This window comes from Manis javanica, chromosome 5 (assembly GCF_040802235.1).
Source record: "Manis javanica isolate MJ-LG chromosome 5, MJ_LKY, whole genome shotgun sequence".
NCBI classification, from domain to species: Eukaryota; Metazoa; Chordata; class Mammalia; order Pholidota; family Manidae; genus Manis; species Manis javanica.
The window spans coordinates 5,332,465-5,476,287 of record NC_133160.1 but is presented as its reverse complement, the minus strand read 5'-3'; the positions used below and the strand labels follow the sequence as shown (position 1 = coordinate 5,476,287).

The 143,823-nt window shown below is 48.7% G+C and overlaps 3 long non-coding RNA genes across 5 annotated transcripts; 1 reads left to right on the top strand and 2 right to left on the bottom strand.

Annotated features, from left to right (window-relative positions):
* Positions 1-24,137: 24,137 nt before the first annotated feature.
* Positions 24,138-139,357, top strand: LOC140849440 (uncharacterized). Of its 3 annotated transcripts, none has more exons than XR_012131253.1 (3): positions 24,138-24,303; positions 61,464-61,657; positions 138,995-139,357. It is a non-coding gene; the product is annotated as an uncharacterized lncRNA (long non-coding RNA). The 3 variants fall into 3 exon arrangements; XR_012131254.1 differs by lacking the exon at positions 138,995-139,357 and adding an exon at positions 83,402-83,667; XR_012131252.1 differs by lacking the exon at positions 138,995-139,357 and adding an exon at positions 63,769-63,970.
* Positions 40,078-47,018, bottom strand: LOC140849744 (uncharacterized). Its single transcript, XR_012131920.1, has 3 exons — positions 46,842-47,018; positions 42,869-43,072; positions 40,078-40,788 (listed from the first exon to the last, which is right to left on the bottom strand). It is a non-coding gene; the product is annotated as an uncharacterized lncRNA (long non-coding RNA).
* Positions 101,408-108,937, bottom strand: LOC140849441 (uncharacterized). The gene is made up of 3 exons (XR_012131255.1): positions 106,356-108,937; positions 105,977-106,028; positions 101,408-105,652 (listed from the first exon to the last, which is right to left on the bottom strand). It is a non-coding gene; the product is annotated as an uncharacterized lncRNA (long non-coding RNA).
* Positions 139,358-143,823: the final 4,466 nt, after the last annotated feature.

Here is a 143,823-nt window from a genome sequence, read left to right as displayed (position 1 = left end):
GTTTGGCATGTTTTCTGCCCCACCTCATTTTCTGGAATAGAACCATGGAGTTTCAGCTGTACGTCTGTGTCCGTGTGTGTGTGCCACTGATCTGTAAGCAGGCCAGTTCTGAGATGCTACCCCAGAAGCCAGCTGCTCCTGGTGGGGCTCTGGGCTCTGGGAGGACGGAGGTTCTGAGGTTCTCTGGGAAGAGCCTGAACCCCTGCCTCCTCATCCCCTTGCAATCCCTGCCAGGTGGGACTTGAGGGGTTCCTTATTTTGCCCAGTTATTGGTCCAGTTATCTTACCTTGGGGTTCATAGCTTTTCAAATGAGACTTGAAGTAACATCATCTATTCACTCCATGCACTGTTGCAAGGGCCCATTATGTGCCGTAGTGTAGACATAGCGGGGACAGAAAATGCATGCCATCCTTGCTCCCCTGGGGGCTGCAGTCTGGCTCAGGGGACCAACACAGGCATTACCCAAAGGCATCAATAAATATGAAGTCACAGCTACCACAGTCCTAGAGGAAATGGTGTTGGAGTGTCTAGCAGCAAGACACCTAGGGCTGTTAGAAGCCAGAGCTGTGATGGCTGAGTGCAGAGGAAGGGACACGGGCAGGGGAGGGGCTGGGAGGCTGTTAGCCACGCAGTGGAATTCACGTCAAAGGCCACGAGGGTGGTCTGGTCGGCTGGGGGTAGCGGTGTTCTCCGGGCTACGTGCACACGCCCCCATCCTCCACGATCCTGTAACTTCCCTCAGTCAGGTGGGCAGAGGCGTGGCTGGCCCAAGCCTCGCTCCTAGGAAAGGCTGCTCTTGTTCAGATGGCAAAGCTGTTTCTGGGCAGATGGCTTAGTGAGCCAGCACATCAGGGTGCTGGTCACGGGCAAAATATAGGGGCTCTTCCGACCAGGAGCAGGCCTACGGTTTCCCAGGCAAGGTGAGGACTGACTTTCTTCAATATCAGGAAAATCAAGTCAGGAAAAAAAGGAAAAAGACAAACTCTTTCAGCCATATCCAATACAGGAAAACAAATGTTTGCTTTCCCTGTGGATTTTCTGGTCCGTTGTGGGATTTTCACGATGCCACATGCTTTGGGCCGCCCCTTTGGGTGGAAGACAGACATTTTAACTTTGGCCACTAGGATTGAATGAAGGGAAAGCCGACTGGTGGGCGTCCCTCTGTGGCACCTCATGCGAGGTGTCACTCAGGGTTTTCGAGTTCGTTCATGTGGCCGTCGCTCAGAAGCTCCCTTCTTGCCCCTGCTGGAGGGGACCCTGTGACTCCAGGCAGAGATTAAGAGCTGTGGGGACCTCTGTGGCATTTGGGTTTTGTTTCTTCCTGGCTGTGTTCCTGGTACTTAAAAAGAGAAAAAAATATCCTGGTCACTTTATCTCTTTGGTTACAAATGGCTTTCATTTCTCCAGAAAGGAACGAAAACCCCTATTGCCATGTAATGATGTTTACTGAAAAAAAAAATCCCCTAATAAAGTCAACAGACACAATCTGGATAAAATAGATCATTCAGCAACTTCCTTGCGAACTCTACACTTTAATCCCTGCCACCAGCCTGCACGCTTTGAGCTCCTTGGCATTTCATTTGTTTTACTTTCTTGAAAGTGCACGAGTCCGGGGAGGCATGTCCACAATCGTGCTGGGTGAATAGCACGGAGACATTCTCCAAATAGCTCCTCCGAGCATCCATCAGTAGAATTTTTTCCCTTTGGCTCATGGCAGCGAATCAAATATTTAAATGTGATTTTTAGGCTTAGAGGCACATGAAGAGATTTGTTTGACGAAGGAAGAGGTGAATTAGAAATCTGCTTCAATGATGGGGAAGAATTTTCCACCAGCAGGAGGTTAACTCACCTGCAACACATTTTGCCTGTCAATTTAATGTCCCCATCAAGGTTTCCCAAAGGAAAAGACCCCGCTGGCCAGACCCTCTGTTGGGGGCTGGAGCCGGACCCTACCAGCGGGTTTGGGGGCAGTGGTTCCCTGGGCAACAGGCCCTTTGTCCTGACAGCACTTACCTCCCTGTGGGTAGTCCCCTTGGCAGCTTTTTGAGTTGAGTGCTGACAGCTCTGATTTGCTAGTGACGGGGGACAAATCCGAATCGATTCATCTGCCAGCTCAGTGCACTGGGAAAGGGACTGATGGGCCTTGCGCCTGCTCTGGCCCTTCGGTGGCAGAAGGAAATGCTAACAGGAGCAGACAGCTGGGGGCTGCAGTGGCTGCACGAGAGCAGGGGGTAGGAAGGAGATGGCTGATGAAGGCAGTCATGTGGATTCGGGCAAGACCACGGGGGGGTCACTGCCGGAGCACCCTCTTGGGAGCTGCTCACCTGCTCCCCCTGGGTTGACGGTCCCAAGAGAGGCACATCTGTGGGGTAGTGTCACAGCCATGGCAGGTGATGCAGCAGGATTTGGGGTGATGCCTGGACGGACACGTTTCATTTAGAAAAATGCACATTAGTGAAAATGCCATTAGCATTGCAAACCCATGATTTCAGGTAGTAGCTATACTTTTTATAATGGAAATAACAGTAATCCCTAATTGTGAAGACTTCGCTGTGAGCCAAACAGGTTAAATGATAAGCAGGTACCTACGCCTGTAGGAATGTATGTACGCCCCCCAACACCTTTCTAGCTCTACTTTGTATTTCGAAAGAGCCCCAGGAAGAGTTCCCAGCATTCCCACGTGACATTAGACACTAATGGAAAAGAGGTTAAATCTACTTCTCAACACTCATCGCCCCCATTGTTGATTTTAATAACCAAGTTATAATAAATTCAGCTTCTTTCTGCCGACAAGTGCCCTGCCTGTACGTGCTCAGGGGAACCTGTTGACTAATGGCTCTGTCAACCCATGGCCCTCATGTTTTTTCAAGCCGTTTTCTTGGGCCCATTCTATGATTTTGCTTATTTAAACCCTGCTCATCAAAGTGGAAACGGATGTCTACACCGGATCAGAGCTCACGGTCCCTCTTCCAGAAAAGCCTGCTTTTCTACATTTAGGAAATAATGATGTGGGTAAAATACAGGCTATCTGATCAATCACGGTTCATAAAACCACAGTTCCCCTTCTGTGGGGTCAGGCGCGTCCTCATGACCGCAGGAGAGCTCAGGCAAGGCGTGGGGCCAGGGAGCCCCTTCACTCAGAGCCCTTTCTGCAGGATTCACATTCGCAGTGGTCTGACCGCACAGGACTAAAGATGACTTTCCTTCTCTTCCTTTGGGGTTAACGACTGTCCATTCATACCCAAGGCCTGTCTGGTAACCCTGGAAGTCAGGTCCGTGCAACACACGCACATACATTCACCCCCACCCCAACACACACACTCGCAGTGCCCTCTTGCACACACACACCCGTGCACAGTCACACAGGTGATCATTCACACACCCTCATAATCATGGACACCCATATGCACACACATGCACAGGTAACACCCACTCAAATTGGTGACCACGTGTGGGCATTTAGCATTCACAGTCAAGGCCGAGGAAGTCATGGGACTGGCATGAAGGCAGGATGAGTTTTAGTGATGGCCAGTCCCTAGGTCACTGGAAGCCAGTTGAATTCATCAGGAAGCCTCTACCAGGTATCAAGGTTCCATCCAGGAGTCCAGGGGCCCAAAGTAGAAAAGAAGTGGCTGGCGAGGAGAGGACCACGGACTTGCAGGCAGATCAGGACCCATGTCTCCCAACCCTCCAGTGAGGGGAAGTAGCCTCCCCAGGCCTCAGTTTCCCCATTTGTAATGATTTGATCTCCTCACCTTCCATTCTGTAGTGCCAAGAAGCTTGACCTCTTCTTACCAGGGGAATGTATGCATTCAAATCCAGGATGAAGCTTTGCCTCATTTGCTCTGGGAAAGTCTAGCAGAGCCATGGCTGAGGAGGTAGCTGGCCACCTGAGATGTGTAGGGCCTTTGCACCTGCTGAGCCAAATGCTTGAAGCCCTCTCTGCAGGGGTGATGTGGTACAGTGGTTAAGAGTACAGACTCTGGGGTCAGCCTGTATTTGATTCCTGCCTCTGCTACTTACAAGCTGGGTGACCTTAGGCAAATTGCTGAACATCTCTGTGCCTGTCTTATTTGTAGCCTATGGACAATGCTGGATCCTACATCATCAGTTAGTTGTAAAATCTGATGAGTGAATTCATGGAAAGTGCTGAGAACAGTACTTGGCGCATGGCAAATGCTCTGCGTTAGCTTGGCCTCCTGGCCGGGTTCAAACACTGCTCCCTGGGCGGCTCCTTTTCAGCCTTGCATACACCTCCTCAGGGAGGCCCACCCCGACCTCTTGGGCACTGTGGCTTTCCTTGTTCATTTCTTTCATAGCCTCCTGTCACCACTGCTTCTCCCCTGATCTCCCACAGTGAACATACTCTCTAAGTAAAAATGGCTAACTGCCGGCACAATCTTAAGACCAGTCCTGCTCCCCCTGCATGCCACGTATCCTGAGCCCCAACTGCAGAAGTTCCGAAGCCCCTTTGCCTAGGATCTCCGGAGCCACGGTCTCCCTCTGTTTCTCCCACTCATTTGCAAAGCGACCTCAGGAACTCATTGAATCCTGAAATAATTCCTATTTGCCACTCTTCTACCAAATATGGGTCTCTGGTCACAAAATATCCCTGGACCTTTAGCCAAATCACCTCCTAACCTCGCTGAGCCTCTGCTAATTCGTCTGCCAAGCAAGCCAATAGGAGCTGGGCTTCTCCTGACCAGGGGTAATACATGGGAGCTTTCTTGGGAGAAGGGGGATCGGTTGGAGGGGGTGGTTTTGGTGGCATTATTTGTCTGCCACAGCCCTGCAGTGAGTCTGCTTTTAATTTCCTGCATCTCCTGGAAAAGGATTAACACCTTATGGCTCAGAGGAGCAGCCGGGGGAAGGTTAGCTTTAAGGGTTCCAAACCCCAAGACAGTCCAAGGGGAGGAGGTGGTGCGGGCTGTGCGAAGCCGAGGACAGCTATTTCTGGGGTCCTCTGGCCTTCTCAACAAGTGCCTGCTCAGCCTCCCTAACTCTCCTGGCCTGCCGGCTGAGGTTTCCACAGGTGTGAGAGTAGGCACCTCGTGCCCTGGCAATGTCTGTACCTAGTAGCTGCTCAATTACACGAGATGATCAAAGCACCATCGCTGGGAACGTCTCAGGCCTGCAGCAGGGCTCACCTGCCCTCCCAGGCCCTGCCCCCTTAGTCCCATGAGACTCCTGTCTGCTGTTTAGCACCCATCACCGGGGAGGTGAGTGTGGGGAGCCGGGAGGCGAGAGCCTGGTATGAGTAAGAGCCATTGGTTCCCTTCAGATGCTTATCTGCCCATTTCACAAACCTTTCCTCTAGAGAATAACTTTTTGGTGAAAAAAACTTTCTTTCCTCATTTTATGGCTAGTCAGTGTCACCGTGCAATCACTTCTGTGGGCTGGTCTGGGCAGCGCTGGGGCAGGAGGAGACCCTCACTCTCAGGTCTCCAGCCACCTTCCTTGGTCCCCCATGTAAGGGGCAGCTAGTCTGAGATGAGAGGCCGCCGGGACGTCCACCACGTTCCGGGACATGTCTCCACTCGCCCCTCAGCTTCTGCCTTTTGAAGTGGGATCGCCTTTCAGATTGGGCCCCATCCACCGCCTTTCTTCTCCAGGGAAAGCAGGGGGCCCTGTTCCTGCCGTTGCCCCCACGTCCCCCACATACACCTGCAGCCCCCACCCCGCCACCCGAGCTCCATGTATTTCTGTGTAAGTAAAGAGCAAAATTCACACACTGGGAAAAAATGCATTGTTTGATCATGTACGTTCATCTGAGTGACATGCTCAAGTCAGGTCTGGGGTCATTTCCGCTGGAAGAAGATCTGCTTTGTTGTAGAGTCATTTGTTCATTATTAGCTCATTCAATCAATATTGATTCACTGCCAACACCCTGTGGGCTGCTGGGCCAAACTAGGGTTAAGAAGAAAGAAGTGAATAAATTGGACACTCACCCAGCATGCCAAGCGAAAGAGGCAGCATGAAACAGGCAAAGCCTGGGAGCACCCGGGCATTCACTGCATGCCACCACCAAGTGCTTAATCTCGGGCATCTCTTCCAGTCTTCATAAAAGCCCAACTGGTAGGTTGGTTCCCATTATCCTCACTTAGGAAACTGAGGCTGGGAGAGGTGGAGTGACTTGCCCAGGGTCACACAGCTGGTGAGTAGCAGGGCCTGGCTTTAAGCACTGTGTCTGGCTCCAGAGGCCACAGCTGTCGCCAGGACCCGTGCCCCTCAGGCTCCTGTGGCGAGAAGGCAGTGGAGCAGGTGGGGAAGATCTGTGGGAATGTGGTAAAGCGTTCAAAGCTACCAGACATCCTTGGTACCACTCTGCTTCCAGACCCTTCTTCCTCACGTCATCCATGTGGCCCCACAGGACAGAGTTTAAACATGCAAGCTCTGGAGTTAGAATTCTGATGACATTGCATTCTAGCTTGGTGATCTTGGGCAAGTTATTTAAGCATATTGAGCCTCAGTTTCCTACGTTCTAAAACAGGCAGATGATGATAATGCCCATCCCAAAGGGTTGTTGGAAAGAATTTAGTCAGGACTCTACTAGTTGTCAGTATGGGAATGCAGTTCAGACTGGCTCAAGCAAAATAGTGAAGTCTTTGGCTCGTGTCCCTGAGAGGTCAGGGAGTGATGACTTCAGGCCTGGCTGGATCCAGGGGCTCAGACGATATCATCAGGATTTGATCTTTCCATATGTCTTGAAGCTTTTGCTTTCATTGGCATTACTTTCAGCTAATCTTTCCCTTCCTGGCTGCAAGCAGATGCAGCCCTACATCCTCTCTCCCAGCAGATCTGAAGGGGATGGACTTTGTTGTTGGTTTGACCAGCCAGTCTAGGGAGTCCTGTACCCATTCCTACACTTGAGGTGTAACCAAGGGGTGGGATTGTGCTGACTAGCTGGCCCTGGGTCTGGTGTGCTGGCCCAGGTGTGGAGCCAGCTGCACCCATCCATGTGGGCTGACACCAGGGGTGTGTGTGGCAGGTGGAAGCTTCAAGGAAAACTGGGATGTTGTCACTCAGAGAAGTCCAGTGATTGCTTGATACACAGCACAGCGGCGTCTACGATAAGCACGTTCAACAGCCATGCTTGCCACTGCCCTGCACTTACTCCTAAGAGAAGCCATTTCCCAGAGGAGAAGCCCTAAGCTGCATTTGCCTCCTCAGTGGAAAACTCATCAAGGGCAAATGACTTTTACAAAAATTGTGGTGAAACACAGGGAACATAAGGTTTACCACGGTAACCATCTTTAAGCGTACAGCTCAGTGGCACGAAGCGCATTGATGTTGTTGTGCAGCCACCACCACCATCATCTCCAGAACTTTGTCATCTTCCCAAACTGAAGCTCTGTCCCCACTAAACCCTAACTCCCTACCCCACTGTCCCAGCCCCTGGCCCGGCCGTTCTCCTTTCTGTCTCTATGGACTGGCCTCTGCCAGGGACGTTGTGTAAGTGAATAGTATGGTTTTTGTCTTTTTGTGGCTGACGTATTTCGTGTAGCATGTCCTCGAGATTTGTCCATGTCGGAGCATGTGTCAGAATTTCCTTCCTTTGCAGGCTGAATAATATTCTGTTGGTTGTATAGACCATATTTGTTTATCCAATCATCTGTTGATGGACACTTGGGCTGGTTCCAGAGCAGATGCCTTTTAAGCCGAGAGTTGCCCGCTTTCATTTTTATAGGCAGCACGGTCCCCACCAGCCTTCGGCTTGTCCCTCTGTCCCTCCCTGAGCCATTTTTTGGCTTCTGAAAGTACCAAGGGCAAACTAGAGGCACACAGAGTGATAAGGAGCAATAAGGAAGGGGAGGAGAGGGGGAAAGGATTGATGATTTTTTTTACAGAAGGTTTCAGCAAAGGAAACTCATTTTTAAGAGAGAAGAAAAAACCCAATTAGTCCTGGTGGCAGCCCCTCCCCAAGGCAGTGCAGTTGTCAAAGGAGGGCTGGGGCTTTTCAAAGCACTTACTGGAACTAAACAGAAATGCTGAACTTTGTTTTGTCTTTCGCGAGAACATGCTCTTTTTGGAATCAAAAGGCTCCAAGGGTGGTGAAAGAACTGGGGGCATGAAATTGCATTACTGGAAATAGTTTGGGGCTTTTGTTCTTGAGGCTGGGGCCTGTGGAGGGATGGTTTAGCAACAAGCCCAGCCAGGCTGAGGAGGGCCACAGAGGGGAAGGAGCAGGCCGGGCTTCTGCCCCAGGAGGGGGCAGTTGGAAGCCTCCTGAGGGTTTCCCAGCTCCCCAAACGCAAACTGAAAAGCCTCAGGGGGCCATGATTGGATGCTGCGCCAGGGTCAGTGAGGGCTTATGCCTTGTCAAATTCATCAAATGGACATTTTAAAAAAACCACTGTCTAGAGACCAAACAACGGCAGCACCGGAACAGGAAGAAGCAGGTCCGAGCCTGCAGTTTGTGACCCCCTGCAGCCCACTCTGAGATTTTTGAACACAGAATGACCCCAACCACCTCCTCCAGACTCGCCTTGCCTGGTTCTCCAAAGGGCAAATCTAATCCCACCACTCCTTCACTCAGAACCTTCTGTGGCTCCCCATTGCCCTTGAGATTGAGTCACGCTCCTTGACTGTCGCTCTGAGTGGCTTGGCCTGTGTTTGTGTCTTCTTTGGCCTCATCTCTTCCGTTCTTCCCCTTTGCACCCACTGCTCCAGCTGCGCTGAATCACCTTGGTTCCTCAAGGGATCAGGTGGCCCCTTGAGGTCCCCTGAGGACAAAAGGTGAGGAGCAGCTTGGGCTGGCCAGCTTGGGGAACAGTCTCAGCTGTGGCTGGGATTTGCTCCGGTAAAGTGAATCTCAGAATTCTAGACCTGTGATGCCTGGTAAACAGCCACTTGCCACATGCAGCTCATGGGCACTTGACATGTAGCTGGTCCTGACTGAGACGTCCTGTAACTGTAAAACCCATATCAGATTTTGAAGACCTCGTACCAAGAAAACGTAAGACGATTCATTCATAGTTTTTAGGAATAATTACAGATTGAAGTAGTAATATTTTGCATGTATTGTGTTAAAGTGTATTATTAAAATTAAATTCCCCTGTTTCTTTTCACTTTTTATTGTGGCTACTAGGAAAATGTTAATGCTATATATGACTTGCATTTGTGGCTTACACTGTTTTCGAACTGGACAGCATGGACCCAGAGCTGGGGCTGGCAAACCACAGCCTACCATCTGGTTTTGCAGGACCCAGGAGCTGAGAACCATTCCCACTTTTTTTAAATTGTTGGAAAAAAACTAAGAAAGAATAATGTTTTGTGATGTGAAAATTGTATGAAAGTCAAATGTCAGCACCCATTGAATAAAGTTTTATTGGCATACAGCCATGTTCATTTGTTTCTGCACTGTCGAGGGCGGCTTTCACACTACGACGGCAGGTCTGAACAGTTCCAAAAGATACCATATGGCGCCCAAAGCCAGATATGTTTACTCTCTGGCCCTTTATGGAAAGCGTTTGCTGACCCTTGCTCTGGAGCATGCACTATTGCGGGGGTGGTGGTGGGGGCACAATATTGTAAATGTGGTGAAAACAATCTTAGATATTGTAATGGTTTGTAGGTTTCCGAAGGGCTGTGGAATATAATCACATATACAGCGTATCTGTATTAAAATGTCTTGGGGAGGAGAGTAATCAGAAAAACACATGTCTAATACTAAGGCTCCTTAGGGGGCAATATAAGTCTGAGAAACACTGCTGTAGGGGATGCCATATTACCCAGTCTGTAACTTCGTGACCCACCCAGATGCTCCTGGCTGTAAAACTCTGATCATGGACAACGGAAGAGAAGCGAGCCTTTATTGAGCCCTGCGGGAGGCACATCACACAGTCTATACCGTTTTGACTGATCTCACTGAACCCCCTCTTGCTTCTTTTTTTAAATTTTTTAAATTTTGCTATTATTAATGTACAATTATATGAGCAATATTATGGTTACTAGACTCCCCCTATTATCAAGTCCCCCCCACACACCCCATTACAGTCACTGTCCATCAGCGTAGTGAGATGCTGTAGAGTCACTACTTGTCTTCGTGCTGCACAGCCCTCCCCGTGCCCCCCCCCACTACATTATGTGTGCTAATCGTAAGGCCCCTTTTGCCCCCTTATTCCCCCCTTCCCACCCATCCTCCCCAGTTCCTTTCCTTTTAATAACTATTAGTCCATTCTTGGGTTCTGTGATTCCACTGCTGTTTTGTTCCTTCAGTTTTTCTTTTGTTCTTATACTCCACAGATGAGTGAAATCATTTGGTACTTGTCTTTCTCCACCTGGCTTATTTCACTTAGCATAATACCCTCTAGCTCCATCCATGTTGTTGCAAATGGTAGGATTTGTTTTCTTCTTATGGCTGAATAATATTCCATTGTGTGTATGTACCACATCTTTATCCATTCAACTACTGATGGACACTTAGGTTGCTTCCATTTCTTGGCTATTATAAATAGTGCTGCAATAAACATAGGGGTGCATCTGTCTTTTTCAAACTGGGCTCCTGCATTCTTAGGGTAAATTCCTAGAAGTGGAATTCCTGGGTCAAATAGTATTTCTATTTTGAGCTTTTTGAGGAACCTCCATACTGCTTTCCACAATGGTTGAACTAGCTTACATTTCCACCAGCAGTGTAGGAGGGTTCCCCTTTCTCCACATCCTCGCCAACATTTGTTGTTGTCTTTTGGGTGGTGGCGATCCTTACTGGTGTGAGGTGGTATCTCATTGTGGTTTTAATTTGCATTTCCCTGATGATTAGTGATGTGGAGCATCTTTTCATGTGCTCCTCTCACTTCTTTAAGATAGACCTCTTATTATCTGATTGTTACAGAGAAGGAAACCTAGGGACAAAAGAGTAATTACTTCCACTACAACATGACTCCATGGTGATTTTACATACAAAAAAGAATAAAATATTAGACATGGCATAAAAACTGGGAATTGCATTCAGTTGCTATGAACTGAGACCTGAGTAAAATTAAGGAAACAGAGATATATTTCTTTCTTGTGTCAAAGAAGCCTGAAGATGGGCATCCCAGGGCTGGGATAGAGGCCCCTTGGTCATCAGGGACTCTAGCTCCATTTGTCTGCTTTACTACCTTCTGAACTACATCACCTGGTGATCCAATGTGGCTGCTGGAGCTCCAGCCACCATATCCACATTCCAGGCAGCAGAAAGGAGAGAAGTGAAGAGGCAAAGGGACTTTTATAACACATTTTCTGCATTACAATGTGTTAAATATTTGTTAGGTGTTAGGAGTACTGAGATGAATAAAACAGACACTCCTGTGTCCCTTTAGGAATCAGCAGCAATATGAAGGTTTCCCTGATGTCTTTCCTTCTCTCATATCCCTCATCTGATCCTTCAGCAAATCCTGCCAGCTCTGAGACCCAAGTGCAGAATCCCACCACTTGTCACCACTTCCTCTGGCTGGTCAGAGCCACCTTCACCTCACCTGAGCCACCATAGTACCTCCTACTAGCCTCCCTGCCGTGCCCCAGGCTGTTTTCTACCTAGCAAGCAGAGAGGTGTGTGGCTCGTCTTTGAACAGTCACAACCCTGCCCCAGGGCCTTTGCCCAGGCATACGATCATTCTCAGACACAGTCAGAGCTTTTTCCTGCTCTATCTTTAGGGCTCCGTTCCTGTCACCTCCCCAGAGAAGCCTCTGCTGGACACCCACCCCCCTGCCTGCACTGTCCCTTTCACTCATCCTGCCTCCCACCTTCCCAAACACTGACCACCAACAAGAATGTCAGGCCAGGGCACTTTTCCTGGTGTTTTCACTTTGAGATCCTTAATTTCCGAAAATGAGCTTGACACAGAGTGGGTTGTCACGTATATCTGCGAAGTGAACTACAAGGTGTTCAGGGCCCCATTTTTGCTGGTGCCGTTAAACTTCTTTAGGGAGAGAGCTCAGCCTTACCGAGTGGGAAGCCTGCCGGATTGGCGGTGGCAAACACCCAAGCCAGAGTAGACTTTCTTCTGTGTTTGGCTCTATTTTCTGCCTCCAGCTTATACTTGCTTTCAGACCAGTGCATGTCTTGGGGTAAGAGCTTTCCCCCACTAGCCACTACACCTGTTGGGGTGCCCATAGTCTCCCCTTATCCAAGATTTCATCATTTCAGGTCCCTGTGGTCAGCTGTGGTCTAGAAGCTCCTTTTTCTGATGTATCATCAGAAGGTCCATAGTACCCAGTGCTGCGTCACAGTGCCCGCCATCCAGCTTCCTTCATCTCATCACGTGGGCATTTTATCATCTCACATCACTGCCAGAGTGGCGAGTGAAGTACAGGGTATTTTGAGAGCGGGAGAAAAAGACCACACTCACCTCACTTTAATTACAGTGTACTGTTATAATGGTTCAGTTTCATTATTAGTTATTGCTGTTACTCTCTTACTGCGCCGAGCTGATAAATGAAACTTACCACAGGTGTGAATATATAGGAAAAAACAGTGTATATAGGGTTTGCTGCTATCCACATTCCGGGCATCCATTGGGAGGTCTCGGGACACCTAAGGGGGGACTAATGCATCTGGATCATTCCTGTTGTGATTCACGAGCTGATGACCAACGTCTTGAGGCTAAACTGCATGTCTGGCTCCCAGGCTGCTCTATGCTGGAGCTTCTCAATTGGGACACTAATGATAGCTGGGCTGGATCATTCTCTGTGGCGGCCTGTCCTGTGCACTGCAGGGTGCCTGGCACCATCCCTGGCCTCCATGCACTAGAGGCTGTTATACCCTCCTGGCTGTGACAACCCAAAATGCCTGCAAACAATGCCGATGTCCCCAGGGGGACAAAACGCCCCCGTTTGAGAAGCGCTGCTCTCTGTAATCAACATCCCGCTCTCTCTGGGAGTTGGGAGATGACTGTGGGTGGAGCTAGCCAAGTGTCCCCCAGCTTTCCCTGACTTTCCGTAAATGATTCACCCATCAGGTGGCAGCCATGAGGGAGATCTTGTCTCCTTACGAATTTACCTTCATCCAGGAGCATTCGCACATTTCAGATTTAGAATCATTGCCCATTTTAAGGATGAGGAAACTGAGGCTCAGAGTGACTTGCTTAAAATGATATCGATTTGGGATTTTTCTCAGTCATGCATGTCATGAACTAACGAAACCTTGTTTTACCAAAAGGGATGTGTTGACTCAGAGGACAGGAGCATTTCTTGTGAAGCTCAAAGAACGGGAGGAATAGGTGAGAAAGGGCATAAGTGGAGTCAAGTCCATGCTATGGGCCTGCCCCCACCCCTCCTCTGCCGGCCTTAGGAGGCAGATTGAGAGACACAGGAGAGGGGCTGAGGGAGGGCTTCCTGGAGTGGGTGTTAACCTTGCTGGCATGGCAGGGTCAGGCTGGGCCGGCCTGGGCAGAAGTCGGGTCCAGGCAAGGACACAGAGCTGAGGTCCTTAGCTTCAAAGAGTCTGGGGTGCGGGAAGGTCAGTTGGTGCTGACGATGTGCGGGTCAAATCCTGCAGGACCCAGAGACTCACACTCAGGAGCTGGACATTTACCCCCAGGGCAAGAGGGGAGCCCCAAAGCGTTTGAGCTGAGTGGGGGGCCTCAGGGTCACTTCTGCATTTTGGAAAGATGACCCTGGCTGCAGCACAGAATAGAAGGTGGTCTTGAGGAAGGCATATGTTCATTGAGTGCCGACTATGTGCCAGGCGCTGTTCTAGGCACTGGAATTAAAAGTGAACAAAACCAAGTCCCTGTCCTCACGGAGCTTACATGCTAAGAGGGACCCAGACAGAAATCAAAGAAACAAGGAAAAAGAGTCTGTATAATACATCTTTTTTTCTGGACTTTTTAAAAATGGAATATAGTTGACATACAATATTATATTGGTTTCAGATGTACAATGTAGTGATTCGATAGTTACATACATTACTAAATGCTCACCACGGTAAACGTAGTTACCCCGTCACCACACCAAGATATCACAGAAGTATTGGTTATAATCTCTATGCTGTACTTCTATTCCTGCGACTAATTTATAACTGGAAGTTTGTACCCCATATAATACATCTTGTTCAGTAAGGCCTATAAAGAAAATATTGTAGGGGGTGGGCAGAGATGATTGGCAGGGGGTGAGGGGTGGAGCGGAGGGGATTTAATTTGTTTGCCTGCAGTGGCCTGTGTCAGGAGTAGGGGTGGGGGGTGCCCGAGCTGTTGGTCTCTGGGCTGGAGCCTCCAGGGTGCCCACGTTGTCTTTGCTTTGGAACAGCTGTCGAGCCGAGGTAAACATTTAAAAGTGGATATAGCTTGGCTCTCATTCAGCATGTAAATAGTTGTCAAATCTTCCATTTTGAAAGGACTGGTTCCCTGTGATTTGTATAAATTTTGGAACAGAGTAGAGGCCGCACACATGGAAAACCAGGTGTCTGCACATCAGGGATGGAGGCTGAGTTTCAAAGATACAGACCTTTCAGATGGGAACGGATTTCAAAGGTGGAGACGGAGCTCAAGTGAATCAAGGTGATGGAGAAATAGCAAACGGGTCCTGCAGGCAGCAGACACATCTTCCTGTTGGGAAGACAGAAATGCTTTGAAATAGAGACCTGATGGCTTGAGATTCCTAGATTAAAAATGCGATTGGATTTCAATTCTTAGTTTCTCCTGTGTTTTCCGGATATTTTGCATTACATGTATTTTCTTTGGGGACTGGCACCAACGGCTTGTTCTTTTCTGAGATTAAACTTTGGGGTACCAACCCAAGGAGCCCACTTCCAGGAGAGCCAGCACATCAGCATGTAATTTATCTATGTTCCCCCATGATACTGACAAAGACGAAAAAGTGAAGAAGGCAGCTGGGGAACAGGTGGGAAACTGGCACCTATCCGAGGATGGAACGACGCATGCTCTCTTCTGATGGTGATTGGCAGGAGCTGGCAGCATGTAAAATAAGCTTACCCTTCAAAACCGAGCCATCCATTTGCAGGAACCTTATCACGGGAACATCTGAAATACAGAGCAAATATGGCAGAACGAGGCTGCTCACTGTAGCACGGTTCGCGTATATACACACCATCTATTATCTCAATCAACCCTCAGTTGGTTTAGAACAATGGTGAGACTTCCCAACAACAGAACGCTTTGCAGCTGTTTAAAAATGAAGCTGACCTCAGTCAGGTGATCCAGGTGGACATGGGCAGTGGTGAGTCACGCTGAGAGCAGGCCCCCTGATGGCATGGGATGACATGAGCTCGCCACCCCGGGGATCTTCCTCCCCTGTTTCCATCACTGTTGTCCAGTCCTGAGAAAAACATCAGACACATTCCCAAGGTCATCAAAAATAAGGAGAGGCTGAAAGGCCGTCATAGCCCAGAGCAGCCTCGGTGTCCTGATGGCTACCTGTCATGTGGTGTCCTGGGTGGGTCCTGGGCCAGGGAAAGGATGCTGGTTGAACCTGAATAAGGAGGCATAGCTTCAGTTTATAATAATGAACTGATACTGTACCACACCAGTGTAAGCTGCTATGGGGGACACTGTGGGGGGGACCTCTCTGAACTACTTTTGTAATTTTTCCATAAATCTAAAACTGTTCCAAAAAACGAGGTAGAAATTTGTGGATGGACGCGAAGGTTGTTCAAGATATGTATGACTGAATGACAGCGGTGACTCCATTTTTGTGAAACAAAATATATGTGTGTTTATGGAAGTATGAACAGATCTGAAAAGATGCTCCCACTTCCCACATAATGGGTCGCCTGGTGGTTAAAACATGCAGTGGAGAGGAACCTTTTCCATTTCTATGATGCTTTGAAATTTTTCCTATGCAGATGTGAGACTTTTGCAATACAACGTTTAGTAAAGATATTTGAAACACACACACACACACACACACACACACACACGGTGGAAATAACTCCATGATGGGCAGGAGAAGGCAAGGGAAGTCCAAGTAGCCTGCTCTGATTTCATTTTGCATAAATAGGCCTCAAATTAACCTCCCGTGATTCATGATTCAGAGTCAACAGCTTGGAAAATCAGAATGCCCTCCAGATTTCTGGACACATTGAAACGGCCTTACTTCTAGAAACTTTGATCTTGTTGAGCACCTGTGGACTCTGTCACTGTCCCATTGTCTGAGTGGCTTGCCTCGAGGTGGCTGCCATTTCCTGGGCACTTGCTCGGTGGCCCATCGCAGGAAAGCCTCCCACATGTGACCTCATTTAGTTCTCAAAATAACCTTTTGAGGTATGCCATCCCCACACTTTTAAATGTGAAGCCCAGACAGAGACAGCCATCCGTCACCCAGCCAAGCCAATAAGGGAAGGTTTGGGTCCATCCAGAGGTGTCTGACTTGGGGGCCCCAGTTAACCACTGGCCCTCCAGCTCCTCAGAGCAGAGGGCATGAGGGCATGGCAGAGACAGCTGGTCACCTGAGCGTGAACTCCCCACGCTGTCCAATGAGGACCCTGCTCAAAAAGATGGTTCCAATGAGCTCAGATCCCCACTGCCATTGTTTATCTCTCTGGCGGAATATTTTGGTCCCATAACCAGGCGCACGTGGGATTTGGGAACAATCAAAAAAATCCAAGAGTGCGTGGAAATGCAACATATGTCGGCTAAGGTTGGCCGTATGGAAAGTATATGTTCATCATCAATGTTTACATTTTACTTATTTATTTTTCCTGAAATCCCATCAAAATAAAAATCAACCATGTTTCCCTGAAGCCCTTTCTGATGTGCGGGAGGTGCCCTAGACATCATTTCCTGTTAGGGGAACCGAAAGCAGGGAAATGGAGATGTGTGGCAGGGTGCAGTGGGTGGACAGATGCCCTTTGGAGGGGAGGGTGTGAGTGTAGAGACGGCTGATTTCTCTCTTTTGACACGAGCAGCCTTCGTGTCAGGGTCAGGTGAGGTCTTTTGGAAACCACGTCATGAGCACGGTTTAAATTCTGACCTTTAACTTCTACCAACTTCACTTTCACATGCTCTGTCCCCACCAGATGCCATCAGACCTGCCATGTACAGATAGACAAGTGGTGAGCAGGGCCACGTTTTTTCTTAAAAGTCCCCCAGCCCTGTTGGCAGGGCCCAGTGAACTTCAGAGAAGGAGAGTCCTTCTCGGGACTAGTTATCTGATGAAAGATTTCACACCTTGATTCCCTCCCACCTTTGTGCCTTTGATGAATGGAGCTGAAAGTGAATTCTTGGACAATGAGGTCTGCTTCAGATTGTGAGTGGAAAGCTTTGCCATGTATTCAACGCCTTGTCCTTTCTGGCCACGTGTGAAATGTCACATGATTTCCGTGCACGGGATCAGAGAGATGCTCATTTCCTCCGTTGCCCTTATGACAAAGACCCAAATTCATCTTAAACACATTTCTGGGAGGTGTTTTCTTTTTTTTCTTCTTCCATTTTTATTGTTGAACTTCATCTGCTGCAAAGGTTTCTACTAGAGACGTAATTTGGAGCATTGTGGCATTTCCTTCCTTAATTAATCCCAACTGGGACTTAGCCTTGATAAAGCATCGGCGGTTGATGGCTCCATCACGGTGCAGCGGGCTCTTCCTGCGGCATTTGTAAACATCGGCCCAGCCACAGAGCTCCGGAGGAGTTCTGGTTTGAATTAAAACCCAGGCTGAAGAATCAACCCAGCTGTGCTTTCCTGTAAGCTCTGTCAGTTTTCCAAAGCTTGTTAACATGCTAATATAAAAGGAAATAGGACAAACTTCAAGGAATTTACAACTGGTCTTAAACTTCAAAGACAAAAGCTACATCTATGCAACACACACACACAAAACCAATATGTCCCTCGATCCCCTCCCTCCTCAAACACAGCCCAAACTCATAAAAGTTCATGTAGCAACCCAGGGATGGCTCTGGATGACTCTGTCGGGCGAAACACTGTGGCTGTGATCCATGAAGTCTCAGGCCCAGTTACAACACGAGGCTTTTGTGCATTGTGAAACATGGGGCAAAATTAGTAGGTCTGATTGGAGACGTGATAAATATTTCTCCATCCCTCGAGAGAGTGATGCCAACTCAGCCTAAAAGGACGGCTCCCTTGTTCTTCCCCAAAGCAGAGCCTGCCAGGTGGGTTGGGTGGGGAGGGAGGACCCGGACATCCTGACCTGCCGCCTCCTCCATCCAGCCCGGCCCTGGCACAGCGCATCCACCTGACGACAGGGCTTGAGAGGAACACGCAGGGAGACGTTGGGGCACGTTCCTTAGCGAATGGTGATTCATTTTCAGAGCCGTCTCTTGGAGATTTCGACAACAAATAGAAAGCACCAATTTTTTTATTTCTTTTTAATGTTCTCCTTTCCCCCAGGAGTATCAGCAGATCATATTTATCTCAGCCTGCCTGGATATGGGTGCCAAGCCCAGTTCACAGATTCTTGTTCACTTCCTCTGAGTGTTTCCAAACTGGAATCCACAAAATGGGACTGAAGTTCCATACACGGTGAGGGCTGGTGGTGGCAGCTGTGACCCTTCATCCCTCAGTGTCATTAACTCCTGTTTATGGGCAGAGTGTTCACACAAGTGCAAGAGCCCAGGGGCGTCCGCTGAGGTTGTCCAAAGATTGCTGTCTTGCCCGCTGCCTTTATATGGTCAAAGCTAGAGGTATGGGGCGACCTGATCTCTCAGGACAGGGTTTCTCAACCTCAGTGCTCCTGACATCTGGGCGGGAGAATTCTCCGCATGGGGCCAGCCTGAACTTCGCAGGAGGTGAGCAGTACCTCTGGCCTCTGCTACCCGGAGGCCCGTACACTGCCTCCACCTCCCCAGTCATGACAGGAGAAAATGCTTCCAGAAGGACTTGAATATCCCCTGGGGGTGGAGTTGCAGGATAAAATACAGGATGCCTGGTTAAATGCGAATGTCAGATAAACAATGAATAACTTCTGTCTATAGCGTAAGTATATCTTACGCACTTTTGGACCATGCTCAGAAATTATTTTTTATTTATCTGAAATTTGAATTCAACTGGACATCCTATATTTTTGCATGCTAAACATGGCAATCCCACCTGGAAGGCAATACCCACCCCTCGCCCCTCAGACGCACCGACTCTGGGAAAGGATGAGGGAGAGAGGAGTAACTGCCCCGCCCCCGTCTGCCCTGCCCTGGGCCGTATTATTCACAAAAGCCATTTTCATGCTCGGAGCCTTCCTCGTTCACTGCCACATGGGCTCATGGTGTCTGGCTCCCTTCCTTTGTTGATAAGGTGCAAGGAGATAAGACTTTGCCCCGCTGGTAAGCGTGGAATCCACTACGTTCTGTCCCGTCACTAAACCCTGGCTGGGCCAGTCAGAGGCATATTCCTCCAGGCACAGGGGCCGGTTTGTGGGAGACCGTGTGATGTGGGCAGAGCTAATGGGAGACAACGTGGGTTTTGCTGGGACTTTTCAGGCACTTGCTCTTATCCCCCCTGAACCTGAACTTGGAAGTTGTAAGATGGGAGCTGCTGGCAGCTTCCCTGAGGGGGATCAGAGTGGGAGCGAAGCAGAGATGAGGGATGGGGAGAGAAAGCCCGTTCCTGACGGAGCTGCTCCCAAAGCCACGTCCACTTCCGGACTTTTCTTTGCAAAAATCAGGAAGTCCGCTCTTTACCTAAGTCAGTTTGAGTTGGGGTTTCAGCCTTGCCCAACAGAAGAGGCCCCGCTGGTGCCGTGCCGAGTGGCGTCCCCACGCCTGCCAGACTGAGTGCTCAGGAAGCACTGAGCAGCCTTCCTCTCCTGCTGTTTCCTCAACTCAGCTGTAATGGCTTCAAGTTCAGAGGCTAAGTCTTCTCTTCTACCGGCTTTCTGGTGCGTGTGCCAGGCCCCTGGGGGGGCTTGGATCAGAATGGATAGATAGGCAGTGGATGGACGGGTGAATACGTGAACAAACCAGGGCATCGAGGGAAGCCAGGTGCTTATTTAAACACTGCCCTCGCTCCCTTGAGAGGCCCTTAATGACCAGTCACTTCCTTTCTCTTCCAGTCTCTCCCTCCTGCCCCATGGCGTCACTTTATTTCATTCACGGCCACGGTCACCATCCAAAATCATTGGCACTGTCTGTCTGCCCCTTCCCCCTGCTCCATAAAGAAGGATGTTCATGCTTTTTCACGGCTGGGACCCCAGCCCCTAGAAATTCCAACCATGTAGTAGATGCTTAATGAATATATGCCAAATGAATAAAAGAATTATTTAAGTGTCTGGCTTCCTCTGAGACTGCGAGTCCCCGGAGGGCAAGTATCTCATTCATTTGGAGCCCAGGTCCAGTAGCTCCCAAATGAAATCTCAGTGCCCGTGCTGAATACACGAATGATTTTTAAGACCACGCTAGTCTCCGAGGAACCCAGGGTAACAGAAGGAGCTGGGTGGGGCTCCATCTCCCCGCCTCCCTGGGCCCCTGCTGCCGCTAAGTGGCCCCTTGGCGCCACAGCCTCAGCACGCAGGGCTGGGGTGGTGACGGGGCCAGCTCGGAAGTGGCCAGGGCAGAGCTGGAGCCACAGGTCTGCTGTTTTCTGGCACCGATCCTGGGCTTCAGATGCTCGCCCTAAAGTGAGGAGAGCACAGGGCGATTGTGAGCCTCACTGCGAAGCACGGACGGCGCTTAGAAGCCTGCAGTCCCGCTGGCAGAGTGGCTGATGCCCTGGTTTCCGTGTGTCCATGTCTCCCCGCATCCGTCTTTCTGTCCCGGAGGGAACCTGCCTCTATAAAAGAGGGTGCCATGCTCAGAGGCCCACAGCTTGTCAGAATTTTCTGATCAATCCTAGAGGTGGAGCCCCGCCTTGCCTCGTGCCTCCCTGCCCACCCCAAGCCCCCAGCCTCCTCCCCAGGACCCGTTTTCCTACAGTGAAACCCTCAGGCCTTTTTCCCTGGGCGGGCACATTTATTCTGAACAGAAAAAAATGACGAAGTCGCTCATAAACCGAGCTGTTTTTCACACTGTTCTGTCTCTGACAGGCTGTTAGCAAAGTTGGGAGGAGAGGTGCCGCTGTTAGACTTTTGTTATTCGGTGCTAATTAGAAGAGAGCCGAGCGGTGGAGTGGAGGTACTTTCCCAAGGGGCGCTTATTGTTTCCATTGGAATTAAAACGAATCCAGAGACAAAGTCTGATTCCCTAGCGCTGCATTTCTAGCAAAATATTTTGTTTTGCTCTTAAACAATCACATTACCTGGTCAATCGAATAGCATAAAAATGTTAGAATTTTTTTTAATGATTAAAAAAATGTCTGTATCTGGAGTATTTAAAGGCATCCGACTGAGCTTTCCCTGTAGCAATTGTAATGAAGGTGCTGAGCAAGTGGGCCACGTGGGAAAGCACGCTTTGATCAGGAATGCACGTTCCAAGCCCACAGACCCAGTAGAAGAGGTTGATGCGACTCTTCCCCACTTCCGGGGGAGGCAGTTACTGTAAGGAAACAACTTGAGCTGAGAAGCAAGGGAAGGTGAGAGCAGCTGGCAGTGAACATTTTTCCTCTGAAGTCCGCTCTGTGCTGCAGCCCCTCTGAGTTCTGCAAACAATGCTACTGTGTTTGGTGTGTTTTACTGAATCCTCACAATAGCCCATTATAATAGGAGGGAACATGCTTTTTATTGTTCCCAGTCTATAGAGGAGGAAAGTGAGGCTCAGAGAGGTTAAGTCATGTGCTGAAAGTCACACAGCAGGCACATGGTGATCCTAGGATTTGATTTCAGCACATTGGTGCCCCCGCTTTTGGCTGCAGTGCTAGCCTCTTTGCTCTGGGAATTTGATTATTTCCCAGGGGTACAGGGGAGGGAGCAGAGGCTCATAGGGACCCACCCAGTGGAGGCACCTGCTGAGAAAGGGTGCAGCCCTGCCCTAGAGGGCCTCCTGGTTCCAGGAAGAAGCTGGGGCAGAGCATGGATGCAGAATGCATGCTGGGAGCCTCCCAAGGCACCAGGATGTCAAGTCTGACGCTGCTTTCCAGTGGGGCTACCACAGGTAATCAACTCTACAGCTCTGTGCCTCGGTTTCCTCACCGGTAACATAAGGATAATAACTTCTTGCCTTCTGGTGGGATTGGCTGGCTCAAGGAGATGATCCACAGGAAGCTCTGCCCAGCATGCTGGTCACTGGAGTACCTGGTGAAGAGCTGGCAGTCACTGTCCCCATGATTATTACTTTGATTCTCCAGCCATGCCCCTTCTGGGTGCCGAGGTGCTGCTGGCAACAGCTCTCCACAGTCAAGCTGCACCGTCCTGTGTAAGTGTGGAACCTGCTCTGGGTTTACATTTCTTGCAGAGTGGAACCAGAGCATCGGAACGAATGTCCTTAAAGGCACAGGGTGGTTCTCACTGCCTGGCTCTTGAAACCTTACTGTTATATTTCGTTCATTCAGTCAGCAATGCCCGGCTGGTGCTAGGCTCTGGGACAAAGAGGAGTGACCCTTGTTAAGTTCCTGAGTTTACGTGTAGAAGGACAGAGATGTGTGCAGCTGAGGAGGATGATGAACTCTCTGAAGCTACGTGATTTCTGCCCACTTCTTTCAGATGCTTTGAGGTACTTGACGGTACATTTATTTCCCAAAATGCTTTCACTTCCGCCCTCTGGGGCAGTCTTCAGTACTCCTGTCTGAGCTACATGTCAGGCTGAGCAACCCTCATTTACACCATTTGACAGATGAGAAGACTGAGGTTCACAGAAGATGCAGTGATTCACCCAAGTCCAGGGAACTCATCGTCGGTGGAATTCAGGTCTCAGCTCTGTACTTGTTCCCACAACATTGTCTCCGGCCTCCTGATGCCCAGTGAAGCAACAATTCTGGTCATGTTGTCATTGGCAGGGCCTTAGAAGGGCTGGTTGTTCTCTGCTGGTAACTAGAAAAATGGTAGGCCTTCAGGTACCCTCATATTACAGTCTTCTTAAGTTCTAATGGGCCAGAAGGCTGTGGTCCCCATTCCTTGTGGAAACCCCTCAATGAGTCAACCAATAAATGCTGAATGGACAATTTTATGTACCTGGAAGGGAGATAAAACCCACTCACAACTCCCTGGGGCTAATACTGGGTGTGGCAGCTTTATCAGTAATGTACTGAACCCCTACTATGTGCCAGGGACCATGTCATATGATGTCACTTACTCTATGCCAGACTAAGAATTTACTGAATTCAGTTACATTTCTCCATCCAGGAAAGGAGGCTGAGTGAGATCAAGGGACTTGCCAGATGAAATACAGGACACCTGCCACTTGGGGCGCACTTATATGAAAACGTTGGTTTTTGAAACCCACCCTTAACTGCATTCTTATTTGCTAAGTATGCAAGGTGTCGGGATTAGAACTGAGACGATCTGCCTCCCAAGCTTCCACTTTTTACCACTGTGATGACCTGTTTCGTCTGCACCAAGAGACAAATGGAAGAGTGAGTGGGGTCAGTCCAAACACGGCTGAGGATATTTGACCAGTGGAAAAAGGAAACCGAGTCAAAGCTTCTGCCAGTGCCCAGCCGGAGACCCCCAGTGGAGGCCACTTGGTTGGGAAAGAAACTCTCATATAACTTTTTTTGTATAAACCAAGGTGGGCGGAGGGTCTGTTTCAGGATGGTGATGGAAACTGGAACCACTTGACATGATGAAGGAAGAGGATTAGGGGCTTGTGCGTAAGTTGGCTTCTAAGGAAAGAGAACAAAGGAAGGGAGAACGTGGCACAATGTGGCCAAATTCCAAGATCCGCGGAGAAGAAAGAACCAGAGAAGAATGTCCAGGGGTAGGGACAGTGGAGAAGTCCCTGAGAACGTGGAGTCTGCTCTAGGCTGCCCCCTGCTCTGTACTGCAGGAGCTGCCTGGCCTGGAGATGGTCCATTGCCTGGTCTGGGTATCAGCTCTCCACTTCCCCAGGGGGAATCAGCGGGGCTGACCATACCCAGGAGCTTGCCTACAAGTGGGGCTTGTATCCCAGGGTCTGCCAGTTAGCACAGTGCGTACGCCTGGCTGCAGCAGTCGGCCTAGGGGTGGACATACAGCCTGAGCCAGTTGAAGGTGATCCAGTGAGGGTGGCCCTACAACTCTGGCTGGGGCCATCAGGAAGGACACCTGCCTTTTGGTCTTTCAGATTCTTTTAGCTTAGAAAAGGAGTATGACAATTCTACATGATATGATATGGACGGGGCTTGGTTTTTCTTTTTTACAAAGAAAATACTTTAATTCTTACTCTTTCTAATGTTGCTTCAGGTAGTGAATTTCAGAGTCTGCTATGGTCACCTGGCTGAGCAGACTGGGAGGCAGACCTTGGGAGAAGGATGTCCAGAGATGATCGAGTAAGGGCAGTGGACTGCCAGGAGGTGCGGGCAAGCTGGGTCCGACCAGCCTCCAAGAGACAGCACACCTCGCCGACTTTCAGGTAAGCCAGGAGGTGCACACAGGTCTGGCTGCATGTGTTGGGTAGCATCTTCTCTGCTCCATTCCCATGAAAGACGCCACTCAGAGGCCAGTAGCAGATTCACCCTTGCTTTTGAGGCAGATGGGACAAGAGGTCCAGAAGTCGGCTGGGGAGGGAAGAGATTCCCAGGATAAGCAGCAATCACAGCAATAGTGCCAAGGGTTGCTCATGTGAGGGCTTTTGCATCATCTGTATTGTTTATTGAGCATTTAGTATGTGCCAGGCACTAAGGGTCTTAACGTGTGTTTTGCCTTCTTAACCTTCAAGACAGCACACAATCGGCCCCAGACACTCGAAGTCCCCGGCCCTGTGTGGGGCTCTGAGGAGCTTCGTGCTGGAGCTGTAGTCCTTAATCTCTGGGGTCTCCTTAAAGCCTAGACTGATTCCTTAGCCTGGGACGGGGCTGAGATTTTGCATTTCTAGTAAGTTCCCAGGCTAGGCTGATGCTGCTGGTCTGGGGACCCCACCTGGCAAACCCCGAGGCTACAGGGATGTGAGAGGTGGTGTGCGCCCAAGGCCCTCTTGGTCCAGCTGTGAAACAAGTGGAGAGTGGGAAGGTGGGGACAAGAGGGCAGTCGCACCGGGCAGGCTGGGGGGAGGAGAGCATCCGAGGGCGGGCTGTCTGCGCCCAGTCACATGATCAGCCCTGCGCTGCTTGGTCCCTTTACTGTGAGCTGAGGGTGGGCTGGACTCTGGGATGGAGAACAGAAACAAGGCTGCTGTCAGCGGGTGCTCAGGGGCCGGGGCCGGCGAATAGTTGCTCATGAAGCGTTGGAGGAGGAGGGGTTCCTTCCAGAAATCCGTGGGGGCCGTGCGCCATTTCTGTGAGCTCCTTCCCTGGGCCTCCTCCCCCCGGAGCTTCTGCCTCCCGTGACTGGTCTTCGGAGAACTGCCCTGGGACTCCGGGACCCACACGGGGCAGGCCCAGAGGTCTGGAAGTATCTGGGAGTTTGCACGCCCAGGGTGGCCCGTAGCCGGGGACCGTGTGGGGAGGGGGGTTCTGGCAGCTTGGCCCTGGGTCAGGACCCTTATGGGGTCACTTACCCTCCAGAGCCCCGGCAGGAGTGGGCGGAAGCCCCCTTCCCCGGACTCACCTGAAATGCCGCCTTCCCTTTCTCCCTGTCCCTGGCCTGCTGCCCCACATCCCTGCTGGTCTCCTCTGGCAGCGGGTCCTCAGTGGGTCATGTGCCCATGAATCTTCGTCCAGGCTCTGCTCCTGGGGAAGCCGCCCTGAGACAGATGCCATCTGCAGGAGTTCTGAGGGGGGCACGATGAGAATGGGGTCGACGGCCAGAGGCGGGCGCCCCGAGGACGAGGTAGAAGGCATGCGGGGCTGGTGGAGTCCCTCTCTCGGGTGGACCAGAGACGTCTCCGTGCAGGCCCCTCAGAAGCGTCTCCTCCCTCAGAAAGCAAGAGCCGGCCTCTAGATGCCACAGCACCGTGGGGCCTCTTGGACGTGTTTGCAGAAGCCCTTTATGGAGAAAGGGAAGCTATAGGGTACTTCGGCTTGTAATTATTTCAAAGGGTTTTTTGCGGTTACAGACACCCCAAGGGGAGTGCGGGGAAAGCCGCGGCTCCTTACTCCCGGAGAAGGCGCAGGGCCCTCAGGTTGGGTCCGGGAGAGCCAGGGGTACAGGAGGGGCAGGGCCGGGGCGTAAGCGGTGTCGGAGCTTCAGCGAATGGTGTCCTGGCCTTTCCCCGTGTCTGCTCAAGGACGGGCAGGAAATCCACCGTCTGCTGCATGGAGGTGAGCTGTGAGGAGGTGGGGGAACACTCCAGAAACTGGACAACGGCCTCCCTTGGTCTTCAGTTGTAATGACCTGCTCAGGTGTTGCCCCCCCCACCCACTCGGGCACAGCAGGGTGGGAGGGGCCAGGGGAGGCCTCTGCCAGGGCTGAAAAGATGAGCCCGACGGTTACAGAGGATTCTCTGAGTGAACCCACTCTTGCTTCGGCAAGGCTGTGTTCAGAACCGGGTCATTTTACTCCCCCGAATCATTGATTAAATAATGATCATCTGAGAAAGCAGTGCTCCTTCAGGGCTTGGGGGTAGGGATTCTACTATTTCCTCCAGAGGCCAACTACTTGATATTTTTGCTTCTTTGCTTCAAAACTACCCTAGGATTATCTCATTTTACAAGTGAGAAACTTGAGGCTCAGAGTAGTTAATTGACTTACAGTCACACAGCAACCAAGTGGCAGAACTGAAATGCAAAGCCAGATCTTCTAGTTGGGCAGGGCCCCTGCCTCCCCACCCAGCCTCACCCCCGGCTTCCCTCCCTCGCTGCCACGTCCACTCCTTTCTGGGCCTTCAACTGGGAAAGCCGCTCCTGCCTCCAGGCCTCTGCCTCTGCTGGAGAGCATTTCACAGGCTCCCCATGGCCTTCAAATTCCACTCACCTGCTGCGTCTGGGCGGGGGTCTCTCCTGCTTTCCCCACCTACGTAGGTGGTGCCTGCTCCCCACTTCGTCTATAACCTTTTCTTCATAACCAGTATCACAAGTTATAATTATGCATTTATTTACTGGTTGATTCTTTAGTCCCTGTATTTTCCAAGAGGGCAAGAACCATCTACTTTTTTATATTCCACTCTGTTCCCAGGGCCAGCCACGGCTTGGCCCATAGTAGGTGCTCCAGTTATTGAAAGGGGGACAGACACCTGCATTCTTGCAGCCTTCTTGGAGGGTGCTTGGTGATAAATGACGCGCTGTGTGCGTATCAGGAGTGGTACACACACATTTGGATTTCATGCCAGCACAGGCTGAGGCGTGCTCTCTGGATTGCCCCTCTGCCCCTTTGCTGGGGGCACAGAAGGCTGGGCTCCATCCTGTCACACTCATGGGCCTCATCCAGGGTCATCTTTTTTTCAGAAACCTCCTCCAAAGTGAAGCCCCCTCCTGAGTCCCCAAATCCCATTGTATCCATTCTCAGATGATAAACTTTCCCAGGTCTGCCTGGGACCGAGGAGTTTCTGAGCTAAAGCTCAGCCAGTCCCAGGGAAACCAGGACTCGGCCACTTTACTGACTTGGCTGCTATGAACAGAAGCCTGTAAAAGAGTGTCTTAAAGAATGCAGTGTTAATTTATTTCTTATTTAAAAGAAAAAGTCCAGGGCTGGATGGGTGGCTCCGTCATGTCATCAGGGGCCTGAGCTCCTTTGCTTTCCATCCTGCCATTCTAAAAGCATAGCTTCCAGCCTCAAGTTCATCTCGTGGTCCCAAGATGCAAGCTGTAGCTCCAGTCATCATAACCACATCCCAAGCAGGGAAGATGCAGGGAGGTGGAAAAGAAAGGTACCTTCTGAATCAGTCCCCTTTAAAGAGTTTCCCCTGCATCTCTATTTAGGACTTCTACTCCCATCTCATTGGCCACCACTGTACCCCCTGACTGTCCCTGGCCACAGGGTTTTTTAGCTGGATGCATTGTTGCCTTGATTAAAATGTGGATTTTTTTTTTGTTTTGGGAAAAGGCCAGAATATGTGTTTGGTAGGTTGGGTGGCCAACTCATCTAGGTTTGCCCAGAGCTTTCCCAGCTTAGCACTACAAGCCTGGCATCCCAGGAAACCCCTGGTTCCAGCAACAGGATGGCTGGTTGCCCTGTGGGTAAGCCATCTTCAGTCTCCAGCACGCCAACCTTCCTTGGCTTCACCATGGAGCTGCCTCAGGAGCATTGGTATTAGATTTTTGTCTAGTGCCTTAACATCCAGGCATAAATCAAACATCAAACAATCCGGTGATGCATTTAAAAATAATTTCACCATAGCCCAGGTGTTGAATTATAGCAGTGAGCTGTAATTATTTGATACATATCTATGAGGCTGAGAAAACTGCCTCAACCAGGAATGATGTCAGGTTTCCAAGTTTTCTCTGCACACTTCTGTCTTTCAGGGGGAAAAAATATTCCCTCCTTTTCTCAAGTTCAGTTAGCTTTTTTTTTTAGATTCTAAAGCTCTAGTTCACAGTGATCATTACAATGAGAAGATAATGGGCTTTTGCAAAATCTCTGAATATGGTGGAAAGGCGTAGGAAGTGGGCATCTTTAGGATAAACAGACATGTCTCATAAGCAAGCATGAGCTCTGCTAGGGGCCTCCGAGCCCACAAAAGGGGGCAACCAGGGGGAAACCAAGACCAACATAAAAAATTGTAGCAAACTTCAGTGGCGGCAGCAGCCACTTCCCATGTCAGGCACTGGGCTAGGTTACACCTTCTGCATGTGGTGCATGTGTTGCCTTCATGATTATTCCACTCTCCGTGGTGCAGCTGGGAAACAGAAGCTTCCAGAGGCTGAGAAACTTGCTAAGTCCATACAGCCAAGAAGTGGGTGGTGAAGCTGAGGTCTGAACCCCTATCTGGCTGTTTCCAGAATCCGGTTAACATATACAGCCTCTTGAAGGGAGCTGGTTTTAGCCAAGTGACTACATTTGGCTGCCAGGCCTGACTGGCTTCTGGGCTCAGCTCTGGACCAGAGGGTACTGTGCGCTCATGCTCGTTGAGAAGCCCAGACTGGGGCGGCCAGTCCCCCTGATGCCTGAGTCCTGGCCAGGCCTGCCGACCCCATGCCTAACACTGAGTCTTGGTTTCCTTCCACTGTGAACTGGGGACAACAGCATGTACCTCCCTGGGCTGTGGGGGGATTGACTGAGATGGTGGCAGTCAAGTGCCTGACACAGTGCCTGGCATATATAAGGATCCGATAAACATCAGCCTAAAGAGTGACCCGTAGGAGAGAGGAGGGAAAGAGATCATTTGGAGTTCAATTTCTTTAATTATAACATGGGAATAATAATGGAATTTCTTTCATAAAATTGCCAAAAGGATCAATTGATAGGATGTCTGTTAGATGCTCAAAATTATGTTCAGTACATACTAAGTGTTCAATAAATCTTAGCTGTTGATGCAACCTTTGAGCTTTAACAAAACTGGGATAATAAACCATCTTCCTCAAAAGGTTGTGAAAACTCAGCATTAACATTTCAAGTGAATAAAAAATGCCTGGTACCTATCACACCTTAGTGGAATTACTGTTGTTCAAGCAGAGGTGAGAAAATCATTCTGCCTGGTGGAGTCTGAGCCTGTGGCCTCAGTGGGGCTGGAATGGGGCCTGGGAATCTTCTGGACAGGACACAAAGGATGGTTGTGCAGGCCCGCGGGCTCTTCCAGGACTGGGGGGGGGCAGCGGGCAATGTCTGGCGGCTCTCTGCACTTGCCCAGGTGGACTGCCGTCCTCACACATCAGGCCTGTCCTGGAGGCCTGGAGGCCTGAAGGCCTGGAGTTACTCTCTGGACCCGTTAGTTCTCTCCCAGGCCTGGGAAGTGCCACGGTGACCAGAGACCGGGCTGGAGTGAGCGCTGCCCCTGGGTGGTCCTGGCGCCCAGGCGGTGCTCGCCTGCACCAGCTCACTTTGACATCTGCCTTCTGTAGAGCACATGTTGTCACCATTTGACACTTACACAAGCCAGAAGTGGGCCCGGCCCACACTCATCGCCATAATAAACACATGCAGCAGTTTTCGAGAGCCAAGCTGTCCCATTCATCAATTGGGCAAGACACCCAAAGAGACCCTGTGGGAAGGGTGGCATAAAGACAGAGCCTTTCAGCCAAGTGTTCACATCAGGGATGCATGTGCCTTGGGCCATGGTGGATAGGCAGAGGTGAGCCATGGGGGTCTGTGTGCACATGTGTGTTTGCACACACATGTGCCTATGGGTTTGTGCATATGCATGCATGCGTAGGTGTGTATACATGTATGGGTCTGTGTGTGTATATCTTTGTGTATGTGTGCTTGTGTATGTATGCGTGTGTGCACGTGCAGACAGACACATTAGACTGAGTTCCAAATTCAGACGCCTCAGGTGCCGGCAGTGTGGTAACAATGGAATGGGGTCGATAGAAGCTGACTGTGGTCCTTGTCGGTTAGGGGGAACAGAGGGCAGTGGGGACTGTGCCAAGCAGGAAGCCCGTGTCCCTCTGAAAGGGCAGATGCAACTCAGTCCTCGAGAATGGCTGCTTTGTGGAATGCATACACAGTGCTACCAGGCATTCCCAGTTTTCAAGAGAAGCCAGAAAGAGGGATTTTTATGTGAAATGTTCCTGATTTTTGAGACTCAGTTGTCAGCTCATCATGGAGATTGAAAATGTCTCCCGGATCAAAGAAAATACACCCAATGTTGGAATTTGGCCTGTGGACACCAGGTGGAGTGCAGATACCATCCCTTATGGGGAAGGAGCCTCTCTCCCAGGCTGGCTGTTCCCAGGAAACCCCAAATTGCCCTGGAACCGTGGTTCACAGTGAGGTGAGATTGTCCCCAGGGTGCGCTGGGCCATGTCTGCAGCTATTTAGTTGTCAGTACCCGGTGGTGGTGCTGGTGAGTTGGGTGCGGCTGGACTGGCAGCTGGTGGGTAGAGGCCAGGCATGCGGCAAAACACCGCCAGCATGCGACACCCCTCATCCCGTGATGCAGGTTGATCTGGCTCCAAATCCCAAGCGGGGGAAGCCTGAAGCAGAATCGTCCTGGAGATGATCTGGGAAGGCCAGTTTTGTGCTGCCAAAACTCCTAACTCTTGAGCAATGGCCTTTTGGGACCACTTGTATGACCAATTGAAAATCCCATCCAAAGAGATGGATTTCTGGCCCAGAGGTCAGCCTGAGGGTGCCTCTAACACGCGGACCTTCTCGTTCCTGCTTCACATGCCTGAAATCACAGCCACATGAGCAATACCACTTTCATCCTCATTCCACAGATGAGGAGACTGAGGCAGACAGACGACACACACACAAACACCCCCCCCACCCTCCACACACACACCAGCAAGTTGGCAAAGCCTGGATGTAACCTGGGGCAGTCTGGCTTCCAAACCATCCTGCTTTAATGACAGGGCAACATTATGAGACAATGTGGATGGAAATTATTTTGGGTTCTCTTGCACATCTGAGAGTCTGAGTTGAGTGCTTTCTCTGCCTGGAACAATCTTTGCTTGGAAAAGTCCTACTCATCTTTCCAGGCTCAGTTTGAGAAGTGTCTTCTCCAGAAGGCTTCTCCAGGCTGCTGAGATAGGGTCAGGCCCAAGTTGGAGGTCCCTCCCCCAACTAGGAGACCCCCCTGTCCTAGGTCATCCCCCACCCCAACTGACTGTGACTGCTTCCTTTTCTAATTTAATATTTAATCAGCATCTATCATGCTGTGCTAGTGCCTGGCACACACTTGGCAATGACTAGGCACTTGTTGATTGAAAGGATCAGTGAATGGTGGGCGTTCCCTGGCTTCTCTAGCTTTATTTCTGAATTTTGGGGTGTGTTTTTTAGTCCTTATGATGAGCCAGGTGCTGTTCTAAATACTTTACATGTATTGACTTGCTTAATGCATGCAGTAGCCCCTTGAGGTTGGTATTAATATTGTCCTTATTTGTCCTCATCTACTCCAGTTATAAGGCTTAGGCAGTGAGGCATTTGGCCAAAGTCACAGCTCAAAAGTGGCAGGAACGTCCCAAGAGACTGTTGTGAATACACTGACTTTATGCAGGCCTGAAGACAGGATGGGTTCTGTGCTTGTCCTGTCTCTCTAGAACCCCTGGTAAGGACTTTGTGAGCTATTGTTATGTGATTCAGGACAGATTCAGGCATCAAAGAAACATTTCACTGAAAATCTATGATATGGGAGGCACTGAACTAGATGAGGTGGTTGTTTTATGTGTATTTTGCATTTCTTGTTTAGATAGTCACCTGTTTATATCCTATTGATATGAAGGTACAGTTGACCTTTTTTTTCTTATTGATTAGCAATTACTCTTTATATGTTAAGGCTTTATACCATGTTTGTCACATTTTACATATTTTCCCTAGTTTATATCAATTTTGTCATTTCTTACCTTGTTTATGTTTTATTTGCTGTTCAGAGTCTTCTATTTTGATTTTAGGTAGTCAACTCTTCTACGTAGTTTCAGTCTTCCGGGCCATACCTCAAAAGATTCTTTCCATCCCCAAGGTTATAAAATATTCATTCATATGTATTTTTCTATTGCTTTTAGTTTCATTATTTGCTTACTTGCTTACCTAACATTTTAGTCTTTGGTCTACCAGAAATCAATTTAAGCATACCGTGTGAGGCAGGAAGCTCACTTTATTTTTAGGTCTACTTTTACATTCTCAATGAAAACTCACTGACAGCAGCTTTGCCTAACATAGGCAGCCACATTCTTTACAGTGTCCACTGGGCCGCTCAACTAAACCACGTTGCCTTTCAGTTGCCTAAGATATAAATAAATACATATACTTATATAGAAGATATAACTTTATGTGTGTGTGTGTGTGCGTCATTCAGTCAGTTATTGTGGTTGCACAACACTCCAGATTTGTGAAAGATGCGTTGTTTTAGGCATGTACTTAAAGGGGATACAGTTCTGCCAGCCTCTTCCATTTTGCCCACCCCACAGCCATCATGACACTGACCTCTCACCTTCCCAGCTGGCAAGTTAGCACTTTACTCACATGACTGGCAGAGATCCCTTGATGCATATCAATTAAAATCATGAGATATCAATGTTGGTGATTTGATTGGCAAAGGTGAAAGAGGGTGACAATTCCTGATGTTGGCAGATGTGGAATTGGGTTTGAGAGTGGAAATGGGGTGAGGAGATGGTGCTCGAGGGCCATCTGGGAGTCACTGGTGCCGGCTGCCCATCATTGTGCCGTGGGCTTTGTATTCATCCTTTAGATCCTACAACCACTGCAGGAGGTGGAGCTGTTATTACGTCCATTTCGCAGAGGTGAAGGAACTGCAGGCTGCTGGCTCACCTGCTTTTCAGCCTTGCAAGCAGTTTGCCGCAGATGCCTCAAGGCACGCTTCCTCACCAAGGATACCCGATTCCTGGCTAGGGATTGGGGCAGGGAAGGGAGTAGGGAAGGGTGAGCAGATTTGGGATGAGAGTATCTATCACAGAGGTGTTTTTAATAGTGAAAAGTTGGAAATAGCCTCCAAGTCCACTACTGTAAAAATCAGTGAACTCTACTATGGTTTTATGTACAGTATATTACACAGTATTTCTATTATATTGTATAGGATACACTATGGTATTTGTACAGTATGATATCCTGGGCCATTATATAGCTCTTAAAGAATTATAAAAGAAATATACTCTTTTGATACATAAAATTCCCCATATATTATCAGGTATAACAAGGCAGATTATAAATTATATGTGTTGTATGATGTCATTTTAAAAAACACATAGGCCTAGAAAAAAATGGAAGTGGGAGCGCGTTTCTCAGGCTTGGCATTGACATTTTGGGCTAGAAAATCCTTTCTTGTGGGGTATGTCTTGCTTAGGATGTTCAGCATCACCCCAGACTCTGCCCACCGGATGCCAGTGACACCCCTCTCACTCTGTCGCCTTCCCAGTTCTGAGAGCAAAAAAGACCTTCAATCACGGACAGCAGCACCCAGCCGGGAACCACTGGGTCAGAACACAGCCCTCCCTCCTTCCGGGTTTTAACTGAAATGTCACTGCCTGAGTGGCCCTCCTTGCCCATGCCACCTTCCATGGCACCCGCTGCCATCCACCCACTCTGTGCGCCTTGCCCTCTGGCTCTTCCTCACTGGACCTGGCACGACCGGGCACCCCTGCACACTGTTTGTCTGTTCTCTGCCCCCTATCCAGGGGGTGGAAGGTCCTGAGGGCAACGACTTTGATTAGACTCCTGTATTTCTTGGTGGAGGGCAGTGCTCAACACGCAAAGGGGGTTCAGTATGTGTATGTTAAATTAGTGAATGCTGTAGACCAGAGCCAGCATTTTTGAGCCCCTACTGTGTGTGAGGCTCATAAGTGCTTCACTTCTATTAAGTCATGTAATCTTCCCGATAACCCTGGGAAGTGGGTTCTGTTATTACCCTCCCTGTTTGACAGGGCCGGGAAATGAGATCATAAAGATCATGTAGCTGGCCAAGGTCACATCTTTCTAGGTGGCTGAGTGCGATTTGCTCTTCCAACACCACTAAGATTAGCATTTGAGATCGCATAGATTCTTGCACACCTGTGGGGGGAAAGCAATGGGATAAATTCTGCATGTGGGGTCAAAGAGACATGGGATTTAAATTTCAAGGGACACTGTCCAAGTGCTCTCCCTGAAGGCACATCAATTTGCACTCCATCCAAGTGTCCTGCATTTATTTTATAAGCAGAAAAATGAAAATAAATGCATAATGATGACACAGTGTTCTTTCTGAGAGTTCGCAGGCAGAGCACAGGGTCCCTCTGCGTGTGAGGGGAGGGAGGGCTGGACTCACTTCTTAGGAGCTCTCACTTCTGCTCGCTCCCTCTTTGGACCCAGACAGCCATCCCCTCACCCCAAGACAACAGCCACTGATTGACATGGAGAACACGCGGCCAGCCCAGCTGAGCTGTGGGCAGGTTTTAAGTGCCACTGTCCAAGAGCCCTGAGATGTGTGCCTCAGCAGTGGGGCTGTTGGTCCGCCAACTGAGAAAGGGAACAGGGCATCAGGGCCACGCCGGTCCCCCACCCAGGACACCTGCATCCTTCAGGTTGCGGCCCAACTGTCCCTTCCTCCCGGAGGTCCCCTTTGGAACAAGGCAACTTTAGGGGATGGAATGGTGCCTCCACCCAGAACCTCAGAATGGGACCCTTACTTGGAACAAGCATCTTTGTGGGTGGGTGTCATTATGGTAAAGATCTTGACATGAGGTTATCCTAACTAGAGTGGCCTTTAATCCGATGATGACTGTCCTTATAAGAGACAGAAAAGGAAAAGCAGAGAGCCACCCAGGGCAAAGCCCTGCGATGATGGAGGCAGAGACGGAGTGAAGGAGCTGCAGGGCAGGGAAGTTGGCATCCACCAGGAGCTGGAGCGAAGCATGGGCTGGGGTCTCCCTCAGCCTCTAGAAAGAGCCAGCCCTGCCCGCACCTTGATTTAGAACCTCTGGCCTCCAGAACTGTGAGAGAATAAATTTCCATTGTATTAAGCCACCCAGTTTGTGGTAATTTGTTCTGGCAGCCTCAGGAAACACAGCTTCCTGCCTCTGCGTCCCGGCTCTGACAGCTGCGGGCAGTGTGGCTTGTCTACAGTGGGTTATTTCTGCCCATGGGCCTCAGTTTTCTCATCTGTGAAATGGGCATTCTGGCTGTGGTTGCATGAGGTTGTGGTGAGGATTACGTGAAACAGTAAATGTAAGAATTTGGCTGGGTGCCTGACGCCTAGTAAGTGTTAAGTAAATGTTAACTATTCTTACTCTTTCATTGGTCTGGACTGTGTCCCCAGAGGTCCTGAGTTAGAATGAACTGAAGCCAGAACACACTCTTCAGGGTCTGTGCCCAAGATGTTCATGGTTTATTGGTCGTAGCACAAAACAAAAACCTGGAATCAACCCAGTATTCACCTGAGGGGTAGAGTGGTGTCCCCTGTGGGATGAGGCGAATATAGTGAGGAGTGGCATGCACCCTTTGAAGGGGCATGTCTGAAACATTTCTGATTGCGTGAAAATGTTCTCGGTGAGAAGGCTGAGGGGCTGAAAGGAGGATGTAAATTGGATGTGCAGAACGATTGTGAGTACATGGGAATAAATCTAGGAAAAGGGCTGAAAGGAAATAAGCAAAAGGTCGTAGGAAAGCGATTTCAATCCATAAATACGGGAAAGAAGGAAGGGGGAGAGATGAGGACAGGGAAGCGGGAGGGAGGAGGAGTTAGCGGTCCTGTCACGGTGCTGATATCAGTCTGCCCAGGTGGCACTTAGTAGGTGCTCAAAAAACTCAAGCTGCCATTGTTTACAAATGGGACAGGAGTCATGTCCATTTCTGTGAAGACCTGCTCCTCCGGGGCCACCTTCTCACCCTTGGAGGTTCCCATGGGCTGAGGATTTCCTAGGGATCCTGGCCAACCCCAGGGCAGGAGGGCAGGTGGGAGGTGGGGGAAGGATGCCCAGCCAGCATTCCTAATGGGGACAACTCCAGTTCATCTCTACACAGGTCAGCTTCCTGGTTCAAAGACCAAAGGCCTTTAAAAAAGAAGGAAATAAGGGTTCTTGGACATCAAATGCTTCTGACAAACACTGTTTTGATGGTTTAAAAGTAAACGAATCCGAAACATATGGATTGCATTTCTCCTGAAGGGCTGAAAAATTCAGAGGAAGAAAAGGGAGTTGTCTTGGGCCAAATGCATGTTGATTTTTGCCAATCTCCAGAATCTTTGGGAAATAATTGGAGACATGTCCTCACACCCCGACCAGCGCTAAGCTGTACCTTTTTTTTTTTTTAAATTGCTGTTATGACTCACTGTTGAGTTGGTGATTATTTTTATCCAGTTAATGAAGGTAATCTATAAATTACCACTGACCCAGATTCATGATTTAATAAGATTTAAATTACACACCCATGCTCCCTCGGAAGAGCGGGCTGGGGCCTCTGACAGAACGGGAGGCAGGCAGCTGTCTGTTCTCAGAGGTCCTGCAGCTCAGCATGTCTACCACCGCCCTTCCTTCCCGGTCCGAGCTCCTGGCCTATCCAGTGTTACATTTGGGGCCACCTGGTGGGTTTCGAGGCCCTGTGACTGCACACGGTCCCCGGTGCTGGCCTTGGGCTCAGCAAAGAATCCAAGCAGGGACCCAGAAGGCAAGCACCCTGCTCTGCCTCTGTCAGGCCCATGTGCCCTCCGCCAGCCTCAGGCCCCTCTCCGGCCCAAGTTTCCCCCTGCATGACATGAGACAGTACCGATCTTCAAGCCCAGGTTTCCCAAAATGGGCTCTGCGGAACTCCGGTCCCTGGGAATGCCATGTAGGGAAGGGCTCCATCCTTGAACGTTTCTGAGCATGGTTACAGACCCCACCCAACTTGTCCATTCACTCCCCAGGCTCAAGGCCAAAGTCAAGGTTACCCCCACGCTCACCCTGCAAAGGCTGCAGCCTCTAGGAAGCTTTCTCCTAGTTCAAGAACCAGGTCAGATCCTGCCCCTCCCTTTCCAGCTTCTCTAAAGGTTCTTGTCCCTAAAATGAAACCACACTCCTGAGCTTGCGAGACGCTGGGGCCCTGCACCCAGAGCCGGCTTCCTGGGCCAGCAGCCAGGTTAGTAGCTTGGGCCCGCACTCAGGACCCTGGGCCTCGTTTTATTGCTGTGTTGTTTCTGTCTTGAAATTCTTAATTGGTTTTGCCCAAGGGGCCACATTTTTGTTTTACTCTAGTCCACTTGAATCACGTGGCCTGTCCGGCCAGTACCACGGCCTCCTTCTCCCCACTCCTCTCACACAGGCCTTGTTTCAGCTTCTCTGCTTCCTCCATTAGGAAGTGACCGGAGCAGGGGCCCGAGGCCGGGCAGCGATCGCAGACGTCCTCAGGATAGTGGAAATCAGTGAACAGCGTTGCCTCCACGTAGGGCTCTCAGCTCGGACTTCCGTCTGGACTGGGGGCCAGAGAGCCCTTCCAGGGTGGGTGAGGCAGGCAGCGGGGACCAGTTTCAAGTCATCCCTCTGTTTAGGAGACCTGTGATTTTTAAGCAGGTAGAATGAACAACCTTTCCGTTTGCCTGGGGCTTTCCTGCCAGGTTTTTGCATCAAAAACCCCATGTCATGGGAACCCCATTAGTTCCAGGCAAGCCCTAAAAGGGGCCCAAACAAGTTCCATCCCTATGCTACTCCCAGCCCCCCACCAACAAGCTCCCCAGCCTCTTGGGGAGTAGGTTGCAGCCCCACCCTACACCTACCCACTCAAGTCCCCTGTGCCCTGTCGACACCACTGTGTCCCCATTCCCTGCAGAGGCCCCAGGCTGTTTACAGAAGGCCAGAGAGTATCTGGGGGAGCACCCCAGGACCCCCACATGTATCCACACAAAGCTCAGGACCAGTGTGGTCCTTTGCTGCCAGCCATGTGCTCAACATTGAAAGAATGCTTCAGAAAAGACCCTGCTTTCTCAAAACCTGTTGATAAGACTTATATATGGTGCTGGCATTTGGAGAAATAGTTTGACCTTCAGTAAGACATGTCACTTCTGTCCCGAGTCTGGGGTCTTTGCCTGTAAAACGAGGTTAATGAACCCTGCTTGCAGGGTCTTGTGAAAGGTCCTGGGAGAGCTCAGTGACACAGCACGTCCCTCTTAGGCCTGTAAGTGTCTGAAGCATCATTTCCTTGGTCACCAAAGACCAGCAAACGCCTGTGGCCTTTGGATTTTCCTTTGTTTGTGACATTAAGGGCAAAGCCAGGGTTGTCACTTGGTCTCTGCCCCTCACGGATGAGCTTGAAAATATTCTTCTAGTCCTGTTCCCTACAGGAAGGAGACTAACCCCCTGACACCCAGCTGGGGACAATTTTTGATGGCCTTCCTTTCTTTCTTGTGTTGGCCAGAAACCATCCTTAGAAGATTCTGAAGCAATCAGAGGAAGGGATGGATTTATGTCAATGAGCAACTTTTTTTTTCCTTTTAAACAAAATAACATGTTAGTTTATGGCGATCAGTTTAGAAAATGCAGATAATTAGGAAGAAAAAAGCAACGCCATCCAGAGCCTACTTCCCAGACATGACAAAAGACATTTACAGTCCCTTGTGGAACCCAAGTCCCGCCTGTGCTTTGTCCCAAGCACGTTAGCAGCCACGGCTGGCTCGGGGGGCTAGGGGAGAGGAGAGGTGTGAGAGAGGCGTTTTGGTCCTGTTTTTGTTTTTTGGGAATTTGGATGAAGGTGGAATTCCGATCAGTAATGAACAGTGTTAAAGCGAGTTCCCCAAAACATGCTCCATCCTCTCCCAAAACAGATTAGTTATCATGTTTGATGTTTTTCAAGAGGATAAACTTTCGTTTTCCAGGAAATTGGCATGTTGACAGTCAATTTGTTAATATTTTAATAGGTTTTTTTTTTTTTTGCAATATTCATTAGTACTTGCTCTAGAGTATGATTTGTCAGGTTCTCAGCATGACCGACATTTGGGCCAGACACCTTGTCGCGCAGTTGTCGCAAGGGTTGTAGGATGTGCAGCGTCCCTGGCCCCCGCCCCCATGATGCCTGAATCAATCAGTTCTCCTCATTTCCCCCCCCCACCTTCATGACAACCAACAATCACCAGCACATAAATGTCCCTGGGGGACAAAATCACCACCCATGGAAAAAAAACACTGTTCTAGAAAGTTCCTGGAGGAAGCATCCTTATAGTTCTCTAAACATAAATAGAGCTTAAACTATACTTTATGATATTAGACTATAAGTGATGGTGTTTTTTAAGGGATTCTACTTAAGAAAGTAGCAAAAAGGTCAGCAATAATAATATAACTGATGTTATAAGTCCCTGTCTTGGTTTGTATGTGTGTGTATTTATATTTTAATATCCATTATATTTAATTACAGTTAGCATCGTATTACATTTACTGTTATGTTGCTAATTTCATTTAGCCAAAAAAAGTAGGCTTTGGGGAAATGCAAGCTTTTCATTTCTTTTCCTTTAATAATTGGTTTCCTGACTGAAGGACACTATTACATATAAGATATGAGGACAGCTTTTCCAACCGACTTGAAAAATGGTTGTTGATGAATAGAAAATAGTTCTTTAAGAGTTGTCCCAGAACATCACAGATGGGGATATCCTACAGGAAGTCATGACTGCCTTTGAGACAGTTCAAAAACAGGTATTTTATTCCTTCCATGGCCAGCTGATTTTTATGGAAGTATGCCATGTTCAGGGAGCTCATCATAGGAGCATTTCAGATTTCCTTCAAATGGGGAGGTGAGCCTGGCAGAATGAGGAGCTTTTTGTTCTTAGGCTTGTCTGGCAGAATCCATAACTGAAAGGACATTTAATACAATTGGACAAATAAGGTTTGTCTTGGAGACGAATCATCTTGAGAATGATCTGTGAATAAATTGTACTGTGAAAAAGTCAATGTACTGTGCAAGTATGCATGTGTGTGTGTGCAATTACATGTGCAAAACAGAGGCATTGGGCTATTTTCTTTGTTATTTCCCACTTTGGCCTCAGAAACAGAATTGATGCGAGGATCCTAGAGAATTTCTTTTTTTATTATGTCATCATAGGAATCAATCCCCCTGCATTGAATAAGAAAGAGAAGAGTGAATGTATGACCTTCACTCTCCAACCAAGTACGTCATTCCGTAATAGACAGTACAGGGATCTTCTTAAAACGAAGGAAGACCACACTTTTTCAATTTCCAGTTCCACTTCGTTTTCTGTTGTATCCTGAGCAATTCTCCCAGCAAATACAAGTTTTAGGGAAAAACCACTGACAGTGACCGAGGCATATGAACAAGGCTGCTATGGACGGTTGAACAGGTTGTGTAATGCCCAAACCTAGGGGCTTCAGTGTGAATGGTCCCACCTGGGAAAAGGTGGTGCTGATACTAGGTACTTCCATAATGTACCTATACACATTTACAGAAAACTCAGGCTGAGCGAGGACCTCCCCATTTCGCCTTCTGAGCACTGCTCCAGAGAGGTTGCTTCCAGCTGCGGGGAGAGCAGGGATTGAGTGTTAAGAGACCTGAAGGAATCCTGTGGCATTAGAAATATTCTAACTGGTGCTGGGGAGGTGGCTGCACATGGGTCTAAATCTACTGATGTTCATTGAGCTACACACTCCTAATGGGTGAATTGTATGGTATCTTAACTATACCTTAGTAAATCTGCCCTTTTTTTGGAGGGGAGGGGTGCAAGATCCACCCTCCAGAGCAATCAGGTGTCAGGAGGTGGGCACTGTTTCTTTCATTCCCACTTCACACACCAGAGAACCAAGGCTTGGAGATGGCCAGTCACCTCCTGAGGTCACTTGTCTGCCTTGGGGTCAGGGGATGTGCTAGCTCTCACTCCGGAGTTGGTTGTTCAGTGTGCAGGCCTGCAGCCCTGGCACTAGGGGAGTCCCTCTTCCCTTCCTGGGTTCTGAGTCTGGCCTCTGCGAATCAGCCCATTCTCACTCTGCTTCCCAGCCTGGGTGGCAAACACCCAAACTGAAAACATGGATTGAGCAATGGAAAAGCAGGGGAGCCCAGCCCTCTTTTCTGCTGCCCCTAATCTAAAACACTGGGATGGGAGCCATGGAGCGCCAAGAGTGTAGCTGCCGTCGGGTTGTGCCTTTTCCCAATGTGCATCTTGGACAAGTTTGATTTATTGTCCGTGTCCGAAGCGACCCTAAAACAATGCCGAGCTTCTGCTGGCCTGTCTGAAAACACGTTCACACACAGTCACCAAACCCAACTCTGAATCACTCTCCCGAAATGCACAGGGATCTTCAAAGTCCCGTCTGCTGGGTTTTCCAGCAAGACATGATTGTGGGTTGGGAACCAGCATGGAAAAAGTGACTGAAGGCTATTTTCACATGTGGCAGTGGTTTTGAGGACAATATCATGAGGAGCGCCTTTTGTATTTTTATTGTCATTGTGCTGTGATTCCATGGGGGCTCGTGTAAAGCCAGGCTTCCAACACCCTCAGTAGAGGCTGTGAGAACCTGGGGGCAGGCAGGCCGATTTCCTTCCAGCCAATGGATGGCCTCTGGGGAACGGGGGAGGGCAGGGAGGGAGCTGACTGCCTTCTGGGCAGAAGCATGGCACGGGAGTCGGACTTCTCTCTCTGCTCAGCCTGTTTGCCCCACTTCTTCACAATTGGTACCAATCAACCAATCGATCCACTGCCTAACTGTCACACAACACCATCAAACGGGTAAACAGACCATGGTCAGCTGGAAAACGGAATATTATTCAGCTATAAAAAGAAATGATCTATCAAGCCTTGAGACATGCTGGAACCTTAAAGTTCTTTCAGTAGGTGAATTGATAAACAAGCTGCTATACATGTATACCATGGGATATTATTCAGCTATAGAAAGAATATGCTATGAAGCCAGAAAAAGACACTGAGGGACCTTAAATGATTGCTAAGAGAGAAGAAGTCAGTCTGAAAAGTTACTTGCTCTCTGATTCCAACAATATGAGATTTTGGAAAAGGCCAACTGTAGAGACAATAAGATCAGCGGTTGCCAGGGATTGGGGACGGGGGGAGGATGGGCAGGTGGGGCGTAGGGGATTGTGAAGGCAGTGAACCTATTCTGTATGACACTGTGATGGTGGATACCTGGTCATTATATATCTATCAAAACCCACAGAAGGTCCAACACCAAAAGTGAACCCTAGTGTAAAACTAGGGGCTTGATTTAAAAGTGATTTATCAGTGTTGGTTCATCAATTGTGACAAATGTGCCACATATTGCAACATGTTAATAATAGGGGAACCTAGGGTGGGAGGAAGCAAGGATGCATGGAAACTATATTTTTTGCTCAATTTTTCTGTACACCTAGCAAGAGCTGCTATAAAAAAGTGAAGCTTATTAATCTTCAAAAAATCGTATCTATTCTCAAGCCTTCCACTGGCCTCTTTTGACATTGATACAAAATCCCAAATCCTTGCCTCATCCTTTTAGAGGCTGACAAACTTAGCGGCTTCAAGCAACAATAAATATTTATCATCTCGCATGGCTTTTCTGGGTCAAGGATTTGGTGGTTGCAAAGCTGGGTGATCCTGGCTCCAAGTTTCTCACCTGGTTACAGTCAAGATGTTGGTCAGGGCTACACATCTGAGGGCTTGATTGGGGCCGGAGGACCCACTTCTAAGGTGGCACAGTCATGGGCTGCCAGGTTGGTGTTGGCTGTTAGCAGGAGGCCTCAGTTCCTCTCCATGTGGGCGTCTCCATAGAGCTGGTTGAGTGTCCTCACAACATGGCGGTTGGTTTCTTCCAGAGCAACTGATATGAGGGAACAAGATGGAAGCCACAGTGCATTTTATGACCTCACCTTGGAAGTCACAAACTCTCACCATGCTCTCCTGGTCACACAGGCAGTCATGGTTTGGTGTGAGAGGCACTAAGCTGAGAGGCCAGGAGGTGAGATGCCCTGGGAGCCATCTTGGAGGCTGGCCACTGTAGGCGTTTGCCCCATCGGATGCTTCTTGTTTAGGCCAGAATCGCTCAGTAACTCTGGTCAGTGACAGGATCCTGAGTGGTGTCCCTAGCCAGGCAAGTCATGGCTTGTCTTTTGGTTTTGATCATTTTTACTTTGTTTTTCTCATCTCAGACATTATTCCCTTGCATGGTAAGCCTTTACTGTTCGAATTTTACCTTCTGTCAGGGACAACCTGAGAGACCAACCCAAGCTGATTTAGCTCCTGTGACAACAAGGGAGAAATTTATAATTAAAGTGGGAAGTAAAGAAAATTAATTTGTCTGGCAAAAGGCTATAAAGTCATTCTACTGCCAGACGCAGAATCTGCCATGGGAAAACAGATGGGAATATTGTGTCAATATAACAAATGCCAAGAAGAATCAGGAAAGGCAACTGGTAGCTATGTAAATGGTTTTTCTGAAGTATTTTTTTTTATTGAGGCTACACAGAATGCCAAAACCAGTGATGGGGGTGTGAGGCTTTCTGTCAACCTGGGTGGCATGTGCAGACATGGTCACAACAAGGTGTAACCACTGCAAGTCACGTATAGAAATCAGGCAATGGTTTCCCAATTGATGGGCATGGAAGGCACTTCTCAGAATGTGGAGAACTTGGAGTCTCCACCACCTGGTGCTTTGCATCCTGAGGTGTGGAATTGGCCAGGTTTCAGATATGTCCTGGCTTTGTGATTTCAGCACCTTTTGGAGCAGCCCACCCGAGGAGAAGTGGTTTGGGGTTTATAACCAAAGATAAATGCAGTTTTAAAAATAGCAGAATCCAAAATTCATGAGGCTTTACTAGAGGCAAATATGCCCTGGGCAGTTAAGACGGGGGTCAACTCTGCAGTTTTCAGAAAATGTTCCTAAGTGTATATGTAATGTGCAAGTCAAGCAAAGGGAATGATTTGATTGTAGGAACATGTCCACTGAGCACAGCCATGTGCACCAAGCAGGGAACATGATGATGACATGTGAGCTAAATTTAGAATATTCATCATCTATAACCTCCTTTATGAGGGAACACCCTGTTTAACTTTGAAGGGTGGGCAGAGTGATAAAAGGGACCCTGACTAGGCCAGAGCGGGTGGGAGCGGTGAGGCGCCCCAAGGAACTGGCATTTAAGTGAAACATGAAGAGTGAGTTAGCCTTGACAGGGAGGGAGACAGGTCCTATTTTCCATTATAAGGATGAGGAGACCCTGCAGTTCTGCCACTTGACCTATGATTCCAGTCTTCCCTGGACATCGGTCAGCCCATAAGCCCACAGGCCCCCCACATCAACAACTCAGATTTCGTTATTAGCTATTCACACTTTAGTTAGAAAACAAGTTCAAGTTAACAGTGATAACATGTGACAGGCCTGGCACCTGATGCTTAATCCTGCCATTATGCACATAATCCCAACAGAAACAAGAACAGTGATGACATGTGCCAAGCACCTGATCCCGGGGCCTTACCTGGACCAATTCATTTCCTCCTCACCTCCACCCTCTGCAGCACATGGGATCACCTTCTCATTTGGCAGAGGAAACTGAGGTCCAGCAAGGCTAAGTGAGTTGCCCAGAGCTGCATCGGCAGTCAGTGGCAGAGCTGGGGTTGTTAACTTGAGAAACAGCTTCGCGTCTGAGGCTATACGGCCTGCTGCCTTGACACCACCCGGTCCTGGTACTTCTCCCCACCTTGGTCCTCCAGAGATGTTACCTATCTTGGCTGCCCAAGTAAAACTGTAGTCTCGGGGTGGAAGTGTTAGTTAAGTCAGCATCTTCGGTGGCTAATTTGGCAACGTTTGTTTCTGGATCTATAGATCTCTGTGGGAGTGTAATGAATGCTTTTCCCTAGAACCAGCAATAATGCCCTTCAGATGTCCTTGGACACAGGCGTGAGAATGATACACGTGCAAGGGTATTCATGGCAGCACAGCTTTCAATAGCAAGCGTGGAGGAACAGCCCCAACGTCCAATGTGCTTTAATTCGCTCACAAACGATGGACATCAGCAAACTGCAGTGCTATACGGCTGTAAAAACAGAACTGGGTTGTTTTCTCTGTGCTGATTCAGCACAGAAGCAAGATGCAGAGTAGTGTGGGCAGCACACAACCCTTTGTACCAGAAAAAGATGGCATATAAGTACGAGTGTCTGTAAGAAATGTGGCGATCTCAAGGTGGTTTCCCAAGAACTCAGTAGCAGTGGTTTGTCTCTGGGGAAGGGAGCAGAAAAACTGGGGTGCTTAGGGGTGGGAGAGAGGCTCACATATTCCCATATAACCTTTGTATTATGTCTGAGACTTTGTACATAATGTTAGTAACGGATATGTGTGTGTGTATTTTTAAGAAAAGATAAAACAGAGAAACAGCTGATGGGACTATGAGAGAAGCTTCTTTAAACCCTTGTGGGTAAATATTCCTTCTGAGAGCACATGATGGAGACACGAGTGGAGTCTGCAACGCTCCGTTTCTGAAAGGGCTTCTGCCTTCGTTTAGATCAAGCATCTGGGTTCCCTCAGATGCCCCCTCCAAGGGCAGCCCCAGCTTACATTTGATGACATGCACGTCTTTAGATGCTGCCAGCTCCATGGAGCTGCTCAGCGACCCCAGATGCCTCTGGGAAGGGTCAGCATTCACTGTAATCACGATTCCTGTCGCACTGGTGTCCAGTCATTTAAAAAAATCCCCTCTGGCTGTAGCCCACGTTGCTGACCACAGTCTGTGCGGAGGGCAAGGCAGCCTCTGTTGCCCCCTGTGACATCCCAGTTTGGGGCAGTGTCTGCTGTCCCCTGGGGACTGCCCCAGTCTGGCTGAAGGTGCCCTTTGCAGCTGACCTCTCCTCTCTACTGCATTGCTCTTTTCTTGAAAGGGCTTTGGGTAGAAGCACAGATGCATCACTTCCAGGAAAGACCGGCTCCACTGTCAGGCGTGTACAGATGGGACTGGCTCTCCTGGGCACACAGAGCAGGAGAGAGAGAGCCACTGCCCTCCAGGTACTGGCCTTGCTGCGACCACACCAGACCTCAGGTCCCCTGAACTTTTGTCTTATTTGTCCCGATTCCCCTGTCTCATCATCTTGCAGAACTCAGCAAGAATGACGGAGGTCAGGCCATGTGCTAAGGCTTTACATACAGCCCACATATGTACCCATGAAGTAGTAGCCAAGAAGTGAGTCATGTTAAACCAGTGTTCGCCATATGGAAAAACCAAGGTGCAAAGAAAGCAGAGAACTTGACCAAAAGCTCACAGATGAGGCCTAGAATGTGGAGTCGGGGTTTAAACCCAGGTCTCAGGCCACCACCCAACTCCTGTGCTCATAGGAGATGTCACCAATGGGTCCAGAACGCTGCCCTCTCAGCCCAGACGCACCCTCAAAACTCAGGAGAAATTCTAGGCAGTCACCGTTAATCAAGAAGGCCACACACTCTGTGAGGCTGCTATCCAGTTAGGTTAGGGCAGCAGTTCCCCAGCATTTCCCAGTGTGGGGTGCTCAGTCACTGCGTGTGGGAGGGAAGGTGGGGGGGAGTAGGCCATGTGGCAGGGAAGGCGAGCTGTCTACAAAGTTCATCCTCAGTTACTCCTGTAACGCACCTCGTAGCCTGCTTTGCTGCTGGTTGTAGGCAGGTGACTAGCTCTCGCCCAGGAAACAGGAGCAGAAGCGAGAATGTTCTCAGCCGGGGTGTGGCTCCTCCTGCCTCTCTGCTGCTGGCTGCTCGCAGATGGCAGCATCCTTCCTCCTAGTGGGCTGTGGAACTGCAGGGTGGAGCTGGGACTCTATATCCCTGCAGCAGGCAGAGCCACCTGCCATTGGCTGTTACATGGGCAAGGAATAAAGGTAGGCGGGGACGCGTCTCCTCGGGCATCTCCAGGCAGCCTCTGCCACCCAGGTAACTTCTCTCAAGCAGGCTGTGTATGAGGCCATCGGTCAAGCACCTGCAGCTCCGGGCGTGGACATGCCACCTGGAAAGGGGTTCTGGGCCAGGGGCTGAGCATCTGCAACAGGGGCTACCTTGGGTGAGGGTGGGGAAGGGGCTGAAGAGAAGACTGAGCTGGTGCACAATGGTCAGTCTCGCACTGGGTGCTCCGAGCCCACGACCTCACCGGGTCCTCACTGGGTCTCACTGATCCAGCCCCAAGCAGTCGGTGCCCCCATTGCTATTGTTCCATTTTATAGATGTGGATATTGGTGCTTAGAAAGCCTAAGGGATTTCCCCAAGGACCCAGCTGCTGAAAGCAGCAGAGCAGGAGTTTGAACGCGGCAGCGGGACTGGGGAGCTGCACACATACCACCGAGAGCCTCTGCTTCCTGCACGCGGGAGAGCGGGGTGGGGGGCAGGAAGAGCGGTGCCTCACGCCTCAGCATCTGGACACTTCCACGTTGGAAGCTGCCTGGCCTTCGTCTCCAGGTGTGGCGCAGCCAGGAAAGCAGCTGGCAGAGTGACTGGTCTGGCAGGGACCCCACCCTGGGGTTGCAGACAGGGCGAGGCCCGCGGCCCTCAGCTCGGGGTCTGCCCCGGTGGCTGCCCTGCCGGCTGTGCAGACATCGCTCTGACTCAGACGCTGCCCAGCCTCCCGGTTTGCTGATTTTGCAGAATAAGCAGTCGGGAGCAGTTGCCTGAGTGCCTTTGGGATGCCTGGTTTTCCTGGTAGTGGTGGAAACAGAGAGGATGTTTAAGTCAATGTGTGACACGCGCTGACCCAACTGGTCAGTCCCCCCAGATACTCAGATCCCAGGCTCTGCACCGCCAGCAAGAGGGCCTGGGGCATGTGACTCCCCCCTCCCCGCCTGGGGGTGATAACAGGCTCCCCCTCTCAGGGGCTCAGTGGGAACTGATTGGGCCTGGCTTTCCTATCCCACCTCTCAAGCCCTTGTGTAGCACAGACTGGCAAGCTGCCCGGACCATCAAACCGGGAAACCCACCCTGCGCCCTCCGAGGGCAGCTCCCTTCTGCTTTCTGCCTGTGTGTTTGCACAGGGCAGCGCGTTCAGGTGGTGGTTTCTTATGTTTTGTCCAGCACCTACAGTTATTACCAGAAGCTGCGAGTGCACGCCACCTGGCTCCACACCCACACCGCCCCTGCAGGGGGAGAGGAGCTGAAGTTCGAGGGGCGAAGCAGCATGTGCCCCCTGCTTCCCAGCTGCACAGTGCTGGGGCTTGAGGTGGGCCAAGAGTGCCACCCAGCCTCCCTGACCTCCCCCCCAACACACTGATTCATTCGTTCTTCATAGGAATATTTACCAAGTGCCTAAGTGCCAGGCGCTGTGCCAGGTCCTGGTGACACAGCCATGCATTCTTAGACTAGCACTCTGCACTCAGGGTCCTTGCATTCTAGCAGCAAAGGCATACAAGTGAATGACCCAGGAAATAAGGTAACTGTGCAATGGCCGGTGCACCAGAGAGGGGACAGGACGATGGGGGAGCTGTTGGTGAGCAGGAGCAGCTCTGGTGGCCTGGGTTTGGAGTGAGAAGAAGCAGGTATGAAGAGAGGGAGGCGGGGAGCCTGTGCATTTCTGGAGCAAAGACCTCCTGGCGGGAGAAGGGAGCGCACCTGGCTGTTCCTGGGACATGGAGGGGGCCTTGCCCGGCAGAGGGAAAGGACGAGGCAGGGAGGTGAAGGCCCTGCCCCTCCGTCCTCCGCCCCCCCCGCCCCCCCGCCCCCGCCCTGCCCAGCTCACCCTAGCCCCAAGGGAACCCTTTTGCAGCACCCAAAGGACAGTTTAGGACGCAGAGACCCTGAAGGCTGAGCCTCTGGTCTCCTCCCTCCTTAGCGGGCAGAACAGGTGGAGAAAACGAGACAAGGCGACAGGCGCTGTATTGGTGGTGCTGAAGATTCTGCAAAATGGTAATACTCTGAAGTAGAAACTACTAACTCCTCCTCTTATTGTTATTGCTATTATTGCCATCAATCCTATTTAACAAATGAAGAACTCAAAGAGGCTAACTGACTTTTCTAGGGTCACACAGCTGGAAAATGGAGAACTGGGATTGAACCCAGGCTAGTTTTACTACTCATTGGCCTGTGAGACAGGCCCCTGTGTGGTCAGCACTCCTAAGTCTGAGCTAATTCGCTTACTAATTAAAACTCCCTGTGAGGTTGCCATTCCGCTTGCCATTATGTTTTCCGCTCTGACTTCAAGCATCTCAGGGCACACACCCTGGCCCTGGGCCCTTAGAGCCGGGCTCCAACTATGGCCCAAGGACTCAATCCTGCCCTCTGCCTGTTTTAGAAATAAATTTTTAGGGAACACAGCCACACCCCTTTGTTTACAGATTGCCTATGGCTGTTTTCCTGCTGCAAGGGCAGAATTGAGTAGCTACACCGTCCAAGGCTAAACAGTTGTCTGGCCCTTTACAGAAAAGGGTTGCAGACTATTGGCCCAGAGGAACTTGCTCCCAGCTTCTCTGTCTGTAGAGGGGTGACTCTGAAAAGATGCCTCGAATACACAGGACCCAGCCCAGGGCACAACAAAAATAGGCCCTTAAAGCAGGCAGTTCATTTTGCCCTGACTTGGAGCAAATGCCCCTTCCCCAAGGGGAGATGTCACAGCCCTGGGAGGCCTGACCAGGGCCCTGTGTCTCTGTCCCCCGCCAGGGTGCGTGAGGATGGCTGGGAGCGCAGCATAGCAGCATGCATGGGAAACTCCTTCTCCATATGGTGCCAGCAATTGTCAGACTTGCAAGCAGGAACACAGGGCACCCCACAAATTTGAATTTCAGATAAATAACAAAGTAAGTTTTTAGTATAAGTGCACCCCAAAAATTATATGGAATGAGCTTATACTAAAAAATTATTCTAAAAATAAACTATTAATTTCTGAAGTTTTTATACTAAGTTCCAAATTTATTCTGCCAAAATCCTTAGTGTAAGTATGTCCCAAATATTGTGTGGGACATGCTTACATTAAAAATCATTCTAAAATTATTCTAGTAAAATTCTGATGTTATTCTACTACATTCCAAATTTGTCATGCCCAAATCCTTAGTGTAAGTATGTCCCAAATATTGCACTGGACATATTTAGGCTTTTAAGAAATCCATTGTTTATCTGAAAATCAAATTGAGCTAGCTTCTCGTGTTTTGTCTGGGAGCCCTACAAGGGCATGAGTTTGGGAAGCAGAGAGCCGCTCAGGCCTGCAGGGACCTCAAGACGACAGCACTCTGCCCAGGTGGGTGTGTTCCTGAGTGAAAAGGGGGGCACAGCCCCAGCAAGCCTTCAGTGCCCTTCCCCAGATGGTTTTAGGGCAGGAAACCCTCAAAGGTGAGCTGCTTCTATTTTCCAAAGGGGGGCATCCAAAATCTAATTCTGGAATGTAGGGTCTATAACTTTAAGGCAGCCGGAAGCTGTTTCTGAGCTAAAAATGAGTTGTTGTTTTAATTGTGGTGGTGGTTTTGTTCTGCTGCTTTGCACACTGAGCTCTGGTTTTCCTGTCCCAGCTCTTTGGCCATGGTTTTCCTCTTTCTCTCGGGCTCCCTCTCCCTTGTCTTTCTCTGTTGTGTCGCTTGCTCAGGGGAGTGTGCAGGAGATTAAACGCCTTTGACAGGTGACAGGACAGAACCAACGTCATGGTGGGTTTGTGGCCCTCATCCCGGCGGCAGAAGCGAGGGGCAATGAGGCTTAGGAATGAAATAGAAACAAATCGAGATGGAGGTGTGGCTGCTGCACAGAGGCCTGCAGCCAGGAGTTTCTGCTCTCCTTGGGCTTTCAAAATAATTATTGGGGGCATTACTCTCCAAAAGGGGGCCATGCAGCTGGCGGGCCTCCAAATCGGTCCGGGCAGGCAGCATGCAGGGCAGCCACCACCAGTTCCAGGAGCCCGCGTTGCGTTAGGGGTGCCCAGGCAGCGGGAGTGGGACTCTGCGTTTTTAAGGAGCTCCCTCCTAATGGTAATGCACAGTTAGAGGTAAAAGGCAAGGACCAGTACCTTTCTCAGGATGTGACCCTCTCCCAGCTTAAGCACAGCTTGAAGTCCGTGGGGGCTGCTCACTACTCCGAGGAGGAAGCCCTTAGCTTGGCCCGCTCGACGGCGCCCTCCGGGTGCTTCATCCCTCCGTCACTTGCCAGCTGTATGAGGGAGGCCTGTGGGGGCCGGGCCCCAAGCAGGGAGACCAACAGAGAGGCCGTGGGGGCCTGGAGGGGCCCAGAGAGAAGCGGCGTGGCTTAGAGAGAGGCTTGGATGATGGAAGTGAAGAGAGGTGGTCAGCTCCTGGCTCCTTCCCAAAGGTGCAGGTGCGAGGAGCTACTGACAGAGGACACAAGCATATCAGAGGGAGGATTCAATGACAATTCAAAGGTTTTCTGCTAATTAAGTGAAAATAAAGCCATTTCCCTCAATGGGAGCAGGGCACAGTGAATACACCATCCATGGTAATTATCACTGAATCATTTTATTGTAATAGTTGGGGCAGAGCAGTACATATCTGGCCCATGTTCCTTCATGCACCAAGTCACATCAGCCCTCAGAAAGGCAAGATTTTAAGACTGAATAAAAAACATCAAGCAAGAATGAGTGTGATTTGTCTTATAAGGAGGAAACTACTTTGTGGCCATACCTATGGGAAAACTCCACTTTCTTGGCTAACGCTGATAACTGTCTATTGTCGAGCACTGTTCCTCTGTGCCTTCTGATGTAAACACTAGTTAATATTTCCCCAAGTTGTGCATATTCTAAAGTGATTTGGAGAACAACTCTTTCTCCAACACTGTTCACATCTAATGGATTCTGACGACAAACCAAAGGTGGTGGGTTACCTGATTTTTGGAATTTTCCATACAAAAGCTCCCATCTCTGGAGGGTGCTATTCAAAAGCTGAATATATTTTAAATGCATAGAGATGTGTGTAAGTCCATTGAGATATTTTACTGGGTCCACTCCATGCTCAGGCTGGTTGAGCTGAAGTTTCCTTGGTAAACAATTCCTGAACTACAGAAGAACAATAAAAGGTAAATGACCACAAAACAAAACAAACCACTTTCCAAAAGGTGGAGGAATCTTTGTAGATGTCAACGAGGCCAGGAGGGAGGGTGGGAAGTGGAGAAGAGGTCCCCACCCAAAGACACTGTATCACTGATGTTTCCAGTTAATAAAATGCAGCAGAATGTACTGTTGGGGAGGTTTGCTCAAATTGTAGACATTTCTTCTAAAACCATTCATAGTGATAATATATGATAGACACAAGTGACTGCTACTTGATAGAGATGCCAGCATCCATAATTATCATCACCGTGGGTCGTGCCAGCCATGGCCCATAGCGCTTACCTGTGCCAGCTCTGAGACCCAGAACAACCTGCAAGGGACCTGTTTGTACAGTCACTGGCCTTGATGCCCATCAGTGCAAGAATGTCCCCTCCCGTGCCATGTGCATTCCCCTCAAAATCTTCTACTGCCCCAGCCCACTTAGTAGCCCAGACTCGGCACAGCCATCTTGTTCAAGTTCACAACTCATCTCCCATCGTTTATAATCATTTGTCAAGTTTCATTTAAAATGAAAATCCATTTAATAAAATATTTCTGTTTAAATACCACCACATTAGATTTGCAAAAAATGAACCCATCTTGAATATATTTAAGCAATAATCAATAAAGGTTAATAGCATATTGCTAGAACATCACAGTGACAGAAAGGCAAATAATTCCCTTTGTAATTGAATAGTGCCACTGGAGTGTGGGGGGAAGCCCACATGACAGTCCTACCATATCTTTTCAAATGGTGTGTGAAATTCAACCACTGGGCTGTGATAGCCACATACAATTCAAATTTGACTAATTAGGTGAATTGTGCAATTTTCCATTTTTTAATAAGAAAGGGGGATGGCAAGGCAGTTTTGAGAGGGTAGGGCCAAAAGGGGTGGGGGGGGGAATCACGGGAAGATAACAAAGTTTTTAACAATAATGTAATTTTACAAAAAGGGTTTAATTGGAATCTATTAGGAGACAAGCCAGCTGGTCTGAAGGACAAGATTAAAAATATTCCATTAATGCGCACATGACTTTGGGAAGATATGCTCCAGGAATTTATCATTTTCCTGAGTCATTTACTGTCCAGCACGTTCTCCAAAGAAAAGGGGACTTTAGCATGTTAGGGCCCAAGAGACTTTGGAGTTTTTCTAGGCTTGTGATTGGTTTTCCCCCATGGGGATGGATTTCTGTCCTTGCTTTTGAACTTCAGTTTCCCCTCTTCCTCAGCACTACGCTGACTGTTCTTGGGGAAACCTTATCTCCTGTATTCTTATCCCTGAATTTTGAGTCAAGACATATCCCAACACCTGCCTCAGGATGGGCCCTGATGGGCTAAAGTCAGTGATCCCCTTCTACCTCTGGGTCCCGGACCATGGCTTGGTGAATGGGCACATCACAACATCCACATTAAAACGGAATGAAGAGCACACGCATTTCCTTGTTCTGTCAGCTGAGATGGACTAGAAGCCATGAGCCCCAAAAGCAATGAGCATACTTGGCACCCGGAGTCCAGATCCTAGTTGCTGACACCGTTCTTCAAGCAAAGGACCCAGGGATCCCTGGAGAAATGGCTGGAGCCCAGAACTGGGGTAGGAAATACACAAAATGAGCCTAAAGCACCTTGTAGTGCCAGAAAGTAAGGAAGCACCGAGAAAAGACCGGCCACCATGGTGAAGCATGTGAGAGACCCAGGAACCAACCGAAGTGCTCCCAATGGCCGAAGCTGAAACAGTTTGAGCAGGAAAACAGAGCAGTGTTAGGTTATAATGCAAAGTACAACATAAATATGCACGATCCGTACTGATATAAATAAATGGTGAGTAAATCATTCAATAAAAATAGACAAGTCTCTCTCGCAGAAAAATTCCAAATAATTTATGCAGACACTTCGGCCTCCATGAGGTGGAGAACATCCCCCACTCCTAAGAATGGGCTGCACTCAGTGAGTTCCTCTCAAAGAACAAGTATGGAGGAAAAATAATCACTTTAACAGGGGAGAAACATGGTAAGCATAGCCTCAGCTGGGTGATCTAGGGCAATACCAATACCGATAAATCATGTTGATAGCATGTATCCTTGATAGGATGTAAGGGGAAGGGAACATTACCCGTGGGGTCTTCTTGCCCCAAACCCATAACCTCAGACAAATCAGAGAAAACAGCAGAAAAATATGAACTGAGGGTTCGTCTACAGAACACCTGACCAGTCCTCCAAACTGCCAAGGTCACCCAGAACCAAGGCCATTTTAGGAACTGACATGGCCAAGGACGTCCTAGGGAACGTGACCGAACAGCCTGCGGTGCCCTGGGGGGAATCCGGGATCAGAAGAAGGACATTAGGGAAAAGCTGAGGAAATCTGAATAAACTTCGAACTTCAGTTCATAATAATGTATCAGTATTAGTTATTAATTGTGACAAGAGCCCCATATTCAGCTAAGATGTTAATATCAGAAGGAACGGCAGTGGGCCATATTAGAACTCCCTGGACTGTCTTTGAAATAATTTCTGTAAATCTAGAACTATTCTAAAATCTTAAAAATATTGTTTCTAAAGCAGATATGAAGAAGATATTTATTGGGACTTCTGGGAAAATAAAGCTCCCTTGTGCTAGAGTGTAGAGTGTAAGAATGTGGACTCTAAAACTGGGTGCACCATTTTGGTACCAAAGAGGGAATGGCTGGAGCTGCTGGAGGGTGTTAGGAACGACCTGAGGATGAGCTCACACTGCAGAGTGAAGAAAGAAGAGGTACAGAGAAATATCATTCTTGGGGGAGTATGGCATGTGCTGCTGGATCAAGCCTTGCCTGAAGCTCACATCATTCTTGACTTTCCTGATTCTGAGCCAATAAATAGATCCCTTTATTATTTAAGTGGGTTTTCTGTCCATTGGAACATCATGATAAATTATATATCATTGAGAATTATTCCCCATCTTCTCTGATCTACTCAGTGATCCCCTAAGTCTGAAATCATATATTCTGTTGTGCTTGGTATACAAATTAATTGCTAACAAAGTGTGAGTAGTGTATTCTTTGGGGATACTTCCCCACTCCTTCAAAGGGCAGAGATAGTAAGGTGCATGGGCTGGGGGCTGCAGGGACCCTGGGCTGGTCTTTAGTTCCCACCATATAATCTCTCTTCTCAGTGCAGAAGTTGTTGCCAGAGGATAATTTCTGGAACATTCTTCTGACTCAACTGGGACTTGAGCTCATTGCTTCTCTGTTTTATGTGGTTTGTGGCTATTTGTTGTTTTATTTAGGGATGGCATGGGTGGGGTGTGACTGTGGTTTGGGTTTTCATGTCTGCTCTAGACTTCGTCAGAAGATCACCCTCTTGCAGGCCCACCCCACCACTCATGGTGGCGCTTCTATTTGTTGTTATTCAAAAACTTTTCATGCAGATTATTTAACCTGGCAAAATTTTAGAAGTAGAATGCCGCTTACGTAAATAAGCAATCAAACATTTCTAAATTGACCCTGCTCCCCCAGGGAGGGGCCCATCTCTTAATCATCTTCATTTTCCTTATACCCAAGTTCCTGGCAAGTCAGTAAATGAGCCGCACTGCTGCTCCGTGTACACAGAGGGGGGAACCTGAGACATGGGCAGGCAAGACACTGAGTGTCAGGGGCAGGATGTACCTGATTCTGTCTGGCTATAGAGCTTCTTGTTTCTCTGCATCCCTCAACACGTGCCCAAACGTCAGCCTTCCAACATTTCCTTATATGAAGAGTCTTCTTGCCTGAGTGGCCAATATCCCAAATCTTCCAGAATCCTTTGATAAATTCTGATAAAGTGTGGCTGCAGGCAGTTGAAATGCCAGGCCTGCTAACATCCAGGGAGGCAGGCTCAGTGCTTTGAACTGAGTCCTTTAATCTCCTCCGCAGCTACAAAGGAAAGAGGGTTCTCCTAAGACTGTCAAATCAAACCATTGTGGTTTCTGTGAAAGGTGTGACCCCAAACTGGAGACACACACCTGACCTTTTATCAGCTCTTTCATGTTCTTTAATTCAGCTGCACAGGATTCTAAGAGGTCATATCAAAAGTCACCTTTATGCCCCCAACCTTCTGATCCTTAACTCCTCAGCTTTCTTGATTTCATTTCCTCTTAATGTCACATTAGTTCCTGCTTTGAAGGAATCCATCCATCCACCCACCCACCCATCCATCCATCCACTCACCCACCCATCCACCCATCCACTCACACATCTATCTATCCATCCATCCACCCACTCAGCCATCCAACAGATCTTTGCTGAGTATCTGTATGTGCCAGGCACTGTTCTGGGGCATGGTCACAGCTGCGATGAGACAAGCAAGGTCTGTTTGCAGCCAGATATTGCTCACTTAATGACTCAAATCTGCAACTCTGTCTCCCTAAGTATGCAAAGACGGTAGGTCTATTTCAGTGCAAATATTTACCAAGGATACTTTATAGTTAGATGGGCTAGAAAAGGCCCAGGGGTGAGCCTTCATCTTTGCAAGAGGTGTACACAGTCCGTGAGTTTTGCACCACACTAGGGGAAGATACTGAAGTCAGTAAGAAAGACAAACATTCGTTCTGGCAAAACCCTTGAAAATTCCTGAGCCATCCTCCGAGTGCTCGGTTTGTGCATCCAGTCCTGTATGGTAGTGTGTGTACAGAAATGTATAATGCGCATAAGCATATGCCATGTGTCGCAAAGAGTAAATATGCAGAATTCATTGACAGTGTTTTCTTTGACAGCAGAAGGCGCGCACAGTGTCACAGTTCCAGAATGCCTTCCGCCTGACCTCCTTCCGGCTCTCAGCTTGGCCACAGCGCAGGCTTTCTGTCAAAGTCAGTCGAGGCTTTATACTTACTTCCTGAAACCAATACAACATTGTAGATCAACTGTACCTGATACAAATATATAAAAACATGTAAATATATTTTATATGTTTATAATATATAAACATTTAAAAATTATAATTTTATAATATATTCTATACTATACATGATACATATTTATAATTCTATATATTTATAATATATAAAAGTCTTAAAATAAATTTTATAAAATATAAAATTTTATATAATTTATATCTAAATAAAACATATTTTAGAAACTATAAAAAGTTTTTTAAAAGACTTTTTTACAGTGGAGAGGAGGGAAGGCATCTCTGTGTCCACTTTATGAGATACAATTATTGTTATTTAATTGAGGAGGAGAAAGACTCAGGAGGAGTGAGGTAGCTTATTTTTATTATATTCTCCCTGTCTACAAGCAGCAGGTGACCCCATTCCAGGAGACCCCAGGACAGCCGCCCTTCCCCCTCCCCACCGTAAATGGACATGGGGAGGGAAAGTATAGTTGTGGGACCATCAAGAAAGAAAGAAGGTACTTGAATGTCTATTTCTACTGGGTGATTGACTGATCATGTGACAAATGTTTGTTGACTGACTAAAAGGAGAATGGAACTACCGTATTCCCCTTAGAGGTTCTGTTGAAACTTATCATAGATGGAAGAACTGGAGGGAGGGGATAAGGAAGACGTGCTGAGGGAAACAGGCGAGGTCGGATCTTCCTGATTTCCCGTTTAACGGCATCCCTGAGGCCAAGTGGCACCTCTGCCTTAACTAATGTAGAAATTAGCTAATAACAACAATAAACAACAATAATTAGCATTTATTGAGAACTTACTCTGTTCTTGACTATCCATGAGTTATACAGCAAAATCCCCGTCCATTGCAGTTTCAAATAAGACAATTGTTCAGATGTAAATGGCGAGTAAATGTAAGTAGGTAGAGGGGAAAAAAATTCTGCCTTTCCCCCGACTCAAGGAGCAAATTAAGAGCTTCAGTTCCAGAATCAAACATCCCTGAATTCAAACCCTGGTTTTTCTACTACCTAGTTAGAGGGCCTTGGGCAAATCATGCTGCCCTTCATCCATCCGTCCATCTGTCCATCCATCCATCCATCCACTCAACAAATACTAACAAAGCACCTACTATATACACTAGGCATTTGAGAACTGAAAACAACAGAATTCACCTGTCTGTGTTAAACAATACAGAGACCAAGCAAAAGTAATGGGGTTATTTGCTGCAAGAGATATGTGCTTCTGAGAGATAAGACTGTCGTCTAACTATACAGTGTCCTTAGTAAGAGCTTTTTCTGGAAAGGGCCTGTGGTCAGTGGAACAATAGCCCCAAAGTCTGTATTCTGATCCATGGATCCTGTGCATATATTTTGCTTCCCTGCAAAGGGACTTTGCCGATGTGATTAAGTTAAAGCTCTTGGGATGGGAGATCATTCCGGATTATCTGGGTGCATCCAACGTCATCACAAGGGTCCTCACGGGGGAAAGAGGGAGCAGAAGAAACAACAAAGTACCTTGTGAGAAGGCCTCAAACGGCTGTGGACAGAGGAAGCAGTCACAAGCCAAGGAATGTGGGGGCCTCTAGACCTGGGCAAGGCCAAGAAACGCATCCTTCCCAGAGCCAGGGAAGGAGACAGCCCTGCCCACACCTTGGTTTTAGTCTAGTGGGACCTGTTCCAGACTTTTGACCTCTGGAACTGCAAGATTATACATTTGTGTTGTTTTAAGGCACCAAGTTGGCAGTGATCGGTTATAGCGGCCACAGCGAATGAATACAAGATCAGATAGGAAATATTTTCAGCTCTTTGGGCATGAGTTCTCTTTCCTAACTTCTCAACTCCGCCATTTTTGGTAAATGAATGAGTGTGGTTGGATTTGGCCCGTGGGCCATGGATGTTGACTCCTGTCCTAGCACACTAAATAGGAATTTGCAACAGTGGCAACGTTAGAATGTTGTTTTGTGAGCTTTAAATGAAATGATGCATATGAAGCCTTTGGCAGTGCCTGAGAAATAGCAGGAGCCCAATAAATGTTTATTATTACCATTTTTAAAAAATCGATGTTATTGTAGCAGTGATGTGGGAGGAGTATACTTGATATTTTCAGCAGCCTGCCAGTCAGAACACTGTAAGGATAGGCCGAGAATCATCTATTTGTCAGGCATTTCAGATCAGAGCTCCCTTCTAGCAGTGCATGGGCGCCACGTAAGGGAAAAACAGCTTGGGCTGGAAGAATAAACAAGAATTGTCTTTACCTGAAAATGACAACTTGGAACAGGTATGATGAGAAACGAATGTCTCCAGGTCACAGGATCGTCCTGGCTTTGAGTGGCACAGGGCTATCCTGTTACTATTTCCCTATTCCAGCATTGACGTATTTTATTACTAATTGCTTTTTCAAACCTCATCAATGATCTTTTGCACTTTCTGCAAAGAAATGTTGAAAGCTTTTAATGAAGAAATTAATTATGTGTAGTCTTGAATGCAAATTAGACTAATTAATTGTAGCATTGATACCCTCTCCTGGCACAAAATATGAGAACTGGCATTATACATATTTATAAGGTACAGTACATTTTGACAGATGCCTGCAGATTGTGATGAAAAGGTGGTCAAGGTGTCTAAAAGGACGCCTTTGCTCTGACAGATAAATATGGTTGCATTTCATGAGAAGCTCGGTTTAGTTGTCAACAATTGTGACTTTGGAATGTTGGGATGTGAAAACTTTGGGCATAACATGGATTTTTCCATAAAATGGAAAACTTGAGTGGAGTGGAAGTGACTGGAACCAGGATTGAGTGTGTCCCAGGAAAATTCATTTGAGAGTTCTTGGTTCCCACCATGCAATTCTCTAAGAGCCATTTCCTTGGGGGCTGGATGACTGAGTGGTTGGGGTTTTCCTCTTTTCATTTTTTTACTATTTTTTTATATTTATTATTTATTATTTTTCTATTATTTTGTTATCATTAATCTACAATTACATTAAGAACATTATGTTTATGAGGGTTCCCCCTTCACCAAGTCCCCCCCACAAACCCCATCAGCCACTGTCCATCAGCGTAGTAAGATGTTGTAGAATCACTACTTGTCTTCTCTGTGCCGCACAGCCCTCCCCATGCCCCCCCACATTATACATGCTAATTGGGGGTTTTACTCTTTTTAAAGCGTTTTGTTCCAAGCCCGAGAACAGAATGCATATCCATGTGAATATCCCTTGGCCATTGGGAGACTGTGTCCTGTTGCACAGACCTCTGTGCTAACTGAAGACTCCATTGAGAAGAAAAATGGCCACAATATTTTACAGCTTCTCCCCATCAAGAAGTCGAGTTTATTTTCCCACCCTTAGGATCTTGGCTTGGCCATGGGACTTGCTGTGGCCAACAGGACTTTAGCAAACATGATACAAGCATAAGACAGATAAGTGCTTCTACCCTGGGTTTGCCAGTCTCTCTGCCTGCTGGAAACCCTCCTGCTACCATGAGAATAAGCACATGGAGACAGGCCCTGCCATCTCACATGAACCCCAGACATGTGAGTGAGGCCATTCTAGACCAGCCTGCCCCCACAGAGCCAAGCCAGACCAGAGGACTTCCTGTCAATCGATAGAATCAAGAAAAGTTTCAAAATAACATGTTTGCTGTTCTACACCACCACGTTTGGAATGATTTGTTGTGCAGCAAAAACTAGCTGACACAAGTTAGCACCAAAGTTTCAGAGCACTTTCCACCTACATTTCGGGGAGGAGGGAGGTTTGTCTGTGAGTAACAGGTACAGCTTCCTAGGAAGACTTCCACAGATACAGACCAGTCTCTGGGGAAAGACAGACAAGAGGCAAACAGGTCGATATTTCATTACAAATTAAAGGAAATGAGTTGGACAGACAGCAAGGGAAGACCCTTGCTCTGAGCATGTGTGGTGGACTATTGGGGTCTCCCAACAGCTCTTTCCTCCATCCTCTCCTTCCTCCGTCATCTTCCTTTCTGGCCAAGCCCTCAGAGGCCATGACAGAGGCTGGAAGTGCCAGAGGCTCGTTTTCCAGCTTCCTCTGCAGCTAGGAATGGGCACGTGACCGAGTCCTGGCCAGTGGGAGCCCAGGGGAATCTGCTGGGGGAATCCTTGGACAGGTGCCTTTCCCTCCCACCTTCTCTGATGGGGTAGGTATAGCCTCCTGCACCAGGCAGTTCCCAAATGTCTCCTCTATTTCCTGCCCTAAGCCCCAGACCTGTGAACATGCTGAGATGTCACTCCCATGATTATGCTACATTAAATGGTCAAAATAATTTTGTGATGGAATTAAGGCCGCCTTTGAGTGAATCAAAAGGGAGATCATCGGCGTGGTCCCTATCTAATCACATGATTCCCTTAAAAACAAAGTTAACTCCAGTTTGATTTGAGGGCTTGTCTCTTCCCTTCAAAGGCACAAACTCCCAAGGCCACAAGTATCTGTGAGAGAAGCTGGGTGGTCATCATGGAAGGCAGCAGGAACAGTGATGGGGAGAAAAGCAGACATGAGACCAAGAGAGAGATGGCTGGGCTTCCCCCCGCATTCCAGGCCCTCAGAAGGCCCGGCTACACCCCAGCCACCGGGACCTCTTAGATATCACCACCTCCGTAAGTAATTTCTCTCTTTTACTTATTTCAGTTTGGTGTGAATATCTTTGGAGAAAAGGTGTTCTACCCAGTACAACAGCTTTCTCTACCAAGAGGCAAGTTATAGATGGTTAACGTGATCAGCCACAACCCCCAGCTTACATCCAAACCGGCACCGTCTTGTTCTAATCAGCCTCACCCATGAGCGAGCAAATGCCCTAGACCGTGGCCACAGTGTGGATGAGAATTTGGAAGTGAATTCTGAGCAACTCTTACAGCGATTTGACACTGCACCACATCCACGCATCAGTGCAGCAACTCACTGAATAGAGTATCGACGGTGCAGTGTGGCAGGGTCCCACGCTGGCAATACCCATGCACGGTGGGATCACGTACTGGTCTCAATGTGTTGACAGAAACAGGGACCCTTCACCACCACCGGCAGCTCGTGAAGCATCCTCCGGACTTGGGTACGTGGAGTATCAGGCAGGTCCCACAGTTTGAGGCAATCTGTTGAGTTCAAGCCCAGCTCTCCTTCCTGGAATAAGTGAAGGAGTGTCACTCTTTCATTTCCTGTGGGAGACCCTCTTAGACCTCTCTCTTCCTTAAGACCCCCTTCGGCAGAGAGACAAGGCCCAAGTGCCACCATTTCTGCTCAGGCTTCCATGGACCATGAGAGATGGAGTGTCAGAAGGGGGAGGTTTTCCAGCCAGCACTTCCCAGTTGCGTCCTTGGCCTGAAGGTGCACTGTGGAAAGGACCCCATTAGCAGCACTGCCCAGTGTGTCCTTCCCTGCTAGCTGGGGATGGGAATGGTGCTGGAGCAAGATCTGGCAAGCTGGAACTGGAAAGGACCTGCAACATGACCTGACTACCCCGTTGGGGAGAAACTGAAGTCAGATGTCAATCAAAGGGCGTAAGGCCATTCAGGAAGATAGTCACATCCTGATAATTACCTGGGGCCTTGAGCCTCTGGCACTAACTTACCTTATTAGGTTACCGAGGCGGCGGCTGCAACAGATCAACGGAATAGCGGCTAGGACTGGGTAGGCGTCGGTCTCTCTTTTATATCTCAGTGCAGTCATGCGCGCTGCTGGTGTTAGAAATCCAGGCTCCTTCTCTATTTTTTCTCTTCAACCTTCAGCAGAAGGCATCCATTTCACAGTCTATCCTGAGGGATGAGGGTTTAACAGGATCAGATTTAAGTTACAGAAAAATCACCTGCCTTCAGTGGGAGAAGGTGGGCATGCATGGGAGCTGGCCAGGGAGTCAAAAGCAGGAACCTGTCGGGATAGGATCCTGAGGTGGCCAAACAATAATGAAAACTAACAAAGGGACCCTATGTAAGATGATAGAGGGCCATCCGTACTTGGCATCACTGTCTGGAATACAATAGGGAGTGGTGGAGACTGTGGCAAACTGGAGAATGCATGCCTGTCTGCAGGAGGGCTTTGCAATTTCAGCACTGCCAACATTTGGGGCCAGGCATTCTTTGTTCTGGGGGCCCATCCGGTGCATTGTGGAAGGTTTGGCATCAGCCCTGACCTCTGCCCTCTAGAGGCCAGTAGCATCCCCCCACCCCCCTATATGTGACAAAAATGCCTGCAGATTTTGCCACATGTCTCCGGCAGGGTGAAACTACCCCCATCTGGGGAACACTGTCTACAAGCAGCAGGCACCGCTCAGCCCCACCTATGGCTGACCTGTGGAAGTGCAGGCTCAGTGTTCCTAGGTCTTCCAATTCTGCAAAACTTCTTTTAAGCTTTACTGTTGGCAAAGAATTCATTTTTTAAAAAGTGCCAGTCAATACCATGTGGGACAGACAAAAGCACACCCCAGGCCCAGCTTTGCAACCTTCGCACCAGCAGTTTGGTACAACCACGGAGGCAAGAAATGGTAGCTGTGACTCATATGGATTTATTATGTTCCCCAAAGGACCTGCTTTATGGAACCTTCCATTGAATAGCAGCTTATTCAATATTTGTTGAATGAGTGAACCAAAGAATTTGTCAGTTTATTAAGCTAATCCTGTGTATCCCTCCCTCTCCACCCCCTAATTTTTATTTGACATGCAAACCCCCAATCTTTCAGATCACTGAAGCTGCTTCTCTCCCCTTCCTGCCCCCCGTCCAGGGATTTAAGAGTTCAAAACATCATCTGAACTCACAAACCTGATTCCACACAGCTGCCAGCCTCTGCCCGCACTCTCGTTTGAAACAAGCCCTTCCAGAAACGCACAGAAGAGCCACACATGCTCACTCTGCCATCTCCTTTTTCAGAGGGAAAAGCTAGGCCACGTGTGGGAAAATACTGTTAGCTTAGTGGTGGTCAGGATGACGAGTTTATGTTGAAAATGTTCTGCTCTGGATAAAGGTAAATAAAACAAAACCTTGTTCCTTAGAATTCGCATCAATATTTATTGTTCATGCTGCTGACATTTTGGACAGTCCCCACCCCTCTCCCATGTGCCTTGTGAAAAGGGCTCCTGGTAACAGACTGTGGTTCAGGTTTCCTCCCCTCCCCTGTCCGTTTATCATTGGATGTTTCGACAGGCTTTGTCTCTTGTTTAGAGGTTCAGTGAAACTTTGCAGATTCAAGGATTTTGATTTCCAGAGTCGGCTCTGGCAGACGCCCCAGGACCCCCTCAGCTGGGATGCAAGTTGACAGCGAGCTCTAGGATCTGTGGGCAGCGGCGAGCCCAGGCACGTGGGGCAGAACACCCACAACAGGCGTGGCAGCATCCACAGGGCCCGCTCTCCGGGGCTTCCCCTGAGCCACACCTACCGACACTCGGTGACGCTGGCTCCTGCTAGGCTGTCAACACCCGACAGGGCCAGGTAGCATCGCCACCCCTGCAGCGCCTGGCATTGTGCCGCCTGTTTGTCTTGTCACTTTACCTCCTGCCGCTTTGCTCCAGCCGCACTGGCCTGCCTTTGATGGCTCTGAGGCAGGAGTCAACAAAGTTTTCCTGTAAAAGACCAGATGGTAAATATTTTAGGCTTTATGGTTTGCCCGGGACCCTCCCAGCTTTAGCAATGAAACTGCATCTCCAGGAATCCCCTCCATCCTGGCAAAAGGGGGTGGTTGGTCAGCCACCCTACTTTGTGGGCCATCTGGTCTTTGTTGCAACGACTCAGCTCTACCTTTGTGATGCTACAGCAGCCGTAGAAAAGGTGCAAAGGAAGGGGCACAGCTGTGTGCCAATAAAACTTTATTCATAAAATCAGGCAATTAGCTGGCCGTGGCTACTGACTGCAGTTTGCTGACCCCTGCTCTGAGGCGCCACAGTACCTCCATCCTCAGGGTATTCGCATTTGCACGTGTCACTCTTAGCTCTTATTTCCTTTGGGTGAAAAGCTAACACATCCACAGAAAATGTTCAAATAGTAAGAAGGTATAGCATGACATTTTTCTGAAAAGGACCATGTAGTGTTGCATGACAGCAGTCAAGATCAGGATGCCATGAAGGTCTGGCTGTGCCTGGACAAAACTTTATTTGTAAAGACGGTTGGCTGGATTCGACCTGTTATTTGCCAACCTCTGTTTTAGACAATAAGATGTATTTTTGACGTGTACTTAGCCTGTCCACAACATTACTCAAAAGTCCTCAATTATCTGGAAAATTTTGCTGACCCAGATATGGAGCAAAAATGTAAGTCTCTTTTCCCTCCTCTGGGTCAAGCACTGGGACAACTTGTGTGTTGTTCCAGAAGATCCTAAGCATACATAGGCAACTATAGTCCCCCTTCCCAACCGCCCTTCTATATTTACACAATCAGAAACAGTAATGCCCAGCATGGGTTGTGGGAGATGGTTCATAAAGTGCTTGAAAGATCTGCCTGGTGCATAGTAGGTGCTCAGCCACATGGTAATTGGGAACATGCTGCTGTACCCTTCCCAAAATCAGGCAATTGGGCTCATTAAAAGGAGATGTTAGTGGTGACAAGCCCGGACTAGATACAAGTCCCAGCTTGGCCACTTACTCGGTGTGTGGCTTTGGGTAAGATATGTAACTTCTGAGATTCAGAGCCTTCCTGTGGAAATGGGATGCCAATTGTAGCTATTGGCTATTGTGAGGATTCAGTAGAGGGTTGCCAAATGAACTACAGGATACCCAGTTAAATCTAAAATTCAGATAAACAATGTATTTTTTTATATAAGTCCCAAATACTGAATTTTATTTGCTAAACCTGGCAGCCCTATATGAGTAAGATAATGCACGCAAACATCGGGCCCAGGGTCTGGTGTATATGATGGGGACTGGACGAAAGGCAAGTTCTCTGGCAGGTTATAAATGGAGCTGGGATTTGAACTCCCCGCCTGCTCTGGTTGTTGTGAGGACTGGACCAAGTAGGGTCTGTCAGGACCCAGGCTCCTGGCCAGCCACAGTCCTGTCCACATTCCTACAATTAGTGTCCCTGTTCCTCCACCCCAGCCCCTGCATTCCCCTGGTGGGACCTAAGCAAACCAGTTTCCCTGGCTCTTGTCTTCCTTCTCGCGTTTGGTTTGAAGCCCCTCTCCTGCTGCGGGGAGGAGCAACGCCTGTCTCTGGTCAGGGAGCCCCCCTCAGCTGGGAAGGAGGGCAGCTGCTCTCTGCTCTCCCCGCACCAAAGGCCCAGAGAAGGTGCTCAGGTTAAGACAGCTCTGAAAACCCTGGTGCCTGTGGACCTGGCTGCATCCTCCCTCCACATCCTCCTCGTCCTGGGACCTCCCCCTTCCCAGCAGCCCCCTGGGCCCAGGCTCTCTCTCCCCAGGGCCCCCCTTTCCCAGGACCGCCCCCTCCCCTCTTTCACCCTAGTGCCAGCTGCCTGCGGCCAGCCAAGCGGCCGAGGTTCTCTTCCATTTTCTGTTCTCCCGCCTTGGTCTATTTTATTTCACTCTTAAATTTTTCCCCATTTTGTTTTCATTCTGTTTATGTAGATACCTCTATAGACACAGATATAGATAGATATCTTTTAAATGAAAAAAATACAGGCACACAATTTTAAAAGTCAAAGATACTCAAAATTTCAACAAGCCCAAACTTCTCATATTTCCACTTTCCCCAACCCAAATCCACATTCTTGGGGGCAAACTCATTTTGATCCTGGTTGCTGTTTTCTGCTGATGGCCACACTGTGATGTAGCATACTTGCCCCGCTAATTTCTTCTTCCTTTTTAAACAGGCTCCTCTGAATGCCTTTCACGGAAGATGAGGGCGCTGTCCTCATAGTGTCCCCCCGCCCTCCTCCCATACATCCATCCCTGGCAGCCGCAGCTTCTGCCCCACTGGCTTAAAGATGCCCCAGGGTGTTCATGGCCGACCTCCTAAGTGCCGGCCGGCTGCTGCAGTCAGGTGCTTGTGCACACTGTTTGCCATAACCTTCAGGGGTGCAGGGCTGCAGGGGTGCAGGGGTGCCTGGCTGGTCCTTGCATGGGCTCCAGGGGGCTGACCCAGCAGCGGCACTCGGCACAGGGCCAAACCTTCTGGAAGGTCTTGGATGTCACTTCTAATGATATACATACAACCCCAGAATCCTGACAGCATTGGCACAAAGACCATCCATGCTGCCAAACCATCATGTCTCTCCTTGTGGCCCAGGCCATTCTCCATTCTGCCTGTAGGGTACCACAAAGTATTAGTTTTATAGATTACACAATTATCTCATAAATAACACGATTATATAGCACTGTCATTTGAGTGTTAGTGGAATAGCTTTGTTGGGTGTCGAGGGGAAGAGAGACTTGGCCTCTGTCCTCTTTGGTTCTATACCTGGGGCCTGAAAATTAAACTGACAATGGACAGATCAACAGGAGAAAATTATACCAACTTTATTAATGTTACTAGTTTTATGTGTACATAGAGACTTCATATAGAAGAAATGAAGACCCAAAGAAATGGATAGGCCTGTGAGCTTAGATGCCATTTTAACAGGAAACCATGAATTGTGGAGATGTGACAAGACAGAGGACAAGGAGGTTTGACGTAGGTGCTGTAAATTGTACGGAAATGGCAAAGAAATACATGAGGAAAATGAGAAGGATTAGTTGGTTTGTACAGATTCATCTCAGGCGGTGACTGTGTGCACTCAGGCGGTAAGAATGTTCTCTTCCTGGCATAGGACATCTTTCTTTCTTTCTTTTTTTTACTTTGAGATACTGTTTTTGAATCATCTTTACTGAGATACACTTTCTTTTTTATTAAGGTATCACTGATATACACTCTTATGAAGGGTTCATATAAGCAACACTGTGGTCACTACATTCACTCATATTACCAAGTTCCCCCCCCACACCCCACTGCAGTCACTGTCCATCAGCGTAGTAAGATGCCAGAGTCACTACTTGTCTTCCCCACGCTGTACTGCCTTCCCTGTGACCCCATGCACACCATGTGTACCAACATAATGCCCCTCAATCCCCTTTTCCCTCCCTCCCCACCTACCCTCCCACCACCCCTCCCCTTTGGTAACTGCTAGTTCCTTCTTAGAGTCTGTGAGTCTGCTGCTGTTTTGTTCCTTCAGTTTTGCTTCGTTGTTACACTCCACAAATGAATGAAATCATTTGATACTTGTCTTTCTCTGAGCATAATATCCTCTAGCTCCATCCATGTTGTTGCAAATGGTAGAATTTGTTTTCTTCTTATGGCTGAGTAATATTCCATTGTGTATATGTACCACATCTTCTTTATCCATTCATCTACTGAGGGACACTTAGGTGTCTTCCATGTCTTGGCTATTGTAAATAGTGCTGTGATAAACATAGGGGTGCATATGTCTTTTTGAATCTGGGATCTTGTTTTCTTTGGATGAATTCCTAGGAGTGGAATTCCTAGGTCAAATGGTATTTCTATTTTTAGTTTTTTGGGGAACCTCCATATTCTTTCCACAAGAGAGGGCATCTCTCTTAAGGAGATTTATGCTCTGCTTTTAGGTAGAAAAGGGGACAGATGGTCAGAGAGCCCTTCCTGCATCTGCTGTTTCTCAACTGCATTCAGCTCAAAACAAACAATGTGCCAGAATGGCATCTTTTGGGGTGGTCTGTTCTGACCCCTTTAAACTGTAAACATTAAAAATATGCCACCATTTTGTTACCATACTTCCTAATATGCTGGGGACCCCCCTGAAAATGAATGAGGTCTGGCCTATCTCAACCTCTGCGAAGTGCATGGTGACACTCAGCGCTGCAGAGAAACATTCACGTGTACGTGTTTTGGGGGAGAAGATCTGGCAATTGTTGGATTCTCAGAGGTCCCACTGGTCCTGTCCCCTTGTTCAGATGTGGGTGTCTTGGCTCAGAGAGGGGACTTCATTTGCCTAAGGTCACAGGGCTGTTGGTGGTGGGGTCAGGCTGTGGACGCAGGCAGTCAGATCCCGGGTCCTGCACACCTACCCATGGAGTCAGCAGGGTCATAAATTACCACAGTCTTGGTGGTGTAAAACAACAGAAATGTATTCTCTTACATTCCTGGGCCCCGAAGCCCAGAGCGGATCCTACGGGAGTAAAGTCGGGCACCCGCTCCGTCTGGCGCCTCTGGGGGAGAACCGCTTCCCTGCCCTTACAGCGCCTGGAGCCACGTGCCTGCCTGCCCTGCGTGGCGGTCCCTTCCTCCACCCTCACAGCCAGCGGCGTGGCGTCGCGCTGCAGACGGCCTTCTCCTGTGTGGTCAGGCCTCCGTCTGCTTCTCCCTGGTAAGGAGGTCTGTGACTGCATTCAGGCATAATCCAGGATAACGTCCCCGAATCAAGATCCTTAACTGATCACTTTTGCCACGTCCGCTCACATTCACAGGTTCCAGAGATTTGGACCTCACAATCTCTGGGGCCCATTTCTGAGCCCACCAGGTGGACCTCTGAGGTGTGTCTCCCACAGGCTGGGTCCTTACTGTGGCGATTTCGTGGTGGCCCAGGAAGGGTGGCTGCAGCCCTGCGGGTCTCTGGCCTCCTGGACGAGGCAGCAAACGGCTGCCTCCGAGGACCAAGGACCTTCAACTGCCTGGAGGACCGAGCTAGTGGCTCCCGAGTCTCCCAGGCAAGACGGGTCGGCCCATGCCTGGAGGTTTTCAGGCTCCAGACGACAGGATGATTCTTGCCCCAGGAGCTCCGTCTGCCATCAGCCGATGTAGAGACCCTGGGAAGAGTCCCTGGTACATGGTGAGCTGGGGGCACATCTTCCCATCGCCACTGACGACGACCCCGTGACCCGGTTGCCTTAGGTCACTGTGCTCGGTGTCACCCTTGCTGCCCCCCCTCACTCCCACCCCCATCTAGTCCCTTGGAAGGGATGGGCTCGGTGGAAGCCAGCCCTGTCCACAGCACCACTCTCACCCCAGGTTCTTGCAGGGGCCTCCTCAGGGGTCCCTGTGTCCTCTGCCCTCTCACCACCCTTTTCTGCAGAGCAGCAGAGGGAATCTTAAAACTCAAGTCAGCTCAAGCCATTTCTTTGCTCAGAGTCACCCAGTGGTTCTCCATCTCACATCAAGTCAAAGGCAGCGTCATTACCATGGCCAACAAGCACCCACGGGCGGCAGCCTCCAGGCTGTCCTCTGACCTCAGCCCAGGGGCCTGCCTCTGTCTCTGTCTCGTGGCCTTAGGTGCACTGGCCTCCCAGCTTCTCCTCCCACACACAGGACGATGCTCCTGCCTCGGGGCCTTTGCCCTGGATGTTCCCTCTGCCTAAGATGCCCTTTCTCCTGACAACCACATGCTCAGCAACCCACCTCCTTCATGTCACCTTTCTGTGAGGCCTTCCCTGGTCCAACTACATGAAAGAACACCACCATTATGTCTTATATCAACATCTGATCTGTGATTGTTTTTGTCTGTCATCTTACTAGAATGCCAGCTTTGTGAAGGCAGGGACTGTACCTGTTTTTCCTCCCCTTTGCTAGCATCTAGGACAGTGACTGGCACATAGTACGTGCTCACTAAATATTGTCTGAATTTGCAGCATTTATTGGGGACTGAAAGAGAACAGTGCCAGGCATGTCACACACACTCTCTGCTTTAAAGCTCACACCAACACAGTGACATAGGTGCCATTCTTATCACTGCCCCCCACCTCATACCCACACAGACACAGCCAGTGAGGAAACTGAGGCTCCGAAAGCCCAAGTGGCTTGCCAGGGTCTCCACAGGTAAGTGGTCGAGCCAGGGTTTAAGCCCAAGCAGTGAGGCTCCCGCGCTTAGTCTCTTACCTGCTGCCCTACAGGGTGCTGTCCCCTCTGGCAGCCGTCAGCCCCATACGGCCCTTGAGCACGTGGAATGTGGCTGGCCCTGATTGAGGTGTGCTGTGGGTGTAAAACACACGCTGCTTCCAAAGGCTTAGTACCAAAAAGAGAATGAAAACTATCCCATTAATAAGCTTTTATATTGGTGACATGTTGAAATGATAATATTTTGGATCTACTGAGTTAAATGTAAGTTACATTATTCAAATTAATTTCACCTGGCTCTTTTTGCTTTTTTAAATATGACCATTACAAAACTTAGAATCACACATGTGGCTCCTATTTGTGGCCCCCGCTTCTACTGGACAGCACTGTCCTGCAGCATCTTCTAGGCTTGAACCTGAACACCGTTTGCCTGGGAGAGAGAAGGTGACGTACTTGAGGGACTCCGCCCAGCTCCCGGTGCCAGAGCAAAACCTGCTCTCTGATGGCCCTGCCGAGGGATTTGGATGGCTAAATATTTATGGTTCTGAGGTTGCACTTCTAACAGCTCCAATATGTCTGCGGATTTTGTATAAACCTAATCATGGCAAGGCACACGGTTTCCATTTCAACTGCCTTTAATCCTTCAGTCCCTGGTATAGCAGATGTGACAACATCTCCTTGAAGTGCTAGACCAAGTCTGCCTGGGAAATGGCCACACGGATCTGCAAAAGGGCAGGGGCTGATGTGGAGCGTTCCCCAGTGGTTATATTTTTGGAAGTAATAGTGATGTTTTTAATGATCAAATTCTATTACTCTCCTGAGCTGGTTGTGGAATGAAAAATTAGGAATTACAAAGTCCAAGACTAGACTTGTCATGTCTATATTTACTCCTCCAGTGGGACTCACAGGACTTAAAATTGGTTCTGATGAGAATTTAGGTTGGGCGTTGCAGGACAAGAAAACTCATCATTTGTTGTGGGTTGTGATGGTAAAAGCAGAACTGTGTGTGTTCTGTGTGTATGTGTTTTGAAGCCATCTAATTTCATTCAGTGGGGCTGCAGCCACTGTTTTCTGTTTTACCAAGCCTGGGAGATGTTTGCACAGGGGGCAGGAAGGGTGGCGTTCTGCATCTCTGTTTGAAGTGACTGTAAGTGGAGACTTGGGTCACAGGAGACAAGCTTTAGAAAATTTAGAGTGCTTAAAGATGGACTTAGAGTTAGTTGCTGTTTGCAGCCATCTGTGGCGTGGCCAGATTACAAAATCTCAGGTTGCATCAATAGGGCTGAAGACTGAAAAATTTGCAGGACTTAAACCAAATCATGATTAGAAGGTAAGACGATTTATGGGGCTACCAAAATAAAAAAAGATTCTTCACATTAGAACCCAAGAATCTTGTTAATGGAGACATCATATAAAGCTGGCTGTTTGAAATTATTTTTTTGTTATTGTTGTAATGAAAGGTCGTCTCTTCCTTTGCTTTTTCTTGTAATTTCTGGTGGCGATTTTTTTTTAACAAGTGAAAATGACATGTAGCCATGTCTTTTAGAGTGCACTTCATATAGTCCTGATGAATTGTCTTCCTGAAAATCAGTTAATTTTCACTCAGGGCCAAGAGTGTTTTAACACAAGGGCAAATATAACCCTGGAACGGCGATACTAATTCATACGAAGGCTGACGTTTTTTCAAGCACAGATGATGAGTTACCTTTAAGAACAGAAATCCTTTTTTTCTTTCGACTTCTGGTACCTTATTTGCAATGCAATGATGCTGTTTTCTTTAAGGTCTGGCCTCTCTGGCAAATGGTTATTTTAACTGACACTCAAGTCAAAAGCTTGTTTGTGATGCCTTTCATTTCAGTTTTATGGCAAATTAAATTATGGTTGTGGTTAAACAAAATTACATTAAAAACCATATGTGCTGAAGACGTTTTGTGGAGAGCATCGAGTTTATACTTTAAAAAGCCCGAACTGTTCTGTTTAAAGTGGATCTTTCATAAATGCAGAGTCACGAAGCAACAATAACGTCCCTTCACTGACTCAAACAGTTTGGAAAGAAACACGAACTGACAACGCTAAGTCGAGTTTTTCTGTCAAGCCACCGTTTGAAATTAAGGAATTCGTGTAAATTGCCATCTTTTGCATCAGAAGGAAGACACGCACACAGTTCCCCTGCTATGTGGAGTTGTTGTGACATAAGAAAACAGAATCTTTTTAAACCTCAAGTTTAATTAATGCTTAAAAAAAATAATTCAGCAGCAGCACGTTAAAAGGAAAAGAGGAGGAGGGAACCCGATTAGTTCCAAATAAGCGTCTCTTAATCACCCTTATGAGGGCGTAATTTGCAAAACACTAGGCGGAAGTAACATCTTTTTCATTTTAGGGGAAAAAGTGCATTGATAACATACGTAGAACATTTTAATTAAAACTCATAAAGTCGTGGACATCTGCTGGGGATTGTTCCTCGTGGCAGCCATTAGCGGATCCCTGCACCCAGATAATGAGCGCCTCGCTGTCGTCTGGGCACAATGGCCAGGGTCCTCTGTGGGAACGCTGCAGGCTCACTTTGTGGTGCCGGGCATATGCCTATTAGATTCCAATCAGTTGAGCCTAAAAAGGGGAGGTGGTAGGGTGGGGGCTGCGGGCCGGAGTTAAACACAGGAAACAAGCGTTGAGTGTGTGCCAATAAAAATGATCACAAATCAGGGCTGCTGATGTCATAACCCTGGGGGTCGGGGGTCAGGGGGAGCGAATGCGCCTGAAAGGGACCGCCTGTCTGCGGCCGGAGCGGCGGCGGGCGAGGGGGGCGCGCGCACAAAGGGCCTGGAGCGCCTCATTAGAGACGCGTTTGATGGGCTCCCGTCCCCCACGGGGGCCCCGGGCGATGTCAATGGGATAATCACGATGATCTAATGGCCGGCTCTTTTGCATGCAGGCCCGCCTGAATGGGGCGCCTCGAGGCTGCATTGAGGCCGGCCTGTGTAAACTGTAGGGTGCCTCGCCGACTTGGAGCCACGGAGGCTGGCGGCGGGTCAACTTGGACCACTTTGCATTCACGCTCTGAATAGGCGGAGCGGGAGGCGCGCTTTTCCGCGGCCGCCTTTCAGCCGCGGGAGCGACAGATTGGAGGTCAGGGGCGCGCGGGGCGCAGATGGACCGCGCGGATCCTGCCCGGCGCGGGGGCGCGTCCACGCAGGCCTGTCGGACCGGCGCCGACGCGAGCCCGGCAGCTGCGAGCCTCCCGAGGCGGCCGGACCAGGGCTGGTTTTCCATTTTTGCCCCAAAGCTGCTCTCCCTTAATGACAAGAGTAACACATGCAACAAGTCCCACAGCCCAGCGCTTGGCTCGTGTCCCGGCACTTGTGCGTTTCCCCATTAGCACACTTGGCCACGGCCAAGGGCACTAGCCAAGCGGCCCCACCCCAAGTAGTTTGGAGGAGCGGAGAGAGAGGAAACAAGAGCTGGATATTCGAAAATTCAAAAGAATGCGCGACGGATGACGTTGAACCACCTGACTTTGCCCGCCCCCGACCACTCTGCACCTGCGAAGATGGCAGTTTCATGTGGTTCCATCTAATGCTATCCCTGTTTCCATCAGGACTTGGAATAAATGTGTTCGTTGGGATTTATTTTGCAGAGGTGGGAATCTTGATCTTTTCAGCCCCTAGGATTTATACAGAGCTTAATCTGGGTCTTTCCAACACATAATAGGCACTCAATGAATACTGGAGGAATGAATGAATTACTAAAGGAGTGTATACGGAACTGGGTACACAGAAAGTAGGCAGCTCCATTTTTTGCTCTCCTCCTACCAAGGGGCCCAGTCTCCTAGGTGATCAGTTCCAAGTCTGGAATATTTATTTTTTCTCCTTTCTCTGGCAGTTAAAAGAGCATCCTTCTCTCTCTAGAAAACTGAAGTCATACTAACAGTGTAAAAAGAAAGTAATAATCTTTCATCATCATTCCAAACTGCTATACCTGTGTTCTCTCTGTGAGACTGTATGTCACACATCACATAGCATGTGTCACAAACTAGATAGCCCTGCTGTTATATTAGAGGAATCACTGGATAAATGATATTTTACAGCCTATCCTCACTGACATTTTTCCCTGTCTGTAAATATCCAAGTACATTCTCCTATGAATTGCCTGCCTACTACTTGCAGTGTGGATTGATCCTTTTTTGCTTAAGCAATCCCCCACAGATGGGCATTGAGGTTGTTTCCATTTTTCCTTCTTTAGAACAATATTGTTATGAATATATTTCTGTGTTCTATTTTGTACACTCTTACAGTTATCTCCTTAAGATGAATAATTATTATTTCAGGGCTAAATGATGCCATTTCTCTCATGCATTCTATATTTAGAACTGGAATGAGTCCCAGACAATCTAGCCTGTCACATATGAATGCACCTAGCCTCATTCTCCTAGCATCCTTTCCAACCCAGAAACTTCACTTTTCTTGGCAGAAATGTTGGGGGTCACTCCAGGGAAAGGGGTGTCTCTGATCTTATTTTATCCACCCTTTTCTTTATTCAGTGAACAATTAGAAATGATTTCATCTCTGATACCTTCCTGGAATCATAGTCCTTCCACTGTTTTGCAGAGCACAATTACCTTGAGGTTCCAAAGCCAGACGTGGACTGGGCACAACAATAAATGACAACAGATGACACTGTGGAACTGATAAAATAGAACTGCCAAGCATGATAACATGTAGCCACTTTGGGTCTTGCTGTTACCCGTATGGCGGCCAAGTTGCAGCTGGTCTGCAGGATAAATTTGTCCTCAGACAGAAAACAAAAGCAGAATTAGGTGGTGTTTAAGCATTTTCAAATGCAGCTCAGTTTTAATGAAACGCTCTATGCACACAATAGACATTTTTTCTGAACAACAGTGAAAGCTTTCTCCCCCACCTTCTCTCCTCCCCACCCCTAACACCTAGTTTCTGGATTTCTTTCCCCAGAGGCAACCACTCCTTCCATTCTCTGACATCTCCTTCCATCAATATTCTCTGCATTCATACACAGGGCTGTATTTATGCATCTCCCCCTTTGCATAGGATGTTAACATACTATACCTTTGTTGTGCATTTTGCTCTTTTCACTCACAGTATCTGACCAGTCTGCCTTCTGGGGTGAGCCAGTTTAACTATCCCCTGCTAATGGACACAGGCTGGGCTTCAGTCTCTTGTTACTACCATATTCTCACAGAGACGAAGTAGATCTGTTGTTAAATTCCTAGCAGTCGAGGTGCCAGGCTAGAAGATAAGTGCATTCAAAGACTTGATAGCTTTTGCCAAATTGCGCTCCAAAGGAAACCTACCTTCCCATGTGCACCCCCAAAATCAGCCGTGAGAGGGCCTGTCTCCCCGTACCTTTCCCAATCAGTGCCTTGTGAGCTTTTTTACTTCTGTCAGTGGAATCTGTGAAAATATCTGCGTGATGTTTTTGATTGCCAGATAACCTGTTTGGTTTTGGGTAGAACCCCATGTCAGAGGGAAGAGAGAATGGGCTGTATTCCCTCACTGAGCCAGGAGTTAGAAATTCCAGGCAGCGTCAGCCCCCTTGAGGGGGAAGGAGAAGCAGCCTATGGGGTGTGTTTATCCTGTGTGAATGGAGGAGGGTCTGTGCCTTGTTTGAGGTGCGACTCTTCCTCTGGCCGGCTGGTGTCACCGTGCCCTACAGTCTACCCGCAGGTCACGGGCTCCCTGGGACCCCAGCAACAGGAATACCACTGGCTGCATTGCAAGGCCAAAAGTTGGGACAGGACCAGGACATTGGGAATGGTGCACATGCCTGGGGAATCTGTGACCACAGAAGGTGGCTAGATCTCCATGTTCCCAGTGTCTTCATCCAAAGCTTTGTCCCCATCCCTCCCCACTGCCACATGCCCAACAGAACACACAGGGCGGATTGCATTCGAAATGAACAAAATTGCATATTCCTTTTGCATAAGCAAAGAGACATGGGCAGGACTCTTGCACATGATAGGGCTCTCCCTCAATCCCTCCTCTTTCCCTAGAGGCTTGTGAAACCCACACCAAAGGTCTCCAATAAAATGTCCTCCTTCAGCTGGGATTTTGGGCATGTCCAGAACGATGGTCATTTCAGCCAGTTAACCTGCAGAGAACACTCGCCCCTTTTACTTTTAGAGTACTACCACCCCAACCCCACCTCCATTTTGCATCCTTTTAAATGCACGCTGAGGGAGGGCATTGGGAGCCCCTTAGTCCTTGCTTTTCCAAGTTGAACTCAACCCAATTTTGTGCACCTGGCCCGACCAACAAGGTTTTCTGGGAATCACGACTCTCACTCAGTTCTCTTCTCAGGATCAGCAACTCTTTTTCCCCCAAAGAAAACGATCCTCGGTCCGTGGTTTTGGATAGTGGCACAAATGCGGAACATTATCCTATATTTGGAAATTAGTGAAGATTTTCATGCCATCAAAAACGATTTTAGTGTGAAGCCCCTGCTCACCAGCACCTCGATCTAATTTAGCACGCTGTTGTTTCAGAAAAATGTCGTTTGTGTTGGTTTAAGAAAATTTTTATGTTGTCATTACTTTCATCTTCAAGACATTGCAGCCTGAGAGGTCTTTTTCAAAGAGCTAGAAAAAAAATAAATAATCTGCAAACAGCCAAAGGGGGAAAAAAGGGGCTCTGGTGTCCAGGCCTGGTTTTTGCTCCTGTGTTTTTCCCTCTCTCCTCGGAGGAAACTATCCATTAGTTCTTGGATGGGGCCCTCAGGTGCTTACATCTTCAGCCCGCTCCAGCATTTGTGAGCATCTCAAAGCCGCTGTACATCAAAGAGTTAAATGTAAATAGCTCCTCTTTGCGGGACGCTTGGCTCCTGCTGTAAGTAGGTGGAGTTTGGAATCTGGGTCCCACAGACCCCTTGCATTTTTGGTTGATTGTCTTTAATTACTTTTGAGGGCTGAGCAAGGTTGCTTGTGCCTCGGGGCGCTCATGACAGACAAGGAATGTTTCTTAATGCCATTTATAAGGAGCTCATCATGGAGCATCAAACGAAGCACAAATGACAAGAATAGCAAGTGTATCATTTTAGCCTTCATTGAAGTAGAAGATGCAGTAAACAGAGAAAAAAGACAACCAGGGGTGGGGGTGGGGGTTCTTTGTTTTGATTGCCTATTATTCAGAAAGGTATTTATACCCTGATTTTTACAGTATTTGCTGAAGCCCTAGTTTCTCTAGTTGAAGAATGGGACAAAAGTGAGCGGGATGGGGGAAGCCAAAAGGTGCTGACCTACCCTCAGGAAACACAGTTAAAAGTCAATTTAGGGTCTAAAAGAAAAAAAAAGTTCTTGCTAATTATTTCTTAGAATTTCTTTCTGGAGAGAAGAGATGGAGATATTCCCACTTTGCCAGAATTAAGATCATCGGATTTATCAAATAAAAATACAGGACAGCCAGCTCCATTTGACTTTTGTATACACAATAAATAACTTTAGTATAAGTATGTTCCATTTGGGGTAGATTTCTACTAAAAAAAACTTATTTGTGGTTTACCTGAAATTCATTTAATTGGGTGTCCTGTATTTAACCTGGCGACTCACTTTGGGTGTTTTTTAATTATATTCCTTCCCAAAGGTAGGAATATGAACCCTGGTGCCTTGTAATTTCATCATCCATATGTCTGGATTACAGGAAAATGAGTTACTCCGTGAAAAGGGAAACTAAGGGGCATCTAAGTCGCATTCTCAGGAAGATGAACTTTATCCCCGTATGTCTGCATTAGTCTCTGCAGAAGCAGGGCAACCGCGGTGGTGGGCGCCACAGAGCCTGCATGCAGGGAGCAGAGGGGTGGGTGCCGGCCCGACGACTAAGGCATGGCCTCGGGCTGCGTCCTAGGGGTGTCACCCTAAGAAAGTGGCTTAAACTCTCAGAGCCTGGGTTTCCTCACCTGTGAACAGGGATATCTGTACTTGTTTCAGGGCAGGCTGCATCCCCTGTTGGTTTAGGGCCCTACACTTGGGAGACAAGGAGACCGGAGGTCCCTTAGCCTTGTGTCTTTGGGCCAATGGCCTCACTTTTCTCACCTGTGATCCTTTAAAAATTTAAACCACTCACCTTTTTAAAATGGAAAAGGGATCTTGTCATTCCCCTGTTCAAATACCTCAAGTGACTCCTTGTCACCCTTGGAGTAAAATTCAGACCTTTAACATGACCTATGAGACCCTTTGTGATATCCCCACCCACCCACATGGCTGTGACCTCCTTCACCAAGTTCCCATCACTGCCTCTACCTTGCTGCAAATAAAACTCTCCGGCAGAGACTGGACCCAGGCAAGAGAGGGGCCTGGGGTGGAGAGTTTAAGGAGGCCCTTGTCCCTCTGCAGGAGCTCATGTCTCTCTGTGACAGATGCAGAGCAGCTCTGCTCAGACTGAGGAATGGCACCCCTAACCCTCTGTAGTCACGGTTGGCACTTTGGGGGCAGTTCCAACCTGGAACAAAACCTCTGTTCTCCTGAGACTGAGGCCAGTGCAGAAAATTCCAGTAAGCCTATGGAACTTTGTCTTCATTTATTTAAAGTTATTCATCTGGCAATAGTTTCAAACAGCTACTATATACTTATCATGGTTCTAAGATCCTAATAAGCCATCTAATGAGTTGTGTATTAAGTCGGTGGAATTTCCATTTTAAGCACCCTATATAAGCCAGGCATCCGATCAGGTGCTTAAAACAGTGATCCTAATTAATAACATCCATTTCTTGGGTTTTTGCTAAGAAGGTGCACTCAGCAATTAGCAAATGACCAAAGTACGGTGAATATCCTCATTGCATGAGTGAGGAAACTGAGGCTCAGAGAGAGGAAGTAACTTCTGCAAGGTGGCTCAGCTAGGAAGTAATGGAGCTGGGATCTGAAGCCACGGCTCTCTGCCTTCAAAGAAGGTGCTCTCACATGACCACTCTGCCTCACAGACAAGAGCCCCCCATCCGAGCCCCCCATGGCAGGTGTCAGACCATCGGGATGAGAAGTGATTTCATTGGAAAAGTTGAGATCAGTCAAATTAGTCAAAAGCCATTAGTTCTGCTTACCAGATATGGTTTAAAGAAGTGACAAAACCCACCGCCAACCTCTTGGCCTGTGAGTGTTTTTCCCTCTCAACTGTCTAGCGATAAGAGAACTAGCCTGTGGCAAAATAGAAATGGTATTTCGGGTCACCATGGAATTGAACTGAAACGTTTGTTCGTCTTTCTTTCACTCTCAGGTTGATTTCCTTGTGTGTTAAGTGCGGAGGTCACAAGTCTTCAGGAAAGTTCCTAAGGGAAGATCTGTTTGGCTTTGCCAGCTTAGGAGGAAAACAGCCACAGAAACACGTGGACAGATGGGTGTGGCTGTGTCCCAATAAAACTGCACACAGTCACTTCCCACTATTTATAGCAATGTTCTATGAGGTTGCTGCAAACGCTAAATTGCAAATACTGTACCATTGCTCCTGCGGGAAATACAGGATCAGGTTCCCGGGAGCCTTAGGTCATGACATTTTGTCAGCGGATCAATACATAGCCTTGTTTTATGTGTGCTTCTATTTTAAGGATGTTTTATGTAAAGTAATGTATGTTGTTGATTCATTAACATTGAACTCACAGCCAACAGCACTCTAACTGGTGCCTGAGCACAGCTCGGAAGGCACAGTGCAGCCTTCTTCCGGGGCACAGGGGTCAGTCAGCATGTCAGCACTGTGTTGGGGGCCATTTAAAGTAGCTGGATGTCCAACAAAATGCACCAGAACGGGGAAAATGTGGCACCAAATACACTATGTAAAGGGCAGTTGTGTACCGTCTGAAGCAAGAAAGCGGAGGGTTGTCTTGTTCGGCAGCAGCTGGGTGACCCAAATATTTTACTTCTTTGCGTGTGTCTGAGAATATCCACCACAAGTATTGATTCTGGGGTTAGCTTTTAGCAAGCAGGCAAGTTTGGGGATATGGAATCCACGAGTAATGAGGACTGGCTCTATGTAGACACTGACGTCTGAATATTATGCAATTCTCATGTGTCACAAAATATTATGCCTCTTTTGATTATTTTCAACCATTTCTAGCTCTCAGGCTGTACAAAAACAGGCGGTGGGCCAAATTTGGCCTGTAGGCCACAGTTTGCTGACCCCTTCAATAGACCATTATCCTTCCTCTTGAGATTTCTCATAGAAAAGGCAGGGCAGGAGCCTTCTGATCAGGATGGGCTTTGCCTCCCGTGCCACGGGGGGGTGAGGGTTTGGCTTTTCTCACTCGGGTAGGAAAATTAACCCATCATGCATCCACTGTCTAATGCAAAGACAGCGAGGCAATCATGCTCTTTAAATGCCACGGGAGCCTGGTTTACTTTCTGAAGACGAATAGGCGGAGAATGAGCTCTTTTCTGCAAGCACGCGACACACCGAGTTACCCCTGCAGTTGCCTCCAATCACATCGACATTAGAAAGAGCTGAAAGACTCGATGTGTTATTTGAAGCCCAGCGCTTCCCCTTTCTAAAAATCCTTCCCCCCATCCTTGGATTATCTATAAATAGAAGCTAAAAATATGAAGAAGAAGAGACAGAAAAAGAAACGCAGGGCTTGTTTCTCCCAGACACACTACCCCTTTGCATTCAGGACAATCAAGGTCATTTATTCCAATGAGGCGACCAGCGGTGAATGCCCCAAACCAGGGCAAAAATGACAGAATTTGCCAAAATGTCTTCACCTCCTAATTTTAGTTTATCCATTACCCCTCCTCCCTGTTTTTTTTTTCTAGAGTTTTCAAGAAAAGCTCAGACATGTTGGAGAGATCACTTTTCAAAATTCTTCCCAAGATAGATGTAGAGTCAGAGTGAAAACTAAAACTGGCACTTCCCAATAATCTAAGAGTTTTTCCCTTTAGGGATATGGACACCTTTGTCTTTCTGTCATGGGGTCAATGGCCAGCGAGGGTGCTGGAAGGAGAATTTCAGCACAGGTGTCCATTCATTCGACAAATGTTTCTGGAGCTTCCCCCGTCTACCAAGAACTCTGCCCAACTCTGAGGATGAAAGGACACATGCTTTAGGCAAATGCTTTCTGGGTTTGCCATCCCCAGAATGTCAGGGATAAAGTCTCCGACCAACCTAGGTAGCTAGAATTCATTCAGAAGTGTGTTCTGGAAATCCTATCTTACGTTCTTCCAAAAAAATTCAGAGATGGTCAAGTGGCATAAGCTCTAAATAATGTATTACAGGAAATGTCTGGAATCGCTCTTTTTTGCACCAGATCCTTCAAAAATAAAAACTTAACCTTACTTTGATCAGTCAGTCAAATCAACAGGAGATTACATTAGTCTGGCAATTTTTCTTGTTAAGAGACAAAAAAAAAAACCTCTGAATTTTGTGATTGTGAACCCAGAAATTCATTCTCTGTTCTCTCTGAAACGTCATTGCTTTTGTTGAAGATGGTTTCATATCCATTCTCCATGCTGCAAAATTGGCCTTTGACTGAAAACAAGAACTAGTTGACCTTATCCCACCTGAAATCTGCTTATTTTAACTGCTTCTTAACAAATCTTTGAAAGGCAGAGGAGGTCATTTTAAGCACAGTAGGATCTGAAGTAGTCAAAGAACCTGCTAAGCCCCTGGTTTCTATCAGGTGACAGCCAGCAGGTGATAGGAGAACCTGGCTGGGACAATGGCCTGACTTACTCCACGGTGGCTTGCTCCATTTGCTAAGTTTATTTTTCAGAAAGTGTCTTCTTTAAGGAGGCGCACAGATAGCCCTGGGTCACTCTCTACACTAATCCACCAGGTTAAAATCAAGGTGTGGGTTGAGCTGCCCCCCTTCTGGAGTCTTCTCCTGGTCTTTTCCAGCTTCCGCAGGTCGCCTGCATCCCTCGGCTCTTGGCTCCCTTCTTCATCCTCAAAGCCAGCGATACTATACAGCATCTGCAAATTTCCCTGACCCTCCTGTCTCCTCCTTCTGGGGTCCTCTCTGATGGCACTGGGGCCACCCAGAGAGCCCAGCAGCATCCCCCATCGCAAGTTCCTTAATCACATCCACAAAGTCTCCCATGCCGTGCGAGGGACCACACTCACAGGTTCGGGGGCTGAGCAATAAAAACCATACCTACCTCACAGGGTTTTTGTGAAGAAGCAGGAACAGAATGCAATAAAAATATTGCCTGGCACAACACATGGTGCGCGGTGAACCCACTGAATCTGCTCCTGAATTGCTCCTGAATCTGTGTTCACTGCTCACAAACTTCTTTTAAAAAAAACAAACAAACTCTCTCCTGCATTCCATCTTCAATAGTTACAACTGATAAACCAATATTTGCCTTAACATCTAGCACCCCTTCCCCTACAAGGAAACATCAGAGCTTCTCAACTGGGCCTTCATGTTCAGAGCTGCGGTTTAAAAACAAGACAAAACAAAGCAAAATCCCCAACCAAAAAGGATCTGTGAGATGTTTTTCCTGAGGGATTTTACTAATACCACGCAAAAAGGAGCCCCCACACATTCAAGCAGCAGCAGCCACCAGCAGGGTGTTGGTTGTGTGTTTTAAATCACTGAAGGAGGCATTTATTTGGGCAGAAGGAGGGAAAACACGAATGATGGGGAAAATATACTGGTTTTTCTTCCTTCTGTCATTTCCCCGCATTGCAGGCCCTGCAAAGGCTAAGGGGTCTCTGGGATGGCTTCGGACAGATAGTTCAACGGAGTGATGGAGACGGGGCCCGACTCTGTTTCTCAGCTGCAAGAGCGCGGGTGAGCGACTAAGCCTCTCTAGGCTTCATTTCTCTCCCTGGGGACAGGAATTATGCTCACTTAAAGGAATGCTGGGACGATGAAATGAGTGAATTCATGGAACGTGCTTACCTGATGCCTGGTACGCAGGCAGTGCCTTTAAAGCTTATCCACTGTTAGTTATTGGCTGATACTTTATCTTAACGACAGTAGCTTAGTGCATTGGGCTTTTTTCAAAATGAAAATGGATGTTCAGTTTAAAATACGGGGGGGATGGGAGTAAGGAAGGGGTAAAGGCTATAAATAGGTAATTCACCAAGAGGGGACGCAAAGACTCAAAACCCTATAAATGAAGAAATGTGCCACCCAAGCAGAGGTCTGGGGAAGGCACATCAAACACCTGCAGGCTTTTTAAAGTCAGTTTTCAGTACTCAGAGGGACAAAAATTTAGACTGGTGCTAGGGAGGGTACAAGGAAGTGGGCACCCTCATACCTCATGGCTACAATTACTGGAAAAGGCGGAACGGCCGTATGGCTCCCACTAGGACATGTGCTCCTTTTCCCTCCAGGGAGCTGGCCCGTGGAAATGTGAGTGTCAGTGGTGAGCGTGAATGGAGGTGGAGGCTCACTGCAGCACTGCCAGGGCCGAGCCCGGAGGTGTGCTGCACACCCAGCAATGGGTGAATGAATCATGCAATGCCCACAATCTGGAATGCAGTACAGCTATTTAAAAGGGGGTATTAGAGCCGCAGGCATTATTAACAGCTGATATAGACTGAATACTTTCTCTGTACCCCAATGCTTGCAAGGAAAGCTCTCTCTGTACGCGCTACTTGTGCTTACTACAACCCAGGAAATGGATTTAGTCATTGCTCCAGTCTTGGAGGTGAGAAAACTAAGGTGCTTTGGGGTGAGTAAGTTACCCAGGATCTTAGAGTTCATGAGTGGCAGGTTGGATTTGAACCTACCACCTGGTGGCTCCAGAATCTGAGCTCTAAAACTCAGGACTAAGAGCTTCTTTGTGGACTGTTGAACAAAGAAAGTTGCAAGAAAAGGGACTATTATAACCCAAAATTAAGTAACAAATACAAAATGAAATGACAGTGCCCTCCCTCTGCCCTCCAAATGTTCTTACCTCCTTGTGTACACACACACACACACACACACACACACACACACACACACACACACACACACACACACACTGTTGATTGCTCATTGTTCCTCTTTCCCCACAAGAATGCAAGCTTCGTGAGAACACATCTGTGCTGTTTTGTGTCTCCAGCACACAAGGATGGCATACCGGTGACCAGTAGATACCGGGTATTTGTTGAATGAAGGAACACATCACCTTAATTTAACTTTGAAAGCATTCAGCCACTAATGTGGCCACTGGGACAGACCCGGGGAGCCCAGAAATCCGGTGCTGGTGGCTGATTTTGAGGACAAAGTAGGTTGGAAAGCCCTCTGGGCACCATGAGCCTGGAAAACTCAAGTTTGGGAGGACAGCATGCCTACAACTGCCCCATTGTGTCTCTTGCCATATCAACCAAGCGCTTGCAATTAACTAGACAAGGGTTTAATAAATCTGGAAGCTAAATTTCTCTTGGCTGCACAGCCAAAGACTGTTGGCAGCTCCTAGTTGCATAAATTAAAACAATAAGCTGTTTTTTAGAATAACATTTCTAAACATGCCTACACTTGTATTAACATCCAGCTCAGAACCCCTCACGAGACTGTCAACAGAAGACAGAGAAGCTGGCCGCAGGCCCCGAAGTGCCCCTCACTCTTCTGCTGAGGTGAGCGCCACCATGGGTGTTCTAGACAGAACAGTGTCACAAGGCAAGGGTCTCCCTCCAACGCTTCATCCTCGTCACGATTGGACCCAGCAGGTCACCATCACAGCCTGTGTGGCGAGGACTCGCCGCACAGTCACTGCAAATCGTTTTTCTTGTAAAAAAAAAAAAAAGAAAGAAAAGAAAAGAAAAAAAAGGTTGGCTGCAGCTGTAGTTAATTTACTTCTGATGAGTCTAACCTTTCCCCCTCTAAGGAAGTTGTTTAGCAGGAGGGGAAAATGCGGTCACAATATTGTTTTATGACTGTTTATCTTTAGAGCCCAAGCGATACTGATTGCAAATATTTATGCGCATTTTTAAAAGTCTCAGCTAATGTTTGGAAGGTATTTTTAAAAAAGAGTGAAATCAGATTTCGGTGAATCTAGCAGTTTTAGAGGATTTCAAAGTCATAACCAAATTTTCTCTATCAGCCACTGACCATTAATTGCATAAATGCAGCAATTAGACAAATATGATCAAAATTCATAATATTGCCATTCTGTTTGACTTTGGAAGGTTTGTTTCAGCTTTAAATGAACATTATTAATGACAAGTCTAGAAATCTAAGTCTTGGCATACTGTTATATTAAAGGAAAAAAAAACCTCCGAATGAGGTAACTTTGCATTTCTTTTAGAAATGCTGCCTTCCTCTTAGAGAAATGACTGAGTGTCAAAGGACAAGCTCTAGAGGCAATTTCTGCACCTCCTCAGGAGCCACCCGTGGTGGGAACTGAGCTGAAAGAGCTACTCTGTCTCCCAATTTACTTCTCTCCAAAGTTAACTACTCACAGATCCACTGTACCCTTAAGTTCTTTGGCTTCTGAAGACGACACTGGGGAGGCAGGGGGTTTCAGACCGTGGGGATCTCTTTGGCTTTTCGGGTCACAAAGATCTGGGGTTGAATCCCAGTTTTGCCAGTTGCACTGTGGCCATAAGGAAAGTGAGTTAACGTCTCTAACTTCGTGTCCTCCCTTGTAAAATGAGGCAGGGAATGATATACGGGACTCTGTTGGTTGCCAACGAGCTTAATAAAAGAAAAGGAGGCTTCACCGACTCAAGGAAATGGGAAAGCCAGGAAACAGCTTCAGGTGAGGCTGCATCGGGGAGCACCAGGGATGCCGTCAGGCATGTGTACTCTCCTCGCCCCTCACTCTTCATCACCAACATTTGTTTCTTGCTGGGCACTGGCCTTCATCAGAGAGGAGAGACTTTTCTTCTACCCTGTTAGGTTTGGTGACTGGGCCTGTAAACCAAACTAGCAAAGGAGAGAGTAATAGGAGAAAAAGCATGCAAACTTTATTTTATATTAATATTTTTATTAATGGGGAGTTTCATAGAAAGAAATGAAAACTTCTAAGAAGTACTGAGGACTGACAACTTAATTTTAATAAAGAAAAAGACATTGTGGAGATATGTAAGACAAAGGAAAAAAGGTTTGGGTAGGGGCAGTAAATTGTGGGAAAGTGACTATGGATACTACTCAGGGGAAACTAATGGAAAACAGGGTTTGTTTCAGTCCGTTTGTTTGACAAGATCCATCTCAGTGCTGGTTCCCCCACCTTCCGTGATAAGAGTGTTCTGCTCTTCCTGGTACAGGGAGGGAATCTTTCTCTTGGGAAATGTATCCTCTGCTTTTTAGGTAGACGGGGATGGTCGGGGCCCTTCCTGAGTCTTCTGTTTCTCAACTGCCTTTAGCTCAGAATAATCAATGTGCCAAAGTGGTATATTTTGGGGTGCCATGTTCTGGTCCCCTTCACCTGCTCTTCCTCTGCTGTGTGTGGACTTGATCCTGACCTAGAGAACAAAGCTCTCAGGGGCCCTCGTTTTACTTCTTCCAGCGCCGTGATGCTCAGAGCAAAGACGCTCTCCGCTCCTTCAGCTTCAGAGGAAAGGGTCTGCTGGAACCACTCTGCTTGGCTGCTTCCATCAGAGGCCCTCCTGGGCCTGAGGCCTGTGTCCAGGGGCATGGAGGGCCACCACCGGGTCAATGAGGGTGCACATGGCTAGGGTGAGAGCACCATTCTCTCAGGAAAGGGGTGGCAGGTGGGAGATGCTGTCCCCAGGACCTGCCCTGCCTTTCTGATGCAGCCAGTGCTGACTGAACCCCCACGGTGCACCACAAAGCGCCGTGGGCATGGAGGGTCCTGGGGAGAGTGCCAGGGACAAGGTCTCTGTCCTCACGAACCATTAGTGACAGTGTGGGGGTGGGAGTGGGGGAGACCATCGTACACACAGGAGCAAACGCGTAGGTGATTTCAGGTGGTGGTGGGGTGGCACCCAGGAGGGTCAGGCTGGCGCAGGGTTGGCTGTGGGGAGGGCTGTGACTGTTGTAGGTTCGACAGACCAGCTAGAAGCCAACATCGGACCTGGTGTCTGGTGAGGGGACGAGCAGGAGCCGGTGCAGGGCCTCTGAAGGGAGGGCGCTGTAATGGTCTCGGGCTGCTGGGGGCGCACAGAGACGTCCGGGGAGAGGGGTCGGTGAGGAAGGAGCGAGGTCATCATGTGCCTTCTTGGCCACAGCAAGGAGTTTGGGGTTTGCTCCCAGGACACTGGGGAGCCACTGATGGGCTTTCGGCAGGGGCAATGTGAGGTGATTTATTCATCTGGTGAGTGATGGGTGGAGCTTGGACTGAGGGACTGTGAGGCAGAGGTTTCTCCACTAGGTGTTAACGCCTTTTTGTTAGGAATTAAGCACTGAATTTTGACTTGGTACAAATGGATGCAGGAATAAGGATCACATTTCCCAGGCCTCAATTCTAAGTTCTGGCCAATGGGATGTAAATGGGCGTGTAGCATAAGACTTCCAAGAAGTGTCCTTAAAGAGAGGGGTCATGCCCATTAACTCTCCTTCTTTCTTTAACTTCTCCTTTATAGAATGCAGATGCAATGACTTGAGTTCAGGCAACCATTTTGGGCCACGAGGTGTAAGTCATGAGTAGAGGATGGCAGAGCAATTAGAAAGAAGAGATCTGGGCTCCCAATGATCACCACAGAGTTACCCTATTTGCCCTAGATTGCTTTCTTCTGGAAAGGGAGAAATCAACTTGTATACTACACGTTTCTATTACTTAGAGCCAAGCCTGATTGTATCTAGTTGAGGAGATGAGAGTAGGAGCAGAAAGACCAGTTATGAGGTGAGTGTGTTACTCCAGGCAAGAGATGATATTGGCTCAAACTAGGCATAGCAGCAGCAGAAGTGGGAGAAAGAGGCTGAATTTGAGAAAAATCTTTTTAGAGTGGAACATTTGGAGGGTTTGCTGGTAGATTGGTTATGAGGGAAGGAGAGGATTCACCAAAAGTCCTACTGTTTTGCAAGGGACACTGATGGAACTGAGAAGACCTGGAGGACCACTGGGAGGATAAAGGCATGGTAAACACTCAAAAATGGTAATTCTCAAAATTGAAGCTCATTTTCTCACAGAACACCCTTAAACTATTGAGCTACATCAAAAGTTTGCTGAGCACTTCCTATGGCCCAAACGCTGCGCTGACCACTGGGCATATAGCAGGGGACAAGGCAAACAGGCCCCATGTCCCTGTCCTCGGGCGAGCTGGCACAGGTGCATCTCCTAATGGTGGCTGGACCCTTCGGGCATTTCTGAAATTGATGGTGACATTGGATAGTTTTTTCACCTCAGCCCAACTCTCAGTTTTACTTTTTGTAATGGGTATTTAAAATGAGGGTATCTCCTTCCCAGGGCTGCAAATGCAAGGTGCTTCAAATGGCAAGCAGTGGTGTTAGTAGTCTATCATTTGGGTGTGCAAAAAATAGAATTTCAGAGACTTTGCAAGTGCCTGGGACTCATAACATGCCATAGGACATTTGAAATCTGTATGAGTCCAATCCAGGCTCAAGGCGCCTTTCCTGGCAGCCCAGCCGGCCAAGCTAGGCCCAGGGGCAGGGCCAGCAGTGTGCCGACCGTACTCTCCAGGCAGTAGGCCCGGCCACGGTCCACTGGGGCCATTTTCTGAGACAAGCCCCTGACCACTTGGACACATTGGATTGGCCCAGAGGCAGGCACCTACCTTAAATAGGACCAGACAGAATCTGCTTCTCGTGGATGGAGAGAGATGGCCTGCCCCTGAGACGGGGAGTCTGTGCTTTGTAACCTCTCAGTGGAGAGCAAGTGCCTTGGTAGGGCCAGGGTCCGAGCCTGAACACCTCTGCCCTTGAAGCCCACGGTGTTGATCCCCCAACTTTAGCATTTTGCTTCTTCTGGTACCAGACAAGCTTTTCTTTCTCCAGAGGGAGGAACTGCCTCTCCTGTTTATTGTGTATCCCATCCTCTTCTCCAGCAAGTGACCCAGCTGAGCTACCGAAGGCTGCAGGAAAAGTACGTCTGGGCAGTGTCTACGCGTTTCAGCAGGATGGCTGCTTGGAAGTGGGATTTCTAGGTCAAGCTGTGTGATTTTGATACATGCTGAACATTGTCATCTAGACTCTATATTACTACCATCTATAACTTCACAATCTATAACATTGCCATCTAGATCATCTATATTTAAATTGTGTCCTGAGACAGAAATGGTCAAAACAATTCTTGGTTGTACATGTTTAGAAAAAATACAATGAGTGAGGATAAACAGATAAAATCTCTTCTCCCCACACACCCCTCACCCCTCAACTGGGACCCACCAGACTCCTGGATTCTCCAGCTCTACTAAATTAATCATTTTTGAATCATAGAATGTGGTTATGAAATCATATGCATAAATGGCAAGAAATCTAACAAATGTGTGCCTGGCCTCTAAGAATATTGGACTGTTGAGAAATAAAAAGGGGGCTTATACTCAAGTCTGGAGAAACATGATGACAATATTGATGAGAATGATAATGTGCTAGCATTGTACAAAACTCTTGATTTATTTTTCCTCATGGTGCACAGAGGCTGGGCCATCATTATCCCCATTTCACAGATGAGAAGAGGAAGGTTTAGCGGGGGAAGCAACCTGCAGCTGGGCTTTGAATCCGGGTCTCACTGACTGCATCCAGGCCCGAACACCTCTCACATTGTATCTGCTTCCTCACAAGGAATCACATTGTCTTTAAGATGTCCATAAAGTACATGAATATTTTCTCTGTTCATGTTGAAAGGGAGGGAGCTGAGTAGTACATCGCCTCTGCACAATGAGGGAGGGAATGTGGACCCCAGGAACGTGGCCTTCCAGCCAGGAATCCCATCTGCACGGCGCTGCCCCTGCACCCAGAGCTGGTTCTCTGGCTCGGCTCTTCTGGGAGTGGCTTCCGCCATCCCTCCAGTGCCTGGGTGGGGGGCACTCTGGTGTGGAGGCAAGATGGGCATTATTCCCTACAACCTGCCCATGCGCAAAGAAAGGGAAGTTTTTATTTCCAAACAATGGCTCCAGATTGACCAAAAAAAAAAAAAAAAAGACAGAAAACCAAGCGTTGGCCATGGGAAATCACTCTCTAGACAGTGAAAGGCACTCTGTGAAGTTCTAAAAGGGCTTCCTTTGAAATAAAGAATTGACTTGTCTGCTTAATGCAGCTTTTTGTTGATTTCTTTTGATGACACTCACGGCAAATAGTCTTATTCAAAAATCCCAGTCTGTCTGAAACTGATACAGACAGGGTGTTCATGGCTGAACTGTCCGCCGGTAATTGGAAACAGGAGATCCGCAAGAGGCATTCTTCTTCTGAGGAGAAAGAAGGAAAACGACCTCCGCAGGACTGGTGACAAGCAGGGAGACTGCGCCTGTTCTTCAATCCAGTCCTTCAGCTCAGGACTTTGATTGTCCTTTTATTTAAAAGAGCAGACGCTAGTGAGTATTGGCCCAGCCTCCCAACCACCAAGGACATCCAACTCGAGGGCTTTCTCTCTGCCTGTGTGGTGGGTCTGAGAGGTAACGCGGCGAGAAGGACGTGCACAAGATGTGGAAGCACAGCAGGTTCGTGTCAGGATCCTGGGAATGTGGCTGTGGGCAAGCTGATAATTTCCCAGATCCTCTTTCCTTTTCATATGTGAACTCCTACTATGTGCTGAGGGAACTGAGCATACCTCCTTCCAACTCTTGTAACATCACGTGACAGCAAGTTGGTGCCCTTTTTACTACATTGTTTGGACAACAAACAAAAAACCCCAACACTTACATAAAACCGGAAACTGGTCTCAGGAAAAGGAAATGAATTTGAACATGGGAAGTCTGAGCTTTGCTTAGAACTGTAAAACCGTGATATCCCAACACTCTCCACTAATATCTACAAAATATAGTGCATATATAGAAGGATCTATAGTCTCCTGTTTAACGTTTTAAATTCGAATGCAGGCTGTCAAAGGTAAATCACGCACTTGCATTGGCTGACATTTTTCAAAAGATCAATTATGCGCTGATATCTCCACGCATGTAGGCGCGGGATGATTTATAGCCACCAGGCAAGGTTGAGATGTGGTGAGAATGTGGCCCTAAGCATAATACAAAAATTCATATTCAGATGGCTGAGAAATTAAGGCAATTCTGGAAGCAGTACTGGAAGTTCTCTGGGCTGAGGGCATCTGTCACTGGCTTCCCGGAGTCACACAGTGACCGGTGGCCTGGTGGGGCATCCCAAACCGAGGTGGCCTTTGCTCTTCCTCTCTCCCTTCACAGCCCTGCTGTTAGCTTTCTGGCCTGGAGTCACGCACTGCCAACCTCCTCTGGGGCTAAAGGCTAGCAGGCTTCTCGGGGCCTCCCCAACTGTCCGGCCCCAACATCTGTCAAGGGAGAGGCAGCGCATCAACAACAGTCCGCGTGATGGCTTAAAAACAGTCTGTGCTGGCTTATGACACGCGAGGCATAAATTAAATCATAAGTGAGCGCGTTGCTGACAGCACGTGATGACAGGTGTTGTGAATAAGTTGGCACAGGGGCCACTGCCCTCCATAGCAACCGTCAGTCATGGCCACCCCTCCGCCCATCTCCTCTGGGGGGGCGGTGTGTCTAGCCAGGAGGGGAGCACGGTTTGCCATATCTGGAGTGGGAATTGGCTCCTACCCATCTGTGCTCTCCTGCTGACATTACAGCCGCCTGGGTCATTGCACCTCCTCCCTGCGGCCAGGCTGGAGCGCCCTCGGGTGAGGGGGTGCCCCTGTGTGCCCTCACCACCTTAACTCCTCAGCCGGCCACCAGAGCCTGTCCTGAGAGCCAGAGACAAGCAGAGACATCCAAAAACTGAGCAAAAACGCTGGAGGAAATCAACTCTAAGTGACATTTAAAAATCAAAAGGTATCTAAGTGGTCATCCTGGAAATTAAAGAACACCGCCGGACTGTGTTGTATTTATGTGGTAGTTTATTGTAGCTTTATTGTAGCAGAGAGCCGAAGCTCCCGAAATCCTCGAGGCTCCCTAGAATGTTTTCTAGGCTTTTCACCCGGCTGCCTTCTGTCCCGACCTTCAGGCCCGGCTGGAGAGCTCCACCTTCTGAGAGCTCCTGGGGACCATCCTAGTCCTAACTGACTTGCCCCACGGCCTGCCCCGCCTCCACCTTGCTTGTTTCCTCCGCAGCCCTTGTCACAGTCTGACATCATCTTGGTTGAGTCCGCTTGTTCGCTGTATCCACAGAAGGAACATACACCCCTTGAGGGCAGGGAATGTGTCTGGCTTGTTCACCATGACAGTCCCCTGAGCCCGGCGGGCACCTGGTGCATAACATAAACTGTGTTGGCATTTGCGAGCAAGATGAATGGATATCGAGATCACACATGCCCCTGTGCCTTGGCATCTTCTGCCTCAACTCCAGCTGATGCTCCCTGCTCCCAGCCTTCATGGCAGAATGACCCAAGAAGAGCTGTGACAGGTGTCACAGTGTATTACTGTCACTGTGGGCCAGGTTTCACCCTGCAGCCCCAGCCCTAAATGTGCTCAGCCTGGGATCCACTCAAGCTGCAAAGGCTGCCTCCCTCTGCGTGGTGGGGAGTTTTCAGCAGAGCAGGTCAAGGTTATCGCTACCACCATCGCTCCTACCTTTTCCCTGGCAGCTGACCAATGACTTGGGATGGCCGGACTGAACAGAGAGGGGCTAGTGCGAGTGGTTTCCAAGAACAGAAAACTGAGCAACTGAGCACCACGATTAGACAAACAGTAAGTTCTCTCCACAAGATCCTGGCAGGTACTGACGCTGCACAATGCAACCAGTAGACCAGGCATCAGACGCACACTGCCATCTGGGGTTGCCCTGCCAGGCACTGTGCTCTATGTTTTACTTGGCAACTTGAGAGGAAAAGAGGAAGGAGGGGTGAATGCGGGGCGGGGAGACCCTCAGACTTGAGTGTCTAAGGCAGAGTCTAGTTTTATTAACTGGGCAGATGGTTGCCAGGCAAATCTCATTCGCTGTGCCCGAGTCCAAAGCCAAGCTATCTTCATCTATAAATGTCCTGCCCCAGGAAAAGGAAGCAGGAAGGGTCTGGTGGTCAAGAGACTGCAGGGAGTCACCAACCCAGAACTGCCGGTTCTGGTCCAAAATATTTCCTTGGGTCTTGCTGTCAAAATCCTATTAATTTGGAGAGATCCTACTTCTCACCTAAAGCAGGCTGGGGATTTCTTCGGGGAATTCCTCTGGCTGTCCACAGACCTGCCCACTGGGACTGCAGATGGATTAAAGGAGATCAGGTGTATGCAGTGCTGTCCACTAGACAGATAATGTGAGCCCAGATGTAAATTTACATTTTCTAGTGGCCACAAAAAGTAAAAAGAAACAGGTGACATTAATTTATTTCTATTGTGGTAAAAAACATAACATTAAATTTACCATCTTAACCATTTTTAACCATATATATAGTTCAGTAAAGTACAATCACATGGTTGAGCAGCAGATCCAGGTGACATTAATTTTAATAATATCACTATTTAACCCAGAATATCCCAAGAACTATCATTTCAATAAGTAATCAGTATAAAACTATTAATGAGTTGTTTTAACGTTTTTTTTTAAACCACGTCTTTGAAATATGGTGTGTAGTTTTACACCCACAACACATCTCAATTCAGGCACTACATTTTCCACAGAAATACTTAAATCTATGGAGATGTAAAATTTACCTTTGAAAAAGCAGATGCACACACTCCAGGAGTTTCAGGCATACTTAACAAGTTTTCCAATAATGAAATTGTCAGTTTTTAGATTTAAATTAACTGAAATGGAGTAATGTTAAACATTCATTTCCTCTGTTACACCAGCTCCATGTCACGTGCTCATAGCCACATGGGGGTGGTGGCCACTGGGATGGACAGTGCAGGTTAAGAATTTCTGGAAAGTGCTTTTAAGTGGCAGCATTGCTGTTCTCCGAAACAGCACACCAGAGGAAACGGGAAGTTTCTCCTCCTGGACCCCACAATGACTACACTCCTCCCCAGAGCAGAACGGCTTCTGCCTCCCACCCCAGCCACCACTCAGGGACAGTCTGCCCCACCTGGCCGGTGGGAATGGTCCCAGCTCGGACTTCTCTCCCTTCAGCACGTACTGGGGGGTTTCTGCGTGAAGCTGCTGACCCCAGTTAATTAAGAGATTGGACTGGAAGGGGAAAAAAAAGCCTTCAGACTGAAAATTAAGAATCACCCCCACTTATTTTATCACTGGAAGATCATTTCAACAACTTCCTCCAGGAAATTATAAAGGGAAGTCATTATCCAAAAAGTGGGGGAGGGATGGTGGTCCACGTGAAGCCCAGATGCAGTGGGGCGGGCCGGGGGGCAGGGCTGGGTGTTTACTGGGTCATTTAACCAGGTTCTTATTTTTTAAAGTTTCCTTTTCCACGATTATTTGTTGACCCTAATTGTTCCCATGCCCAGGAGATTCGGCTCTGAACTTCCTCCCGCAGGCCCGCATCAAGGCGGGGGGTGGGGGGGCTCCCGCTAATTGCCTGTGTCCTGCCTTTCCCCTTGGGTCTCCAGGGCTGGTCCAATCCCACATATGCTTCCAGAACCATCTTAATAGAGGGGCAGCAGCGCCCAGCTGACGACATATGTTTAGCTGCTTGCCGAGGTTGGCCAAGCGTGCAATATCACGTTACGTGAATAGGAAGGTCAGTCCCAAACAAGCTGCTTTTTACAAGCGCTGGCTTAAGGATTTGCTGTTAAATAGGGCTTACATGTGGTGGGGGGGTGTGGGTAATGGGCTTCTTGTCTAGCCCTGTTCTCTGCATTGATTAGAAAGTTTTCGGTCTCCCAGGACAACGCTCTGTTAAAAAACGCCTTTGCAGCCACCGGAGTTCCTGGACCTAGGTCAGCATCTGGGCCTGTGCAGGGAAAATGTGGGTTCAGTTCTCCTGATGTCTGGGGAGGGCCCTGATGGCTGGACTGGGCTGGGAGCGCCAGGGCCCTCGGCTTGCTCACAGATGATTTATGCTCCACTAACCCTGTGCAGCCCAAGGGGCAGATGGGCACACTGGAGGCTGTGGCTCCAGGAGAGACACCTGCTGGGGCCTTACAGTCTCTCTGGCCCACAGAATGCACCTGCATGAACTCCACCCCAGAGATCATCAGAGGGGACACCCAAGGCCCACCTTGAACCTGAGCAGCCACCCACAGGTCCAAAGGTCTGGAGAATATTCCGGACATAAGTCAAAATGACACTCAGGGTGTCTTCAGTAATGATGAAGTTGAGGACATGTCCTGGGCCCTTCCTACATCATAGTGCCATGCAGAGGGCATTACATGGACAAACTAATGGAATCCTCTCACCAGCCTGGTGGGACCACAGTATTACTATGCATGGTGAGCGGAGAAATCGGGACAGAACAACAGAAATAACTTACCAAAGTCATTCCTTCTTCCTTCTCTCCCTTCCTCCTTTCCCTCCTTATTTCCTTTTTTTTTAAATTATAAATGTGGCTTTTAAAAATAGTTCATGATACAAAAGTGAACACAGGAAGGCATAAAAGTATCCTCAGCTGTGCCTGATTTGTCCCCTCATGCTGCTAACCATTTGGTGAGTGCCACACATGCACACAGTATTTTTAGTAATAAGTCATTTATTCATTCAACAGATATTCATTGAGAATTAGTACATGTCAGGGGTAGGTGAGGGTTTCTCAACTTTAGCAGTAAGCATTCGGGGCCGAATCACTCTGTTGTGGGCTGTCCTGTGTGTGATAGGGTGGTCAGCGGCGCCCCTGGTCTCTACCCGCTGGATGCCAGAAGCATCCACATCATGATTTTGATAACCAAGAATATCTCCAGACATTGTCACATGTCTCCTGGGGGCTAAAATCAGTCTGCCCCCTCACTGACACACATGGAAGCCACCAGGGGGATCACTCTGAAGGGGAGAATATGGCGATCCTATTAGAACAAAGAGATGATGCCATAGTTCATTCAGTGGGGCTCTTAGGTGTTTTGTTTCTACATTACTATTAATGTGTTTCTAAAAGCTAAATAAACATAACTATTCAAAATGGCAATTTAAAATTTCCCAACACAAGCATGTAGAAGTTTAGTGTTGGTGCTTTCAAAACACTAGTTATATAATAAACTAACAGGGGCTCAGTATTAGTGATCCTGTTACGAGGTGGGCGAGGGAGAGGCTGCCAGACTGGTGCCCGCTCAGGGCTCCTCTGCCACTCCACTTGGAAGCTGAGTCCTGAGCTCCAGAGACTATGTGGGTGGCCCAGGTGTGTCACCTCCTGTCCCCAGAGGCATGCACTCCCCAGGGACCGTGGGTGTCCTAAAGCGGACAGCTCCCGATGATCGCCCTCTTCACTGTCCTGCCAGCATCACCCACTGTGGCAAAGCTCCCTCTACCCCTTGCCCACCCCAGGGTCAGGTGCACTTTCATGGAGCCCTTGACATTCCCACCCCTTTGCTAAATTTTTAAGAGGCTTGCTTACCACACCTCTTCTGACTTTAGTTCGCCCTCCCCCTTGAGTTACAAAGCTCAGCTCAGCTTGCATTTCTCCCCCTTTAATTAAAAGAATTTGAAACAATAAATAATTTTTCCTGTTTGAATAAACACAGGCAAGAGGAAATTGCCTTTATAGGATGGCAGGATAACTTGGCAGCTGCCTACTTGTTGAGAATGGGAATCTCCAATCTTTACAATAAACGTATAGTTATTCCAATGGATGAACTCTGATCATCAATTTAAAAAGTTAAAAGCTATGAAATATAAAAAGAGCTAAATCATGCACAACATTCCAAAGGTGCAAAAATGTTATACTGAGAGAAGTCTGTTTTCTGCATTCTCCAGTCATTCAGTGGCCATCCCAGAGGCAACCTCTGTCACCATCGGGTTGACCCACGCGAAGTTGTTCAAATTTATCTGTTTTTCACCAACAAAAAAGTGGTAGTTTCATGTGATTCAATCTGTAACTCCAGGTTCCTTGTTCAGATGTTACTCATATATAAATATGCACATAGGTATTTTCTTTTTTTATATAAATGATAGCAAATTATACGCACTGTTTTTCATCTTGTTTATTTCACTTAACAATGTATCTTGAAGATTGCTCCATTTGGGAATTCAAAAAAGATCCTATTCCCTTTTTTAATAGCCACAGAGTATTCCATGCACTATCCATTTAACCAGCTCTGGATAATGCACAGTTAGATTGTTCCGGTCTCTTGCTACTGGGAGCAATACTGCATAGTCTATCCTTGTACATACATTCTGTCTCACAAGTGGGGTGTATTTGTTGGATAAATTATTCAAGGTAGGATTGCTAGACCAAAGGATGTATGTCTTTTTAATTAAGAAATCTATTGCCCAATTGTCCTCCATAACAGTTGCATCGATTCATACCCAAGTAGCCTGACAGGAGTCCAACTGAAACAGTGCCTGATTTTAGGGCCCACAGGGCAGTGGTGTTTGCTGTGGCTCAGGGAGGGGTGTCAAGGCCAGGGTCAGTCTGAGAAATGCGGATTCTCTTGATGAAGGGTCAGGTCCAGTGTTGTTTCCTCTGAAAGACAGACGAGGACAGAGAAGTCTCCCTCTTTGCAAAGCAGCCCCCACCAGATGGAAGGCTGTGGGTGGAGAAGGGGAGAGAGACATTAGCTGTACAGCTGGGATCGGGGAGCTTCCCTTTCCTCCAACTCCCTTCGTTCCCAGTCTAAAAGGAGACTAGCCCGGAAGGGTCTTCAACCTTACCGATTGCTTTTACCTCTGCAAGCAATTGGTGGAAGACATTGTTGAAATAATACATATCTTCAGTTGTGACAAAAGTGTGTGTCACACACCGACTATCATCAGGTGGTACCCGAGAAAGAGTGGCTAGTCCCCCAGTTTGCTCTAGTGAACAAGTTGACTGTTACTAAGCTAGGGACACACAGGCCGATGGCTGCTCTTGAGAATCTGCTCAGCATGTTTAAAATGTGTTTTCAAATTCCTTGACACTCTCCGTGCAGAAGGGGAAGGCTGATGCCCTCCCCTTGAGTGTGGGCCAGACTCGGTGGCAAAGGATGGTATGCAACTTCCAAGATTGACTCTCACAGGGCTATGTCACTTCCACTGGCCTCTCCCTCTTGGCCTGCTGGCTCTGTGGAAGTTCAGCGCCCTGTGGTGAGGATGCTCAGGCAGCCTGCCGGGAGGCCCACAAGGGGAGGAGCTGAGGCCTTGCCAACAAGCGGCACCTACGCGTCAGCCCCGGGGGTGGGCCACCTTGGGACCGGGCCCCTCAGCCCCAGCGCGCCTTCAGATGATGATGGTTTGGGCCAACTTCTTGACTGCAGCCTTGTGAGAGACCCCGAGTCAAAACTGCTCAACTAACCTGCTCTTGAATTCCTAATCCACAGAAACTGGGAGAATAATACAGATTTATGACGGCTTTAGGTCATCAAATGTTGACGATGTATTACACAGCAGTAGGTAATGTGCACGTGACCAGGACCGTCAGTTCTTTGAAGAGCTTGTCAGGCCGCTCCTTCACCTCTGCTTCATGTCTCTCATCCCTGCAAGGAGGCAGATGTCCTTTGCAAACCACAGGGAGTGGGACAGAGAGAACATTTAAACACTAATGTGTAGGCAGTGTGGCCATTGAAAGTCAGCAAGGTTCTGCGTCCTCTGTTCTCCACCTTCACCACTACCCTGTCGCTGTGGGGCACGGGAACCCTCTGTAACCTCCCCTTCATCTACAAAATGGGTTGATAACCAAGGGCATAGTGTGGGTCCAGATAAGCTCTTGAAGTCCCTTCAAGCATTGAGCACCAGGCTCCTTTACATCTTAATTCACCTGTCCAGCATACAAACTTATGCAAAATGCCTACCAAGTCCCAGGCACCATGCAAGGTGCTGAGAATACCAGTGAAACCAAGCATCTTTATTACCACGTACTCCCAGCCCAGTGAGAGGGACAGAGGGAGAGATCAAACAGTGCCTCGTGATGTGACATGGATGTGACAGGACTGCATACTCATGATGAGGAGAAAGGCTTCCTCCTGAGGGGAGGAGCAGAGATATGCACAAGTGACTCCTGAGGGGGCCCTAGGGCACCTGCTGCTCAGGGTTCATAAAGTCAGGCTCAGCATTCCAGGTTCCTCCTCCATGGTACAGGTTGAAAGTGGAATTCCAAGAAAAGCTTGAAATGTTAGAACAGATGTCCTGACACCCTGGCTGGATATACATGCTAATTAAGGCCCAAGACCATATACATCCATACATTCCTTGAACTTGCCAAGTTCCTTCCTACCCCAGGACCTTTGCACATGATGGCCTCACTCTGCAAAGATCACTGCCGTGCCACACCCTCCTCCTGTCTCAGGGAGTGGTGAGCTCCTTGTCACCCTCCAGGTCTCTGTTTAAATGCCCCCTCCTAGAGAGAACATACTTTGCCTGCATTCTCTATTCAGCACTGTTTGTTTCCTTCATGTCACCTTTCACAATTGTAATTTTGTTATTATGTTAGTTTTCTCTTTTTTTTTTTTTCTATCTTTCCCACAAGAGTAGAGATTGTGTCTTGTGCACCACTGTACCCTCAGGGGTAAAGAGTATCTGGTACTAAAAAAAAAGTGTTGGATGAAAAATATGAATGAATGCATCAGTCACTATATATTCTCTATCTCATTTAATCTTCATATCAGGCCTTCAAGGACTTATTGGCCTCATGATTGCCTACCCAACATCACCCATCATCATTACCCCACACTGTCCCCAAATGCCTACACATGGGAGCAGGCTCCATCCCTCTGTGCTCAGGGAAGGTGCTGCCTCTCAGCCCAGCCCCATGTGTGAGTGATGATGCTTCTAAACCATTAGGGTTAATTCCATTCTTCTTCTGGTGGCTGGTTTATACATTTGCATATTGTGCAGGCTTAGCCAATAAGATTTCAGGGGAAGTCTTTTCAGGCAGCCCTGCCTAAACTGGAGTGTGCCCAGGACTGACTGGGCATCTTGCTAAGTGCAGACTCTGAGTCAGCAGGTCTGGGGTGGGGCACACATCCTGCACGTCTAACAAGCTCCCGGGTGGCACAGATGCTGTTGGCCTGGCACCACACCTTGAGTTATGAGGTCTTAAGGAGTTTCTGGGGAAGGTTTTTTTCCCCTATCGAAAGAGACCCACAAAGAGAAGCTGTCTTTTCTGTTGTTGTGCAAGCACATGCTACAGCTGTGATTGTGATTAGCCACAGCTGAAGAGCCTGGGACAAAACCAACGTGTGGAGGTGGACGGAGGGAAATACGGCAAGTGCTGGGGTCTGGATGACCTTGTGGAGTCTCTTAACCAACCTTGAAACTACTCCAGTGGGGACAAGAAATGTTGATTTTAAAGAAGAAAAACAACCAAACTGAGTTTGGGACTCAGTTACTTACAGCCCAAGCATAGGGCTGTTGCTGTAGGCAGATAACCGTATAGAGCAGGAAAGACTGACTTCGAACTAGACCAGCTGGTGGACTTCTCTCTACCCCTTAGCAGCACTGCCATCCCTCAGCCTCCCCCTCCCCCAGCATCCCTGTCCCTACAATGGTGGGTTGGCCGTCAGTGAAAGGATGCGTGTATGCCGGGGCCCTCTAGCACAGAGCTGGCTAATAGAGATATAAATGCAAACCACATATGTACTTCCAGCTTTTATAACAGACACATTCAAAACATAAAAAGGAACAAGGTGACATTAATTTTAATAATATAATGTACTTAGCTAAAAATATTACCATTTCAACATGAAATCAGTACAAAATTAGATATGTCACATAGTTTTTGGTACTAGGTTTTAAAAATCTCCTGCGTATTTTACAATACAGCCCGTCTCAGTTCTGACCAGCCACATTCCAAGTGCTCAAGAGCCACGTGTGACTGGTTGATGCCTCTTAGCTCAGTTCCAGCACAAGGCTGGGCTCATAATAAATATTACAGAAATATGGATTCATTCATGCTGCTCTTATCATGGGCAATGGAGATGAGACCCTGCATCCCAAAACAGTAACTCCAAGCTGGAAACCACCTGGTGATGAAGGGCTGCTGCTTTGGGTCAACTCTCAAGTCCTGGATATCTGCTCACCGCTCTGGTCTGCAGGGAAATCCAACAGGGGAGGCAAATGATAACACAGCACCGACTGGGACTTAGGCAGCGACTCAAGGTTTTATTCAATTGCTGCTAAGAATTAGAGTTCGGGAGTTCCAGGGTCCCCCAGTCATTGCTTTTTAAATGCTGTGTCTCTTGCTCAATAACCTTCAATGGCTCTCTATCTTCTGTTGTGTTAATGCTGAACTCCTGGGGTTTCTAAGTGCCTCTGCGGCCTAAAGCCACCTCAGTTCAGCCAGTCCAGGCTTCCCATTGCCCTGTTTCAGTCAAGGCAGCTGCATGCCAGGCCTGTGGGTTGTCAGGAACGAGGCAGAAGGAGATGCTTCAGGGGTGTGTGTGGTCAGGGTCAGGCCAGCTGAGATCACAGTGTTCACAGCAAACACATCATAGTCACTATGCTTCACAGAAGGTGCTTCACATGTGCCATCTCCCTCGGTCTTTGTAACTCCAAGAGGTGAAGCAGTGGACATTCTTTGTTCTTGTCTGCCCTGCGTCTCTTTCCCGTTTCTGCTAAGGGTGCCTCACCTCCCCTGCCTTTGGGGTCTTCTCTCTGCACTCTGTCCATGTGGTTCTGGTGGGTACAGATCACTCTGTGTCACAGGGAGGCCCAGGACCCAGGCCAGACCAGCCCTAATGCTCCACCCCATTGGTTATAATGACTGGACCTGGGAGTTAGGCACGTGTCATGAGTCTGGCCATCAGAGCCTTGCTGGGAACTTCATATACTGATGTGAGGTGGGTAAGCTGTGAAGATGTAGGAATGAATCTTGTCTTTATCAAGTCTCAAGGCAGTGGAAGAAGTCTCTGCAGAAGGAAAGTGTGAGGCCAGCTTGCAAGAGAAGAGAGGAGAGTGAAGATGTGGAGGGAGAGGAAGTGATAGCTCCTTTGAGCTCCTTGATCCAGCTGTGCCTGAAGCTAGACCATCATTTCTCTGCTTTCCTATTATGAACCTGCTTGGCATCTTTTACTTCAGCCAGTTGCAGATGGAATGCTGTCACCTGCCACCAAAATAGTTCCAACTAAGGTAAGTGAAGGAGAGTACCCCCTCACCCCCCTTTTGCATGAGTGATCAGACTGAGGCCAAAAGAGCCTAAACGACTACCCCAAGCCTCCCAGAATTTAGGGCCAGGATTTGGGTCCACCTCACTGGTGTCTCACCCTGGGCCCTTTCCACTATATCCCCCATGACACTTAGTGTGTATGAGTTTCCTGTGGCTGCTATACAAACTGCCACATACTTGGTGGCTTAAAACAACAGCAATTTACTCTTTCACAGATCTGGAAGTTAGAATTCAGAAAACATGGTAAATACACTGGGCTAAAATGAAGGTGTTGGCACTCCCTCTGGAGGCCCTAGGGGAGACTCTGTTCCTGCCTTTCTAGCTTCTGGGGGCGGCTGGCATTCCTTGGCTGGTGGCCCCATCCTTCCAGTCCGCCTCTGATGCACATGGCCTTCTCCTCTCTCATGTGCGCTCATCTGATCGCCCTCCGTCTGTCTCTCACATGGGTACTGGGGTGGCGCTTAGGGCCCACCTGGGTTTTCCCCTCATCTCAAGATCCTTCACTTAATCACATCTGCAAAGATCCTTTTCCCAAGCAAGGTACCATTTAGAGGCTCTGGTGATCAGGACAGTATCTCTGGATGGCCATTTACAGTGTCTAAGTCTCTGGGGATTTAAGGTGTGACCGTGATGATCGGTCCTGAGAAAGCCTGGCTGGTACCCAGTTGTCCAGTCTCCCCAGCCAGGTGGTCAGTACCTTCAGGGTGGGCCCAGCCCCAAGTGCCCAGCACAGCGGCCAGCACAGGGCAGGTGAGCCCAGGAGTCAGTCCTGGGCTGAGAGCTGAGGCCCACCTGTGCACAGGAGCCGCCCCCTTCCTCATTTCTGAAGGTGCCACCTGCTGTGTGCTCTGCTTTAATTCGCGTCTTCTGGTTGTAAAAAACAGTCCCGGTGGCCAGCCCACGTCATGAGGGGTGTTATCCCTCTAACTGCCTGGCTTCAAGTCCCGGTTCTGCCATCTCCTAGCTACGAATCTTAAACAAGTTACTTAACTCCTTGGGGTCTATGCTGCTGTAGACGGGGACGCTAACAGTCCCAAGAGCTGGGTCACTGTGAGGTTACAGGAGAGAGTGGACGGGAACCTTGGCACCTGGCAGTGTGCCTAGCACAGCACTCAGAGAATGTTCGGTCGCTAGTACTACTGCCACGTGCCATCTGCAGCTGCCCCTCTTTCTCCTACAAAATGACTACCTTGGGTTACAATGTTAGGTAGTATTATTTCTACTGGGGTATAAAGTGACTTCCTTGGCCCCCTCCTGGGTGTCTGCATCCTGAGGCTGCGCACAGCCTCCGTTGGCAGGGCCCCTGACCACCCCCAGATTATCCTTTCAGCGGCTGCGTCCATCCCTACCTGCAGATTCTTACAGCTTTCCACCTCTCAGGGGAGAATCCGGTTTGCTCAACCCACCCTTTAACCAGGACCCTGGTTGCAGCAGCCCTCGGCACTGCAGGAGCTCAGGGACGGCGTCAGGCGTGGGTGGGTAGTTGGGGGCGTGGCTGGAGTGTGGCTGGGGCCCGAGGGTCCTAGATGCAAACTTGGTCTCACCCGCCCTGGGACAGGGCCTGGGATGGAAAAAGGGCAGCGGAGGGCTGCGGCAGGCACTCCCCTCTGTGGCTTTATGTTTGCTGTTCTCCACTCAGCTGGCCCCTACCCCTCCTCCATTCCTCTAGGAAACCTCCTGTTTTCCCCCCTGACCCTCCTGACCTTCCATTTTCGAGGATCCTTCTCATTGCCTACGTGTGGCTTGCAAACCTTTCCCTAAGCCTGGAGCTCAGTTAGCGTCTCTCCTTTTCTGCACTGGAAACAGCCGCAGCAATAGCGAGAACCGTAATCATTCCAAAGGCGGCTATTGGTCTCAGAGCGGCCGGGTTTCCAAGGCGCTGTGCGAGGTGCTTTTAGGTGGATTAACTCCTGTCCTGTCACACGCACACGTGCACACGCACACTCTAGGTAGGTGTTTCAGAAGCTATTACCCACGGTGAATCTGAGGGACTGGGAGGTTAAGGAACCACATGTTAGTTCTCTTGTGCAATAAATCCCAAATAAGTAAGAATGAACGGCTAAAACCATGATGCCCACAATATCACTCTTAAAATTAAACAACTATTGACTTTTTTTAATTATAGAGCAAAATCTGTTCACTATAGAAAATTAGATAAACAAGGAAAACTCATACTAAGCGAACATAAAAATTCCCCATAATAATTTGGTTACAGCTATTTCCAGTCTGTCTGTCTGTCCCTATGCATTTTCCAGCGAATTAAGTTAAAGCCATGATTTTTAACGGCTTTCAGCCCCTGGGCCTCTCTGTGTAAACATTTGTGTCCATTTTTCTTTTCTGCTCTTACAATATTTGGCCAATATTCTTAACCATGTATCCTGGCTCACATTTCTAATGACTTCTTTAGGGTAAGAGGTTATGTGCTTTTAAAGCTTTGGGTCTCCACTGCCCAGCGCCTGTGGCAGGAGCAGCTACCAGCTCCTCCTGCCCAGTCCAAAAGGCTGGACTTGCTCACCTGCTCACCAGCTCTGGAGGTACGGCTTTTGTTTTTAAATCCTGGCTGGTGTTTTTGTTTGCATTTTAAATTACTAGTGCTGTGAACATATTTGATTTTTCTTTGGGCTTCCCAGGTCTGTTACACACTTCACAAGTACTGCTGGTTGGAAGACCTTCCAATTTAAAGACTGGATGAAGGATGCTGTGGCATCGGCTGCACGTGTGGATTGGTTTTCAGGTCACCCGTGCCAACTCTGCTGCTCTGAGGCACTCCTCTCCCCCTACCCCCATCCCTCCATGTGGGAACTGCAGGAGCCCCATAGGGAGATGAGGCCTTCCTAAAGAACACAGAGAAAAAAAAAACCTACATAAAATAATTGAACAGCTCTGAAACTCAATATTCACTTCGCATCTCAAAGGGCCATGAAGATCAAATTATATAACATGGGAAAAAAACTCATTTTCTGCCTACTACTTTATAAAGGGTAGAACTATTTAGACAGAACATTTTAAAGTTTATAAATATTAATCAAAAGCATTTTGCAGCTTATCCCCAGATTTTCTCATATACATCAGCTCATCTGGAATGAGCAAAGTTTTCCTGGGTCCAGCAGGTTAGACCAAAGGGGGAGTAAGAGGAAGGAGCGGCCGTTACCTCGCACCTGCTCAGTCCTCGGCACTTCGCATGTCTCCTCCCAGCTGGTCAAGACCACCCTGCAAAGCAGACAGCTCCACTCATTCCATAGACGAATATTTATTGCACATCTCTAGTGTGCCAGGCTCCCATCTGAGGCCCTGGGGATAGACAGGGAAGACAAATGCCCTGCCATCCCAAGGGGTATACTCCAGTCATTAAATTCCTAGGAGATGCTATTCTTATTATATTAGATGGAAGTCTCAGAGGGATTCAGTTACTGGCCACGGTCATCCAGCTGAGATCTGAACCCAGATCCCCCCGTGCGCTAGCCCCATGCACCTACCAGGGCACCCAATTCTCTGCTACAGCCTATCACCCTCCATGTGTATCCTCACATTACTCACTGTGTCACTCACAGGATCTCACTTCTTATTCCCACTTTCCAGACGTGGAAACTGAGGCCCAGAGAGCTGCCTTGCCCAATCACACATCTTGCCAAAACTGGCCTTCAAAGCCAGGTCTCCGTGAGCGTTTTCCACCATATACCGCTGAGCCTCTAGATGCATAGGGAATAAAGCCAGATGAAATCTCTATAATTTTTTAAAGCTCAGGATTCCTCAGTCATCTCAGCATTTTCCATCATGCACTCTTTATCATTTGCTTTGGAGGTTTTTTGCTTTTTGGGTTTTTTTTGAATAGTAAAGGCACCTGGCTTTCCTGCTCTTATTTGAAGGTATTTGTTAAACTGAATCGAAGGAATACTTGAAGGCCGGATTTTGTATTTATTTCCCCCAAGCACTCCACACCCCGATTAAAAGTAGGCCAGGAGATGTGTTCAGTGGGGTTCGCAGAGCTATTTCATCACAGCACGGTAGTGTGGACTGAAAACAGATTCTGCTGCCCTGGAACAGCTCCCACGCCTGCCCCCACCCCAATCCTCTGCATGTAAACCCTTTGCTTGGCAGGAAAACGCTGCCCCCTTCTGGCTTCGATGGACAGACGCACCTGGCAAGGGTTCAGACCAATATGAACTTCATTAAATCCAAACAATAGGTTCAATGGAGACCAAAGAATAAGAGGGTGAAAAGGGCTGGTTAAGGCAACGCTGCTGTGTGTAAATGAAGATTTCGAGATACCGCTTCACTTAATGAGATCCATTAGTCCCTTTGGGGCAACAGTAGCATCGGCCACAGTTACACAACCCAGGATGCTCCTGTGTACAGACGGTCCTGTCCCAAAGAGATCGTAAAAGCGTCTCTGGTTTCAGATGAGGCAATAACTCCAGCAGGTAACACGGTCTCGGAAAGTGGCCCGTGTCACTAAAGGCAGGGCAGAGGCAGGAAGCCCCCAGCCCGGCTGTGGGATTCTTGGGCTGGAGGGCAAACGGCACCTGCATGTTTGGGTCCTGTGCTCCTTTGCCCAGTTTCAAAAGCTGCCTTACCTGCGTCTTTCTCCATGCAAATGACCCCAACAGGAAAAGCAGGCGCCTGCTGGAGATTTCACAACCAACACAGAAGCTGCCCGGTTCCAGGGACAATGTCTGTCAGAGAATGTTTGCATTGCACCGACCTTCTGGAAGATGCCGAACCTACTTTCTCCTCCACTTCCAAAGGCAAGACTAAGTTTCTCCTCTTCTAAGTTGCTTCCCATGCATCCTTTGAAGGGTGGGGAATAAACAGAATATGTTTTAAGACTTCCATGCAACTTAGGACACTAATTTCCTTCTCAAGGGTTGAGGTAAAGCCAGAAAGTATTTGCAAGAAAAGTCCCTGTGGGTCCCACCGCCAAGGGACCAGATGACGCCTGGTGAGCCTGCTAAAGACCCCAGCAGGGAGAACATGGGGGTCAGGTGGGGGAAGAACATGGTGCTCCCATGGAGGAGGAGCATGGGCATCAGATGGGGGAGGCACATGGTGATACCAGGTATCTTTGCTTCTCTGCTTTTCTGCTTTCATTTTCCCTCTTAAACTCTTTTTTTTTTTTTTTAGTTGAGGCATGATTGACATGCCCTTCTAGTACTAATTTTGTTCTAGTCCTAATTTTGGCTCCAGAAACTGGCGTCCCAGCCTAGCTGTGCACAGCCTTTCCCATGCTTCTCTCCTCTCTCCTTTCAACCTGAAAGCCCCATGGGCTGGGGAGCTGTCTCCTTCACCAGGGTCTCCCCAGCACCCGGGTTAGCACCTGGCACAGAGCAGTGGCCTGGCACACCTGCCTTTGTTGGGTGAGTGGTGGAGAATGGCCCCCATTCAGTCCCTTCTCCTAAGTGGGCTTCGGTCACCATTTGGGAAAGGAGGGAAATGAACAGGGTTTTCTCAGCTACCTGCTGGCTGGACATTGGGGAATTCTCCCAAGTGCTGTAAGGTCCAGTGTGGGTGACAAGGGTGAGCAAACTCCTTCCTCCCAGGGTTCTCCCAGTCTACCAGGGGTGACAGAGCAAAGGAATACTGGTACAGATAACTAATTACAGTTGTCAAAAGCGCTCTGGAAGAGGGGAACCTATGGGGACTAGAGATACAGCCTGAGTAGGAGATAACCAGGCCTCAAGGAAAGGGAAGACCATTCCCAGAGAAGGAACAGCACAACCAGAGTCCCAGAGGCAGTTCCCGGGACTGTCTGACAAAGGACATGGATGCATTGGTCCCACCTAGTCCCCCCTCGGCCGTGGGTGCAGAAACGATGTCCAGGAGGGCCCCCCTCATCTCACAGCTGCGAGGGAACCCACAGCGCTGACCCTGCTGAGCCACCAAACTGGTCTCTGCAGCCACCTTCATCCAGTGCTTGTCCCATGAGAAACAGCGATTTTCTGTGTTTTGCAGCCCAAGGCATCCATACCTGAAACAGGGTGATGACGCTGCAGCCTTCCTAGCCAGCCAGGCTTGGGCATGTGGTCAGGGGCACTGGTCCCAGCAGAGTATGGTCAGGTGCAAATGGAAAAGTTCCCCAGCCCCATGACAAGCCCATCACTGAGCCGGAGCCCCTGCCCTTCACCGAGGACCCCTTATTTCCACCAGAGCTCGTGTAATCCTGGGAGAAAATACCACCCCTAGGGAACTCCTAGCCCCCTCCCCCGTGAACCCCCCATGTCCCAGGGGAGGGAGGCCAGGTTATCCCGCTGGCTGCAAGTCCATAGTCACCCGCCCATGTGGGCAGCTCCCCCCACCCGTGTGTGCCCTGTGGCGGGTCCCCATCGTCTGCAGTGGAGTTGGGGTGCTGTTGCACACGGGGGGAGGCCCCCCACCTGTAGTGCTCTGTGGCCAGGAGTCTCTGGGCAGGGTGGTTGCCCAGTTTCCTCACTAATTACTCTGGATAGTCCCTCCTGAAGGGAGAAACTTCTATAATTTGGATTATAAAACATTTCTTTGAATTTTCTCCAGTCTGCTGTGATTATAGTAATAAAATAGACCATGCACACAGGAAGGCTGTCATCCCAGAAGCTCAAAGCTCACAGTAAACGAGTCATAATTACGTCTCTCAACAGCCCCCAACTTTCTTGTCCTAATGAGGGAACTGAGGCTAAAGGAGGTCAAGGGCTTGGCCGGAGGCTATGGCTTCTCTTGGCCTCTGAGGAGCCCACGGATCCGCTGTGGTTTTCCCCATGCCCGTAATTACAACCCTGCTGGGAAGCCATGGGAAGTTCACAGAGCCAGCCCCGAATGGCGAGCGTCCACCTCCTTGCACACCAGCTTCTTCGGACAGAGGGACGGCAGCAGTCCAACTCCAGCTGGATGAAGCCCTTCAAGTATCCTGACCTCGAGTGGCCACGGGGCACCCAGCTTTTATCCATGAGATCACATAAACACAATACAAAACCATAAAACACAGGACTCGCCTGTCTGCTGACGCTGTTTGTGTAAAGCTCATGTCTCACTCACTAGAGTGTGAGCTCTCGAGAGCAGGGACCACGTCCACCATGCTCAGGTCGCTTCCAGCCACAGTGTCCAGCCTGTCACAAGCATGTCTTGCATAGTTAATAAATGAGAGAAGGCATGCCTGTAGGGCGCCGTGCCTCCTGCGGGCCCACGCCTCACGCTCTCGCTCAGTCCCACCTCCTCCTCCCTCTCCCGGATGATGTCTTATCTAAGTGAGCAACAGGGAAGTACGCGCTGTAGTGGACAGAGCGTTTTTGCATTCCTGATAGCATCAGGCGCTCACTGCAAACCCCTGCGGTGGGAGTGGGGGGCATAATTATTGTTCTCCCTTGGCAAATTGGGTCTGAGCCTTAGGTAAACTGCCCTCCTTTCCCAGGGTTCCCACTGTCACATGGCCGAGCACAGCCCGGAACCCAGGACTTGGTCTTGATGGCTCTCTTCTGATCCCCAACCCCCTCAGAGAAATGACGAGATCTGGAAGAGACCGGTCTGGTGGGGACAGAGGTTACACATCACATCCTGCCCACCAAGGTCAGTGCCAGGCATGGCGGGTGTCAGAGGGAGGGTTTGCCTACAGAAAGAAAACGAGAACTTTATAAGGCACGAGGGTCCTGGAATATTCATTTCCTCAGAAAGGCCTCATTCCCACTGCTTAGATGATGACCATAACAGTAAAGAGAACAGTAATGCTGAACATTATTGAGCACTTCCTGTAAAACAGGCCTTGTGCTGAACACTCCCAGTGTCTCAGTCCTCAGGAGCTATTAATACACTCATTTTGCAGAAGTTAAAGGCAAGGCTTAGAGAGGTTATGCAACTTGCTTAAAGTCACACAGCAATGAAATGGCAAGGTTGGATTAGGACCTGGGTCCCTTGGACCCCTGGGTCAGTATTAGTGATGATCATTGACATCTGTTGAGTACTTACCCTGCATTGGGCAGGGATTCATTTGCATGGTTTTACTTTACTCTCCAAACAGACCATGAGGCCAAAGCCATCTTTGTCCTTCTATAGCATCTCAGAACCCTGTCTGTCCAGGCCCCACCCCATATATCCTAGCAAACTTAATAAATGTAAACAGTGATGGTGAATGTAATTAATGCCACTGAATCACTAAATTGTACATTAAAAAATGGCTAAAATGGCAAATTTTATGTCATGTATATTTTATTTTGATAATGTAAAAGTAACCCTATCTACTTTACCATAGCAATTGAACTGTGATTGATAAGGTGATATCCTATCAGGTTTTGGGAACATTTAAGTAAGCAGTTATTAGTTTCAATTTTGAGGTATTCTGAGCCAACTAGTTTTTATTTTTTAGATCTCAACAATGTCTTTGTTCCTAGTGTGCCTTTCTGACAGGCTAGCCTTGTAGAACGTCTAGGGTATTTTATTACAGGGTGGGGGGCTATGATCACCCCCAGCCAGGAAGTAGCAGAGGCAGGACTCCACCTCATGGTCCTCTGCCTCCAAGGCACAGGTCCAGGCCACAGGCCCTGCTTCGGTCACAGCCTGGTGAGCCCCTGGATGCCTCTCAACGACCTTGCCTGTGTCCAGGCCAGAGGCAGGCCTGGCATGAAGGTGGTGACAGCGTTTCCAAACCCCAAATCTGCCCTTACTTGCAAATTTGGGCAAAGGGGCCGGGCCTAGGAATATTCTGTGATTTCAAACATCAGAGGCCCAAGAGTTGGGTAGCCTGCAGGACCAGGGAGAGATGGGGGCTACAGGAGGCCAGTGTTGGAAGCTTGGGTCCCCACAGGACTCCACACGGCAGGAGGGAGGGGTCAAGGGGTTAATAATTCCCAAGGGGTTAGTAATTAGCCACTCCCAATTTCTCCTAGGAGAAAGGTCAGGAAGACCCAGTGCCCCCCCAACCTTTCTGCTGTGGGGAGGCTCTATGACGGATCATCTTCCAGGAGGCATTGAGAGCACCAGGCTGGCTGTCCTAGGGTGATACCACCATACCCCCTCCAGCATGCGACCTGGGTGGGGGCGGACAGCGACTCAGCTCCAGCTTCGCGCTGCCTGCTGGGAGCTTGTCAGCGCAGACCCAGCAGGTGGACACCCACTGCCACCACACACTTCTCTGGCATCGTCACGACCCTCACGGATGCCTGCTGCGAGGTGGTGAGAAGATGGGCAGGGACACCGCCCTGCTCTCAGCCTGCTTGTCGATCAGGCTCTTCCTGGGGCTTCCCACTATTAAAAGCCATGATTTTATTTCTTTCTTAATACTTTTTTTGAATTGCAAAAGAAATGTGTGCTCATTGCTAAAAAAGATAGATATTACAGATGAGCAAACTAGACCCACTATCACCTCTCTGCCCTGTGGTTTCCTCTGCATAATAATAATAATATAATGACAACTGCAACCTTACGGAACACTTACTGCTGCCAGGCACTGCCTACGTGTTTCCCACATTGTATCTCCTTTAACCTCACCAACAATCCTAGAGTGAGGTACTATTTTTGTGCCCATTTTGCAGTTGAGAAAACCGATGTTCAGAGAAGCGAAGCTCTCCGTGCAAGTTCCCACAGTCTATAAAAGGAGAAGCCAAGAACCAAAGGCAGCTGGCCTCAGACTCCAGGTACCCAAACTCTTACGAACTTCACTCTATTGTGCTGTAAACAAAAGCAGAGTTCTTCTTAAGTTTTTTACCAAACACATCTCAAGGTACAGCTTAGTGAATTTCTGCAAAATGAAATTCACCATGTGCCCAGCACCCATGTGATGACATGGAGACTCCCTTGTACCCCCTCCAGGGCCCCCCTCCCCCCCAAAGGGAACCATGCCGTTTTGAAACCTGCTCTTTTAATCCAACAGCACCGTGAGGACCGCTTTCGGCGCCGACTGGCTGCAGCTTCTGTTAGCATGTCCTACAGTTTGTCCCACCGAGTCCCCATTGTCAATCCCTTGGGTGGCCTCCAAGTTGCAGAGCGTGGTTTTCTCTGTTCCCAAATAGTGTCCAGCAGCCCCTGAGCTCCCACTTGACTCTTCTTTTTTCTTCAAGTTCTTGGGCTGCTGGAAGTTTGCCTGGGGGCAGGGGGAACAGAGCTACTTTCATTTTTGAACCGCACGTGCCGCCCTGCAGACCGGAGCTGTTTCTGCCTCAGAGCTCAGAAAGGAGGGGCTCGAGCCAAGAGCTGGATGTGGGAGGAGCAGGTTTGCCAGGCAGGAAAAGTGCTCAGTGGCTCAAGAAAATGCCCCTTTCCTTCTCTGAATAATGGAGAAAGAGCGACATCTTTACCCATAAAACACACTCGGCAAGAAACCTTTCTAGCTTTTGCCAGAAAACTGCAAGGAAGCCTGGGGTCCCCCTTTGCTGTTCCCTGGGAGGCGCATGTCAGGGAGCATGGGAGGAAGCCAGACAACTGCCCACAAGGTGAGAGCGCTGTGTGTCTATATATCCCGGTCCCCAGACCCCAGGAGCACCAGGGGAGGATGATTGTCTGCTGTAGGTTCTGTCCTGTGTACTGCAGACCGTTTGACAGCATCCCTGGCCCCCACCCACCCCAGATGTGATAACCAAAAATGTCCCCAGACATTGCCAGATGTCCACTAGGGGGAAGCAGCAGGACCCCCTGCCCCTGGCCTCTGCTCTCTCCCCTCCCCCTTGAGAACCACTGCCCTAGATGCAGGCCCCCCCACTTTCAGTCAGCGGAACACATTTGTAAGGATACCTACAGGCCCTGGGTATGCAGCAGGAACAAAGCCCTCCCAACCTCTGGGGACTTCCACTCTGGCCCAGGGGTCAGCAGACATTTTCTTAAAAGGCTGGAGAGTGAATATTTCAGCCTGCATGGGCCAAGGGGAAATTTGAGGAAATTATATAGATGCTTATATAACCATGTAAAATGTGACCCTCTAAAAACGTCAAAAACTTTCTTGGAATCAGAGTCTCAATATGCAGGTTGTGTGTTTTGTGAGCTGTATGAATATCTGCACATGACAATGTTGCCAGCTAACATACGTTGAAGTTTACTGTGTATTGAGCACTTCTGTAAATGCTTTACATGCCTGTTCTCACTTAATGTCTTAATGACCGTATGGTGTGAGTTCTATAATTAGCCTCAGTTTACAGATGAGGTGGCTGGGCCCTGAGAAGGCACCACTTGCCAAGGCCACAGAAATTCTAAGTGCAAACACAGATTACACTGCTGTGCACACATACAATCCATGCACGTTTGAGAAGTTAAGGAAAGCTCAGGGAGGGAGTTACCTCCGTTCCGAATATTTGCTTCCTACAGAGAATGATGCCCTCCCTTTGGAGACAGCACTCTCACTTCCATTTCCAAAGTAACTTCTGTCCCCCAGAGGCCTAGTGTAGGAGCCAGCCTCCCAGATGCCCCCACGTTCCTCATCACCATGTCTCCTCGCCCCTGTGCCTCCTTTCCATAGTGGATCAGGGCTGACATACATGACGATGGTGGAAATTACATGTGACTTCCCAGGCAACGTCGTAAAGGACATTGCTGCCCCCACCTTGGCCTCTTAGATTGTTCTGGGAGCTGCCATGTCAAGAGGATGCTCAAGCAGCTCTGAGGAGATGCCAGTGTGCAGGGGACTGAAGGCTGATGCCAGCAGCCGGCCCCCAGCCAGATGGCCTCTGAATGAGCCGTCTCAGGGGTGAGTCCTCCAGCTCTAGCCAGATGACTGTAGCCCAGCTGGCATCGGACCCACAATTTCATGGGGGTTCCTGAGCTGCAACACCCCAGCCAAGTCACTTCCAGAGAAACTATGAGAGATCATAAACAACTGTTTTTGTTGTAAGTGCCTAAATTTTGGGGTAACTTGTTATGCAGCAACATATAACTCATACAGATTGGTTTCTGGAAGGGAAATGCTGCTGGAAAAGAAACCTAAGAATGTGGGGGTGGCTTTGGCATCAGCCACTGGCACCTTAGAGACCTCCAAGAAGGTTTTAGTGAAAGCCTAAATGGTCTGAAAGAGAATGGTCTTTCCTTTAAGAAGGCTGCAGGCGAGGTCCCAAAGGAATTAAGGGACATTAAATGGAACAGGAAAAAAATGCAGATCTTCGTTATATAATGGCAGGAAGTTTAGCACATGGTGGTGACATGGAAATTTTTTTAAATGTGTCTAATGACCTGGGCAACCTAAGGAGTTTTCCAGATGGAGTGGTACAGGTGTCGCTTTGGTTCTTGCTTCTACTTAGAGTAAAATGTCAGAGGAAAGAGATAAGGTAAAAAGAAAAACTATTTATTACGAAAGAGGCGGGACCTGCAGGGTTTGAAAATGCCCAGCCTCTTCAGAGAGCAAACAATGTGAAAATAGGGGGAAAAAAAAAAAAAGGTATTTTGGGCAAAGATAAAACCCAAAGTACAGTCAGGAAAATGTAGTCTGAGGATGAAGTAAAGGGCATGACTGTAAAAGCCTTTGTTAAAATCTCAGAAGTGTGCAGGAGGTGGTCTTTCCGCGGCTTCACATAAGCCTCAAACAGGAAAGGAACTTCTAGGGAGGGCTTATGCCTCCATAAGATTCATAGGAGACTCATAAAAATTTTAAAGAGTATTTTACTAGCAGAAATTGCCAGCTTTGACTGAAAGGAAAAGAGACAGACCAAGATGAAAGGAGGGCTTCTATAGGCAGGAAATAGGCTAAGGATAGTACTCACCTGCAAAAATAGTTATTTTTTATGGAAAAGGAAGGATAGTTCAGGGGTTAGAACCAAGACCCTGGAGGACAGAGCCGAGAGCCGTGGAGAATCACTGCCGATCAATAGTGGGACTGAGTCCTGATGAGGCACCTTACATCATGTGCCCAGCTTGATTGCAGAATCGACCAGTAAGAGATCATTGTTACACCTAATAGTCACTTGAAGCACAGAGAGAAATAGAAAAGGGCTATCAGAGAAGGTACATTTTGTCCAGCGTATAGGGGGATGATTTACAATTGCTTCAATTCTTTTTGAAAATTAGAGCTACCTAGATGGAATTTCCTTCACTCATTTTCTTCCTTGTATTATTCTTAATACACAGATAAGCAATACTAGTGTTTCATCCATGACTCAGGATAAAGAAGAATGTAGGTGGAATGCTGAATGACTTTGGCACCTGAAGTCCAAGGTATCAGATAGGCATGGAGTTTTATCAACAGATTAGCCTAGACTGAGATTTTCAAAGTCGCTACTTTGAGCCTTCTGGGTTCCAAAGGGATGACTCTGGGGTGGGGTGGGGTCAGGTGAAGTTGTTTTCCCCTCCAATTTAACCAAAATAAGTTCTGCCTTTTGTTTGAAATAATAATTATTACACATATACATATATGTAGTTTACAGTACATGTAAGTATAAAAAAAGGAAACAAAAATGACAGGAATCCAGCCCCAGATGACCCCTGCTAATGTAATGACACAAGGTTAGTGTGGTGGATATTCTGACGGACTTGTTCAATGTCCATCCCATCCTCCCTCTGATTTCCGGCTATAAGTCAGAGGCTATAAAGCAGAAAACTGTATTTCCCAGACTCCTTCGCAGCTAGAGCTCTGGATGAGAATTAGATTCTCTAAGACACACCTGTGTGGGATTTGGAAGGTGGAAGAGAGCTAAATGCCATCATCCTGCCTGCTTGGGATGTGAGAGATGTGAGAGGCAGGGTGCATGGCAGCTGTGCTCCCCCGGCCATTTCCCAGCTTCCTTGGTGTTGATAAGCAGGCACAGTTGTGTGCAGGGTACTGTTAGGGTCTTTGTCTATTTCCTTCAGCCATTCCAGTTGGTGTGCAGTGGTAAAGCGAAGCACAGATGCAAGAGAGCATGTGCCAAGTGATTCCTTTTATATGAGGATCGAGAGCAGGCAGAGCTGTCCTGTAGTCCCTGAGGTCACAGGACCATTCGCCTCTGGTGGGGGCTGGGGGCTCGGGGTCATTGCCTGGCAAGGAGTACAAGGAACCTTCTCAGGTGATGGAAATATTCTCTGTCTTGATCTGGGTGGTAGGCACCCAGGTGTGTACGCATAGGGGGAAAATCACTCAAGCTATCCACTTCAGATTGGCACACTTTACTGATGAAAAGGTTATTTTTAATTGAGATCTAGATTAAGATCTAGTGCAATCTGTCCAACATCTGCAGAGATTGGATGGAGTTGCTGTATTTTGAACCCCACCTCTGTATGGACTTTGAGGTTGTTTCCGGAGGTTTTGCTATTACAGACATTGCTGTGTGGAACATCCCTGTTCATATCTTAGACCTCTTTTGCAAGTATGTCCATAGGGTGCATTCCTGCTGGCGTCGCCTCTGGGTCAGAGGCGACAGGGCTGTTGATGTTTCAGACATTGCCCAACTGAGCTCCAAAAATATTGCAGCAACCTATGCTCCCACCGCCCCATCACTCATGAGAGCACCAGCTTTCCCACACCCCCACCAGCGATGGGCATTACCAACCTTTACAATGCTTGCCAATCTGATAGGCAAAAAACGTTTACCTCTGTTCTGATCTTTTTAAAAAATTAGATCTGCTTGATCTTGACCTATATGCCATATTGGGTTTCAGCATCTCATTTTGTTTGGGGACAGGGTTTGTTGTTAAAGAAAACAGATGAAAAATTTGAGACCAGAACAAAGGAAAGGCCTTGTTTCCTGAAATAGCCTCCAAAGGAGGAGCGGAGTCCTCTTGGGCGGGCTTCTTCAGTAACCAGGGCAGGCACACAGCTTCGAGCCACGGGTATGGTTCTGGCTTTGGGCAAGATGCTCTGGTTTTCCATGCCTCAGTTTCCCCATCTGCGTGGTGGAGGTAGCAATATATTATTATTGTCGTGACGATTAAATGAGCTGATGTGCGTGCGGTGCTCCGAGGGCCTGGCACAGCCCAGGTCTCTGTTACTCTCAGTCAGCGCTAGAACCACGCGGCGTTGCAGCAGCTTCTCCTGCAGGCCTCGGTTTCCATCTTTATAAAATGAAGCTGTTAAGTGAGACCCCTTCTGGCTCTCCTGCCCCTTCCTGATTTCCTGCCCGGTGGCCTCTGCGTCTGGTGCCCATGGAAGCACCCTGCTCCCGGCCACAGGCACCACGTCCGGAGCTCCTGAAGTCACTTACCCGCTAACACAACCCCCAGGCTGTGCTGCCTCTGGCTGTCTCCTAAACTCCAGGTGGTTGTCCTGGTCACCAGGCCCCAAAGCAATGCCGCTGCTCAAAGTCTCAGAATCCCCAGAGAAAAGAACTCCTTTGGCAGTGCCCCGCACCCTTCCCTCTACAGGGGGTGGAGGTGCCTCATTCCGCACCTCTGACGGCACAGCCTCTCTCCAGGGCCTTTCCTGGCGTGTTCCACACGGCCCAGAACCTAGCCCTGCCCTTTTCCATGAAATAATCAGCTATAGACTCACATCAAAGTGAGACCAGAGAGGAGGGTGGAGGGAGGGAGAGAGAGAGATATGACTGTTTATTAGTTGTCGGTTCTGACAGTGTTTCCAGGCTCACTTTGAGGGCAGGCAGAAGCACAGCGTGTCTGATGGGATAATTATTAAATGAGGTTCAAGGCACCGAGAGGCACACTCGTAAAAAGAAGAACGATTTCCACCAGTTATCCTGAGCGCTGACTTGTTTCATAGGCGGACAGTTCACTGTGTCAGGGTGCAGCTGATTTTGAATTCTGGCCCTCAAGCAAGAATTGGCAAAGATCCCTTTTCTTTCAATAGATGATGAGATAGACAGACATGCAGACAGACAGGTAGCCGGACAGAGATTGCCGCCGGGATTTACAGAGGACACACCGGGTGCGGGCTAAGCCTTTGACACATGTTGTATAGAAACCTCACACCCATCCTTGAAAGAACCTAACTTCCACCAACCCTTATTTGCAGGCGAGAAAAAGTATAGCTAGCGAGACTTATTAACAACAATTGAAGATCACACAGTAAACAGAGGCAGAGTCACCACTGAAGCTTGGTCTGGGGCTTCTTGGTCCCCACAGGGTCAGCATTTGGGTGGATGTCCTTCCCTGTGGGGCTGTCCTGTGCATGACAGTGTGTTTAGCAGTGTCTCTGGTCTCTGCTCACTGGATGCCAGTGTGACAACCAAAAAGGTCTCCAGACGTTGCCAAGGGTGCCCTGGAGAGCAGGTGGGTTCAAACCCACCACAGGTCAACAGCCACTGTTAAACCTGTTAGCGTCTTGTCCCCTCCTTGCCACCCCCATGTGTGCCCATTGAGACGCGCTCCTTGGGACCCTCCCCAGACTGTAGCGGCTGCTTGGGGGTGGCTATTCTTATGGTCACTGAGCTTCTGCAACTTGCTTGCCTGTGGATGAGCCCAGGGCTCCCTGGAGAGCCCTGGCACTTCACCGGCGTGTATTCAGAAACAGGTGCGTATGCCGAAGTGGCTTTGGGAAGTTACCGAAGTAAGATCCAGGCCTCTCTCACAGGCGGGGACAGAGGTTCTAGTAAGCCATGGCCAAATCTCGCCCCTGGGGTATTTTTTTTATCTTGCAAAATATTTATTTAAAAAATGGAACTGAATTTACCGAGTATCATAATTCCTCCAGGTGGTAAAGATACCTCGAGACAAGTGCTGGGCATAGAAGCCACAGGGCATAAATCTGCAAAGAAGTAAAAAGCTAACCTTTTCAAACAATATGGCTTCTCTCTCACTTACCAACTTTACATTTCCCTGTATGGCCCTGGAAGATGACTGGTTAGCCAGAGACAGGTAAGATTCCTCAAGGGAAGAACAACCTAAGACAGGCACAGTCGCAGGGGGGCCATCAGGTGAGAAATTGGGGATCAACAGAGGTGAGGCTCAGAACCTCACCCCCCCTGCTTTGAGAGAAATCTTCTGCATCCGTGGATGTTTTATTGCCCTTGTCTAGCTCGGATTAGCACATAGTCTACAGGCACACACCTGATCATCTACAATTGCTCTCTTACAGCACTAAACTATGTTTTCTACCTTTATCTTGCATCTACCTACCACTTCAGCAGTTTATTAAAAATAAAAATAATAATAATAATAAAGGGAGAAATGTGGGATCCACATGTAAATCAAGTATAAAAGTCAAACGAATATTCATATTTGACCTGATTGTTTATAGTTCATAATGCGTGATCAGAACCGAAAGTTTCTGTGATGACTGCCCTTGTACTGTTCACCAGGTAAGAACTTATTCACTATGTAGGAATTCGTTCACTATGTAAGAACTTGTTCGTTATGCTTCAGAAGATTGGAGACTGACGAGAACTAGGCTTGAGATGGATTAATGATTGTGCATTGAGCATTGACCCCCCTATACAGAATTTTATTGTTGTTAACATCCATTTGATCAATAAATGAGAGATGCCCTCTCAAAAAAAATAAAAAATAAAATAAAATTTAAAAAATGGAACTGATGACCAATGTCTACAGACTTGGAGATTTCATTTTTTGAGAAGTAAAATACCCAGATTTATGGCTTATCCTGAAAAATCATAAGACCTAGCCATTGTCAATATATATATATATATATAGACATAATCATCAGCTGCCCTGTGGCTGCCGCCTCCTATCCCCTCACCCCTTTACCTAACTGTTCAGCCCCTCTGGGCAGTTGGGGGCGAGACCACAGAGCTTGATCGGCAGCTCCTGAAGGCGGGGCACCTAAGTCGGGGATGTTAGCGCCTGATCCCCAGGCAGCTGGCTTAGACCTTAATGCTGCAGGATTCTCAGAGGAGGGAGAGATCGCTGGGGTTGGAGGGTGAAGGAAGGACCCATGGAAGAGGTGAGTGGAGCTGAGAAGTAGGTAGGATTTGGCAAGGGTGGGGTTCACAGAAGAAACCGCCCTGTGGAAGATGAGCTCCTACATACGGAAAGGGGGCTGGGAGAGCCGGAGGGCCTTCAGGAGGAGCTGCAGTGGCCGCCCTCAGAAGCTCCCTCCTAGTTCAAGGCTCCAACTCAAGCACAGGGAAGCGCCGTGAGCACACAGCTCCATCGAATCGGGCTGCAGGCTGGGTTCTGGGGGGAGTGAGGAGCTGAGGGAGGTCTTCCCGAGGCGCCCGTGGACCACGAAGCCCATGGTCCTCAGGAGGCCCCCTTCCGTGTTTTGTCTCTCCCTGTCCCGAATAAGAGTGTTCAAACACTTTCAGAAGTAGACAGGATAGTAAAATGAGCCCATGGTTCAGTCACCCAGCGTCAACCACTGCCAACCCAGGGCCTGTCACGTGTCACCCATCCAGCGCTCTCTTGAAGCAAATCATTTGATTGCACTGCTTAGACTTCGTTCAGGAATCATTCTTGCTTCCGTTTTTGCCTGCCCTCTATGAGCCATTCAGCCAGCTGCTCCTCCTAGCGCATCCCAGGTGCATCCTCCTCCTCCCCTCCCCCCACCGCCGCCTCTCTCCCAGGCACCGTGACTAAGGCCTTCGCCAGAGTGTTGGTTTTACTAACGCAGAAATTAGTAAATCAGGCCACTCCCCTGCCTGCAACGCTGGAGCACTGCCCTTCGCGTTTAAAACAAAACCCAAGCTTCTCATCATGGCCTCCAGCCCGGCACCATCTCAGACCTCACCCCCTGACCTCGGGGCTTGATCGGGCCTCTGTGTTCACAGCAGCTGAAGGCAGGCCTCCTCTGCCTCCCAGAGCATTAGCTGTGCAGAGCAGGACCTGCCTCCCGAACACTGCCACGCCATTCACAGCACGTTGTGTGTGGTATTGTTGGGACCCAAGGTTCCCTGGGACTTTTCAAAGACGTTTGTACAGAGAACTATGGAAAAGAGAGAGAGAATCTCTGTCCAAAGCAAAGCAGAGTAGACACGCTTACTGCCTGTTATAAAAGATTCTGCCCCCTAAGATCAGGGTTCTTCTTCTGTAAGCACCACACCTTGAACACAGGGGCACCTGTCCTTTGCATTGCCCTGTGGGAATCGGAGTTCCGGGAACTGGCACCAGCAAATATTGGTACTATGGTTCCTGTTTTTGCTGTGAGTGACGTAGTCTTTTGCCTCTGACCCAGGAGTCTCATATCTCTTATCTTCTGCCAGATCCGTGAAACAGCGGCAGGCCAAGTGTCAGTTTGCAGGGAGGGCAAAATCTCAGATCCTTTGCTGATCTTACAGGATTGTGCTCAATACGTGTTTGCTGGATAAAACCATGCATTTCCTTCAGATGGGCACTGAGAATCTTCAGCTTCACTACTTACTAGCCCTTCCTTGCTAAGCCTGTTTCCTCATCTGCAAAATAGGGACAATAATGTCACCTTTTCCAACGGATGGTTTAGCAGTACTCATTACACGGGGCTTCTATCTCTGTGTATCCCTGTAGCTATATCAGATGCCCAAGTCAGCTTATCTGGGCATCTTCTGCTCATCTAGATCAGTGTTGGAGACATGTAGATAGTCTCTCTTTCTCTGATCCTCTTTCTTTTGGTTAACAGGACAACATCTGCAGCTAGGAGGCCAGGATTAGGAACCTAGCTTGGTGTTCTTGAGTAGATCATCTAAGCTCTTTGTGCCCCAGGCTCCTCATCTGAAGAGTGTAGAATAATAACAGTGCCCATTTCTAAGTGTGCCTCTGCTCTGGGGGAGCTCCTCTACCTAAGGTGCTTCGTTCATCTGTCTGGGTTCCTCCTTCATAGTTGGTCTGTAATTGGTGATTATTTTTACTAATGTTGATAATATGTCAGACTCACACGGGTGGGGAATCCAGGGACTGGAGGTCGGGAAGGAAGAAGCTCCCTTGTCCTGGGAGAGTTCCTAGGAGAAGCGAGGGGCTCCTTGGAAAGGCGTGTGCAGGCAGCCTTGCAAAGGGGAGGACACTTACTGCCCTGCCCAGTGACAGTCCAGCTGGGAAAAGCAAATCAATGGGAACAGTTTCCCCAGGGACTCCTGGCTGTTGGGGGAGAATTATCTCATTTGTCAAACAACCACATTCTAGAAATGCTGCTCGTTATTCCAGTCCAGGGGCTTGTGGCTTTCATCTGGGAAGCCGGCCCAGGAGAAAAGGGCGGCAGGGTGTTTCATAAAATTAGTTTGGGAATTCAGGGGCTGGCTTCACATCAAGGCATGTCAGAGAGGCACTGGGCCTGAGTGGCCACCTTTACTATCCAAATGATGTAAGTGTGGCTATAAAAGGGATATTTATGAGTGAGTCTTATGGACCAGTATTGCTAAGTGCCCTGGTGGTATAATGAGACAGGTAGGAAATTAAACAGCAGAGTTAGAGTTAATAATAAATAATGTATAATAACAGGTCATTGCTGCCCTAGCTGGAAGATGAATTGCACTGAAATCCACATTAAGATAATCCGAAGAAGCCGCACATCTAGGATGCACCTCCTTCTGGACCTTCTGGGCTGGAAGAAAAGACATCCTTGATTTGAGCCTCACATTTTCTGGCGTAAAGGAAGGGTGTAGGGTTGTCTTATTGTTATTATTCATTTAATTTGCAACTAATCTTGTTTTGAAAAATTAGAATGTTCTAGAAGAAGATAACCCAGTCTTTGAACAGCTCTCCCTCCCTGGGTCCCTTCCATCCCAACTTCCCCGTACAAGGCACTTTATGTGCAAGACTGTGTTTAACCCTTTCAACAGGCAGGAGTTTGTGGGGGGAGTAACTCCCCTAATATTACACATGAGGTAACAGGCATGGGCTGCTCGCAGCTAGTGAGCGGCAGACGAGGCTTTGGGGCAGGGTCGCTCTAGGATCGGAACATGTGCCTTTCCATCCAGGCTGTCTCCAGAGCTAGAAACTGGGCATAAAATTTTTTTGAGGCTGTGGAGTTGGTGTAAGGCATTCATTCCTGGTAGTGCTCAGACATCTGGTAAACTGAGAGGGAATTCACATTACTGTGTTCCACACTCAGAGATTCATGAGGGCTGAGTGGGGGCCTGGGCATCTGTATCTTAAATAAGTGCCAAGTGATCCTCATGCAAAGCCAGACCTGGTAGTGCAGGGGCCAGCGTGTGCAGACTGGGCATGGAGGAGCATTCACATGCACTCTGCCCGCCCTGTAGAGCCATGGACCAGCGACCTAACTCTTTTTAGATTATAAATGATTAGAGAGTGAACACAGGACCATGGCTGACCCCTCCTTCTGTACAAGGCATGAGGGGACCTCACCTGGGGTTGCTAATCACACCTGTCCCATGGCTGCCTTGATGCTAACTTCCTACTTATCGTCTCAGGGGAGGGGCTAGTCATTTCTGTCCAGTGCATCAAAGCCTCACTGATGTCTGTAGAGAAGTGAAGAGAATAAAGACCCCAATTCAAACACCGCTCAGCCCAGAGAGGCCCTCGGGCTGTCAGTGCGAGCAGCTCACCAACACATCAACAATGTTTCCTTTCCTTAAAGGGAGGTGCTGAGTCTGTATTATGCATCCAGAACAGCTCTAGGTGTTGGGGATACAGCAGGGAAAAGAGCTGACAAAAGAATCCTTGCCCTTGGGAAGCTTACGTTCCAGTGGACAATATAACTAACGGGGTAAGAGGTGGACAAGACGAGTTTAGGGCAGAGAGGCAAAAGGCACGCTGAGGTGGGACGAGCTTTAACTGTGAACAGGATCGGCAGGGAAGGCCTCCCCGGGGAGGTGACTTTGAGTAAAGACATGAGGTGACAGAGGGAGCCACACCGATCTGGGGGAAGAACATTCCAAGCAGAGGGAGCAGCATGTGCAAAGGCCCTGGGGCAGGAGCAGGCTGACTGTGCATGAGGCTGGGCTGGTGCAAATACGGGGAGTGTAGAAGACAAGGAGCCCCAACTCCCAGGGTCTGTTTTGAAGGTAGTGCTGTGGGATTTGCTAATCTAATGGACATGGGTTTGGAGGGGAAGAAGGGGTCAAAGATGAACCAAAGGCAGCCAGAGCAGCCGGGAGGAAGGAGCTGCCTTTACTGAGACCGAGATGCTCTCAGGCTTGGGACCCTCCAGGACTCCTGGAAGACCGGGTTCTAGGGTTAAAATCAAGCATGGCTTTCTTAATCCGGCCCCAGAGCTTGGCCTTTGGAGGGCTGGGCGGGACAGGCACTCAAGAGTGGTTTGGTCCAGGACAGGGACACGGGACTTTTGGACTCATTCCCAACTTGTCCATTTATTCACTGAGCGAATATATTTGAACATTTTACTCTATACCAGTCCCTGGATGAGTGGGGCTGTGGGGTAGCCACCAGCTTGGCAGAGGAAGAAGCAATGATACGTTTTAGAAACACAAAAGAATTCTTTCAAAAACATAGCGCAATATGGTCTCCACAGGTCATGAAACACACACCAGGTGCTTGGATGTTGTGTGTGGCTGGGGTTTAATAAACAGAGGCACTGCCGTCAAGGCCCAAGAGAAAAACGAACTCAGAGCGCCTCAATCGTGCCACCTGGTGGTGAGATCTCTCCGTTCTGCAGCCAGGCCCCCTGTCTCCCACGCTGCTCACCCCGTAGGCTGAGCGTGGGTCTGTCGCTCAGAACCAAGAGAACCATCGGCCTTTCCAGCTTCAGGAGTGGAGAAGCCACTGACGGGGAAGCGCAGGGCCTTAAAACAGCTGGGCGGGGCTGTGGCAGCCCCTGGGCAGACCTCAGGGAGAACAGCCCTGCCGTGGGCTCCTGGGTTTGGGATGGTCTCTAGTTTCCCAAGCCTCAGCTTGGCCTCCACTGAGGAAAGTGTCCCTTCCCTTCTGAGGTGCATCTGCCAAGGGGGCCCCGATTCAGTGAGGAAGGGGCTGGACTGGGTGAGGAGTGACAAACACGGGAGGAAGAAACTCACCAGCACCCCAGTGTCAGAATCACCCACCATGTGGTCACCACAGGGACTTGGGATCAGACAGACCCATAACTCAATTCCTGGGGAGCTATGCTTTACCTCTCTGAGCCTCTTTTTTTCATATTATACAAAGAATAAGAGTGTCCTTCTCATAGCATTGCTGCAAGGGGTAAGCAAGAAAAATGTGCCTGAAAGCACTTAGTGTCTGGAAAACCGTTCAGTCAATAAAGGTTATTGTTATGACACTGATTATTTCTTAAGCATTTACTATGCTCCAAGCGCCACAGCAAAAGAATGTTAATAGTAACATGTAAAATTTGCTGAGCACGTTCTCCACGCTGGCACTATGAGGAGAGGTTTAGGTTCATCATTTCAACCTTGACAGCCCCATAAGGCCATGATGTGGTCTGAATGTTTGTCTAAAATTCAGGTGTTGTAATAATCCTAACCCCCAAGGCGATCCTGTTTGGAGGTGAGGCCTTTGGGAGGTGCTTGGGTTGTGACGGTGGAGCCTCCTGAATGGGGTCAGTACTCTGTTACACGAGACCCCACAGGGCTCGCTGACCTCCCCAGCTCACAGAGCGGCCGCCGTGCCGGAACACAGTGCAAAGGTGTGGCTGTGGGCCAGGAAGAGGGCCCTCCCTGGGCTCGGACCTCCAGCCTCTAGAACTATGAGAGAGAAGTTGTTGATGAGTGGCCTTTTTGTTACAGCAGCATGAATGGACTAACACGGGTAGGCCACAGTTTTCCCCACTTTTTGATGAGGAAACTGAGGCCCAGAGAGGCTAAGGGACCTGCCCAAAGTCATACAGCTAATAAGGTGCCAAGATGAGATTAGAATTCAGGTCCATTTGCTCCAAGTGGCTTGTCGGAGTTAAAATGGACACTCAAGTTAAAGTGCACAGAGGGACTGGAGAGCCAGGAAGTGACACCGATGAGTTATTCAGTCTAAGATGAGTTCTTCAAGTCACAACGACTTTGAGGTTCATAGCAGCAGCAGCATCTCTGGCCTCTACGCACCAGAGGCCAGTCACACCTCCCCCAGTCGTGATGACCAAAAATGTCTCCAGACACTGCCTGACATCCCCCGGGGGACAAAATCACCCCGGTTGAGAAGCACTGGCCATCCAGTGAGATGATACTGAGAAGAGAATCAAATAGACATTGACCGAAGTCAGTTGCTCCCAACCATCCAGATGGTGGCGGGATTCATTAGAGGAAACTACCCCACAAGTGCCTCTGAGCTCTGGTCCCTGGCTGCGACAGAAGAGTGTGGATGACATGCACTTAATGTGACTCACTTGGGAGAGCAAACCTGGCAGAAGGCAGCACCCACCCCAGTTCTGTTTGGTTTTCCCCAGAGAGCAGGGAGGCAGAGTCCTATTTCATGTGCAGACACGTGTGGGTAAGTTTACCGTTGGTTATGTTGAGGTTGCCTTTGAAGGGAAGCGACCCGAGACAGTAACACTAAACAAACACGCCTTTAAACCAGGGGCCCCAGAATTGCCAATCCAAACCTCAGGGTGGCGAACCTCTACACGCACACCCCTGGTGTGCACAGTGGCGAAGAGAAGAGCGGTTGGCGGCTCAGCGTGGCATGTGGAAACACAAGATCACGTTTGTGCAGTCATCCCGTGTGACTGTACATCACAGAACCAGCAACGTTCCTGAAATGCTGTGAGGTCTTGTTTTTGTTTTATCTGGGACTCGCATCCATGACCACTCGATTCTGAGCCCAAATCATTTCCACAAAACTGCTCTGGAACTTTCAAAGCCATTTTACCTTCATTTCAAAGGACAAGAGTATGGCTACCTTTATAGCACATTCGCTCGGTGCGAGTGACTGCGCTAGGCTCTTTAGAGCATCCTCTCCTCGGATCCTCACCCAAACGGAGCGAGGGCACGCCGCTGGAGCCAGTGAGAGCACGGCAAGGTTAAGCAGCAGACCCGGCGCCACACCGTTTGGGGTAAAGATGGGATTCGAAACCAAGCCTGCCTCCTTCCTGAGTCCAAGCCCACAATAACTACACTTCTCGGGTTTCTCCTGACCCTAGATCCCCACTTCTCCAGCTGTGGTCCCAAGACCAGCAGCCTTATCATTACTGCAGAACTTGTTAGAAATGCAGAACCTCGAGTTCCCTTGGACCTGCTGAACCACAGACTGCACTCCAACCAGACCATCTGAGGTTTACTGCTTGGAGAACAGGATGACACCTCAGCTCCTGGTGTCCTGCAAGCCCTCATCTCCACGGATTGAGAGCTTCCTTAGATTCAGTTTTCAAACCCCCACCCCGCCAAGAAAGTCAAGTTTAAAAAAACATCAAATATGCCGGGGCACTTACGACAAAAGCAAATTCCCCTTCCTCCTTCCCCCTCCCCCACTCAGGGACAACGACCTAAAATGACCTAACAGCCCTTTCAGTGGCTTCTGCCATGGCTTTAAACAACAGACACATGCGCTGTGCATTGATCAGCAGGCACATGCGCGTGGATGCTGGATGCGCCCTGGCTTGTGGACATGAGGCTCCAAACCTCTCCCTTCCTGCCAGTGTGGTGGTGTCCTTGCCTGACAAACGCCACTGCCGCAGCCTGTATACACATCTAGCTTGTTGCTCTTCCCTGTGCTGACGGGGCCCCGACCACTCCCGTTTGGTAAGATGGCAATCCTGGTGCCCCATGCCGCCCTTCTCCTTTCCTGTCCCTTTCCCCCTCTGCAGTGGGCCTGGGGCCTGAGAGGCAGGGGAAGGGTCTTGAGCTGCTAAAGTCAAGAGCAGAGTGAGTGAGACCCAGGCATTGGTTTTGACGTGTCCTCTTCCTTCGCATCTCTAAACCTGATACTGAGGCTGGAGGTTCTAGGTCCAAGCTCTGGTTTGCTTCTGTTCCCCAGTGGGCAAGATGGTTCTTCAACCAGAGTGTCACTTTCCCCATCTGTGCAATGGGAAGGCGGTTTTTAGTGGTCTGGGATTATGGGGTCAGCAACGATGGCCTTCATCATTTCCAACACTGACGCTAGGAGATTTCCTTGGTAAGGAAAGTCATCTGGGACTCCATCTCCCCTTGAAGATCATGCAGCCCCTCTCCAGCTACCATGCACAGCCTGGCCTCTCTGTGCCTGAGGTCCACTGAGATCCCTTTCTCTTCTTCCCTTGCTTTGGGCCCTGACAGCCAGGCGGATACAAAGATGGCTGCCGCTGAGATGGGGAGGAAACACACTGCTTTTCTCTCCGGGCAGGATTAGTGTCAGAACTAGGGTGTGAGGTGTGTCATCTCAGCACTTTCTGAGCGCTTTCTCTGCTGCTGCTGTGCCCAGCTCTCTTGGCACTGCAGGGGGTGGCAGAGGGCCTGGGGCACTCCCTTTCAGGCACACACACCTCTGCTTGGCCCGGGGCACTTGCTGAGCTGAAGAAGTGCTGTGCTGCTTTGTGGAGCTCTGTCACATCAGCACCCAGGCTGGCCCCCAGGCAAACAGATGCCAACAACAGAAGGGCTCCCAGGGCTGACTTGGCAACGGGCAGTGGGAACAGCTATCTATAGGCACCAAAGAGCAAAAGACTGCTCTGGGCTGGAAGCCCTCATCATGAAGGACGAGGTACCTGGAGCATCTTTAAAATCATGGTGTGGGCCTTGTGGGCTGCTGTAAGTCTGGGGAGAGGAAATCCTGGGGCAAAATCTCTCTAAAAACTGAAATCAGTCCAAGGGAGAAATAAAGTTTAAAATCCGTTTATTGCTTACAAACTGCAGTCCCAGGCTGTCTCTCTTTCCTGCTCCAGCAGAAGCAAAGCCGACCCTCCCCTCACCTCTCCTTGCCCAGGTCATTACCCATTGATATGGAGATGAACTTCTCTCCACCCCTGAGGAATGATGCAAATGCACTAAAGCCACACTTCTCTCCACCCTTGAGTGCCTGCTGATATGCAGATGTACTAAAGCCAGGCAAGATATTCTGGAAGTGTTACAATTTTACCCACAGCTGCTTTGAAGATACTCTTCCTGGCTGTTGGGATTAACAGCCAGTATAAAAGAATTTACATGCATCAACCCTGGCGGGGGTGGCAGGTTTGGTGGGAAGTAGGCAGCTCAGGAGATGCCATCCTGGTAATTCAGGTCAGCAGTCACATTCGGAGCATTCTGTGATGAACATGGCCTGCTGGGTGATGTTATGTGGGACCGATTGGGAAAGCTATCCTCAAAAGGGCTTCCAGATCAGAACAAGGGTTGAGGCAGAAGCTTCTAGGGCTAGAATTCAGAGGGGCAAACAGAAACAGCAGTACCCCAGTAGCTGGGTGAGAATGACGTGTCCTGGGCCAGCAGGTGGGGTCCTGGGTCCAGGTCTGTCTGGGGCAGCCCAAGGGCAGCAAGAGGTCAGCAGTGGGAGAGTCAAGGTTAGTTGGGCAGAGAACAGCCTGAGCAAGTACCTGTAGCCTTAAGAAAAAGTGTCAGGAAACAGGCAATGGCAACCTTGGGCCAAAGTCTCCAGGCATCTAAGTGGGGGTGGGGGTAGGGGAGGTGTGTCCGGGTGTCTCACGGGCCTGGGCCTGAGAGTGACCGTGCTAACTGGGCTGGTGCTCAGGCAGGGCTCTAGCCGAGAAAGAGAACCAGCGGGTGTATATACTAAGGGGTCTGTTGCAAGGAGTCGGCATAGATGACAGGAGCTAGCTGGGCAGATCTGGAATCCGTGGGGCAACCTGTCGGGAAGGGCTGGAACTCTTGGGCACAGGCCGAGGCTGCAGTCCATGGGCAGAATTTCTCCTTCACCAGGGAACCGTACTGGGCTCCTAAAGCCTTTCAACTGACTGGACCAGGCTCACCATATTACTGAGGATCGTCTCCCTTACTAAAGTCACCTGATTATGGACATTAAGCACATTCACAACACCCCCGTACAGCACCTAGATCAGTGCTGGATTGAACTGGGGACTGAAGCCAGGGGGACCCGAGCCCCCCACTGCTCTTCCCCCCTCACTCTGCCCAGGCCCCCTGGCCTTCTCCTCCAGCCGGGCAGGCACACTCCCAGCCCAGGGCCCCTGCCTGGAGCTCTCGCCCCAGGTGAAAGCAGGGCTCCCTCCCTCACCTCCTCGCCTCTCCTTAGAAGTCACCCTGGAGACGTCTTCCCTCACAGGCCAATCCAAGCAGCCCCCCGAGATCCCTCTCTTTTACCACCACATTTCTATTTATTGAGCACGGATCACTCCCTAATACTATGTATATATGTGTTCACTGTTACTGTCTCAAATGAAAACTCAAAGATACCAGAGATTTCTTTTGCAGCGAAAGATTGTGTCTTTCAAATTTAGATCTTGGCACCCAGGAGGGGTTTAATACACATTTTTTAAAATTAAGGTATTATTGATATACACTCTTATGGAGGTTTCACGTGAAAAACAATGCAGTTACTACACTCACCCATATTATCGAGTCCCCCCCATGCCCCATTGCAGTCACTGTCCATCAGTGCAGTCAGATGCCACAGAGTCACAATTTGCCTTCTCTGTGCTACACTGTCTTCCCCGTGAACCCCCCACACCATGTTAATGCACATTTCTTAAGTAAATGAATGGATGAGAATCAAAACATTGCTCGTATTCACCCCATCAGGTCTTTTCAGCTTCCGCCTTTAATATACTCCCTAGGACCATGGCCAGACCATTTGAACATTGTCCTCTCCTTTGAAAACCAAAACAAAACAAATCTATTGCTTTAGTGAGCAAGTGTTTATGACATTCAATGTTGGGGGAGGGAGGCTGGGAGCAAAAACAGGGGAATTCCCGAGTTTTTCCTCACATAAAGCCCCATCTATATTGTATTCTGACTCAATGGAAACTTCACAATGATTACAAGACCATACAGAAAATTCCCTATTTCTCATATTCCCTACTGGTCAGATTTAGGAAACTAATCATTGTTTTCAACAGAACAGGATCCCTCCTACCCACCAACCCCTAACCCTACCCCCTCGGCAAAAAGCACTGTTTCTCAGCTCTGTTAGGTACAGGCTGTACTTTTCAGGGTTTGGAAAAGTGTGACTTCCAAAGAACAGTACAGCCTCGGCACACAGGACCGCCAGGAAAGGGCCATGTTCTAGGTTGTTCTGAGGTATTAAACATGAACCTGAGGACAGGTCTTCCCCAGATACTTTTCCTTTGGCTCTTGGACTTCTAGTAATTAGTTAACTGCCTTTACGGTGAGCTTGCAGAATGTGTGGAAAGCTCACAGTCCCTTGAGAATAAAGCGCCTTCTATTTTGGAAATTTTTTTTTTGTGCATGAGGTTTTGGGGCTGGTGGTACGAGGGAGATTTGAGAAATAGCAACATTTGTTTAATAAATAGCATAAACCTGGCTTTTTCGACCACAGGTCCCTTTCCCCAACCCTCTTCCAGAAGGGTCTAGGTCCAAATTTCTCTCTCAAAACTCCTTTTACAGAAATTCTGCTTGAAAATGCTCCCTGACATGAAGTAACAGTGTGGCAGAGTTAAAACAAAGTACCCAGGCACTGAGGGAGGAACGAAATGGGAGTGACTGGCCTCAGGGCAAATGTGGATTTTCAAATAGGATTTCAAAGGAGATAGCTGATTGATTTAGAGATTTAGCAATTCCTCCTCAACTGTAGAAGAGAGAAAAAAGAAAAAGTTCAGAGGCTTGGAGTCATTCAGGACTCCTTAAATTCATCTTTCAAAAAGGGGGCATTCATATCCAAAAGTTTCTAATTACAAGCGCACAACAGAGGGGACTCTTACCTTCACACAAAAGCAGAGCAGTTCAACGACGTGAGTTGCTCTCAGAGATGTCACAGCATAAAGGAGATTTTCTGCTTCCCCCCCCACCCCCTTGGACCTGAAGGTGATATCATCATGACTAACAGCAAAAAGTATTCTTGGATCCCAGGTTTGTTTTATGAACTGTTATATATTAAATGTTGCCCCTTTGGTGAGAGCTGTCAAAACAGTTTTATGTAATCTTCCCCGGGAGAAAGATCTTTGTGATGCCACATAACTCAAATTATACAAATAACTGTCAAAAGCCATTAAAATCAGCTGCGGAGGCGAGGGGGTGGCGGAAAGCTCACCAGCTGAATCCTTCCTTAACGTTCAGAGAAAGAGCAAGCTGTGGGGTCTGTTTGTGCTGCTGACCAAGAAGCCCGGCCCGCTGAAGTCTGTGGAGGAGCAGGAGAGAAAGGGCTGAGTCGGGGTGCAGAGTATGGGCTCTGCTTCTGAATGCTGGGGCCACCTTTTCCTCTGTGACCTTGGAGGACCTGTGTGGCTGCTCTGGGGCTCCGTTCCTCTTTCCTGAATGACTTTCATCCCAGAGCCCAGGTCCTAGGTTGGTGGGGGGTGGCGGGGTCGCTGAACTGATGGGGGTGCTGGTGGAGGGCAGCTCCAGCAATTGTGGCAATGGCCCCTCTCCTGCAGATTTGCTCCCCAGTCCTTGAAGCGCAGCTGGGGGAGAGTTGCCTGGCCCAGAGGAGACCCAGGGCAGCCTTACTGTTTCTCTCTCCCATGGGGGCTGGGCAGGAAGAGGTCAACAAAAATCTCTGATGCAACTGAAGTTTCAAGGTTGTCATGTTCTCGGGAAGTGGGAATGGGTCGAACCCCCCTGCCGTCATGCTCCTTGGTCCCTGAGCAATGAGGGCCTGGTCCAGGGGGGCCCCGTAATCTCGAATCCATCACCCTGAGATGCACAGCTGAACTCCGGAGGCTTAGCCCGCTTGACACCTGCCCCCAAGGAGAGATGGGAAAATCAGTCCCTCCCTACATCCCTGCTGGGTCTGAAAGCAGAAACAGCTGCGGGAATGAGAGCCGGTGATGAAAACCCTCCACGAAGCCAAATAATCCTCCACTGTGGGCGTTCAGGGGCTAAGTTTTTTTGAAGCCCCTCCCAGCAGGTGTATCCCCAAATTTCAGAAACAAAACTTTTTTTTTTTTGGCAGGAGTTAAGGCTCAGGCAGCCCCTCACCCACATCTGTGAATCCATCTCTAGCTACACACAGGCTGCTCTAGTCTCTGCCTCTGAAGCAAGAGAGATCTTTCTAGAACTGGAATTTTCTGTGACTGCCCTCCTTGGAATGAATCAAAGCCTGCTGGATAGGATCTTGGCTACTTGGGGGACACACAGGGGACAGGACAGCAACAGGCTCACTCCTGACAGCCTGGTTTCCTCTTCTGCAGACCCCTGCTTCACCCTTAGCCCCCAGCCCCCCAGAAGCCTTAGAGTGGATGGCACCACATCGAATGATCTCATTCACATCTGTCTTTTCTCCTTCTGTCCCCTTGCTTGGAATGGAAGTCATTTACCACCATCTTCTCTGCTTAATTTCTATTCATCTTTTATTGCTAAGCCAGGGGCTCTCCTGGAAAATGCCTTCCCCCTCACCCCCGGGTGAGCCCCACTGCTGCAGCCCATACGCCCGTCCTATCACTCTGAATCTGCCTCTCTCGCACAAGCCCAGTGGGTCTGACCCCAGCTGCACAGTAGACTGCCCAGGGGGGTTTTCGAACTGAACCGCTGTCCAGACCCTACCGACCATCAGCACAATTAGAATCTCCTAGGGCAGGGCCTGGGCGTCTGTCTTTCAAATGCTCCCCAGGTGTTTGGGAAGCACAGCGAGGGTTGGGGGCTTGGCACCAGGCCCTGAGCCTCCCCAGGGCAGAGGCCCCATCCCAGCCTGTAGTGGCTGTGCAGCGACATCAGGAGGTGCTCTGCTTGTGGGTGAGCGCGGGGATAATGATGGAGGAGGCAGGTGTTTTAGTTCACAGTTGGGTGACCACTACTTTAGTCTTTAATTCAACCTCTGTTACCACTCGGAGTGCCCATCGTCAGGGCCGGCAGGTAGGACACACGGTCTTCCCTGGGATCCCCATCACAGGTAACTACCCTGGTTCAAGGGCATGGGGGAAAAGGGACCCACAGTCCTCCATGATTCATGCTCGCCAGTTGCCATAGAGACATCAGCATCCCTGTCTGCAGGGCATCCTTCAGCTCTGGTTTCTCCTGCTTTCATGACTCTCTTGGGAAGGAGGATTTTTGCAAGGATGCTGATGGCTCCGCCTGCCCCCCATGCCTCAGTGTGGGTCCCCTCAGGCTCCAGCCGCACTCAGCCTGGGCTTGGGGCTGAGTCTTCTCCCCCAAAATTTGTCTCTGTCCACAAATCCTCCTCTCCTTTATTATTATTTTTACTACTCTGTGATCTCTCTAAATTCTCCTTTGCCTTTGGAAAACAAAAGCCGGAAAGGTTTGTAGACCCCTTCTTCTCTCCTCCCTACCACAGTCCTCGGGGACAAAGGAGCTCAGAGGAGGTGGGGTGAGGGTGGGGGGTGCATCAAGAGAATAAGGGGGAAGAAAAGGTAAATGTCTAAAAATAATACCTGGATTCAATCAAAGAAACAGCAAACATCTCATTTCATCCTCAAACAATTCATGATGTAGCTACTGTTATTTTGCCAAGAGTGAAGCTCAGAGAGGTGAGGTCACCTGCCCAGAGTGACACAGCACAGAAAAGGAAGATCCACAGTTGGCACCCAGGTCTGTCTGAGCCCCAGCTCTCACCCACCGTGCTGTTCCATTTCAGAGAATACCTGTCCCTTTGGTGCTCTCAACGAGAATTTTCTGTTTTCTTCCTTCTTGATTTTTTTCTTCTCTTTTTTCAATTTTATGTATAATAGATGTATTTTTAGCCATTGTAAGTAAATCACGGACAATTAGATAACATTGGGAATGTGGGAGCAAAGAACTGAGAGTGATTCTACAGCTCAAAAAAAGTTGTCATGCACATTAAAATAGTGAGTAGACTTCTCCAATATGACGCCATCTAAAAGACCTCATCGATGAAAATCCGCGTTTATCAGTAAGTGTTCCAATTCAGTTTTTCCCCGTTGCCAAGAGTGTAAAAAATGAACGCGTAAACCCATCATCTTGTTATTATACTCCTCTGCTTCCACTTAAAACTCTTTCAGTCAAGTTATGGTTAATCTGAGTTGCACATGGCTTAGTTTTATTCCCATACAATCGTGTATAAGAGTGTTTATTTTCATAAGGGTAAAAAAAATTATTATTTTTACAAAAGTGAATGTTTCTCTTTGAGTCTGTGCTTCCCCCATGCTTTTCTTTGTTCTTGTTTTCTGATTTGAATCCTTGATCACTTAAAAAAAATGCCTCCCCCCCCCCAATCAAGTCATTCTGGTCAATTTTAGCATCTCTTTTTCAGGGCTTTGACATGTGAGAAAACATCTAGGTCAGTGAGTACCTGCTGCTGAAAAAGAATCTTCTGGAATGCCATTTTGACTTGGTGCAACCTTTGTTGGCAAATTCGTGTCAAAGGCCACGGAGCACATAGAGTGGGGGCTCAGCTAAAGCCCAAACAAGTGAATGTATGTCAAAAGCAATTTTCCAAAAGTGTGGGTTTGTCTCTGAATGCATTCAAGATGTTTCTCGCTGGGCTGTGGGAATGATCCCCCCAGATGTCCCCAGGAAGCCCCTGCCCTCACCTGCCGCTCTCTAGCAGGTCACTGCAGAGCCTGGTGGGTGTTTACTGGGCTGAGTTCTGCTCCCATGAATTGCCACGTCGCAGGGACAGATGTTTGTATCAAAGCCGCACCTGATCTCTCTCACTTGGACCTTTTTCTCTGATCTATTTGTAATTCTCATGTTCCCCACTGTCCCTTACCCCAAGCCAAATGCTGTGTGACCCCATCCCTAATCTCTTCAAATCCTTTTCATGAATAGGGCACCTTGTTACCATTTCTGAATAGTTTTCATATGACTCAGTGTTCAAAGGTGCTAGAGAAAAAAAACCCTCCATTGTCCCCTGCATCCCAGCTAACGGGTTCCCCTTCTCAGAGGCCATCTCTATTAACAGTTTATGGTATCCTTTCAAAGATACTTTATGTCTGTGTCAGCAGATACATGCACATATTCCTCTTTCCTCCTGTGGCAGCAGGGGTGGGGGGCCATCAGCTCTGACCGGGTGCTTTCTGTAACACTTGCCAGCTGACCATTATACCAGCGAGCATTCACCAGGGCTTTCTGAGAGAAGCACTAGGCTAAGCCTTTTCAGTCCATTTTCTCACTTCATTCTCGCTGTAACTAATGAGGAAGATGCTATTATTATCTCAGTTTTGTCTATCGATCAGAGTTTCAGAACAGATTTAGTGGCATGTTTGAGTGACATAACACAGAGCGAAGAAAAGGGAGAGCTGGCATTGAACCCAGGCCAGTCTGACACCAGAGGTCCCAGCGACATGAGACGGTTGTCCGACGGCAGACCAGCTCTTTAATCTGCATAAACCAGAGCAGACTCTAGGGGTACCGTTCATCAGATGCGTAATGCCCACTCACTGCTGCTCAGAGGTCAAGGATCAGCTTCTCCAGGAAGACAAAGACCCTATGCTGCCAACCTCTACCTATCTCGAAAACAAGTAAAGTGGTAGACATTGTAACTCTTAAGAAGTTCTTGCCTCTGGACCAGAGACAGACAAATTCCAGGCTGCTTCCTAGAAATCACAGTGAGTTCAGAACGAACATGAGTCTTAGGGCTGTTACCTCAATGGATGTGGAAAGAAAACCTTTGGAAGAGGCTTGGTTGAACCTAGACTCATTTTCCTAACAGCCTTCAGGAGGAAAGGAAAACCTCCAGTGAGAAAGGCATGGATTCGGGGAAATGACTGAAGAGTCAACACAAAGTTTTCCTCTTTCCTCACCTGAATGAAGATGCCCTTTGGGGTGGGGTGTAGGGAGAGGTGTGTTGAGCAAATGCAAAAAGAAAACTGACCTTGTGGGGCCCTGAGGTCTGGGGATGCCCTTATCCACCTTTCTCATCTCTACATCCATACCACTTCCTCCAGGAAGCCCTCCCTCCTGACCTCCAGGTGCAGTTGGTTCCCCCTCCTGTAGATTTCCATGGAAGTACCTACTTTTTCTAATTTAGATGTTGTCTCTTAGAATTATAATTGCATGGTTTACTTGAGTGTCTTTCTCTAAACCAGAGGTCTGCAAACTCTTTTTTGTAAAAGACCCAGGATAAGTATTGTAGATTTTGTAGGGCTTTTCATATGGTTTCTGTCACAACTACTCAATTCTGCCATTGTGGCACAAAAACAGCCATGGACAAAACATAAATAATCAAGTGTGCCTCTGTTCTAATAAAACTTTATTTATGGACATGGAAATTTGGATTTCATGTAATTTTCAGATGTCACAAAATACTGTTCTTTTGACTTTTTCCCCCAGGCCATTTAACACTGGGAAACCATTGCTTAGTTTGTGAATTGTCCAAAAGTAGGCAATAGGCCCAATTTGGCTGTGTACTGCCATCAGGGACAGCCCAGATCCAGACGTCCCCGTAACTTTTAACCGGTGAATTCCCAGTAAACAGCGCCTTGCACAGAGTGTAGAACTTGACAGTTGTTGAAGGAATAAATTACACAAGGAGGGAGGTAGTGATTAGAGATATTAACTCATCAGAAAAATATTAAATTTGCAAATGCATTTTACTTGCTCTGAAGTGTCATTGTTTCTTCCCCCCTTCCGAATGTTATGAAATGCTAATTAGCTCCCATCACAACCACGGTTTGCAGATCTGTTTGATCTCCTTTGTGGGACATGTACACAGTACCCGACGTCGCAGACTGAAATAACTCGGCACAGCTCTGGACAGCTGCTCAGGCCCACATCTCAGAGACCATCAGACCAGGGAGGCAGGGCTGGCTGGCCCAAAGGAGAGTCCGAACTGGCAAGAAGAAATAAAATCAACCCCAGAAAACTCTTGTTCCGAGTTCATGTTGCCAGGCTGTTAGTGAGCTTTCCCTAATGACTGGAAAGTAATTCACCCAACAGGAAGTTGATGTGCTGGGGGTGCATGGGGCAGAGCACACTTGTCTTTCTCCAACCACAGACGTCACTGTCCCTCCAGTGCACGCATAGAGTAGTGATGTGCACCCCACCAGCCACCCATTAGACGTCTGCATACCAGGGTTGCTCCACTCCGGGCTACTGACATGTGGGCCCAAGACTTCTCTGTGCTGGGAGCCATGCTGGGCATTGTAGGCTGTGACCGGCAAACAGGCCTCTGCCCAGTAATGCCAGCAGCAGCCTCCCTCCCTCGAGGTTGGGAAATTTTTTAAATGTCCCTAAGCATCATCAAATGTCCCCTTGGGGGAAAAATCGCCACCCAGGTCTACTCCTGGCTGGGAGCCACTAATGAAGGTCAGCAATCCTGAATGCAAGCCTTCAAACTAGGGTGAGCCTGGGATGGAATTTTCTAGCCCTTGGCAAATGAGAGAGAGAAAGGGAAAAAAGGATACCTGAGCGATTTTTTTTTATAGAGTGAAAGGTGATCGATGCAAAGAAGTTTTTTTTTTTTTTTTTTTGGAGATTTTCCTTCCTATTTGTATGTGCAAAAATGAAGTTTATGAAATGATGCTGCTGGCAGATGGCAACATTTTTTTTCTCCATAAATACTTAAACCTGGCAAAATCAAGAATTGGCAATCCTATGTTAACCCACTCTTTCTTTATTTTTTTTCAGATTTTACTGGAGTGAAACTCCAGCGTCTAGGAATAGCTGCATCAGACAACTGTCAGGAAGAAACTGGATTTTCCATTCTGTCTTCTTACAGAGAGCTCCCAAGCCTAGCAATTCCTAGCAGCCTCAGTATTCTCAGCTGTGAAGCAAAGATAATAATTGTGCCCATCTCATAAGGTTATGAGAAGAATAAATGAGAAGACGCACTTAAACCACAGGTTTAGTTTATATCCTGAAGAGGTGTCAGTTTAGAGCCCGTAATTCATTCAGGTCTCTGTGAGCCTGGGATCAGTGTCAGGGATCATTACTGACGGCTCCCAACTCGGTGGAACACACAACAGGATGGTTATACCTGCCGTATCCAGAGGCCCCATCTCTGGCAAGTTCTATAGCCTGACACACACCATTCCATGCAAAATAAAACAAGGAATGTCGTGAGTGGCCTCCGTTTCTGCACTCAAGGAAGGCAGTTAACAGTGGGGATTTTTCCAACAGTCCTTTCTTCCTGCAAACTTGCCCATTTAGAGTGAAGCATGCAGAGAGAGAAGGGGAGGGAAGGCATAATTACCGAGTCTCAGCATAGCTCCAAAGAGCCAACATGTCTGCGCTGGCAGTGCCCTTTAAGACGTGTGTCATTCAAATGTCGACACTGCTAATTACAGGGTAGGAATGTGAAAGTTGGAGGGGAGCGGTGGGGTGGTCAGCCAGCCTCCTGCCCCCTTCCTTGTAGATGCTCATTATGAAATATTTATCTCTTGACTGGGGGACACCCCTGACAGCCCACCTCCTGGCCAGCCTTCCTGTGTGATGGTCACATGCCCTCGAAGGGCCTTCCTGCCTGGCTAGCCTGTGTCTTCTGCTCCCTCTGCACCACCCAGCCAGCCTGGGGCATGAGGCCATCAGGGGAGGCCCTCCAGGGCACCCGCCCTCAGCTGCCTGGCAGCCTAGGTGCCAATGACACCTCACTTTTGGTGAAGGTGGACTTCCTGGTTCTCAGAAAAGGAAAACAAAGAGCTTAAGAGGCTGTCTTTTAATAGGCATTTCAGACGTGAAACGGCCCCCCAAGAACCATGGATGAGAGAGGAAAAGTATAGATGAGTCAGAAACATACAGATTAGGTTCTCTTTATGCAAAACCTCAAAAACAATCTAACAGGCAATGAACAAATTGCAAGTTGCCTGTTACCAGTGTGAGCAGCTGAGAAATTATGACACTCCCAGAGCCAGCGGCACCCTCATTCTGCTCTGGGAGTGGCTGTCACTCATCCGTGTGCTCCTCATTCATTCCACAAATACTTATGGAGCCCTCCTATGTGCCAAGCACCAGGCCGGGTACTGAGCAAACAAACCCAGAAGGCAAGCCAAGACCCCGTCCTGTGGAGCAGACGGTCAAGTGGGGAGACGGGTGGTGTCCCGGAAGCCCCGGAGCTCCTCATGAGCACTGCTTTGGGGGAAATACAGCCGAGAGATTTACGGAGTGTTGAGGGGGACATGGGGGACCCCTGCATTTGGGAATTTGGCCAAGTCTCTATGAGGAGGTGACATTTCACTTTCATGATGTGCATCCATGTCCTGTGATACAAGCACACAGGGCAGATCTGGGGGAGACGGCGTTTGAAAGAAAGAGGGAAGGACCTAGCCTGGAAAATTAGCTAAGGCAGTACATGACTTTCCGGGTGTCTTTTTAGTGTTTTCTCTCCCTTATTGTAAAAGTATTTCATGTGCATTGTTTCAAAATGCTAAAAACAAAAATCTTCTGCCTTTGGAAATTTTACTAATGGCTATCTGAGCCCAAGTTGGCTTCGATGGTCCTTCCTTCTTGGATTAAATGGACAAGAGGGAAGGAGGGGAGCCCAGACAGAGCAGGCCTACTGGCTGAGCAGAGGATAGTCCTGGGGATGGGGGTACTTCATTCCCCAGCGTCCTTAGGGGGACCTCTCAGCATGGGCCTGAGCACGCCTGTCACTCCTTCCCAAATTGCCAGCTCTCCTAAGAGTCCCACTCCCCCCATGGGGGGAGTTGCACTTCACAGTTTGCATATGTTCCCTTTAGATCCACACACAAACTGTAAAGCCAGGGACAGTGGATGAGCTACAGTTCAGAGAGGTACAGTGACTTGCTCAAGGACACCCAGCTAGCAGTGGCAGAGCCAGAACTCAGACACAAGCCTTCCGCCTCCAAGCCCCAGGTTCTCTCCTGCCCCCACCGCTCATCCTTCTTTGAAGTGGAGTCCAGTCACGTGGTGAGATGTCTGAGCTCCATGAGCAAGGATGCGCCCAGCGTTTCACCAATCTCGCCCTGGTAAACCAGCCAGGGCGAGCGAATCCCTCCAGGAACAGGCCCAGCTTGGGGAGTCAGGCCCAGAGCTGATGGCACCCCTGAGACCAAAGGACTGTACAGGGCATTTGAAGGAAGCCTGGCAGGGAGATTAGGGTGGGCAGGAGCAGGCCCCAGGGCTGGAGCCGGGCCTGGGAAAAGGGGGAGGGAGTCTCCAGGGCTGGAGAACTCCGGGCCTGTGGACAAGGTATCTGGGGACATCATTTCTCAGGCATGTGTTGGCAGAGCCCACTGTTCTTGGGGATGTGGGTCCCTGTCTCCCCAGGTCTCACTGGGGTTCTGAGGAAGGCTATGCCCCCTGCTTTCCTGGGGCTCCCCAGACACCCAGATCCACAGATCTGTGGATTGTCTCGCTGGGTCAGCAGGAGGCTTACTCAGCTGCAAATTGAGCAACTTTAAACAGAGGAATTTTCTTGTAAAAAGCTCCTGTGCCATTTCTACAGTTTGAGCCCCAGTTTCTTACCTCTCTTCCTCTGCCCGCCTTCCCCATCCCCTCTGTTTACCTGTAGCTAACCCAAGCACCCTGTCCTTTTCTAACGTCACCTTTGGGGATGCACCTCCACGCCTCTGGACATTTGTTAAGGCATTTTCTTAATTCCCAATCTCTGCCCTAGAAAACCTCTGACACCTAATGGGTTGAGGTTGTTTTTTACTTCGCTCTTCTGCATCAGGAGTCCCTTTACAGAAAGTTTCAGGCAGTAAATATTTTAAGTAGCAGGTCACACAGCCTCAGTGTCAACCATTCAACTCACTTGCCTTTGTAGCATGAAAGTAGGTGTGGATAATATATCAATGTATGGACAGAGTTCTGTTCCAATAAAACTTTATTTGGAAATGGGGTCTTTGCAGATATGATTAAGATCAAGAGGAGATCGTAAGGGGTGACTGGGGACCGTAAGTCCAATGCAAATATTCTTACAAGAGACAGAAAAGGACACATAGTGAAACATAGAGAGGAAGCCAGGTGGACGTGGGGGCAGAGGTCGGAGTGACTCCGCCACAAGCCAAAGAGGACCAGAAGCTGGGAAGGAACAGACTCTCCCCTAGAGCCATTAGGAGGAGTGTGGCCTGCTACCACCCTGGGCTGTAGGTTTCAGGATATTAGAACGGTAAGGAAATTCATTTCTGTTGTTTTACGGCACCCAAGGTGTGGCGACTTGTTATGGCATTTCTAGGAAACCCATATAACTGGCATGTTGGAAATTTTCCCAAAGTGTCCTTCACTTCTGTTCCCTTGCAAAAGAGAAGCAAAGATCTCATCGTGTGTATGTGTCAGCTATTGAGTGTGATTCGGCTTTGCATGAGCCATGAATCAGGGACCACACTGGATGGGTTTGGAGTCCCTGACCACAGAACTGTGCTGATTTCTACTCTTGTCCATCTCCTTCCTGCAGTAGGTACCATGAAACAATCCTGCCAAGAGCCACTTGACTTGAACCCCACTGGGGGGTAAGTAAGCCAGTGAGAGAGGCTCCTGGCTCTGCTGTCACAGCCTGCGGGGAGGAGGCCAGCCGGAGCCCAGATGCTGTGGGAGGAGGGAAGAGGTGGGCTCACGTTGCCTGCTCAGGTGAGCAGAATGCACAGAGACCGGGCTCGCCTCCCACACTTGCTAGAGGAGAAAGATCCAAGCTGCTGAAAGGGAGACCTTGGACAGCCAAGTCACAATCTAAGAGGTGGCTGGGGTGGCACAGACATCAGGGCTTTGGAGCCTGATTGGAATGGCTACAATTCTGGACTTGAGTTGGCACCGCTGAAACCACGTGGATGGAGGTGTTTTCCCAAAAGAGGGATGGTGGGTAGATGATGTCATCCACTACGGGATGGAAGCCATCGACAGAGAAAGTGAATGGCTAGGAGTGGATTGTGTCCCCCACACACTGGTGCACACACACCTGCCCACGCACTCCTACATACAAGCCTCTCTCGGTCCCGAGTAGCTTCTGTCCTTGAGCAGAGACCAAGCCTTTGCAGGCAGGACCCAGTGTTTGTATGTGGGCCATGGAATGCTTCACAGCCAGTGGGGAATCAGAGTTCCATGGGTGCTCGCCACAGAAACTGACTGGCTCGCAGGAGAGAATATATCGGGAGCAGTGGGGGTGGTCAGGGGACTGTGTTCAGTGAATGAATCTGATGTCTCCTGGGGAGCCAAGGACCAGTGGTTGGAGGAACCCCTGGTTGCCCGGGTGAGCAGTCACCTCCCTAGGAAGCTCTTTGGGGCTCAATCTCCCCTTGTATTTACAGCATGCAGCTGTGGCCGCAGAGGCCCTTATGGTGCGCACAATGAGATAACAGTGTTCACTGCTTTTAGAGACCTTTTCATCTGATGCCCTCGGGGGTCCCTGCAAATGCCTCTAAAGGCTCCCCAGAAGGGCACTGTTATCACAGCGCATTCCCCATCCAAAGAGGAGGCTCAGCCTCCAGTGGAGCTGACCTGTGTGGCCTCTGCCTGGGGGTGCCTTACAGGATCCCAACAGGTGGGGAGCATCCATGACCTTG